Source organism: Diaphorina citri, unplaced genomic scaffold (genome assembly GCF_000475195.1).
Source record: "Diaphorina citri unplaced genomic scaffold, Diaci psyllid genome assembly version 1.1 scaffold874, whole genome shotgun sequence".
NCBI classification, from domain to species: domain Eukaryota; kingdom Metazoa; phylum Arthropoda; class Insecta; order Hemiptera; family Psyllidae; genus Diaphorina; species Diaphorina citri.
Genome location: NW_007378306.1, coordinates 1 through 112,497, shown reverse-complemented (window position 1 = coordinate 112,497; position 112,497 = coordinate 1). Strand labels below are relative to the sequence as shown.

At 39.0% G+C, this 112,497-nt stretch overlaps 14 protein-coding genes across 16 annotated transcripts; 13 read left to right on the top strand and 1 right to left on the bottom strand.

Annotated features, from left to right (window-relative positions):
• Positions 1-6,885: 6,885 nt before the first annotated feature.
• On the top strand, positions 6,886-15,559 carry LOC103512702 (nesprin-1-like). The gene is made up of 13 exons (XM_026826096.1): positions 6,886-7,181; positions 8,418-8,505; positions 10,517-10,585; positions 11,288-11,555; positions 11,996-12,292; positions 12,460-12,598; positions 12,796-12,902; positions 12,947-13,169; positions 13,232-13,684; positions 13,888-14,072; positions 14,551-14,820; positions 15,143-15,518; positions 15,553-15,559. Exons 1-13 carry the CDS (start codon positions 6,886-6,888, stop codon positions 15,557-15,559), a joined length of 2,778 nt encoding a protein of 925 aa, XP_026681897.1.
• Positions 15,560-15,590: 31 nt separating this feature from the next.
• Positions 15,591-22,247, top strand: LOC108252804 (girdin homolog). The gene is made up of 11 exons (XM_026826095.1): positions 15,591-15,698; positions 16,117-16,437; positions 17,053-17,373; positions 18,303-18,572; positions 19,022-19,225; positions 19,384-19,554; positions 19,706-19,903; positions 19,953-20,474; positions 21,023-21,176; positions 21,580-21,602; positions 21,982-22,247. Exons 1-11 carry the CDS (start codon positions 15,591-15,593, stop codon positions 22,144-22,146), a joined length of 2,457 nt encoding a protein of 818 aa, XP_026681896.1. The 3' UTR covers positions 22,147-22,247.
• A 198-nt stretch (positions 22,248-22,445) lies between these two features.
• On the top strand, positions 22,446-36,383 carry LOC103512701 (nesprin-1-like). The gene is made up of 23 exons (XM_026826094.1): positions 22,446-22,476; positions 22,673-22,850; positions 23,239-23,417; positions 23,530-23,834; positions 23,998-24,218; positions 24,422-24,556; positions 24,904-25,077; positions 25,180-25,279; positions 25,979-26,076; positions 26,426-26,481; positions 26,547-26,726; positions 27,039-27,343; positions 27,517-28,701; positions 28,845-29,246; positions 29,660-29,833; positions 30,214-30,465; positions 30,914-31,063; positions 31,553-31,834; positions 32,352-32,611; positions 33,745-33,862; positions 34,409-34,714; positions 34,983-35,122; positions 36,371-36,383. The coding sequence occupies exons 1-23, from the start codon at positions 22,446-22,448 to the stop codon at positions 36,381-36,383; spliced, it is 5,244 nt and encodes a 1,747-aa protein (XP_026681895.1).
• On the top strand, positions 36,353-39,422 carry LOC103512700. The gene is made up of 4 exons (XM_026826093.1): positions 36,353-36,565; positions 36,911-37,090; positions 38,956-39,102; positions 39,381-39,422. The coding sequence occupies exons 1-4, from the start codon at positions 36,452-36,454 to the stop codon at positions 39,420-39,422; spliced, it is 483 nt and encodes a 160-aa protein (XP_026681894.1). The 5' UTR covers positions 36,353-36,451.
• A 533-nt stretch (positions 39,423-39,955) lies between these two features.
• LOC113468856 lies at positions 39,956-43,399 on the top strand. Its single transcript, XM_026826092.1, has 7 exons — positions 39,956-40,018; positions 40,510-40,620; positions 41,000-41,106; positions 41,577-41,919; positions 42,419-42,649; positions 42,911-43,018; positions 43,325-43,399. Exons 1-7 carry the CDS (start codon positions 39,956-39,958, stop codon positions 43,397-43,399), a joined length of 1,038 nt encoding a protein of 345 aa, XP_026681893.1.
• Positions 43,400-43,718: 319 nt separating this feature from the next.
• LOC113468855 lies at positions 43,719-44,931 on the top strand. The gene is made up of 3 exons (XM_026826091.1): positions 43,719-43,775; positions 44,297-44,561; positions 44,693-44,931. Exons 1-3 carry the CDS (start codon positions 43,719-43,721, stop codon positions 44,929-44,931), a joined length of 561 nt encoding a protein of 186 aa, XP_026681892.1.
• LOC103512695 lies at positions 44,919-57,381 on the top strand. Its single transcript, XM_026826090.1, has 13 exons — positions 44,919-45,597; positions 45,919-46,214; positions 47,331-49,542; positions 49,690-50,218; positions 50,305-50,392; positions 50,783-51,653; positions 51,784-52,850; positions 53,255-53,672; positions 53,714-55,506; positions 55,665-55,971; positions 56,040-56,355; positions 56,461-56,711; positions 56,921-57,381. Exons 1-13 carry the CDS (start codon positions 45,333-45,335, stop codon positions 57,379-57,381), a joined length of 8,874 nt encoding a protein of 2,957 aa, XP_026681891.1. The 5' UTR covers positions 44,919-45,332.
• A 5,673-nt stretch (positions 57,382-63,054) lies between these two features.
• Positions 63,055-64,647, top strand: LOC108252803. The gene is made up of 3 exons (XM_017445503.1): positions 63,055-63,527; positions 64,270-64,350; positions 64,516-64,647. Exons 1-3 carry the CDS (start codon positions 63,063-63,065, stop codon positions 64,645-64,647), a joined length of 678 nt encoding a protein of 225 aa, XP_017300992.1. The 5' UTR covers positions 63,055-63,062.
• On the top strand, positions 64,646-66,883 carry LOC108252802 (RNA polymerase II degradation factor 1-like). 2 transcript variants are annotated; one of them, XM_026826100.1, is made up of 2 exons: positions 64,646-65,861; positions 66,482-66,883. In XM_026826100.1, exons 1-2 carry the CDS (start codon positions 64,700-64,702, stop codon positions 66,676-66,678), a joined length of 1,359 nt encoding a protein of 452 aa, XP_026681901.1. In that variant the 5' UTR covers positions 64,646-64,699; the 3' UTR covers positions 66,679-66,883. The 2 variants fall into 2 exon arrangements, with proteins under 2 accessions (XP_026681901.1, XP_017300988.1); XM_017445499.2 differs by having other exon boundaries at positions 64,646-65,897; positions 66,518-66,883.
• A 3,617-nt stretch (positions 66,884-70,500) lies between these two features.
• LOC103512693 lies at positions 70,501-85,974 on the top strand. 2 transcript variants are annotated; one of them, XM_026826098.1, is made up of 4 exons: positions 70,501-71,624; positions 71,870-71,994; positions 72,183-72,522; positions 85,646-85,974. In XM_026826098.1, the coding sequence occupies exons 1-4, from the start codon at positions 70,560-70,562 to the stop codon at positions 85,949-85,951; spliced, it is 1,836 nt and encodes a 611-aa protein (XP_026681899.1). In that variant the 5' UTR covers positions 70,501-70,559; the 3' UTR covers positions 85,952-85,974. The 2 variants fall into 2 exon arrangements, with proteins under 2 accessions (XP_026681899.1, XP_026681900.1); XM_026826099.1 differs by lacking the exon at positions 71,870-71,994 and having other exon boundaries at positions 70,501-71,749.
• Positions 81,293-84,041, top strand: LOC113468858. The gene is made up of 5 exons (XM_026826101.1): positions 81,293-81,556; positions 81,872-82,090; positions 82,552-82,749; positions 83,116-83,290; positions 83,719-84,041. Exons 1-5 carry the CDS (start codon positions 81,395-81,397, stop codon positions 84,024-84,026), a joined length of 1,062 nt encoding a protein of 353 aa, XP_026681902.1. The 5' UTR covers positions 81,293-81,394; the 3' UTR covers positions 84,027-84,041.
• Positions 85,975-89,463: 3,489 nt separating the features above from the next.
• On the top strand, positions 89,464-91,209 carry LOC103512692. Its single transcript, XM_008477470.1, has 4 exons — positions 89,464-89,541; positions 89,954-90,123; positions 90,627-90,930; positions 91,165-91,209. The coding sequence occupies exons 1-4, from the start codon at positions 89,464-89,466 to the stop codon at positions 91,207-91,209; spliced, it is 597 nt and encodes a 198-aa protein (XP_008475692.1).
• Positions 91,210-91,907: 698 nt separating this feature from the next.
• Positions 91,908-96,004, top strand: LOC103512691 (dystonin-like). Its single transcript, XM_008477469.1, has 7 exons — positions 91,908-92,069; positions 92,470-92,618; positions 92,954-93,244; positions 94,072-94,394; positions 94,799-94,964; positions 95,328-95,510; positions 95,888-96,004. Exons 1-7 carry the CDS (start codon positions 91,976-91,978, stop codon positions 96,002-96,004), a joined length of 1,323 nt encoding a protein of 440 aa, XP_008475691.1. The 5' UTR covers positions 91,908-91,975.
• Positions 96,005-97,241: 1,237 nt separating this feature from the next.
• On the bottom strand, positions 97,242-106,552 carry LOC103512690 (aryl hydrocarbon receptor nuclear translocator homolog; the record flags this gene model as incomplete). The annotated part of the gene is made up of 7 exons (XM_026826097.1): positions 97,242-99,204; positions 99,589-99,797; positions 100,747-100,810; positions 100,915-101,270; positions 105,269-105,416; positions 105,682-105,936; positions 106,523-106,552. Coding segments are annotated over 7 exons (1,374 nt in total), but the record flags the coding sequence as incomplete, so codon positions are not given.
• Positions 106,553-112,497: the final 5,945 nt, after the last annotated feature.

Sequence of the window (112,497 nt, the reverse complement as noted above, 5' to 3'; positions counted from 1 at the left end):
CCCCCCCTCCATTAGTGTTTAGACCCCCCCCCTCTCGGCAAAATCCTGGATACGGCCCTGTACCTACCCCCTAAGCCCTAAGGAAGGCCCTGGTTGAGCATAAATTAAATTCCAAACCACCGCAAGATAGACAAGGCGCCCTTTAACTTACATGAAGTAGGTATTAACATTAACCTTCTGGCACAGGATTCAAACTCGAGTAAGTAAAGTTGTAAATGCAAATTAGATTAGCTTTAGTATTTAGATATAAAATGATACCGTTAGCTCCCCGTGTAATTCAATAAAATGCGGGCGAATTAGGTTAGAACCCCCACAATACCTAGGGCATTTCGGGGATAGAGTACCTATTGTAGGTATGTGTATTATAGGTGTCTCCGTCTTTTTCTTCGTCTTCTTCTTCTTCTTCTTCTCCGTCTTTTTCTTTTTCCTCTTCTTCTTCTTCTTCGTCTTCTTCTTCTTTGTCTCCGTCTTCTTCTTCTTCGTCTTCTTCTTCTTCTTCTTTGTCTCCGTCTTTTTCTTCTTCGTCTTCTTCTTCTTCTCCGTCTTTTTCTTTTTCCTCTTCTTCTTCTTTTTTTTTCCCCTCCTTTAGTTGAAGTGATCAGTCGATGAAAATTTGCTCCGTGTTTAAATATTTCTAACTAAGTAAATAGTGAATAAAACGTAAACAAGTTGTGTTTTTCTTGAAGAAAATTGTATGAACTTTTTTAGTAAAGAACTGTCCTGAATGTACAGCAGTAAGTAAAGAAAATATAGACATTTATAAAAAACCAATTTGGAACTTTTCATTTTTTATTAAAATTTCATTGTTTTTATTTTAACATTAACAGCTGATTATCGTCATAAATCCCATTGTCTTTTTTTCAAATTTGGCCTTGAAATTGAGGGGAAATCCGAGATCAACGAACCTTGTTATCAGCTCTCTGATTAAGGTGGCAATCACAACAATCTACCAAGGTTAACACCAGATAGTAGTACAGGTCAAGGTCTACCCAAATTTCAAGATTACTCAAGTGAGTGGGAGGAGCCGTGGGATTAGTACTAATTACTCGCATCATATTATTGATTGATTTACTGTGTGGTCGCCATGTCTGTATGTAATAGCTGTGGTGGAGACCTCCCTCTCGATGGCGGACATGTAGTATGCGGTGTCTGTGGAGGCGGGCTGCATTACGGTTGCAGTACGGTGTCCGAGGCTTCGTGGCGCTCGATGTCCAATCCGAGTAAGGCAAAATGGAAGTGCGGAGAGTGCAGAGGTAGGAGTAACTACCTACTTCAGCGGACTGGATCGTTTAATTCTTTGAGTGGAAATTTGACAGATGGCGGAGGTACCCAGGAAAGCAGAAAAAAGGATGACACCATTACCTTATCCAAGATGGATGCTCTGCTGGATCGGAAATTTAAAGCTTTCAAGGAAGATGTGGAGAAATCTCTCAACTTTATGTCGGGTACTGTGGACGATTTATCGAAATCGTTCAAGAATTTAGAGCAGAAAATTATTACCATGGAAAAGAAGCAGGAGAAATTGGAAACCCAGAATCAGGAACTTAGAAAACGAGTAAAAACATTGGAAGTAATGGTACAAGATATGGCGCAAGCGGGGAACCAATGTAAGGTAGAAATTTCAAGCGTACCGACCAACGTTGAGGACTCCGATTTTACGGACAAACTCTTTGAAAAAACAAGTGTACATAATATCGCTAAGAAAGGAGACTACCAAATTGAAAAAGTGCAGAAGTACAAACCTGACAGAACTCCAATGGAAACGAAAAACTTGGTTGTTACGTTCAAAAACAAGGAAATTCGAAATGCAGTCATGGAAACATTAAAAAAGGAAAGACAAAAATTGAACACCACCGGAATCTTGAACCGAAACCCGCCACAACCAATCTTTGTCAATGAATATTTGACGCCCTATCTGAAAAAGGTGTTCTTTGAGGCAAAAAAGATAAAACAGGATAAAAATTATGAGTTCCTCTGGGTAAAGCACGGTCAGATTTTACTGAAAAAACAACAAGGTGCGAAAATTATCCGCTTATCATGTCTGGAGGACTTGTCAAAAATCTAAACTGAAGTTCTAGTTATACATATAATGAGTAGAACCAAATTTTTATCTATTTAATTATGAATTCTAATCAATATCTGATAGCAAAAGTGAAGAACACAAAGTTTGAGACAAAAGATTATGATTGTTTTAAAGATTGGAACGAAAATCTGAGAAATAAGAATATGTTAACATGTATACATGTGAACATGAGAAGCCTAAGGAAACATTGGGACAGTTTACTATTGGAACTCAGAGATGTAATCCACAAGATTGACCTAATCGTTTTAACTGAAGTTGATGTTAGTGAAGAAGAGGCATCAGTTTATAAAATTAAGAACTATAAACAACTGATTGAGAGTAGAAAGAATAAAAAAGGAGGTGGTATTATCGTATACTATAAAGATGATTATGTAGTACAACCTATTTTGTACAGATTTGATGCGACAGAGAGTCTAAACTTTAAATTGATCAATGTCAAGAAAAAAACCGAGTTTACAATTTTGACAATCTATCGTCCTCCTGATAACAATATCAACTTATTTCTTGAAGATATACAATGGTGGCTGAACAATGCTACAAAAAGATCAGACAATATAGTTATACTGGGTGATGTTAATATTTGTACCCTGAAGAAGAATGCTACCAGCACGAGTTATTTAAACACCTTGTATAGTAATGAGTTCTTAAACACAATAAGAAGCGTCACAAGGGAAGAAGTATTGGCAGGCAAAACCACTACAACCTGTATCGATCATATCAATCTAAAACTCAAGTACAAATACCAGATCTCCTCTTCAGTTATCAAAACAAAACTCTCGGACCATTATTTTGTTGCCCTTCAAATCTTTCATCCAGAACTTATTGCCCAAAGGAACGTTCCTAAAGTTCGTTATGTGGAAACACTAAACACAAATAAAATCAACAAAGAACTTGCAGAGTGTAAATGGGACGAACTTTTAGAAATGGAAGACCCAGATCCAGAAGAACTGTATAAAGCCATTGTCCAGAAATTTCAAGATATTTACCAAAAATGTAGCTCTGTAAAACGTCAAACTGAAAAAGATGATGTGACACCTTGGGTGAATTCTGAAACTCTCTCTCTCTCTCTCTCTCTCTCTCTCTCTCTCTCTCTCTCTCTCTCTCTCTCTCTCTCTCTCTCTCCTTCTCTTTCCTTTTTCTTTTGGATAAAAAGAGATGGGGACCCCCCATTGATGATGTTATTATCAATATACCTATAAAGGTACATATTTACCAATTACAAATATACATAGGTACCTACATAGGTATACTATGTTAATAGGACCTACCTAGCTATGGTTTACGAATACCTAACTACAATGCCAGTTCTCAATTTATCAAACACTTACCTAGGTACGTACTTTACCTAAAGTTAGGTAGGTACTTAATTAAAATAAAATAAGATTGACATAAAACGTATCTGCTTTACTTTAGTCGTACTTTCAGAAATTTTCAGGCGATAATGGGAAATAGGGAAATGGTACAATGCCATCAGGCAATAATGTTCCATTTTCCTATTCCGCACCATTATGCCCACGAAAATAGCGAAAGGAAGATTCCTTTGTTTGTAAAAATAATTGAGGTAAAACTCCTCAAACAAAGGCCTCTGTTTTGAGATATGTGAGTACCTATATTTTCCCTATTTTGAGATATGTGAGTATATTTTCCCTATTCTGAGATATGTGAGTACAGGGCTTTCTCTGATCACCCCAACCTTTATCTTCTTCCTAATAGGGCGAAGAAAATTCCTAGACTGGACACTCTGGACAGCGGACAAAAAACCGGTTTTCCTATAAATAATGGTGAGAGTCAAAACTATCAGGTTCATGTCCCCATGAATAGATAAGAAAAATCGGTTAAGACAGCGGAACCCTGGAAAACATTCTTATAATTGGGGATTTTATGCTTACAGGGTGTTCATACGAAAATAGGTAGGTATTACTGGTGATTCAGTAAACTACATTTTAGAGCTCACCAAAGCATCCCATGGGGTCCCAAATTGGTCCGGTCAAGCTAAAAGAGGCACCTTCAGGCTACAGGGTTCTCCAACTGGCCCAGAAAAATCTAATAAGCAAAAGATCCTTTAGGTAGTAAAACATATTCATAACCTTATTAATAAAGAAACAGACAGACAAATCAAATCCAACCAAGGACATATCTTCGAGTTAAAACTAGGAACTCACTTCGTCCGTTCGCTTGTTTGTTTGTTCATTCTTTTGTTTGTACCTATGTTTGCTCGTTCGTCCGTTGTTCTTTCATGTGTTCAAACGAGAACCAACAACACCCTGTATGTATACTGTGTTGCACAGTTTATTTTTCCAACAAGTGCATCATGTCCAAATAAATGACCTCTCCAATAAATGTAAAAGTAGACAAAAAAGACAGGGGGCCCTTTTGATTTTGTTTAGCCAGCCGGACAAGAGCCTTTTATTATTCTAATTTTTCATCAAGAGAAGAAGTTGATAAAGAAAGAGAGAAGGAGAGGAAGAAATAAGAGAAGGGGTGAAGTAGAAGTAAGGGAGAAGGAGAAAAATAAGGAGGCTGACAAAGGAGAGGAAGCAAAAAGGATAGGTTTTAGGACTTTTAGGGCAGGGGTTCTCGAACTTTTTGGACCGCGGTACCCTAAATGACCGTTCAAAGTTGTGCGGTGCGCCTACAATGCCTAACCCATATGTCAGCTGGGGTGGGGCGGAGGGACGTTACTAATTCACCCCCCTCCCCCCTATTATCTCAAATTAAGAATAAATCCTCATTTATATGTTGACAAAGGGCACCGCGGTGCACACTTTGAGAAACCCTGGAAAATATAGGATTTTTTTTTTTACAGTAGAGTGTAGGATAAACAGTAATAAATATCAGGGCTCAGTTTTCTTGACATAAATGAGAATCACTTAGAGCCCCTCATATTCTTTACTCTACTCAGAAGTAAAGTTCGAGTTAATAAAAAACAAAACAAAAAAAAAAAATGATATCAATATTTTTTAAGGGATCAGAGAATTTTTAAGACATTGAAGGAACGTCAAAAAATTTCAAGATTAAAGCCCAAACTTGTGGACAGACTGAGAAAAGCCGCATCTAGGCGATCGCCCAGGTGGTCACCGGTCCGGATACCATAAGAAACCACGTTGCTTAACTTCAGTGATCCATCTTGAACTGGTGCATTATCAATTTTATTCAGAATAAAATCAGCCCCGGACGGGAATCGAACCCGCGGCCTGAACAAGGAGGATGCGCTACCAACCAAGCTAACATGTCAACGTTAATGTCACAAAAGATCTAACCAGGTCGCAGTGACCAAGGGCGTTTATTAAAGCCGATGGTCCTACCTTTACCAATACCGAAAACCAAGCTAACAACACTGGCAACTGATGCATTGACATGCTGTCTTTGCAGCTGACTTTGGACAAGTGTTCCGATTGTCTCCATCTAATCAATATTTAATATTTATTTAATAAATAAAAATAATAATAAAGCACCAGACGAGTTTTTTTTTTTTTTTAATTAAGTGTTTTGTGTTCTCATTAATATTAAATACTTAAGTAAACATAGCTAATACCTAACTAACTATTCATACTTAACATTTTTTTACCTGTTATAAGAACATAGTAGACATAGGTAGGTTGCACTGATGTCTACAGGCGATAAAGTCAAAGGACTGTTAGAACCCAGGTGATTCCAGTAGCGGTGCCAAAAATTTGGTGGCGGTATTTCGCTGTTCGTGCTACGGTTTACAAAATAGGTAAGTATAGAAAAGAAGGCACTTCTTTTTGGCAAAAGCTTCAATGATTATTGGAAAACTCGATATGGTTCAATAAGAGCTCAGCAGAAGGTTAGCGAAGAACAACAAACCAAGTCCACATTAGCCATGAATCTATGATGATCGCCAACCACGTCCAATAACAAGGCAAATGAAGTGAAGGTACTACAAGAGAAGTCACTCGGTACTAAACCTCACGTCTTGGACAAACTATCCCAGGCCGTATCTCGCTATCATAACCTCAAGACTAATGCCAAGGTAAGTTTTGTACGGAATATCATACCTAATATACATTCCTTCCTCTGATTGAATTTAAACCGAACGCACAACTGGAGAAGTTTACAGAGCAGAGAGCTCACATTGAAGCCAAGGAGAAAGATGTGGATGGGTTTATGGATAGGTCCCATTGTCTTCTCCATCAGAGCGGTGTTGATAGGATCAAGCCTCTGATTTCTCAGATTAGTAACAGGTAATGAGAATTTTAGTAATAACTAGTAGTAGACTCGTACTTTGTACGATGTACGGTATCAGCGCGGCGTAAGAGGCATGACTTTAAAGCGCCGCCATTTTGAATCGGGATCGACTATTTATTAATACAATAAGTAATTATAATAGACTCTTGAGTGAAGGGTAACCACTAGGCGAGGTAACGCCGGAGTCCTTCTCTACCACCTAACCCTTTGTGCTCCATTATCAAATTCTCAAATACATGAAATTAATATTCCATGCCTTGGCTGGGATCGAACCCGCGTCCTCCTGTTTATAAGGCGAGTGCCTTGACCACTATGCCATCAAGGCACGCACTATACAGGTAGGTACATAGTACACATTCCATCATAATCCAAAACCCATTCTTGATTCGTTGGTGAATAGTCATTATTTTTTTATTTTATTTCAATTCATATGGAACTTCACAAAGTTAACGAGTCCTCCATCAAAATGTTCCATTCTTGATTTCAGATATCAACTACTCCACGTGATGAGCAAAGAGGTCATCAACCGATGGCAAGGTCTGGTGTATGATCCAAAACCCATTGTTGATTTCAGATATCAACTACTCCACGTGATGAGCAAAGAGGTTATCAACCGATGGCAAGGTCTGGTGTATGACCACAAGCTGTACAACGACGTCTATGTCAAAACAGACGATTGGCTAACCGGCCTCGAGAAAGACCTGGATACTCTAAAGAACACCACGGATGTAGAAGCTAAGAACAGTCTTCTGCAGAAGTTGCTGACCGAGAAGGATCAAGCGGGACATAAGTTGACCTATTTGACCTCGTCGGGAGAGAAGTTGTATTTGGACACGGCAGCCAAAGGACGGGAAGTTGTGCGACAACAGCTGCGAGCGTTGAGAGATAGGTGAGATTTTTTAGTAACAGCTGACACTTTCGAAAATACATGGTCTAATGGATAATTTTAGTACTTGTTAGTTGAGAATCTTTGGCACTTATAGGCTGGAACTTTTAAATAATAACAATAATCCTTCTTTATACTGCTCAAAAAATCTGGTGTGAACATCACACGACTTTCCTTATCCTATTGAATGGTGCTTATTTGGGTGTTCTGTTGTAACATTTACAATATCTCTAACAGTTTAGTCAAAGTAGCTGAAAACCGCCAAAAAGCGGTCGAGACACGCCAAAAAGCAGTCAAAATACCGCCAACCGCAGCACCTATTGATTTCATCAAAAGAAAGGGCTTAAAGACTGCTATCGAACCAATGCTATTCAAAAATTGTAGTCATAAAAACAAAAATTAGAAAAATAAATGTGGACAGGTGGGCAAATAAATGGTACGTTTTTTAGGTGGGCGAATAAATGGTACACTTACCTTACTAAGGAATCTAAGGATAGGTACGCCACTGGTATGTGTTATGAATAAATTAGAGCTACAATAGAAACCGGAGGAAAAACTAGTAGGGGGGGATAAGAAGGCGAACAATCGCAACCGTTCAAACAATACAATGTGTCTAAGTTTGAACTACTCGCTGGCGGGGCGAAAGGACGTACTGCTAAATAATTTATACCTACTGCTCGAATAAATCCACCTCGGCTGGGATTGAACCCACGCCCTCCTAGGCATTGGTTCAAGTCCCTGGCTCAACAGCAAACAATCGAATTTAATGTTTTAGATCAACCATCACTCACCATATCAGGTAGACCTGGCAGGCTGACCTGATCAGGTCAACCTGATAGTGAGTGGCTGATCTCAGAGAGGCCTTTCTAGTTTTTAAGGTAAAATACCTACTTTTTTCTAATGCTCCAAAAGGTACATAATTTTATTATCAACTTATACTTCAGCGTTTAATCTCACCAAGGACTATTTTATTGTATCCGAAACATTCCTAAACCATTAGTAAGTGCTCGAAAGTGAGTAAATAGCGAAAGGAAGATTCCTTTGTTTGTAAAAATAATTGAGGTAAAACTCCTCAAACAAAGGCCTCTGTTTTGAGATATGTGAGTATATTTTCCCTATTTTGAGATATGTGAGTATATTTTCCCTATTTTGAGATATGTGAGTATATTTTCCCTATTTTGAGATATGTGAGTATAGGGCTTTCTCTGATCACCCCAACCTTTATCTTATTCCTAATAGGGCGAAGAAAATTCCTAGACTGGACACTCTGGACAGCGGACAGAAAACCGGTTTTCCTATAAATAATGGTGAGAGTCAAAACTATCGAGTTCATGTCCCCATGAATAGATAAGAAAAATCGGTTAGGACAGCGAAACCCTGGAAAACATTCTTATTATTAGGGATTTTATGCTTACAGGGTGTTCATACGAAAATAGGTATGACTGGTGATTCAGTAAACCTTATAACCTTATATAATAACATTAATAATTACTTCAGCGTTTAATCTCACCAAGGACTATTTTATTGTATCCGAAACATTCCTAAACCATTAGTAAGTGCTCGAAAGTGAGTGAGAGATTGAGCGAGCGAGAGATGGAGAGAGAGAGAGAGAGAGAGAGACGTGTCAAGACATCTCAGGTTAAAGTGTCTGGGGAGACAGAGAGGGAAAATGACAAATGATGTGCTGTGATTTATTGGGGGGAAAGAAATCAGATAGGATCGTTCATCCTGAAGGTATTTCATTTTTGAGCCCAATAGAAATAATATTGATACTATTATACAATGTCAATAAATGTATAAAATATGTAATACAACTATAGAGTCTATAGGTAGCTGATGGCCAAACTTGTAAAAAATAGTTATCAATCTCTACCTCCTTATCTTTCCCTTTATATCTCTTTTCCTACCTCCATCTTTCCCTTTTTCTCAATCTATTTCTCCCTCTTCTTCTCTCTCTCTCTCTTTCCTATCTATCCCTCCCTTTCCTCTCTCTCTATTTCGCCCTCCCAATCTCTCTTTTAGTCTCTCTATTTCTCTCTCTCTCCTTCTTATTTATTCCAGCACTCTGTCACACTTGTCTAACTTTTATTTCTTTCCTATCAAACGTGATTTCTAATGCAATTTCTGATTCCTCGTAGTGTATGGAGGTGAGAGGAGGACAGAAATAGATTGAGAGAGAGAGAGAGAGAGAGAGAGAGAGAGAGAGAGAGAGAAAGAGAGAGAGGTTTAATGCATTTCATTTTGAATTGATATTACACACCTACACATAACATGGTTCCATAGCATTTTACCTATTTCCCACATAGGTATGTAGGGGAGGGAGAAAATATGCTGTCAATTCCTATTTTTCACCTTCCGAAGCAATATGTGGTAGAATTTGTAATGAGCTCTTGGAAATGCTTCTACAAGTTGTCGATCGACTCTTAAAAAATAAAATAATAATAATGAAAAAATTGCATCTCGGAACCGCTTTTGCACTACTTCAAGGAACATTCTTTTACATGCATGCCTATCTATCCACAAGAACGGATAAAGTGTATTTAGAAAATTTCCTCACTGGCCGGGATGCGAACCCACCACCTCCGGGTCGAGAGTCAGTGTTCTTGACCACTCGGCCATATAGGTGGGCTTGTCGATCGACTCTGGATCCCATCTCAAGTTGTAATACTTACAGGTATTTATAATATTAAGTATAATATTTTAATTTCAAGTCATGGGTATCACTGATGTTCGTTTCCCCAGTATTAACGGAAGGTAAAGTCTGCACCCCGTAGGTACAATACCCCCATCTTCTACGACTTCTAGATACCGAGATAAATCGATTTAAATAATACCGGTAAATCGTGAAGTTTGACGTCACGGCATACGCTCCCGTACACGATGACGTCACATCGAATGTACCGAGCAAAGCTCCCTCGCAGGTAACACAGTAATCTGTCTGTGCGCATGCATTTCTGCGCAATTCATGTTTGTGTGCATACGTTTCTGCGCATTTCCTGAAGTCTGACGTCAGAGTTCAGGACTCTGACAGAAAATAAAATTTGAATTTTTGACCTTTTACAGTTATTCTTTCGGAGTTTTGACCTCAGATTTTGATTTTTCACAACATTTTTCATAGAAATCGACCTTTTAATCATAAATTTTACCCAAATGCAACTGCTCCATTGGGCGCTTTGTTTTTAATATATAAAATACTGATAGGATGATATGGAAGGGTAGGCTAAAGGAGGGCAACACCGACCCAAAATAACATTAGGAAAATGTGTAGTAAAAGAAGAAGAACATTCTTGTAAACAAGACTTGTCAAACTCATAATACAAAATTCCCTATTCTTTCAGACAACTCTACAAGAAGTTCTCTCTCACAAGCGCATCATTGAGTCACTACTGGACAAAGACTTCTTTAGGGCATTAATTTCTTGATAGAGATTTATCGATCAACACAAAATATTGAACGAGAGCTGTACTTACTGAAGATATACTTAATAGACCAGTTGCGCTTACTTGGATTTCAAAGTCATAGAGCAGGAAAAATGAGGACCAACGGAATTTTTCTTTTTCTTCTACGACTTCTAGTCCCGAGATAAATCGATTTAAAAAATACTGATAAATCTTGAACTCTGACGTCACGGCATACGCTCCCGTACACGATGACGTCACATCGAATGTACCGAGCAAAGCTCCCTTGCAGGTAACACAGTAATCTGTCTGTGCGCATGCATTTCTGCGCAATTCATGTTTGTGCGCATACGTTTCTGCGCATTTCCTGAAGTCTGACGTCAGAGTTCAGGACTCTGACAGAAAATATAATTTGAATTTTTGAACTTTTACAGTTATTTTTTCGGAGTTTTGACCTCAGATTTGGATTTTTCACAACTTTTTTCATAGAAATCGACCTTTTAATCATAAATTTTACCCAAATGCAACTGCTCCATTGGGCGCTTTCTTTGTCTTTAATATATACTAATGGGATGATATGGAAGGGTAGGCTAAAGGAGGGCAACACCGACCCCAAATAACATCAGGAAAATGTGTAGTAAAAGAAGAAGAACATTCTTGTAAACAAGACTACTTGTCAAACTCATAATAAAAAATTCCCTATTCTTCCAGACAACTCTACAAGAAGTTCTCTCTCACAAGCGCATCATTGAGTCACTACTGGACAAGTCCAAATCGTTACCCCAAATCAACAAAGACCAAGCCCTGGAGAAAGCCATCGTCAGTGTCAACAAGAGATATGAAGATCTCGTCGATGGCATTCTGAAGACCATCTCTCAGCTTGAGGAATCTCTCGATATCTTCCAGCAATTCCAGCAGTTGCAGAAAGCGTATCAAGAAGATCAGAAGCAGTTGTGGGACAAATTGTCCAGCCTCACTGGTAAGGGTATACTTAGTTTATATTGTCGATATCGGCTAATACTAAAAAAGTAAAATGTCCTATTCTTTCAACAGTTTGAAGAATTTCTATATATCTTCTTGTTGATTTTGATCCAACAAGAGTGTTGTTCATTAGTAGAACATGGTTTAGGCATTGTACTTGCAACCGGGGGACTGCACTTCAAATCCCAGTAGCGACACAAACTATGTACTCATTCTGTCAATCAGCCATCGCATCGGGTAGTAGGGTTATTGTTTTGGGCTCACATTTGGTTTTGGCTACGATTTTTTTTTTTTTTTTGAGTGGATACCCTTCGCAGTCAACCTTTGTTGCTATTTCTTGATCAAGGAAAATTTCAGGCTGATATCCTCTCAGTTTAGAGTCCTCTAGCCAGACTGTTGAGAAGCACACTAACAGTTTTTATTTCCATCGTTTCACAGAACGCGAACTCAAAGGTAAACTCTCCTCCTGGTGCGGCTATGAAGAATCCGTAGCCACTCTCCTAGACTGGCTCAAAGTCACCGAGAAGAAACTAGGCGATGAAATGGAACTCAAAACCACTCTGGACGAGAAGAAAGCTCAGCTCCAAGTATACAGGACAATCTATCAGGATGCCACCTCCCATCAGCAGGATCTACTCCAGCTGAAGGACAAGATAGAGTCCTTGCATCAACCCTCGGAGCAGTCCAAACAGCAACTTGCTACTATTACTACTCGCCATGGAAACGTTCTGAAGCGTGCTCAGGTAAGGTTTTATTTTATCCGTGTAGGTAGTCTAAAACACCCCCAGTTTACAGGATCATGATAATGTCATATCTGTTAACATTTATCACACTTAGGGAGAAAATCTCTTATTAAAATCGTGACGACCTTTTAAATTATAACGTTTTGAATAACTTTAAAGTGATCAGCCATAACTCTGACATGGAAACACTGAATGACAAGTGTGAAGCTTTGATGGAATTGGCAGCTCATAGTCCCATCAGAGAAGAAACTTTGAGACTTCAGGCATTATATGCAGCTCTAGTGACATCTGTGCAAGGGTAAGTTCCTAACTATCTGTCTAATGTCCTTTTTTGAAATATCATCTGTGGTGAATAAATCAAATGAAATGGGAACTTTCAGAAGAGTGTATAGTTCACACTTTTCAAAATTGAAAATGGAAAAGGAAGTCTTGTAAAAAATTATATACTTTTCAAATCACCAACAACTATAAATCGCTCTTTCGCTTTCTTTTCAGACTTGTCAGCCAGGTCGAGAAAAACCTGTCCGATCAGACGGAATTCCTCGCCAAAAAAGAAGAAGTGGAAGCTTGGTTACACAAAGCTCATGCTACTGTACAAGAGTGTGCTGTAACTTTATCTGTTACATTTTTCAGAAATTCACGGAAGCTTATGAAGGCATTGTCAGCATTCATCAAGCTTACACCAAGGCAGTATTGGACACACAGGAATGGATCGATGCTACATACAACGCTGTGAATATGTGGGGAGATCTAACATTGGAACGAGTTTCCCTGCATAGCAATCTAGAGAGACTAAAGAATCTGGAGAAAGAGTTGTCCAATGAGGAACCGAGAATCAAATCTGTCCGTGATATGGGGGAAAAAGTTCTGCCTGGAACTATTGAGAGTGGTCGTGCTAATATTCATGCACAGATTGATTCCTCTCAACAAGATTGGGAAGGATTGGTCACAAAACTGTTGCTTTGAAGAACAACGTACTGGAATCAACTGGGCCAATAGGAAAGGAGAACATCAACCAAGAAATCAATCAGATTACTTTGGATTGGACCAATCTTCAGAACACTTTACAAGTTATTGACAAACATCATGCCAAGTGTCTGTCAATCTGGAATGATTTCCTCTCCTCTAAGAACACTCTGGAGAAATGGATTGAAGGATTCCAGAAGAAGATTGAAGCTGAGAAAGATATCGGTGATTGTACTAACCTAGATGATCTAGAGAAGTACAAGGCTTTACTACAGGAAGTAATCAGCCATAACTCTGACATGGAAACACTGAATGACAAGTGTGAAGCTCTGATGGAATTGGCAGCTCATAGTCCCATCAGAGAGGAAACTTTGAGACTTCAGGCATTATATGCAGCTCTAGTGACATCTGTGCAAGGGTAAGTTCCTAACTATCTGTCTAATGTCCTTTTTTGAAATACCATCTGCGGTGAATAAATCAAATTAAATGGGAAGTTTCAGAAGAGTGTATAGTTCACACTTTTCAAAATTGAAAATGGAAAAGGAAGTCTTGTAAAAAATTATAAACTATATAGGCTCAAATCACCAACAACTATAAATCGCTCTTTCGCTTTCTTTTCAGACTTGTCAGCCAGGTTGAGAAAAACCTGTCCGATCAGACGGAATTCCTCGCAAAGAAAGAAGAAGTGGAAGCTTGGTTACACAAAGCTCATGCTACTGTACAAGAGTGTGCTGGTAATGGTAGCAAGAATGTACTGAAGGAGAGACTGGACACTGTCAATATGGTGGCAGAGAGAATACCTGAAGGTGAGTTTGTAGAGATAATAGCTGGGGTAAAAGTGAACAATGTAACTTACAAGTACCTACTTCTGTATACAGTCATATCAAAAAAGACTATCTCATCTCTTTATGTAGATAGTCATCCCCCTAAAGCTCTACTTGCTAAAACCCTCTCTGTGAGCTAGCCTAGCTAGCTTGGAAAGTAGCACGCCTAGGCATAAGATCCAAGTAGCTGGTTTGGCAAAGTTTGTTCTAGACAGATAAGGTTTGTTCTTGGAGCAGAGAGAATACCTGAAGGTGAGTTTGTAGAGATAATAGCTGGGGTAAAAGTGAACAATGTAACTTACAAGTACCTACTTCTGTATACCTAGGCATAAGATCCAAGTCGCTGGTTTGGCAAAGTTTGTTCTAGAAGATAAGGTTTGTTCTTGGAACGGATGGCTTTCTCCTACCCTGTCCTCTCTTTGATTCCGCAACGATAAAATCTACACTCCGATTGTTTCAGGCCAACACCTCATGTCCGTTTTACAAGACACGTTCACCAAAGCTCTCGACACAACTCCATCCGACCAACAAGATAGTCTGCGTGAAGCCATGACTGTTCTGAGAGATAGCTGGGATCGTCTCAATAGAGATCTCAAATCTACTAGCACTCAGCTTAAATCATACATAGCGCGCTGGAATGAACTGGATGATTTGTATAATAGATTCAATATGTGGCTCAGCGGTGTTGAGAATAAGCTTAATGAACCCAGCCCTGTGTTTACTGAAATAGGTAAGAACTGAAGAGACTACAAATCGGAGCTTCAGATATACATTAATGACTCGAATGTTTAGCAAGAACTTCCTAGTCATATTATTCACAAATGCAAACCGGAGATACTGATGAAAATACATCAAGTCCATATTTTATTTTATTAATTAATATTTATTTCCATTACCAAGATTTGAATACCAAGTGGCAGCAATACGTAAATGATGAACTGGAATGGGAGAATCACTCACAGAATACTTTGCAATGGTTAGATAACATTAGAAGTAAACTGGATTACTGTTGTGATCTGAGTGCCTCTTCCTTCCATTACTTTTCATTTCAGGTGATATGAAGACATTGCTCGAGCGTTCCAAACACATTGTCGACGACATTGAAAAGAAGAAAGATGACCTGAAGCCAATTCAGAAAGAAGCTCAGCAACTTTCCGAATGGGACTCCTCTATCGTACCCAAAGTATCTGATCTGGAGACTCGCTGGGCCGCTGTCAAGTCTGCATGGGACGCTAAACATAGCGACCTCTCCTCGGAGATCGCTCAGTACAGTAGCTACCAGAACGCTGTGCAAGACGCTGAGAAGTGGCTGCTGCAGATCTCATTCCAACTGATGGCACACAACTCCCTCTACATCAACAATAGACAGCAGACACTCGAACAAATTCAACATCATGAGAAACTTCTCCAGGATGTGATTCGGAGATCGCTCAGTACAGTAGCTACCAGAACGCTGTGCAAGACGCTGAGAAGTGGCTGCTGCAGATCTCATTCCAACTGATGGCACATAACTCCCTCTACATCAACAATAGACAGCAGACACTCGAACAAATCCAACATCATGAGAAACTTCTCCAGGATGTGATCTTGTCCCCAGACAATAAGCTCGCCCCTTGTTTGTAATTTCTTGTATTTGTGTACATTGAATTTCAATAAATAAAGGAGTTAAATAAATAAAATATGCTGAGGACGAGAACAGTTTAGTACTGTAGTAAGTAAATAAAAAATATTTTGGTCATACATCTTGAGTTCTCTTGAATAACCAGTACATAGGTACTTCGTTCATTTATCCATGTACCTATTTCTCTCTCTCCCTCTCTCTCTCCCTCTCTCCCTCTCTCTCTCTCTCTCTTCTCTCTCTTCTCTCTCTTCTTTCTTTCTCTCTCCTTTACTCACTCTCTCTCTCTCTCTCTCTCTCTCTCTCTCTCTCTCTCTCTCTCTCTCTCTCTCTCTCTCTCTCTCTCTCTCTCTCTTCAATGTATGTTGTACCTACCACCCTCTTCATCTTCCTCTCTTCTCATTTCAGGAGTGGCAATCCAAGCTGAAAGATTTCAAAGAGAAAGACCTAAAAGAGGCCATCAAACAGTCGAAAGCTCTCCTAACGCCTAGCAGTGCCGAAGAAGGGTCGCCTATCAAAGACAAAATCGACCGACTGGAGAAAGAAACCAAGGCGCAATCCGACCGCATACAAGATGCCCTGAAAACGTTGAATCAACTGATCGGACACAGGAAGGAGTTTGAGGTGGATGTGGAGAATGTGGAGGCCAAGTTGAAAGAACTGGAGGTGGCTGTGGAAGGAGATGTCAAGACCAACAATGTGCTCATGCTACAGGAGTTGTTGAACAAGGTAATAGAATCATAATCCATTTGATCTCAGGTTATTCTCAGGTACCTTAAGCCCTGTACATAGCAATACAAAGATAATAGCAGTTGTGCGGGGTTTTAGAAATGAATCTTGGTTTCAAAGGGTTTATATAACCATTAGTACATACATACAAATTATGCAGGACCCTTTTCAAAGTGGATAAGAAACTTATTCAAAAGTTTGTGACAGTAAAAAAAAAAAAACTGTGGCATTGTTTGTATCTAAGGGACCTATTAGTTACTCTCTCATGAATCTGCCCCAATTTTCCGTTCAATAATCTTTTACTCTAGATAAATTTCTACTTTCTCCTATTTGTCAGTTTACTACCAACCATTCCCAGCAGAATCACTCATCGTAACATACCTGCTGTTTACGTAGCGTTTCAAGAACTCTTGAAAACTCTGGACTTTTTTTCATGAATCTAATGACCGAATTCAAAAGAGAGAGAGACCTGCAAAAAGTGCCGTCTGCACGGGTCTCCTGTGTGACCTCTGGGGTCCTGCTTTCCAATCAATACTGGAGTGCAATAATTACTACATTACTAATCGCAAATAACACTCATTCTTCATCCATATTATGAACCCTTTGGTATTCCAGTACGCTCAACTAAACGAAGAGGCCGGAGAACTCAACATGATGATCAGCAACGTCAGCATTGCCACGGAACATATGAACCTGAACGATGCTGATCGACTCACTGTGAACGACTCAGTCAGCTCCATGCAGAAGCGATACGCTCAGCTGAGTCGTACCATTGAGGATAGAATCAGCACGGTGAACAACAAGCTGCAGAGTGTGAAGCGTCTGCAGCACAAGGTAGAGGAGGCGAAGGCACTGCTGCAGAAGGCGGAGAGTCAGCTAGCCAGACCAGTCAGCACGCAAGCTGAAGATATTAGTGAGGCGTTGACCGTTTATCAGGTGAGATGAGTTTGAGACTAGAAGATCAGATTGAACAGGTGAGACTAGCAGATTAGAATCCAAACAGTGTCATTTTAGGGGTTGGATGAAATACATTGGAGGTGCTAGCTAAACTTAAAGGAACTAAGATTTGATGTAAAATCAGAAACAAGGGAACTTTTTTTATTTACAGCAACAAAATTTACAAACGTACAGCTTTTGCAGCAGATCGATATATTTTCCCAAATGCGAGAATGCGAAAAAAATCTAAACACCTCTCAACTTTTTCGCTGCCATGGCAGTTTCTAGAGGTATCTATGGAAACAAAACTCGCGTTCGCGACAGGGTAGGTCCTTGTCATACTCTGGTTTTCAATATCTAAAATTCGATTTTGCTAAAAATGGCGAACATGTCTGTTATTTCCTCCACAGGTGGAGTCGAAGTTATCTCAACTGAACGAAGCTGAGGCAAGTCTAGAAGGCGAGGAGAAGCTCAAGGCAGAAGTTCTCGCCTGGATCGACGACCAGAAATCTATGAGATTGATATTTCCAGCACATAACTTAGACCTATTCCACTTTCCAGAAATAATTTTATAGTCCTTATCCTTAGTGAGTAGATGGTTTAGTAGTTAACGCGGTGTCGTAGTATATCTCAAATTTTGTGTCAAAACAGTGCTTTTTCACAACTTTTGTGGATATCACAGCATTGCTAAGCGCCTCCTCTGCAACCAGTTTTCCTATTTCCATAATCTTTCTTTTTACACTGGTAATGCCGCCACTGGTCGCTACTCCATTCTCCTTACGAGGCTGAGTATACCTCAAACTCCAAGCACAGAGCCGAAAAAAGCCGGGCCTCCGGCGTGCAAGCCTAGTACCCACTCGACCACGGAGGTTGTTATGCTAGACACAATTCAAATTCCCTAATTTCTTCATTGCAATTTTTCATTTCAGAAACTGTTGGATGAAATCAACTCGTGGAAAAACAGCCAGTCAGATGAGGACCTTGTCCATTTGGCCGATTCCATCAAACCTCTCGATGAAGTCGTGGAGAGAATAGAAAACCATGCCGTACCCAAACTGAAGTCACTGCTTCTACTGCGAGAACAATTTACCACACTGATCATGCAGATTGTAGGCTTTATAACGGAGACTACGGCCAGAGTTGGGGAGGTGGATGGGAACAGTGCTACGGTGCAGGAGAAGATTGATAAGTATGATAAGGTAAGGAAAACCAGTCGAATAGGTGTATGATACGTGTATAAGGAAAGGGGAACGGAAGTTAAATGTACGATACGTCCACAGATAATTAGGGAACAAACTGAAATCCGAAAATGTACCAAGCTTTCAAAAGTATAAAAATAAATCAAATCTTATATCAAATTTTTTGTGGTAAAGTGGTAAATTTTCACAACTTTTGTGGATATCACTGCATTATCCTGCTACTGATCGCACTCGATTAAATAAGTACTCTGTCCTGTCCTGTCGAGGCTACTCAATTGTCCTGTCGAGGCTGAAAGCACTCTGAACTCTTAAGCTCAGAGCCGGAAAAGCCCCCGCCGGCAATCAAACCCGGAACCTCCAGAGTGTAAGCCTAGTGTGACCCACTCGGCCAAGGAGGTTTAAATAATTTAAAAACTTTTTTAACCATGAATTCCGTGCTGACTTTCCAGATCATTGCGGACATTCAAGAGTACGAGGCCATCCTAGCCACGGCTTCGGACAAGGGAGACCAACTCTCCTCCGACGGCACCATCTCCGATAGAAACGAAATCACCGAGCAGCTCCAGAGTCGAAAGCAACAGCTGCACAACCTGCGGAAAACCGTGGAGAAACTACGCCAGCAGAACGAGAAACGCGCCGCAGAATCGGAAAAACTTGGAGCTGAGCTGGAAGAGATCATTGAGGCTCTGCATGCTAGAGAGACAGCTGTACCGAGCAGCTCCAGAGTCGAAAGCAACAGCTGCACAACCTGCGAAAAACCGTGGAGAAACTACGCCAGCAGAACGAGAAACGCGCCGCTGAATCGGAGAAACTTGGAGCTGAGCTGGAAGAGATCATTGAGGCTCTGCATGCTAGAGAGACAGCTGTGAAGACACTACCTGTGCTACTACTGGAAGTGACGAGTGTAGATGTGGAACTAGACAAACAGAGGGTAAGATATATTGTAGAAGCATGGTTGTCCAGATATCCAAGTTCGATAACCGCTTGCAAAAAAAAAAGTGCAGAGTTTTTTACCCATTGGACATACATATTTCAAAGGTTTATTTCCTGGTGTTCTTGTGTTCATCAAGAACATAAATTGGGGAAATTGTGTATTTTCTCGCCCATCTGATGAAAGACATACAACGACACAGACCACGGGTCCTGTCAAGAAGTTAGAACTAGCTACCAAGGAAGTACAGCCATATGTACAACGATACGAGACTTTGAAGAAAAACATTGCTGAAGCTATTGATAAGTTTGAAACCCAAGCCAGTGAGCATGAGGCATATAAGCAAGCCTACAACGAAGCCTATGACTGGTTAAGGAAAGCCAAACTAGACTGTCAAGAAGTTAGAACTAGCTACCAAGGAAGTACAGCCATATGTACAACGATACGAGACTTTGAAGAAAAACATTGCTGAAGCTATCGATAAGTTTGAAACCCAAGCCAATGAGCATGAGGCATATAAGCAAGCCTACAACGAAGCCTATGACTGGTTAAGGAAAGCCAAACTAGGAGCACAAGCCAATGCAGACTGTCATGGTGAACAGCAAACCACCAAGGATAAAGCAGACAAAATCAAACAGATTACCAAGAGCCTACCAGAAGGTCAGAAACTGATAGACAAAACTGTTGCTTTGAAGAACAACGTACTGGAATCAACTGGGCCAATAGGAAAGGAGAACATCAACCAAGAAATCAATCAGATTACCTTGGATTGGACCAATCTTCAGAACACTTTACAAGATATTGACAAACATCATGCCAAGTGTCTGTCACTCTGGAATGATTTCCTCTCCTCTAAGAACACTCTGGAAAAATGGATTGAAGGATTCCAGAAGAAGATTGAATCTGAGAAAGATATCGGTGATTGTACTAACCTAGATGATCTAGAGAAGTACAAGGCTTTACTACAGGAAGTGATCAGTTTCTTAAAGAGGTTTGATAGGGGGAACTCTAACTACTAAGGTCTTATGGTCCCGAAATCGAAGAGAGAAGGAAGCGAAAAGAAACATTATCCGTTCAGGATAAAATCCGCCACTGGCGGGAATCGAACCCGCGGCCTAGCGCTGACGAGGCAAACGCGCTAACTATGCTGGCGTGCAGGAGAGTGAAGTAACATTTGAGAAAATTGTCCCATTTAGTCTCCCAGTTAAATTAAATTTCTCTATCGTAGGACATATTTTTACAAACAATAAAAACAAACATGGTGTCAGCATAGGGATAGCAGTAACTATCCCTACTTTTTTAGGACTCTCTAATTTTGTTCCTCTAAGACAAAAACAGAGTGAAGCGGAGAGCAAAGATCATAAGAACTTTTTATTCTCAGTTCTATGTCACCGCTTTCACTCTAATTTTAGCCCAAGTTGGTTCCTCCCAGAAAGTTGTTCTATATTATTTTATCGTATACTTTGTGTTATTGTTTAATATAAATTAAACTATTTCCATTCAATTCTACTTTCCTCAGGGTCTTCATAAGGAGGCTGACAACAAGAAGGTTCTCATTGATAGTTTCAACAAGGGAATCATTGGTATGACTGAGCTGGAGTCTGAGGAAGTCAAAGACTTGATACAAGTTGGTGTGCATGGATTACAAGTGGAACTCAATGCTCTACTGCAGAGTAAGTATAATTAATGTTTGAAACAAGAAGGTTCTCATCGATAGTTTCTACAAGAGAATCATTGGTATGACTGAGCTGGAGTCAGAGGAAGTCAAAGACTTGATACAAGTTGGTGTGCATTGATTACAAGTTGAACTTAATGCTTTACTGCAGAGTAAGTATGGTGTACCTTTTACCAGCACTACCTCGCCTCCTACAAATCACAAATTAGTCTGTCTTTTCAAACTAAATTGATCCTAAGGGCAAGGTAAACCTACGCCACTTGACCCCTTGAACTTAAATCACTTACCAATCTGTTCTGTTCTACTAGACAATATCCTAAATTTGACTCTTTTCTTTGTTATTGAAATAGTAGACATTACTAGAGTTCACTACACATTACCTTATTTTCTCCCTTCGCTAGATATTGAAGCTGAGATCAACAAGGTGGCCAATGCAGCTCAAGAACGGAAAGCTATGCAAGACAAGATTAGCAAGCTACAAAGCTGGCTCAAACAAGTGACTGATTTACAACTTCTACCTACTCATGAACCATTGGCGTCCTGGCTTCAGGTCATCTTTCTTCTTTTCAATGTCGTCGACAATGTGTTTGGAACGCTCGAGCAATGTCTTCATATCACCTGAAATGAAAAGTAATGGAAATAAATATTAATTAATAAAATAAAATATGGACTTGATGTATTTTCATCAGTATCTCCGGATCGCATTTGTGAATAATATGACTAGGAAGTTCTTGCTAAACATTCGAGTCATTAATGTATATCTGAAGCTCCGATTTGTAGTCTCTTCAGTTCTTACCAACAAGGTGGCCAATGCAGCTCAAGAACGGAAAGCTATGCAAGACAAGATTAGCAAGCTACAAAGCTGGCTCAAACAAGTGACTGATCTACAACTTCTACCTACTCATGAACCATTGGCATCTATTCAATGTCAAGTCTTGTTCAACACTGCCAAGGTATGTCACGGTTGAATGGTAGAGATTGTCCCCAGACAATAAGCTCGCCCCTTGTTTGTAATTTCTTGTATTTGTGTACATTAAATTTCAATAAATAAAGGAGTTAAATAAATGAAATATGCTGAGGACGAGAATAGTTTAGTACTGCAGTAAGTAAATAAAAAATATTTTGGTCATATATTTTGAGTTCTCTTGAATAACCAGTACATAGGTACTTCGTTTTGTCCCCAGACAATAAGCTCGCCCCTTGTTTGTAATTTCTTGTATTTGTGTACATTGAATTTCAATAAATAAAGGAGTTAAATAAATGAAATATGCTGAGGACGAGAACAGTTGAGTACTGCAGTAAGTAAATAAAAAATATTTTGGTCATATATCTTGAGTTCTCTTGAATAACCAGTACATTAGTTAACTTAAAACCCACCGTGTATGGACAAATGAAACTGCCAGAAGAAACTATTGTGTTCGAAATCCGTTCGACCTCGACCACTAATAATAAGTTTACACTATTCTCACCTCAATATTGACTGACTGTTTTCAGACTACAGCGGTAACAAGCAAGCTCTACAGTCTCGTCTAGACAAGGTGAATGAAATTCAAGAGAGTTTCCCGGAGATCAGCACCAAACTTCAAACCCTGTCGGATCATATTGAGAACAGCAGTCGGAAATTACCATCCCGTACCAACGAAGCCATGTACAGAGATTTGGCCAATTTAAGGTAGGACCCCATTTGGCCCCAGCAGTCAAATTTTTGTCAAATATTGTATTTTAGGTTCTGTTTATGATAGAAAGTTAGCTGACATATCGGTTGAGAGCTAAAAAAAAAAATTAAGCAATTCTCCGGTGCTCTGAACTACAGATGTTACCGTCATGACAGAAGAGGTTAGACTGGGGGGTAAAGAGACTATTCAGTCTCATTCTGGCAGTGTAAGCAAGGTATCAAGCGTGTCGGGAGGTGGGCGAACGTCAAGAGTTCGAAGCGCCGCGCCACCCGACCTATATTAACAAGAAATAGACCCGGCCTATATTCATGTTTTCAACTTTGAGCAAATTTTATTTCATATTCTTGGTCGGATATTCTATTCTATAACTGTTTCCCATTCCAGATATGACTTCGAGAAGTGCGTCTCCTCATTGAGTGATGTGAAGCAAGGTCTAGAGTCCCGCCTGGTTCAGTGGAACGAGTACGAGACATCTCTAGGCAAACTCATCACCTGGCTAAACGATACGGAGAATGTGCTGAAGAATTTCACGCTGCAACCTACGCTGAACGAGAAGAAACAGCGTTGCTATTTCTTGATCAAGGAAAATTTCAGGCTGATATCCTCTCAGTTTAGAGTCCTCTAGCCAGACTGTTGAGAAGCACACTAACAGTTTTTATTTCCATCGTTTCACAGAACGCGAACTCAAAGGTAAACTCTCCTCCTGGTGCGGCTATGAAGAATCCGTAGCCACTCTCCTAGACTGGCTCAAAGTCACCGAGAAGAAACTAGGCGATGAAATGGAACTCAAAACCACTCTGGACGAGAAGAAAGCTCAGCTCCAAGTATACAGGACAATCTATCAGGATGCCACCTCCCATCAGCAGGATCTACTCCAGCTGAAGGACAAGATAGAGTCCTTGCATCAACCCTCGGAGCAGTCCAAACAGCAACTTGCTACTATTACTACTCGCCATGGAAACGTTCTGAAGCGTGCTCAGGTAAGGTTTTATTTTATCCGTGTAGGTAGTCTAAAACACCCCCAGTTTACAGGATCATGATAATGTCATATTTGTTAACATTTATCACACTTAGAGAGAAAATCTTTTATTAAAATCGTGACGACCTTTTAAATTATAACGTTTTGAATAACTTTATCTCCAGAAGAAGATTGAAGCTGAGAAAGATATCGGTGATTGTACTAACCTAGATGATCTAGAGAAGTACAAGGCTTTACTACAGGAAGTAATCAGCCATAACTCTGACATGGAAACACTGAATGACAAGTGTGAAGCTCTGATGGAATTGGCAGCTCATAGTCCCATCAGAGAGGAAACTTTGAGACTTCAGGCATTATATGCAGCTCTAGTGACATCTGTGCAAGGGTAAGTTCCTAACTATCTGTCTAATGTCCTTTTTTGAAATACCATCTGTGGTGAATAAATCAAATTAAATGGGAAGTTTCAGAAGAGTGTATAGTTCACACTTTTCAAAATTGAAAATGGAAAAGGAAGTCTTGTAAAAAATTATAAACTATATAGGCTCAAATCACCAACAACTATAAATCGCTCTTTCGCTTTCTTTTCAGACTTGTCAGCCAGGTTGAGAAAAACCTGTCCGATCAGACGGAATTCCTCGCAAAGAAAGAAGAAGTGGAAGCTTGGTTACACAAAGCTCATGCTACTGTACAAGAGTGTGCTGGTAATGGTAGCAAGAATGTACTGCCCTGCATAGCAATCTAGAGAGACTAAAGAATCTGGAGAAAGAGTTGTCCAATGAGGAACCGAGAATCAAATCTGTCCGTGATATGGGAGAGAAAGTTCTGCCGGGGACTATTGAGAGTGGTCGTGCTAATATTCATGCACAGATTGATTCCTCCCAACAAGATTGGGAAGGATTGGTTGCAGTACTAATTTGTTCGCGGTATCCGCGGTTTGTTCGCGGTATCCGTGGTGTGTTCTCGATATCCGCGGTTTTCGTGGTTTGTTCACGATATTCGCAGTTTTTTCCGGGTATCTGTGGTTTGTTTGCGATAGTGTGACTTCACATTTACCTTTATATTGTCTTCAGATGCGATGAATTAGAAGCAGGCATCAAAGAAGAACAAAAGAATATCGAGACCCAGTATCTACAATGGAACTCATTCCGAGAGACTTTGGCTCAGATGACAGCTTGGCTGGACAGTGTGGAGAAGAATATCAAGCAAGAAATAGCCACCCCTTGGACTACCACGCAGGAATTGAGGTCCAAACTACTGAAGTTGAAGGTAATGTGAATTTCTGTGACTTCTTTAGGGCATTAATTTCTTGATAGAGATTTATCGATCAACACAAAATATTGAACGAGAGCTGTACTTACTGAAGATATACTTCATAGACCAGTTGCGCTTACTTGCAATGTACAACAGTTCCTATCTCGATTCCTGGCCATTCAAAACGCTACCAAGGTAACTATTATTGTCTGAAGACTCAGGAACACTTTTTCCTTGACGATTCAATACCAATTTTGTTTGAATTGTATAGGTATACTTACTTTACTTTGCGCGTCTGGAAGAACAATATCAAAGGTTGTACCAATTTCAATTTTTCTGCAGGCTTGATAGCCGTGTCATTTGCTACAATGAGTACCTCATTGTGTACATGGTTATCCTATAACAATGAAGTCTTGTTGTGTTGGGATATCTATAACAGCATGACTAAAGCTCCCAGCCTGGCGTCGGTTCAATTCCAGCCTTAACGTGGCTTTCAATCCTAACCTGTTAACAAACTTTACCAAAAAAGTATATGTACCTGAAATATGGATCTGAGGAAACTTATACGTGAGACATTCATCCTTCCTTTCAAAAACCCATTCTTCCTATTCTTCTTCGCTTTTTCCCGTGTACAGACGGGGTTGGCTTTTTTTTCAGCCTCTCGATCAGCCCTAACTAGGGTGATTGCTTTGGGCTGACGTTTGGTTTTGTCTACAAATTTTACGAGTGGATGCCTTTCGCACTCAACGTTTGCTATTTCTTTAGAAAGGGAAATTAAGGCTGGTATACTACAGTTTAAAGTTCCCCAGCCAGACTAAGCTGGTCTACTCCCTGTTTAACGTCCCCCAGCCAGATTACCACCTTTCGCAAAACCATCACCAATTTTATTTTCAGGAAATTCTCAAGAAATGCGAGAAAGGGGTCGGTGATCACGAGGCTTTCGTAGACAAATACGAAGAGTGCTCGCAGAAGCTGGCCCAAGTCGAAGCCAAATACGCCAAACTCATCGAACCCGAGACCTCCTACGAGGAACTCCAGAAGCGTCAAGGTCAACTGACCGCTCTGCTGACGGAGAAGGTGGATATGGATGTGCTATTGAATGCGTGTGTGGATTTGTGTGACAAAGTGTACGAATCTACGTCAGAGCCGGGACACGAACCCTTGAGAGTTCAGATGGAGAAACTGCAGCAGGCTGTGGAGGCGCTGTATGACAAGATTACTGTCACTGGTGAGTAAGATTCCAGACACCTTGATAGAAATGTGGTTAAATCTGGTAGGTAACTATAACAGCATGGCTAAATCCTCTTTAGAATCCCTCATTCTGTCCCAAGTCGAAGCCAAATACGCCAAACTCATCGAACCCGAGACCTCCTACGAGGAACTCCAGAAGCGTCAAGGTCAACTGACCGCTCTACTGGCGGAAAAGGTGGATATGGATGTCTTATTGAATGCCAGCGTCAAGGTCAACTGACCGCTCTACTGGCGGAAAAGGTGGATATGGATGTCTTATTGAATGCCTGTGTGGATTTGTGTGACAAAGGGTACGAATCTACGTCAGAGCCGGGACACGAACCCTTGAGAGTTCAGATGGAGAAACTGCAGCAGGCTGTGGAGGCGCTGTATGACAAGATTACTGTCACTGGTGAGTAAGATTCTAGACACCTTGATAGAAATGTGGTTAAATCTGGTAACTATAACAACATGACTAAATCCTCTTTAGAATCCCTCTTTCTGCCAATCAGCCATCGCATCGGGTAGTAGGGTTATTGTTTTGGGCTCACATTTGGTTTTGGCTACGATTTTTTTTTTTTTTTGAGTGGATACCCTTCGCAGTCAACCTTTGTTGCTATTTCTTGATCAAGGAAAATTTCAGGCTGATATCCTTCCAGTTTAGAGTCCTCTAGCCAGACTGTTGAGAAGCACACTAACAGTTTTTATTTCCATCGTTTCACAGAACGCGAACTCAAAGGTAAACTCTCCTCCTGGTGCGGCTATGAAGAATCCGTAGCCACTCTCCTAGACTGGCTCAAAGTCACCGAGAAGAAACTAGGCGATGAAATGGAACTCAAAACCACTCTGGACGAGAAGAAAGCTCAGCTCCAAGTATACAGGACAATCTATCAGGATGCCACCTCCCATCAGCAGGATCTACTCCAGCTGAAGGACAAGATAGAGTCCTTGCATCAACCCTCGGAGCAGTCCAAACAGCAACTTGCTACTATTACTACTCGCCATGGAAACGTTCTGAAGCGTGCTCAGGTAAGGTTTTATTTTATCCGTGTAGGTAGTCTAAAACACCCCCAGTTTACAGGATCATGATAATGTCATATTTGTTAACATTTATCACACTTAGAGAGAAAATCTTTTATTAAAATCGTGACGACCTTTTAAATTATAACGTTTTGAATAACTTTATCTGTTACATTTTTCAGAAATTCACGGAAGCTTATGAAGGCATTGTCAGCATTCATCAAGCTTACACCAAGGCAGTATTGGACACACAGGAATGGATCGATGCTACATACAACGCTGTGAATATGTGGGGAGATCTAACATTGGAACGAGTTTCCCTGCATAGCAATCTAGAGAGACTAAAGAATCTGGAGAAAGAGTTGTCCAATGAGGAACCGAGAATCAAATCTGTCCGTGATATGGGAGAGAAAGTTCTGCCGGGGACTATTGAGAGTGGTCGTGCTAATATTCATGCACAGATTGATTCCTCTCAACAAGATTGGGAAGGATTGGTCGCAGTACTAAAGTCAACCATAGAGAGTGTTGAGAAGAAGCTGGAGCAATGGACAGACTATGAGAGAATGAAGGACGACTGTGCTGCTTGGCTTAGAGACACGGATTCCAAACTCCATGCTATTGATCTGAAGAGTACTGGAGATGAGAAGCGACAACAGCTAGAGGAGCTAGTCGCTCTACAAGGAGAAGTCAGAGCTAAGGAATTGGAAATCGATTGTGTCACTGAGAAAGCACAACAATTACAATGCCGATCCTCACCCATGACAGAAATAGCTCAGAAATATCACAAGCTTTGTGTCAAAGTCAAAGATTTGAATACCAAGTGGCAGCAATACGTAAATGATGAACTGGAATGGGAGAATCACTCACAGAATACTTTGCAATGGTTAGATAATATTAGAAGTAAACTGGATTACTGTTGTGATCTGAGTGCCTCTTCTCAGAAAGATCTTGAAAGTAAATTGGAAACTATCCAAGCGCTCATCATGTACAAAGAGGAAGGCTTTAACAAAGTACAGAAGAGTGTAGCATTAGCTCAAGTTGTTCTAACAAATACTAAACCTGAGGGTCATGGCGCTATTAACAATACTCTCACTCGTATTCAAGAAGATTGGAGCAACTTAGCATCTAAGATGGTGGAAACTAAAGTTGCTTTGGATGAATCCATTCATAAATGGGCAGGATTCCTTGAACAAATTCAAGAACTTAATCAATTAGTGGATTACATTCAAGTGTCTTATAATGAGCTTAGTCCGTTCCAAGCCACTATGGCTGACAAGCGAGCACAGTTAGAAAAGATTAAGCTATTGGAAGATAAAGTCCGTTGTGAAACTGTTGAAGTGGATAGTTTGAAAGTGAAAGCTGGAGAGATGTTAGCGAGTGGACAACAGAGTCAAGCAGCTACTCAAGCTAAACAAATATTAGATCAGTTTGATACATTGCTTGGCAAAGTTAAATCTCTCCTAGCGGACAGGGAAGATCAATACAAAGATTGAAAGTGAAAGCTGGAGAGATGTTAGCGAGTGGACAACAGAGTCAAGCAGCTACTCAAGCTAAACAAATATTAGATCAGTTTGATACGTTGCTTGGTAAAGTTAAATCTCTCCTAGCGGACAGGGAAGATCAATACAAAGACCACAGAGTTTACAAGGAAGCCTGTGATGAATTACTAACATGGTTAACAAGAGCTCGGGATAAAATACCCAGCATGAAACAAAAATCTTTGAGCGATAAATTAGCCATCGAGAATATAGTGGCTCCCCTGGAATCCTTGCTGAATAAGAAAGCTCAAGGAGAACTACTTGTAGAACATATGCAGACCACAGGGGAAGTTGTGTTAGCATCGACCTCACCCGACGGACAAACCGCAGTTAAGAATGAAATGAAAGCACTTAATATGAAGATGCATTGGATAGTATCTGGAAAGTACTGGAGGAACTCGAGCCACAAGTTATGGAACCTTATGTTGAGCCCAGCACTCTAGATGAGGCCAAACAGTCTATCCAGACTAACAAGGTACGTGCACAATACTTTGAATACAGTGATGATTGATATCTTGTACCAACGGAAACTCTGAATGGGGAAACAAATATCACAAACAATGGCTATGTAGAGCTTCGTTACTAAGGCCTGCCACTCACTATCAGGTACACCTGTTCAAGTCCGCCTGTCAGGTCAACTTGATACTTGATGAGCACACACATCAGGTAGACCTGACAGGCGGACCTGATCAGGTGTACCTGTCAGGTCTACCTTATAGTAAGTGGCTGGCCTAACATACAGCTATGTAGGATAATTAACCACTAAAATATTTCCTTCCTTTTTCAGGATCTTCTGAACAAGCTAGAGCATGAGAAGAATCGCCTAGGAGCTGCTATTCAAGCAGGTGAAGCTGCCACGGCATGTATTTCCCGGCCTAGTAGTCCATTGGAGTCAGCACACCCCCCTGTACCCGATCGAGAGATAGCTATCCGACTCAGACTAGAAGATCAGATTGAACAGGTGAGACTAGCAGATTAGAATCCAAACAGTGTCATTTTAGGGGTTGGATGAAATACATTGGAGGTTCCTGCTAAACTTAAAGGAACGAAGATTTGATGTAAAATCAGAAACACGGGAACTTTTTTATTTACAGCAAAAAAATTTACAAAGGTACAACTTTTGCAGCAGATCAATATATTTTCCCAAATGCGAAAATGCGAAAAAATCTAAACACGTCTCAACTTTTTCGCTGCCATGGCAGTTTCTAGAGGTATCTATGGAAACAAAACTCGCGTTCGCGACAGGGTAGGCTCTGATACGTCCTTGTCATACTCTGGTTTTCAATATCTACAGTTCGATTTTGCTAAAAATGGCGAATATGTCTGTTATTTCCTCCACAGGTGGAGTCGAAGTTATCTCAACTGAACGAAGCTGAGGCAGGTCTAGAAGGCGAGGAGAAGCTCAAGGCAGAAGTTCTCGCCTGGATCGACGACCAGAAATCCCTCATCACGGATTGGGAGAAGAAGCCATGCAAAATCAAAGCGGAGAGTGCTCAGGCAGAAATAGCCAAGATGCAAGATCTGAAGGGAGTGGTACTCCAGAAACAAACAGAAGGACTTCTCGAGGATCAGCTTGCAGAACTTATCACTTTGGTAAGTTGATGGGTTGGTTGTGCAAGTACGTGTATTGTTGAGTTTTTTTTTTAGGTTTGATAGAGGGAACTGTAACTGCTAAAGTTTTATCGTTCCGAAATCGAAGGGAGAAGAAAGACAGAACAGGAGAAAGCCACCCGTTCCGAGAACAAACCTTACCGGTTTAGAATAAAATCCGCCCCGGGCGGGAATCGAATCCGCGACCTAGTGTTTACAAAGTAGACGCGCTACCCTCCAAGCTTAACTAGGCTGGCTACTTTGACAGTTTGGATCTCTTCAATATTTTCAAACTTTTTGCGGAGTCCAGTATGTATGTAGGACTATTGCACCCCTCTCTCTCTCCCTTATCCCTTACTCTCTCACCCTCCCTCTGCCTCTCTCTTCCGCTCTCTCCTTTTCTTTCTCAATGCTCAATCACTCATATTGAGTACTTCACACTGTCTTCCAGATAAACCAAGCTATTGGCAAGAAAGACTCGCAACAGAAGGTCATCGAATCCTACAAAGCCGACGTGAACGAATTGGACAAACAACTAGACGCTATCAGTAAGAAGTTAGACTCCGTAGAGCATGGCCAAGGTGTTCTATGTCCTGTGAAAGCTAACACGTTGAAAGACATCAGCAATACGTTGGAGAATAGCATGCAGACACCGTTTTTGTGGATTTTTTTTTTTTTTTTTTTTTTTTTTTTTAGGTTTGATAGAGGGAACTGTAACTGCTAAGGTTTTTTCGTTCCGAAATCGAAGGGAGAAGAAAGACAGGATAGGAGAAAGCCACCCGTTCCGAGAACAAACCTTACCGGTTTAGAATAAAATCCTCCCCGGGCGGGAATCGAATCCGCGACCTAGTTTTTACAAGGTAGACGCGCTACCCTCCAAGCTTAACTAGGCTGGCTACTTTGACAGTTTGGATCTCTTCAATATTTTCAAACTTTTTGCGGAGTCCAGTATGTATGTAGGACTATTGCACCCCTCTCTCTCTCCCTTATCCCTTACTCTCTCACCCTCCCTCTGCCTCTCTCTTCCGCTCTCTCCTTTTCTTTCTCAATGCTCAATCACTCATATTGAGTACTTCACACTGTCTTCCAGATAAACCAAGCTATTGGCAAGAAAGACTCGCAACAGAAGGTCATCGAATCCTACAAAGCCGACGTGAACGATTTGGACAAACAACTAGACGCTATCAGCAAGAAGTTAGACTCTGTAGAGCATGGCCAAGGTGTTCTATGTCCTGTGAAAGCTAACACGCTGAAAGACATCAGCAATACGTTGGAGAATAGCTTGCAGACACCGCTGGAACAACTGCAGGACAAGGCGGGACAGGTGAAGGCACTGTTGAGTAACTTGGACGCTCAGTTTGTTGATGAACAGGTGAGTGAAAGAATTTTGTTACATCCTGTATTGTTTGTAACTTGTGTTCCCGGGAGATTTACAATCCACTACACTTCTAGTTACATTAACTAGTTTGACTAGTTTCCTCACTCCGCGATTATATTCTGCCATAAGAATGGAATTCTCAAAACTGGGATTACATCTACTGTCAATTTGTCACGTTGGTTAATGTTAATAATTATTATCTTAAAGGTTCACAGTGAAAGAAAAAAATAGTGGTTGGGTGGAAGAGCTCCTCCAGGAAAACCCTGCCACTTGAAAGAAAGACGTAAAAAAAAAGTAATCTTTCCTCCATTTTTCTTTTTACACTGGTAATGCCGCCACTGGTCGCTACTCCATTGTCCTTACGAGGCTGAGTATACCTCAAACTCCAAGCACAGAGCCAAAAAAAGCCGGGCCTCCGGCGTGCAAGCCTAGTACCCACTCGACCACGGAGGTTACTATGCTAGACACAATTAAAATTCCCTAATTTCTTCATTGCAATTTTTCATTTCAGAAACTGTTGGATGAAATCAACTTGTGGAAAAACAGTCAGTCAGACGAAGACCTGGCTCATTTGGCCGATTCGATCAAACCTCTCGATGAAGTCGTGGAGAGAATAGAAAACAATGCCGTACCCAAACTGAAGTCACTGCTTCTACTGCGAGAACAATTTACCACACTGATCATGCAAATTGTAGGCTTTATAACGGAGACTACGGCCAGAGTAGGAGAAGTGGATGGGAACAGTGCTACGGTGCAGGAGAAGATTGATAAGTATGATAAGGTAAGGAAAACCAGTCGGATAGCTCTATGATTAGATAAGGGGAATGAAGTTAAATGTACGATATGTCCAAAGATCATTGGGGAGGAAATTGAAATCTATACATGTGCCAAGCTTTCAAAGGTATTGATTAGGGAAATATTACACTTAAGCCCATTTTACACGAAGCAGAATTGTGATTGTCGCCAAAGCTTGACAGAAGAAGTAACAGCTTCGTGTGTATTAAACGCCATTTGGTTGAAATATTCCACAATGGTGTGTAAATAATTTAACTTTTTTTAAGAGGTTGGACAGAGGGAACTGTCATTGCTAAGGTCTTATCGTCCTGAAATCGAAGACAGGATAGGAGATGTAGGAGAAAGCCAGCCGTTCCGAGAACAAACCTTATCCCTTCATTATAAAACTCGCCCCGTGTGGGAATCGAACCCACGACCTAGCACTTACAAGGCAGACGCTCTACCTACCCTCCAAGCTAACTAGGCTGGTTAACAATTTTTTAACCATGAATTCCGTGCTGACTTTCCAGATCATTTTCATTACATGAAAGTAAAATCAAAAAATCAAATCAAGAATGATAATAAACTGAATATTAAACAAATTAGGTAGGTATATACATAGGTATTCTTTAACCACGATCGAATAAACTACGGGCTAAAAATTCCCGGAGGGACGGACACAGCTTGTTCTTCTTTTTTTAGGCGAGGCACTCACTATCAGGTAGACCTGACAGGTATACATGATCAGGTCTGCTTCTCAGGTCTACATGATAGTGTGTGTGCTCATCAGGTATCAGGTAGACCTGATTAGGTGTATCTGTCAAGTCTACCTGATAGTGAGTGGCTGGCCTAAGATAATTCGTATAAGCTTAACCCAATCTTGAGGTCTGTTTGCCCCTCTATCTAAGCCTCAGAATGGGCTTTTTGTGTGCGGAAGATTTTCAGAGGAGGGATATCGCCTTATCGTCCTGAAATCGAAGAGAGAAGGAGTTATTGCGTCCACGTCGAAATTTGGGGGACACTTTTCGTGTGTTTTCCTTCACATCTGTCTCATTTAATTCGAGGAAGCAGATCATTTTGTATTTTCTCCTATGATGTCACAGTTTGCGTTGTGTTTCTCTGTTTCGCAGACTCCAAGAGCAGATTTCGGGCCTCCTCAGCAAAGTGACGCAAGATTGGAGCAATCTGCAAGAGATTCTGCGTAATATCAAGCAGTTGATCGAGCAGTTGACCGATTTGAAGACCAAAGTTGATTCGCTTTACGCGTGGGGTGGACATTAACAGTTACCTATATGTACACTAATATACATTGACTTTTAAGCTGGCCTGCTGGCCTCACACTGCACGCGTAGACGCACGACTTTGAGTAGCGCAAGTCGCGCGTGGTCGGCTGCAAAACCAAACCTATGAATCATTTATCATTTTCATAGAGACCTTATCATTTTCCACAAGCCAACTAGGCTGGTTAGTAGTTATACTTTGTCCTTAGATCTATGAAACAAACTTTATTTTTTGGTGAAAATCCAATAACCAGTGAAAATTTTCTTCATTTTCACGTCACTCAATTAGAGTGGCAGCTGGCAGCATATAAATTTTTTCCTCATACGCCGTGGTACCTATTTTGCGTGACAATACAACTGTCACTCTCTCATGAAGTGACATTCCATGTATTTTACCTTCTGTTCTGATAGAAACGACTCCTATTTTCGGCTCGTTTTTTTTTTTTTTTTTTTTTTTTTTTTTTTTTGCACTTTTCTTTCAATACAAGTTACATCCGTTCCAATTTTATTTCAGGAAAATCAATCTGAAATCGACATGCTCAACGATGTATGGAAAGAGATCAAACCCAAGGCAGATCAGGAGAGTGATCAACTCATAGAAGATCAAATCGAGAGAATCAACGATCAGTGGAACACTCTGGTGGGAGATTTGGACACTAGGCGAGAAAAGTTAACCGAGCTGGCAGAGCAATGGGAACAGCTGGAAAAACTGATGAGCTCTAGCGAGAGAACGCTGAAGGGAGTGGAAACCAGCGTGGAGCAATGTGATGGTGTTGTGCACTCACTCGCGGTGCTCACCCAGAATAAAAGTGAACTTGAGGTAAGGAGCTTTGTGGATTTGCGGAGAAATAGAATTGACCCAAATATCTACCTATTAATTTATCTATTGACGTTTTCTGTTATCCCAGCATATATTTGCATTTTGTGATGATGAGCGTAACATGCAAATATTGACACTAAAGTTGACTCTTTAAAGCTCATACTACAGGAGAAATAATTTAGCACGTTTGTCTTGAAGGATACTGTCGAGGGATTTACTATTTCTCTCCGATTTTGAACTAAAGTATCTTATTTTATCCTGATTCTAGTCACTCCTCGGTACGGTTGAGTCTGAGAAGCCCAAAGTGTCCCAAATCTCTACCCTGGCTGCCCCTATTGTCAAGTTCTTGAAGAAGGATGGCTTGGATCTGCAGAAGAGAGTCGACTCCTTAGTGTCAACTCAGAGCGGGTAAGAGATATTTTATTATTAGAAGGGATTTTTTAATCCTACTCGAGCAGGATAAATTAGAAAGTATAGATACATTAGATACCAAAAGTATAGATTCTTCTATGCTTTATATTTTGCCATTTGCCCTCAGGCAGGGTTAAAGTTGCATGTCAGTCTTTTCACATTTGTTGTGTTCCTCATTTTCTGACTATTCCTGTCGAACACTACTTCTCTTTCGTCTACGTATAATTTATTTATTTTTTGTGACTTATATTTTTTTTTACCATTTCTAATGATGATCTAATGAGAGATACACAATGATGTCATAGGTCATAGACGAAAATTGTTTAACGGTCGGACAATTGGAGACGCGCTGCCAAAAATTTGTTACAAAATTTTGCCAATTACAATAAAAAGAAGATAAAAAACAGTTTCTCATTTTAAACGAATGCATTCGGGGGGTATGTGTTTGGAATAAACACCATATACAAGGTGTTTTCATGATTTAAAAATACTAATAAAAATCTAAATTTGTTTTATCGCTTTGCTTTCCTTTCCTTCTTTCGCTTTCTCAATTTTATGCTCACCCTAATATGATGTCTATCATATTAGCATAAAATAAATAATTGGTATCGTGTGAGACACTCCTGTAGAATGTATATTCCTTTGAGGTAAAAATAACAATAAATTATTTAAAACAATTTATTATAAAAATATGCACCACTTGGCCCATTGTCTTGAAAAACAAATGATTTTTTCGCCTCTAACGAGTACTTATTTTATGGATAGCTTACTTTAAATAATGAGGAAAATGAGTTGTTTTAGCCTAAAAATATTTGAACTGGCACTAGCTGGCAAAAACAATCAGTCTTTCAACACCCAATTATTTTCTGGTGTCTACCCACAACTGGGCTACCACGCCAGCTAGTGGTTGAACTAATGCCCGTATTTTCCTTTAAAAGAGAGGAAATGAACCTCAGAAGAGGGGAGACCGTCTCAGTTTTTGAAAGGAAAATACGCCTCTAGTAATCCCCAATGTTGTAGTAGCCAAATTTCCATCAGGCACTTCCATCTCTACCTGTTACTGGTAGGCTCAGGTGTTCAGCCACTTCAGTTGGTTCGAGCCAAATACATATATACTGTTGTCATTTGTGTTAGCTTAGAGGGGCAATTGAAGAGATGTAAGGTGCCGACTGGTTCCCCAAAGGGGGGAACCAGTGAACCATCCTGATTTAAGTTGGACAATGTATCTTCTGCTTCTGGTTTTAGATCACCGCACTAGAGCTGCTATCGGAAGAGTTGAACTCGAAGCTAGAAGAGAAAGGCAAGGAGGTCCAGAAAGCCAAAGCCATGCGGGCTGCCTATCTGACGGATGTGGAGAAGATTGGCACTTGGCTACAGGATGCCGAGGCCAAGATTCAAGATCGGACCTTGCCCCCACAAACCCTGATACAATTCATACAGGTATTGTAAAAACTTCGGCAGGTTACCTGAAAAATACTATTTTACTTAGTCAAGTGTGGCCGGGCCGAGTTGAGAGCGGGAATTAACCCCGCGATCTAGCGTTTACAAGGCACAACGCCGTACCTTCCAAGCTAAATAGGCTGGGCCCCTTTTATCTTCAATGTCAGCATTTCTAATCTATTAATAACGAATTTATTTAATTTACACATCCTTGGTAAATACTATTTTACATAGTCAAGTGTGGCCGGGCCGAGTTGGGAGAGTAAGACTTTTAAGTATCCATTGTCAAACATAACTTAAGTAATATACTATTTCTAATCTAATCACTTTCTAATTTTGCTTCAGCAACTGGAGGGCGAGCTGATCGACATGAAGGACAAGCTCGCTCAGATGACAAGGACAGGGAATGAGATCAGTCAGCACACGGAATCTAATGAGGAGCGCGCGCTGATCCAGTCCACCATCCTGTCTTTCACCGAGCAGATGCAGCAGATTGAGATGAAACTCAACGAGAGAAAGAAAGAGGTAAATATTGTTCTATTATTAGATTGTTATACCCAATCAGCACACGGAATCTAATGAGTTCGTGCTGATCCAGTCCACTATCTTGTCTTTCACCGAGCAGATGCAGCAGATTGAGATGAAACTCAACGAGAGAAAGAAAGAGAAAGAAAAATCGCCCCAATTTTCCGTTCAATAATCTTTTACTCTAGATAAATTTCTACTTTCTCCTATTTGTCAGTTTACTACCAACCATTCCCAGCAGTCACTCATCGTAACATACCTGCTGTTTACGTTGCGATTCAAGAACTCTTGAAAACTCTGGATTTTTGTCCAAGAAATTTATTGGCAACAATTTTGTCGCCACATCTGAACGGCAAATATGTGACACACATTCGTTGACAGGGGACCGCATTATAAATGATATGTCAGAAGAAAAAACTCGGTAATCAAAAAGCAAAATTTGAAGCACGAGTCAAAATATGACGGAGGGATCTGTCAAAATGTGGGGGAAAAAATACATAAATTGAAATGACCGATTGGAATACGCATTATGCACCTACATCTTTGTTCCATTTGAATTCCATTTTAATTTTACGAGGATTTTATTTACTTTTCCCATGTGGGTTCCAATTCCAATCTATGTCAAACGACTACGCTAGACCATAATGTATTTGTAGGCGCAGACGCACCTTTACATTGAGGTTGGTTGTAGACATTTACATAGATGTGTAGATAAATACAAGAGGATATCTTTCAAAGTCGAAGATCAAAACATCTATGCCAGCCTAGTTAGCTCGGAAGGTAAGGGCTAGGTCGCGGGTTGGATTCCCGCCCGGGGTGGATTTTAGGAAACAGATAAGGTAACCTTAGCAGTTAGTTACAGCTTCCTCTATCAAATAATTCTCTAAAAAAAAAAAATCAATTTTCCCTTTCGGCAGCGCCCAAAATTAATGCTGAATTTTTTCCCCAAAGAAAATTTTTAACGAACGTAATTGAACACATTTGTTGTTTATATTTTTCTAAACCCGGGCGGCAGCAGTGTTGATTATTTTGGAATGAATGAGAGCATGAAGATTGAAGATGAAGCACCTCTGTCCCCAGTACCAGGCGATATTTTTAGAAACATCTCCGCCAAGCGAGTGGCGTGTGCACTTTGCTTTCTCCCTTTTTTTCTTCTTTTTTTAGGCGAGGCACTCACTATCAGGTAGACCTGATAGGTATACATGATCAGGTCTGCTTCTCAGGTCTACTTGATAGTGTGTGTGCTCATCAGGTATCAGGTAGACCTGATCAGGTGTATCTGTCAAGTCTACCTGATAGTGAGGGGCTGGCCTAAGATAATTCGTATAAGCTAAACCCGATCTTGAGGTCTGTTTACCCCTCTACCTAAGCCTCAGAATGGGCTTTTTGTGTGCGGAAGATTTCTAGAGGAGGGATATCGCCTTATCGTCCTGAAATCGAAGAGAGAAGGAGTTATTGCGTCCACGTCGATTTTTCAAGAAAAATCAAAATCTGATTTCTTGTGGAATAAATGCTAATAAATGAAAACCAGCCCCTCCATGAGTCAGCACTTGGAGAAAAAAAAAATCTAGGTTCCTCTCACAGTTTTGTGTAAATAGAACAAACCGGCATGTTTGTGCAAATGGCTTGAGCGTATAAGTGTAAACCCACCTTAAGAGAAGAGGAAGGAATGGGGAAAAAATCTAGCCGTTCGCCCAGGTGGGAAGGGAACCCGTGTTCTAGCTCTTACAAAGCAGGCGCGCTGTCTTCTGAGCTAACCAGGCTGGCTGGTAACTTGAACTTTTTCCATCGAACTTTTTCCATTTCATTTTTCCATTCCAAAATACAGCTAATAATATAAGTTCGAATTCATTTTCTTGTTCTAGGTTACGGGATGTGATGACGCGTGGAAACATTTCCTCAGTCTTCACGCCGAAGTCATGAAGTGGGTCTCTGAGAAACGAACCTTCCTATCCGAACCTTATGATTCCAACAATCTGAGCGACCTCAGAGTCAAACTGAACTCTTATACGGTAAGAACCAAACTTCGTTCAACCAATAATGTTTGTATTTAACGCTGAAAGGCCGGTTCTCGTAAGTTTCATTCGATTTTTTTTTTTCCGAATGTCCTTTGTAGGCAATGTAATTTAAATGAAGGTGTTCCCACTACACACGACACGATTTTTTTTTTTTTCGAACGACACAAAATCTCCTTGTAGGCAATGTACGCACGTCACGATTTTTTCCGAACGACAAGTGAGAACTTGCCCCTTAGAATGGCATTTCAACTCGCTTTCTTTTTGCTTTCCAGAACGCCGTCAAAACCTGCACGCATTCTAGACCAGCTGTTTGATTCCGTGAGAAAACAAATCACCGACCTAGAACAAACCATCTTCCAAGTAGAACATTACCAACAGGTAAGGAATGCTTAACTACGTACAAAAAGCCCACTCTAAGGTTTAGGTGCAGAAGAAAAACCGCCCTAAAAGTTGGGTTAAGCTCAGTCGCAGTTGAGCATATCGTAGTATTTCTCTCATCAGATGTGCGAGAATAATCACAATACTTCTGATTTAGGTACTGGGTCAACACGAGAACTCCAGAGTTAACGAGTAACCCTATTACTCAAATGGAAACTCATGGGAACAACCAACCCAGTCAGACTGGTCAAATAATAAACCAACCTTCTGTCATTGAAACGAGTGTGACCAATGAACCTGATCTGTTGAATAACCCTACGACAAGTGCACAAAAATATTTTACCGTGACTGTTGTTGTTTGTTTGTCGTTGTTGTTTTTCGTCGTCTGTTAGAGAATTGGGGAGAGGGAAGTTGAAAGCATGGCAGCGTCTGAAAAAGATTGTTGTTGTCTTGGTCAGTGTCACTCAATATGCGTGACTCAAGTGATTTGGTCCCGGCCGATAATCATGAGAAATCAGGCTTGATAGTCAGAGTATATTTTAATTAGGATTTGAGGGAAAAGTGCTAGAACATTACCAACAGGTAAGGGATGCTTAACTACGTACAAAAAGCCCACTCTAAGGTTTAGGTGTAGAAGAAAAACCGCCCTAAAAATTGGGTTAAGCTCAGTCGCAGTTGAGCATATCGTAGTATTTCTCTCATCAGATGTGTGAGAATAATCACAATACTTCTGATTTAGGTACTGGGTCACATTTGTAATATTCAAACGAAATAGAACATTACCAACAGGTAAGGGATGCTTAACTACGTACAAAAAGCCCACTCTAAGGTTTAGGTGTAGAAGAAAAACCGCCCTAAAAGTTGGGTTAAGCTCAGTCGCAGTTAAGCATATCGTAGTATTTCTCTCATCAGATGTGCGAGAATAATCACAATACTTCCGATTTAGGTACTGGGTCAACACGGGAACTCCAGAAAATGACATTTGTAATATTCAAACGAATCCATTGTTTTTCCCCCGTGTAGGAAATCCAACAACTTCACCAGCAAGTCTCAGAAACGGAAAGTCAAATGCGAACCATGTCATCACCTTTAATGAGTAATCTGTTGAAACCCGAAACCTCCCACCAGCTTAACGTAAGTCCATACATTGCTATATCTTCTTTCTTTCATATAGACTTGACTGTTTATTTCAGACTCTGTTTCTTGAATAGGTTGTAAAATGACTTTTGTTGAGGAATCATATCCTAGGTAGGAAGTTTTATTTATTTTTTTGTTTTTGTAATTGATTTTTTTATTTAAATTTTTACATAGGTAATGTAATAAATTATACAAGGAAATAAAAATAAATTTACATAATGTGCCTAATGTCGACTGTATTCTAACTTGATTTACTAGGGATCAAAAATTACCCTTCAGAAATCAGATAGATAATTCAAAAGCTGTGAAATCTCATCAGGTAAAAAAATAGGTAATTCTCGGTTTTAAACAAAGCTTATCTTCGTCGCTGTTTCAGGAATTGACATCTTTCGTGAACAAGCATACACGTAAAGTCAAGGATTTGAGCAAGAATACCCAGGAAGCTTACGTTAGCTCCCAGGGAGTAGTCCCTGCAGATCTAGTGCAAGAGGTAAGTGAAAATTATCCGTTTTAACTATTGTCTTTGATAGGCTAACTTTTCTGGCGAACATCGGTCAACAACTACGGCACCTTTGGTGGCGAACTAGTTCGGGAGAGTTATCGAGGGACGAACAAACTCAAGTACCCAAAAGGAAATAAGGAAAGTAAAAAGCTGTTCCGAGAACGAACCTTATCGGTTTAAGGTTAACATTTGTATAAGCTTAACACATCTTTTAGGGCTGTCCATACATTGCTATATCTTCTTTCTTTCATATAGACTTGACTGTTTATTTCAGACTCTGTTTCTTGAATAGGTTGTAAAATGACTTCTTGTTGAGGAGAGTCATATCCTAGGTAGGAAAAATATCTCGAGAAGGGCAAGAAAATCCAGGACAAATGCAAGAACATGTCCATTCCCGATCGCCTCAAGGAATCTCTAAGTGAACTGAACTCTCTCCGTGGTACTCTGCCAGGAGAGCTGAAGAACAGGGAAACCTATTTGACCAATCAGAAGACAGCACGGAAAGAGTACGAGAATATCTCGAGAAGGGCAAGAAAATCCAGGACAAATGCAAGAACATGTCCATTCCCGATCGCCTCAAGGAATCTCTAAGTGAACTGAATTCTCTCCGTGGTACTCTGCCAGGAGAGCTGAAGAACAGGGAAACCTATTTGACCAATCAGAAGACAGCACGCAAGGAGTACGAAGGCATAGTGAACCAGTTCAACGCGTGGCTACAGGATGCGGACAAGTTCCTGGCGGATAATAGTGCGGTTAATATTATCAACATAGCGGCCGCCTTGGACAAACACAAAGTAAGTTTCTTCATCCTGACTTTCTTTGTGATAAAGCAGAGCCTTTTCACAACTTTTTGTGGATATCACAGCATTACAAGTGCTTCCTCTGAAACCAATTTCCATCTATCAATAATCTTTTTACACTGGTAATGCCGCCACTGGTCGCTACTCAATTAAAGTAGCCACTCAATTGTCCTCACAAGGCTTAGTGCATTCCGGAACTCCAAGCACAGAGCCGAAAAAACTTCGATCCCGCCGGGAATCGAACCCGGGACCTCCGTGGCCTAGTGTGATACCATTCCGGAACTCCAAGCACAGAGCCGAAAAAACTTCGATCCCGCCGGGAATCGAACCCGGGACCTCCGTGGCCTAGTGTGATACCCAGTCGGCCACGGAGGCGGATGTTGCTTGATACCCACTTGCCCACAGAGGTTGCCGCAAAGGACTTTTGGTGAAAAGCATTTGTTCGTCACATTTCCAGCATGCTTCATTCTAAAACCATAAATTTGTGTTTCAGAAATTCTTCGAGTGTGAGCCAGCCATTCACGACCTGGTCGGTATCAAGCTGAAGGACAAGACAGACCTCATGTCCACCTCCCTCTCCCCTCCACATCGCGATGAACTGAACAGCTCCGTGCAAGAACTCAAACAGAAGCTACGTAACCTTCTCAACAATGCCAGGTCCCGCCAAGCATCCTTGGAACAGACAGCCGAAGTCTATCAAACCCTGCAAGCATCCCTGGACAAGGCGAGGAGTCTACATAAATTTGTGTTTCAGAAATTCTTCGAGTGTGAGCCAGCCATTCACGACCTGGTCGGTATCAAGCTGAAGGACAAGACAGACCTCATCTCCACCTCCCTCTCCCCTCCACATCGCGATGAACTGAACAGCTCCGTCCAAGAACTCAAACAGAAGCTACGTAACCTCCTCAACAACGCCAGGTCCCGCCAAGCATCCTTGGAGCAGACAGCCGAAGTCTATCAAACCCTGCAAGCATCCCTGGACAAGGCGAGGAGTCTACTGACCACATGTCAAGTGGAAGAGGAACCGGCTGCCACGCTGGCAACGCTGCATAACAACATACAGAAGTTGACCCGTGCATGCAACACTGTACAGGTGAGAGAGAATGTTTGACAATGCTTTGAGAGAAGTGAAAATTCAGGGGGCTTAAAAAAGGTCTTAAGGTGTGTCCAAACAAAGTCGATCGCTAAGGTGAATCCATGTTGTCGAGGCAGTGTGGACGGTTCAATCGACATCGATTGATAGCCGGTCGACTATGTGTGGACACAACTTTACAGTCGAAGAAGAAGAAAAAATTGTCACCTGGAAAAAAAAGTTGGATCTTAAACGTGATGACATTAATGCGTTATGGGCTTCCTAAGAGGCCTATTCTATTAACCCCTTTACCACTCGAAAACGCAGGTCGACTTTGACACTCAAAAAATCTTTCAAGCTCTCTTTAAAGAGCGTGGGGTGATGAGTCTCCTAAACAGTTGAAGGTAAGTGTGTGCGAATTGTGTTTTAAATTTTAATTGAAAGGTAAGTTGGTGCAATGTATTTTTATTATTTTACGTTATGCACATTATTATGTTTGTTTTTATTTATGTTTTTTGTTTTTGTAATTGATTTTTTTATTTAAATTTTTACATAGGTAATGTAATAAATTATACAAGGAAATAAAAATAAATTTACATAATGTGCCTAATGTCGACTGTATTCTAACTTGATTTACTAGGGATCAAAAATCAGATAGATAATTCAAAAGCTGTGAAATCTCATCAGGTAAAAAAATAGGTAATTCTCGGTTTTTCGAACCATGTCATCACCTTTAATGAGTAATCTGTTGAAACCCGAAACCTCCCACCAGCTTAACGTAAGTCCATACATTGCTATATCTTATTTTCTTTCATATAGACTTGACTGTTTGTTTCAGACTCTGTTTCTTGAATAGGTTGTAAAATGACTTCTTGTCGAGGAGTCATATCCTAGGTAGGAAGATAGGTAAGGTTGTTGAAGTGAACATATAATATGTGATTCGTTAGTTTTCGGAAAACTACATCTCTCAGTTATGAAAATTTCTCTTAAAATCGGTGTGAAAATGTTTAGGTACTTTGGTATTCGTAGAGAAAAACGCATACACATTTTCTACCACACACTTCCTTCCCTTGTCTTTCATTTCTTTTTCACTTGACACAAGAGAAATCAAGTACGCTGTCTCGTACTTATCTCTTCCCCTGACTCTAACACTGTGCTGCTATGTATGGGACTCTTACAGGCGTGTTCCGAAAATTTAAGAGTTCTCCAAAGCAAGATAGCAGCCCGCATGGAAAGAATCAAGCTTCTGTTACAAAGAGGAACTCCTGACGCAGTGCCTCTCGTCTAATATTGTTCTAGGAACGGGAGGTGCGAGGTGGTTCTGACAACCCTAATACTACCGCCACTTCAAGCCATATTGTTGAAGATGATCCCAATACTGAGCCTAGCAGTAGCATAGTCATAGCTCAACAAACCCCTGAACACGATAAAAACAATGTACAATCTACAAAACGTTCTGAGAACAAAGGAGACAAAGCGACATTAAGTATCGGCATATCACGCAGAGATAGAAGTAAGAGCAGAGATCGTTCTGTATCAAGAGAGTTCAATGACACTTTGAAACATGAACTCAAAAAGCGAGGAAAGAAAAACGAGAAAGACCAACAAGACACTGATAAAAGAGAAAATAGTGCGTCGACTAAGAATGGCAAACGCAAACAAAATGATGAACAAGACTCAATGACACTTTGAAACATGAACTCAAAAAGCGAGGAAAGAAAAACGAGAAAGACCAACAAGACACTGATAAAAGAGAAAATAGTGCATCGACTAAGAATGGTAAACGTAAAAATGATGAACAGAACAGTAAAAAGTTGAACCAATTTCAGTCTGGCGTTGAAATAAACATACAAACTACTGGAAATAACAGTACAACTCAACAAGTGACTAAAAATGACTCTGTAGACAAACTGAACAAGACAGTAAAAATTTGAACCAATTTCAGTCTGGCGTTGAAATAAACATACAAACTACTGGAAATAACAGTACAACTCAACAATTGACTAAAAATGACTCTGTAGACAAACAAGAAATAAATCTGCGTGATTTAGCTGAAACAACTGTTGTCAAAAAAGCTAAAGAAACAATACTCAATGAAAATCTTGACGCTGCAACCTGTTCAGCAGATGTTAATTTTGATACTAACCCATCGGCACCCAAGGAAACTATCCGCAACATTACTGAACCCGTGCTTACCACTGCCACCGTTGAAACGGTTGTAACAACAGTTTTAACAAATCAGTCTAATCTAAAACATGAGGAGCAAAATAAACCAGACTTGTTGAGAGTCGAAGGAGGAAAACGAGTTAGAAGTAGAAGTAGAAATAAGAATAAAATGACACAAGGTGACCTGATGAAAGATAAAAAAGAAACAGGAGGAATGGAAATGGAACCAGATCGTGAACATAACAAAATGGAGACTCTCCAAGTTGGTTTAAGAAGAAGCAGAAGTAACACCAAACGGTCCAAATCACCAGCCGTTGACTCTTTGGAAACTGAATTTAACTTCCGAGAACGAAGTAGAAGTCGGAGTAACCTAACCGATAAGTCTGTCACTAAAGAATATCGTGATCTTATGAAAAGTGAAAGTAAAAGGAAAGATACAAAGCACGAAGAAATTCGTGCAAAACCAACCGATCAGGAGCATAATGAAAAGATGAGTAATGAAACACGGATTGATGAATATAAAGCTTCTACGTTGTATTGTTTTGTACAAAGCTTATGGTACCTGAGATCAGTCAATGTGATTTCTCAATATTTAGCCTTAAGATACCATGTGATGCCAATACTTTCTTTATTTTATTTTGAACATTTTAAATTACAATTAGGTAAATACAATAAATGGAAAAATAGAGACAAAAAAGGGGGCTATTGATGTAAAGAATATCGTGATCTTATGAAAAGTGAAAGTAAAAGGAAAGATACAAAGCACGAAGAAATTCGTGCAAAACCAACCGATCAGGAGTCTCATAATGAAAAGACGAGTAATGAAACACAGATTGACGAATATAAAACTTCTACGTTGAAAGCACAACAGCCTAGAAGAGGTAGAAGTGGAACAAGGAAATCTAACTCTGATAGAAGTGATGATTCAAAAGACATTGCTATAGATAAAAGGGATAGTCAAAATACTCAACCGCCCCTTGCTGAAGTCTCAAAATTTGATACACCAACTATTGTTGTAAGTGGACAAGAAAATAGTCAATCACGGATGATGGTAGACACTGCAGTTGATAAAATCTCGGACTTTGTAGAAGTCTCTCAAGCTTCTCAGTCTGAATCACAAAATCTACTTCCCCCAAGTGAATACAAAACTGAACCCGATCATGATCTTCGAGAGCTTTTAAGTCCAGCTATAGTCAGACAAGCTCTTCAAAAAATCTCGGACTTTGTAGAAGTCTCTCAAGCTTCTCAGTCTGAATCACAAAATCTACTTCCCCCAAGTGAATACAAAACTGAACCCGATGATGATCTTCGAGAGCTTATAAGTCCAGCTATAGTGAGACAAGCTCTTCAAAGCATTTCATCTCAAGTGAATACAAAACTGAACCCGATGATGATCTTCGAGAGCTTATAAGTCCAGCTATAGTGAGACAAGCTCTTCAAAGTCCGCAACATTACTGAACCCGTGCTTACCACTGCCACCGTTGAAACGGTTGTAACAACAGTTTTAACAAATCAGTCTAATCTAAAACACGAGGAGCAAAATAAACCAGACTTGTTGAGAGTCGAAGGAGGAAAACGAGTTAGAAGTAGAAGTAGAAATAAGAATAAAATGACACAAGGTGACCTGATGAAAGATAAAAAAGAAACAGGAGGAATGGAAATGGAACCAGATCGTGAACATAACAAAATGGAGACTCTCCAAGTTGGTTTAAGAAGAAGCAGAAGTAACACCAAACGGTCCAAATCACCAGCCGTTGACTCTTTGGAAACTGAATTTAACTTCCGAGAACGAAGTAGAAGTCGGAGTAACCTAACCGATAAGTCTGTCACTAAAGAATATCGTGATCTTATGAAAAGTGAAAGTAAAAGGAAAGATACAAAGCACGAAGAAATTCGTGCAAAACCAACCGATCAGGAGCATAATGAAAAGATGAGTAATGAAACACGGATTGATGAATATAAAGCTTCTACGTTGAAAGCACAACAGCCTAGAAGAGGTAGAAGTGGAACAAGGAAATCTAACTCTGATAGAAGTGATGATTCAAAAGACATTGCTACAGATAAAAGGGATAGTCAAAATACTCAACCGCCCCTTGCTGAAGTCTCAAAATTTGATACACCTACTATTGTTGTAAGTGGACAAGAAAATAGTCAATCACGGATGATGGTAGACACTGCAGTTGATAGACCGATCATAATCGTCAGTGGCGATGAACCATGTCATGAAGAAGAAAAGGTCAACATTATTATTCACGAACAATCAAATGAAAACAAAGTAAATGTCAGTGACAAAAATGAGGCTCACAAGGGAGTGGGATTTGTACAGGACACATTTACAGTACAAGGTTCCACACTAAGTGATGTAAAAATAAATCCAATTGTTACTGATGAAGATCTTGCTTCGTCAAAGGCTGAAAAGGAAATTGTTAAAGTTGAAGACAATGGATCTAATGAATCCTGTGAAGAATTGGTAAGTGACACTAAAAATAGTACGGGTGACATGGAACTATCTTTTGAAGCTATCTCATCTGATAAAAACCCAATCAAGATGAATGCAAACATGAAAGGAACAAAGAATATGACTCAACACATCCCAATACAAATAACCACACCCAATGAAAATGGAAAGTCAAGCACTTTGTTGAAAGTTACCGGAGTGAAAAGAGAAAGAAGTAAAAGTCGCAACAGAGAACAAAACCCCTCGGCAAGTACAGATACTTTGAAAATCGACATCCCTGCACGTAGTCGAAGTAGGAGTAGAGAAAAGTTTGTCGATAAAAATGTAACCAAAGAATACAGGGACATGATGAAAAGTGAGTTAAAGAAAAGAGAATTTGGTAATGAGGCGAATTCATCTGTCCCCCAAGATTCTCTGTATCCTATACAGAACAATCGAAAAAGTAGACGATCCCGCAGTAAAAATAGAACAGAGCAAGCCACTGACAATGACAAAGGGGCCGGTAGATCTAGTCCTCTGAGCAACCCAACTGTGAATATTAATCAAAGAGAGGGAAAATCGCAAAAGATAGTGACAAAAATAATGGCAAGTCCTATTTTATTTACCGATCCGGATCTTAATGTATCATTCACAATTTCTTCTGAGGCATCTGATCCCGATCCTAATATTGATTTAGCTAAAACTGCTGAAAGCTCTGGGGCTTCTGGTCCAGAAAATTCTGTTCAAAGTCCCTCTACTGAAAACACTTTTCCTCTAGAAACTAAACCAGAAAAGAAGGGAAAGTCTAGAACTAAACGACATATTAGTGTTGACAGTAGTTCATCAGAACAACAGAGTTCAAGTTTAGATACAACGAACCCAACTGAAGTTACCGGAAGTATTTGTATTTCACCAAACGATCAATATCATGTCGCAGGAGAATCGAGTAGTATGGGCATAGAATTGCTTTCGGAAAATCCAAGCGAGATAACCAAAGACAATAATAACAACATAGCGACATTAAGTATCGGCATATCACGCAGAGATAGAAGTAAGAGCAGAGATCGTTCTGTATCAAGAGAGTTCAATGACACTTTGAAACTTGAACTCAAAAAGCGAGGAAAGAAAAACGAGAAAGACCAACAAGACACTCTATCGAAACAAATAGAGATGAAACAAACTCAAACCTCGTTTTCATCTCAAGAAAAAGATGAACCCACTTCATCCACTATTGAAAAGTTAATCAAAAAAGTCACTATACAGCCTGGCAAATCTTTGATATCGAAACAAATAGAGATGAAACAAACTCAAACCTCGTTTTCATCTCAAGAAAAAGATGAACCCACTTCATCCACTATTGAAAAGTTGATCAAAAAAGTCACTATACAGCCTGGCAAATCTTTGGCGAAACAACCTCAAACTTCTGAACCTAGCACTACCTCTAGTGACGATAATATCAGAGATAAGATCAAAGATAGTGTGAAAGCTGACGAACTAATTGATAGAAGCTCACAAGAAAAAATGCCTTCTCATAAAAAAGCAAAGAAGCCAATCAAGACAGTAGGCGCTTCTTCTACTACTATCTCAGAGAGGCAATCAGATAGTTCAGAAGTGTCTATTGTACAAGAACCTTTAGACACAAATGTTGATCATTTGAAAATTACCATCGAGAGCACAATTGATGCAAACGTAGAACCACATGATCAAGAAAGTGAACCAAGTACCGAAAATGAAGTACAATATTCTGAATCTGGAACCACCATTGTACATAGTGGCCCGACTAAAATAACCAAGAAAATATTTTCTGTGTTTAAAAAGGAAAAAGATTTACCTTCGGATAAAACATCTAAAGAAGGAAAAACGTCAAAGGACAAACACACTGAGCCTTCACCTCCTAAAAAAACCGAAAATAAAACAGAGCTTCATGATGGACTTCAAAAGGGTAAGAAAATAACAAAACCTAAGTCTGGAAAGGCTGTTGATTCTATATTACAGGATTCGCCTGAAAAGGCTTCAGTAAGTGTAAATGATAAACAGGAAATTAAAAAAACCGAAAATAAAACAGAGCTTCATGATGGACTTCAAAAGGGTAAGAAAATAACAAAACCTAAGTCTGGAAAGGCTGTTGATCCTATATTACAGGATTCGCCTGAAAAGGCTTCAGTAAGTGTAAATGATAAACAGGAAACATCAGTTGAAACTCCTATTGTGCCAATATCAGAAAAGACATCTGATCTCGACATATCTGTTCCATATATTGGTGGTTATCAACAAATCTCGACTCAAATTTATACAGATCCTGATCAAGTATTCAGAACAAGTGTTCATTCTACGAGTCAAACCTATCAAACGAGTGGTGGGTACATTCCAGATAATGAAACTGACTCGGGCACAACGCAGCAAGTCATAGTGACTACTTCAACAACAAGTTCTTCAGACCTCGATGAAAGATCTAAACCCATCATTGAAATGGTCCCAATTGATTTGAGTGACTCATCACTTTCTAGTGCACAATCTGTAATGTCAACTCAGACTGCTACTGCTCAAGACCCAGAATCTTCGTCCGTCAATTTGAAATCAACAGTCATAACAAAGTCTGGTGTGTGGGTTTCCCAAAGGTCTTCTACAGTTGTTACTAAAACTGTTATACGGAAGTCTGAAAATCAACAGTCATAACAAAGTCTGGTGTGTGGGTTTCCCAAAGGTCTTCTACAGTTGTTACTAAAACTGTTATACGGAAGTCTGAAACATCTGGTATCACCTTGGGCGATGTAAATAAAGCGTTTGAAGAAATGAATGTACGCACAACCAATGTTACTCGAGTGAGTGGGACTCGCACAGTACGTTTTGGTGAAAAAATTGTCACTGTAAAATCTTCTAAAGATTCCAATAATACTGACCCTGAGGGAGTAACTATAACTGAAATAACATCAGACGAAGAATCAGAACCAAAGTCTAGTATTGATTCCAAAGGGCTACTTTCTATTGAATCTCAGGCACCAGAAATAACAATAGTGAAACAGGATACAAATCAATTTTTCACCACATCTGTCCAGGGTAGTTCAATTAGTAGCGATCTTCCTACGAAATTTGAAGTAAAAACTCCTGCTAGCTCAAGTACACAAACGGATCATGAAATAAAACAAAAACCACAAAAGAAAGAAAATCAAGCGTTTGAAGAAATGAATGTACGCACAACCAATGTTACTCGAGTGAGTGGGACTCGCACAGTACGTTTTGGTGAAAAAATTGTCACCGTAAAATCTTCTAAAGATTCCAATGATACTGACCCTGAGGGAGTAACTATAACTGAAATAACATCAGACGAAGAATCAGAACCAAAGTCTAGTATTGATTCCAAAGGGCTACTTTCTATTGAATCTCAGGCACCAGAAATAACAATAGTGAAACAGGATACAAATCAATTTTTCACCACATCTGTCCAGGGTAGTTCAATTAGTAGCGATCTTCCTACGAAATTTGAAGTAAAAGCTCCTGCCAGCTCAAGTACACAAACGGATCATGAAATAAAACAAAAACCCCAAAAGAAAGAAAATAAAGTAACAAAATCCAAAACTTTTCCTTCTGAAGACATGAGAGATCCATCTCTGACTAAAGGAAAAATAGAGCCAGAGACTTCTCACACAGACAGGAAACCTGTTTTAGAAAAGGAACAAAATAATAAGGGATCTCATGACGAACAAAAAGAAATTACTACAGTTTTGGTTCAAACCACCTTCAAAGATGATAATGCCAACGCAGACGACTTGAAAAATGATGTTCATACACAAGTCGTCATAACTGAAACAGATGAAAACAAGACTCGGCCCGAAAGCAATGCAACAACAATTGTTGAAACACCACTTTCTAAAAAAGATAAGAAACATAAAAAAGTCAAAACTATTGCAGCATCAGACATCACTGAAAAAGTTATTGAAGATATATCTGATGATACGGATAAATACAAAGTGATGAAGGACTTTTTGAATTATGAAAAGTCAACTCCGGGTGAAAACGTAGAACCAAAATCTATTCAGACTTCATTAACAGAAGATTCTCCAGTTGATACCGTTATTAATGTTGACGCAATAATAACCTTGGATGAAGGACTTTTTGAATTATGAAAAGTCAACTCCGGGTGAAAACGTAGAACCAAAATCTATTCAGACTTCATTAACAGAAGATTCTCAAGTTGATACCGTTATTAATGTTGACGCAATAATAACCTTGCAAAAAACATCAAAAAGTAAACCTGACAGTAAAAAGCCTAAATTCACTGATCATAGCGAAAAAACCCAAGAAAGTCATGATTCTGAACCAAAGAAAGATAAGGGAAAGAAAACCAAGGAAGAAGAGCAAAAAGAATATTCTATTGAAAATACTCAACCAGAGTCAAGTGATGGCAATTTGAACGTTGATATTGCAATTGAAGCAAATATAGTCGGTCCAAATGTTCAAAAAACTCAGGCAAAATCTTCTGTTTCTGAAATAAGTAATATTGAGTCCTTCAAAACTAAAACAATCAAAACCAATATACCTGACAGTGATGTTGGTATTGAGGAAACCATTAGTAAAACTAAAGTACCAACCAAAGTATCATCCAAATCACAAGATGACAAAAGTAACCAAGAAAAATCAACAGTTGCTAAGGACAATAACGAGCCTGACTCAACAAAACCTAAAACCTCTGATATTACTCCAGAATCTGGTGATCCTAAAAAGAAAGAAAAACACAAGAAAACAGAAAAGAAGAAGTCTCCAGAAGAATATCATAAGGTCGTATTAAGTGAAGACCAAGTTTTATCGAAAGCGAATGACAAAACAACAGAGCCATCGACGGACAAAGTTACCCAAACAGGGAAACAAACTAATGACAAAGTCGATGAAAAAATTAAGGAAAAATTAGTTGAAAGTCCCAAGGTTAAATCTGTTATTAATACAAGAAAAGACAAAAGTCATAAAGTTGTATCGGAAGAAATCAAAACCAATATACCTGATACTGATAAGGACGCGGAATTTACAGTTGAAATCAGAACAAATATTCAAGAACCTGATGAAAGTTTCGTTGATGAGAAAACAACTACTATTAAAAGCAAAAAATCCAAAAAAGTTGTTTTTCAGGATAATATTCCAGTGTCTGTAGAAATTCAAAAACCTAATGATATAGTTGATATTGCCTTACCAACTACGAAAGATGAATTTTCCAGAGGATTATCACCAGTCGACATTCCAACCACTACAGTTGTAGAAGTGGATTTGAAATCAGAACAAATATTCAAGAACCTGATGAAAGTTTCGTTGATGAGAAAACAACTACTATTAAAAGCAAAAAATCCAAAAAAGTCGTTTTTCAGGATAATATTCCAGTGTCTGTAGAAGTTCAAAAGCCTAATGATCTAGTTGATATTGCCTTACCAACTGCGAAAGATGAATTTTCCAGAGGATTATCACCAGTCGACATTCCAACCACTACAGTTGTAGAAGTGGACTGTTTACAAACTAACAAATGTCTTTTTAAAGCACGAAATATTTCATCAAAGTCACCTGGATCAAAATACCGACGATACTAAAGAGACTTCCCTGAAGACTAATAAAAAAGAACCAAAGGCAGATGACTCCGAAGTATCCATGGAACCAGTAGAAAAACTCCAGAAGTGGATACAGACATTGTACTTTCAGACAAAATACCAAAAGAAATTCCATTAGTACGAGACACTTCTGAAAGTAAAAAATCTAAACCAAAATTAGAGGATGAAAAAACCAAGAAGAGTAAGAAATCTAAAAATAAAAATGTGGAGACAGCTGAGTTACCGAACAAATCAGTATCATTGAGCTCTGAACAACCTGATGGTAATGTAGAGGGCAATGACATTTATAAAATAGTAGACGACTTTTTACAATACGAAAAGAATAATTATGGTGAACCCTATAAATCTACAGTAACTGGCACGCCACTCCCGTGTATCTATGGTGTTCAAGACCCGACTGTTCAAACATCCGTGATTGTAGACCAGAAACCCAAAAGAAAACCCAAGAGTGAACTTTTGCCAACACTACCACAGCCTGTCATTAGTGAACTGGCACGCCACTCCCGTGTATCTATGGTGTTCAAGACCCGACTGTTCAAACATCCGTGATTGTAGACCAGAAACCCAAAAGAAAAACCAAGAGTGAACTTTTGCCAACATTACCACAGCCTGTCATTAGTGAAAAATCTCCTCAGTCGGAGACAGTAACTGTAGAAACTAATATCACGTTAAGTGATTCTAAGCCTAAAGATGAATTGGACGTTACATCAAGCAAAAATAAGAAAAGTAAAAGAAACGGAAAAGAAAAAGCTAGACCTGAAGAGATCATACAAAGCGTAATCACAACTGATGATCCGAAGATTGAAGAAAAACAATCTACTATAACTGAAGAAAACCGGGAACTCGTTAAGAATAGGGACAAACCTGATGAGAAAAAGAAGAAGAAATCTAATGAGGAAGTAACTACTTCACCTCCAGAAACTTCATTAACACACTTTACTAAAGACATTGAAGAGAGCAATAAACCCAAAACTACAGATGAATTCTTGAAAAATGAACAATTAAATATTCACAAAGAACCCAAAGAAGTTCAGACTTCATTTTCTGAAAGTATTGTGGATATTATTCCCACTAAAACGGTTGTAAATATTGATACAACTATAATAGTACCTCAGAGCAGTAGGAAATCTATTGAGAAGGAACCATGCACTGCAAAAGATACAATCATAATAACTGAAGAGAAATATGGCGGGAAAAAGTCCAAGCCTTCTACTAAACCTAAAGAACAGGCAGGTAAAGAATCCGCTCCGAAAGACACACATACTGGACAAAGAAAATCTAAGAAGTCAAAAGTGGGATCAATTGAAGATCAAGAGTCACAACCGGTTGAACATACACAAAAAGTTCCCGAAAAAAATCAACAAGTACAAACTAGCCTACCACCCGTTTCAGAAACCTCAAAAATTAACGTAGCAACAGAAATTACCATGACAGAATTAAGGGATGAAAAAGATACCGACTGTGAAGTCCCATCTACAGTAGATAAAGAAAAAGACACTAGTGAAACACTTGATAATATTAGCGATGAACGAAAAGATCACAATATTCCCAAATCTCTGATAGAAACCCTTGGGGATTCAGTTGCTATTTCTTCGTCAGATCCTGAATACATCAATAGAGTGATTCTTGACACTACAGTTAATGTAACTATTCCATCAGACGACTCATTCGAGTCCACTCCAAAGTCCCCTGTAAAACATGTTGAACCTTGGGATTCGGAAAAACTTCGCGAAGAAGAAAAGAACAAATTACTTACAGGAACTCAGGATCCTATTGCCAAGCAATTGCTTCATTCTGACAGCATTGTAATTCATGAAGAAATTGGCGATGGAAATGAGATTTCTGTACAATCATCAGCCCACACGTATTCAATCGAAGGATCCAGCGAAGAGCAACCTCATGAGCATTCCACTTTTGACTTGAATATATCTACCAGTAAAGATCTTGACCCTGACAAAAATAAAAAGAAGTACGATAAAAAACCGGAAAGTGAAGTCTCAAAACTCCCACCTGGTAAGAATGACCAACATAAGGACAAGTCTCCTAGTAAAGACATGTTTGAGACAGCACCTCAAGATTTTGACCTGAAACAACCAGTTGATAGAATTCCCAATGTCTTCTTACAACCACACCAATACGGAGATAATTCACTGAGTACTTCCGAAATATTTTCGTTAACTGAAGATTCAATGAGTGATGCCGTGGATCAAGTATTGGGCAATGTGACACAACCACATGGTGAAACCATCACTTCGTTCCAAGAAATTCATCTAGAGTCTACATCTGCTATCGATACTCCAAAAATAGGCGTTATTGATCTGACAAAAGTCCAATTCAATATCCCAACTGATGTCACTTTTACCGAAGAAAGTTTGTCTTCAAACACCGAAGAATTATCACCGAATCAATATGTACATGACTCAAGCTATCCAGAACTAAAAACCAGTAGTAAAGTAGAGGTATCTACAATCAAGATCTGACAAAAGTCCAATTCAATATCCCAACTGATGTCACTTTTACCGAAGAAAGTTTGTCTTCAAACACCGAAGAATTATCACCGATTCAATATGTACATGACTCAAGCTATCCAGAACTAAAAACCAGTAGTAAAGTAGAGGTATCTACAATCAGAGGTACTTCTGAAATATCATACAATGAAGGAGAAATATCTCAAAAACACAGTCCTGAAGAAGTCGAGGTAGCTGTGACTTCTACCATCAATATTCAAGACTTGGAAAGTACTGAAAGCTCTGGTGATCATGACAAAACTAAGAGAAGGAAACATGTGAAATTCCAAAAGTACAGTCCAGAAAAAGACATCCAACTTATGACAAAACTAAGAGAAGGAAACATGTGAAATTCCAAAAGTACAGTCCAGAAAAAGACATCCAACCTACTACCAGAATCCCCGAGGAAGAAATCGAGTGCACCCGAAGACTAGAGAACGAGCGTAAATTTACGAAGAGTCCTGAAAAGGAACATAAACCTACAAAGAGTCCTGAAAAGGAACATAAACCTACAAAGAGTCCTGAGGAGGAACATAAACCTACAAAGAGTCCGGAGAAGGAACATAAACCTACAAAGAGTTCTGAGAAGGAACATAAACCTACAAAGAGTCCTGAGAAGGAACATAAACCTACAAAGAGTCCCGAGAAAGAAGTTGTACCTACAAAGAGCCCTGAGAAGGAACATAAACCTACAAAGAGTCCTGAGAAGGAACATAAACCTACAAAGAGTCCTGAGAAGGAACATAAACCTACAAAGAGTCCGGAGAAAGGAGTTACCAAGAGCAAAACAAAAGATTTAGCTGATACAAGTGAAGCAACTGATGTAGAATCTACTTCTTCGTCTATAACTCCTTCATCACCAGAGGAAGGAATATCATCAGCTGAAGAAATCGTTGTTGATGTTAGCACAACTGTAAATATTCCATCATTTGAAACTGATTCCGATGTCATCTCGGGAGATAGCCAAACACCTACTACTACTGATCGTGATACAACTCAAAAGAAAAGAAAACATATGAAATTCCATAAGTATAGTCCAGAAAAAGATCTTGAACCTACAGATGTTACAGAGAAAGAACATGCACCTGCAAAGAGTCCGGAAAAAGAGATTCAAACGAAAACATATCATCAGCTGAAGAAATCGTTGTTGATGTTAGCACAACTGTAAATATTCCATCATTTGAAACTGATTCCGATGTCATCTCGGGAGGTAGCCAAACACCTACTACTGATCGTGATACAACTCAAAAGAAAAGAAAACATATGAAATTCCACAAGTATAGTCCAGAAAAAGATCTTGAACCGACAGATGTTGCAGAGAAAGAACATGCACCTGCAAAGAGTCCGGAAAAAGAGATTCAAACGAAAACAAAAAACCAGGTCAAAACTGAATCGGTATCTTTGAAATCACCTTCATATGAAATTGAAGATTCGAATAAAGAAGTACAATACAAATCCCGGCCTGATGATTCAAGTGAAACATCCTTCAGTGTTCAAGATGTAGACTCCACAACTAGCATTCCTGTATCGATAGAAGATGTAACTTCAGCCGGTATTGTTGAAGTAGATGTAACTGCGACCATCAATATTCCAGACGTTGAAACAGATTCTGATGTTATTACAGGAGATCATGATAAAACTAAGAAGAAAAGGAAACACGTGAAATTCCAAAATTTAAGTCCATGACTGTTACTACTGTGGCGAATACCACTGAGTCATACATTTCTGAAACTCTGGTTGCAGATCACGATGTCAATATTACAACAGAAATCACGATCAAAGAAATTGTAGAAGAAAAGGAAAATGAAAATCAAGAGGTTGTTATAAAATCTGAAGGACCAAAAGACATAACAAAAAGCTCTGAAATCACTGACCCCAAAGTTATCAAAAGAACAGATCCTTTTGAAGGAAAAACTCCTGAACCAGTCGAAAAATTGATGTTCAAAGTGAAAAGCATACAACTGGCAAACAACCAGGAACAAGTATAGAGAAAACGCACAAATTTACAAAGATTTCTGAGGAAAGATCCGGGCCATCAGAAAGTCCAAAGAGAGAGGTGAAACCAACGGAAAGCGTAACCTTTAAAACTGAATCTGTACCTCTCAAATCTGTATCTGATAATTTAACTGACGTCTCTTCCAGTGTAGACACCACAACTACTTCCTCATCAGACTTAGAAGATGTAAGAGCACCATCTGATGAGTTTGAAGTAGATGTCACCACAACTATCACTACTCAACATTCTGATACTGAGCCTGACAAAGCTAAAAAGAAGAAAAAACACGTGAAATTTGAACAACAAGGCCGTGAATTTGAAGAACATGAATATACAAAGATTCCGGAGACAAATCTTAAGGGTAGAGAATCATCAAAAATTGAATCTTTACCCATACAATCGGATAAAGGAGCACCATCTAAATCAATACCTCTTCCTGAGTCTTCTAGTGCTCTTGATGTAGAATCCACAACTACTTCCTTGGAAGATGTAAAGGTATACCCCAGCATTGTAAAGGCTGAACACAAATCAATTACTTTGTCTACTCAAACCTCTCCACGTATACATGACGTACCAACTGTATCCGAGATAAATGTGAAAACCTCACTCATCGAGTCACCTAAAGGCGATGGTAAACTAATATTTACATCTACAGAGCCTATTAACATTTCTGACTGAGCCTGACAAAGCTAAAAAGAAGAAAAAACACGTGAAATTTGAACAACATGAATATACAAAGATTCCGGAGACAAATCTTAAGGGCAGGGAATCATCAAAAACTGAATCTTTACCCCTACAATCGGATGGAGTACCATCTAAATCAATACCTCATCCCAAATCTTCTAGTGTTCTTGATGCAGAATCCATAACTACTTCCTTGGAAGATGTAAAGGTACACCCTAGCACTGTAGAGGCTGAACATAAATCAATCACGTTGTCTACTCAAACTTCTCCACGTATACATGACGTACCAACTGTATCCGAGATAAATGTGAAAACCTCACTCATCGAGTCACCTGAAGGCGATGGTAAACTAATATTCACATCTACAGAACCTATTAACATTTCTGACCGAGATCAAATAGAAATTACCGTTGAAACCGCTGTGGAAGTTCCTGAAACATCTAAGAAATCGAAGAAACCTGGAAAGAAAGAGAAGGCAAAATCAGTTGAGACCAAGAAAGATAAAGAACTTGTTGAGAGATTCCTTGAAAAGGAGAAGGCTGCTCCATCAACTTTGCCAGCGTCAAACGTTCCTCTACCTAAAGACAAATCTTTACGACCGCAGGATAAAGATCAAAGTCTTGAGCGTGAAGAATCTCAATCACGAAACTATGTTTAATGTTTCTTTTGTAATTTGTTCCTAGTCGCGAATACTTGCACACTTTTCCCTTCCCTTGATCCTTGGTATTCCCCCGAACCCCTTACCACCTTTCTCTCCACTGTGGAAACTTACCAATCTCTTCCTAGAACCTTTCCCCAGCCAGGCCCGTATCCAGGATTTTATCGAGGGGGTGGGGGGTAATGATCCAAACAGGGACTTTAGGGGAGGAGGCAGATGCTCCAAATTTTTAGAATCCAGCCCTCAGTAAAGGAACAAAATAAGACCCTGAGGGGGGGGGGCGAGTCCCCTTAGCCCCTCTATTTAGACCCTCCCTAAATAAGGCCCTGTTCTCTACCACTTTCTCTAGCTGTAGAGACTTACCACTCTCTTCCTCTCCTTAGAACCCTCTACCACTTTCCCTGTGGAAACTCAACTTTCTTCCGAGGAAAATTTGGTGAACAATCGCACACAGCGAAGCTTGAGAATTTATGGAAATTATTTCAAACTTGGAACAACTTTTCCTCCGCCTTCTAATGACTTCTTTGTAGGGAAATGCTTCGTGGCATAGTTTTCACTCCTGTTGGGTATTGAAAAGTTTTCCAGTAGTTCCTAGGTGCTTACTTATAGTACGTACATACCTACCTACCTACCTATTGAGGAGCAAATTACAAACTTCAACTAGGCTCTTGAAAGTTCAATTTTTTTTAATCTTTTGAGTCACTTTCAAGTTGTGTGTTTTAAAATTTCATTTCCTCTTGGTCCTCGACCTTCAAGTTGACACTTAAATGGAGCTAGGTATATAGCTCTACAGTAAAATTCTCCCATGAATCATCATTTCAAAGTGAAATTATTGAATAGTAAACGATGATTATATCAAACATTGAGAGGAGACAGATCCCAATTACGACTGTCTACTGGTATTTTCCTATTTAAAAAATATATCAAATGACCTTTGATCCCATAACTCGGTTCTTCAGATGTCAAAGAGAATCAGATAAACCGATTTTCTAGTTAAAATCTAATGAAGCCGAAATGATGAGTCCAATAAGTCAATCGAACATACCCATTGAAGTAAACAATAACAACACTTTTGCACATCAATGAACATACCTGACAGATATTTCTCAGAACTCTCTATGAGCAATAGGGTGATTAGGGCAAGAAAAATGTTTTCCAATATTATTTTCTATTGTCATCACTACTCGAGTAGGTAGGTAAGTGCCCAAGTACTTGACTGTTACAGTACGACCTGTTTCATTCATTACAGTGATAACGTTGCTGTTGTTATCAGTAATCAGTCGATGTTTGGATCTGTAACTGACATCATCTTTCCCGTGTTTTAATTATAGCTTGGGTATTTTTATACGAGTTCAGTGTGTACCTACTGTCGTAATCTTTTTTTAAGTACACGAACAATTTTTATGAATTTTTTCTTTCTTTTTTGAATTTTAAATTATTTTGAAATTACTCCGAAGACTTTCCGTGTTAGGTTTAGTTTTTCACCGGTTTTTTTTTTTTTTTTTTTTTTTACTACAGTACCTAATTTCTTTTGTATTTTTTGATGGGTTAACGATAGGTAGTCGTCATAAAATTGTTGTGTTCACTTAAAATGACCGATATATTTATTGTATCAAGTACCTATCCTTAAAGTGGTTTGTTTTGTGAATGCTGTCGATAAACACTTGTTTTGTGAAAGTGTTCAAAAGTTCATTTGTTGTATAACAACATAAAAGAACAAGAATTGGATTCAAAATGGAATGCCAAGCCGTTTGAAGAAAATTTATTAAAACAAAATGACCCTAAAGAAGTCATAGATAATTTGGAACCATCTACTTCACAGATAAAGTACGACCGCTCTGAGGTTTTATTCGTAGGAATAATGGGGAACGAACCCATAGTATCCTATCCGGTCGATTCGTCTGACACAAGTAACGATCAGAAAAACAATGGGATAGAAATCTCGGACTTTGTAGAAGTCTCTCAAGCTTCTCAGTCTGAATCACAAAATCTACTTCCCCCAAGTGAATACAAAACTGAACCCGATCATGATCTTCGAGAGCTTTTAAGTCCAGCTATAGTCAGACAAGCTCTTCAAAACATTTCATCTTCTAGTAAAGTAACTGAACCTACTGTAAGTGAAGAAAATGTCAAGGAAAATAAAGGTAGCAACCCAATGAACGACCTACAAAATGAAACATTGGTTAACAAACAATTGGAAACTGATATATGTGCCGAGTCCGTTTCACCCGATGTTAATGTAATGAGTAAAGACGCAACTGCAATTGAAAGCAGTACCGAACCCATTGATCTTGGTGAAATGACTGCTGAAATCACTTCCATCGATTGTGATGTAATAAATAACCTTCCAACTTCCAAGGAAATTGAAACAAAAAATTCTTATCCTACTTCAATTGAAATGAGTGTCGAATCCACTTCAATTGATACTCCTAGAGTTGCGGGTGATCCTACGACAGTGGAATCTGCTCCAAGAGGCGAACCTGAGTTAACGAGTAACCCTATTACTCAAATGGAAACTCATGGGAACAACCAACCCAGTCAGACTGGTCAAATAATAAACCAACCTTCTGTCTTTTTTTTATTTTTTTATCGCGAATAAAATATCGCGATAAAAAAATATTCGGCGGTCCCAAAGTACTGTAAAACGTTCTGTGTAAATATTTACGCTTACGTAAGTTCATTAGAAATTAATTATATGAGCAGTAAACACTTTCTAACTAAAGTATACACCTTGAAACAGGCGGAAATTTACGAAGACAATTTACGCCTGTAGGTATGCAACTCGTTCTCTAAGTATCTCTTCAGAAACATGGGATAAGTAGAAAAAATACTTCACTGCTAGAATGACCAATGAAAAGCCTACATACTCGACCATAATTAAATTATTTAAACATTTTCCTTATTGTTTTAAACCAGAACCAATTTTGGGAACTTTCTAAACCCCACCTCAGCCTCGAATTTTTGATGACAAGTACTTAAGGGAAGTTTTTTTCAAGGTTTAAAGCATTTTCGCATCCCCGTGTGTAAAAAAAAAATAAGAGATCAAGGTGAAAAGTTAACACAACAAGAAGACACGCAAAATTTTGTCCAAACAAAATAATAAGATATCACAGGTTTTTATTTCTTACAATAAATGATTACTGTATGACACATGTTGTTTTCATAGGAACTTGTGATGGGCGACACACAGTAAAACAAGTAAGAGAGGTAAAATCACAGCCTAACATAACTCAAATGCAAATGTTGTACATAGGAACCAATTGGAGGACTGTAGGAATGCGATCAACGGAAAGGAACAAAGAAAGAAAAAAAAATATACAAGATGGAAGTGGAAGAAGGGAGAGAAGGTGAAGTAAAAGCTGAAGAGGTAGAAAAGAAGAGCCAGAGTAGGTATTGAGGGTTACTAAAACTAGGAAAGAAACAAGATGCTTGAAAGTACAACAAAAAATCCCCCAAAAAACAGTTTTTTTTTTTTTGTTTTTTGGCTTTATGGTTTTCTGGACAAAATTTGCACCACCATTTTCGTGTTCCTGGTAAAAAGACCTTTAATTTGATATATAGGTCGACCAGGTTTGGATAAGTCCTTCTATGGGCACAGACCGACAGACTGACAGACCGACAGACAGACAGACGACACCGAGGCGAATACAATAGTCCGTCCCTTATACCTTTTTATTACTATTGTAATAATAAAGGAAGGACGGAGAAAAATAGAGACAAAAAAGGGGGCTATTGATAATACCTAAATATAAGTTTGGTACTTTAAAGAGTTCTTAATAGGATATTTTAATTGGAATTAAAGTGCTCTACAGCCCATTCAACTAAAGTTGGTGTCGGGCTGTAGTTATTTTCTTTTTAGGTTAGATGTAAATATTTAATTTGTGCCAATTAAAGCCTCTGTTTAGGATATAATCTGCCCCGGGCGGCAATCGAACCCGCGACAAGGCTCACCAAGCTAACTAGACTGGAGTGAAAAGTTTTCACGGAAAACTAGCAACTCACTTCGTTCAGTAGTAGACCACGATAATAATGGAAGGAATAGATTTGTCTCAGCCGTCGACATCATCAAAGGTCACAGAAAATGAGACTTTATCAACAAAGCACAATGACGATCCTACAACATTTCAAAAGAGCTTCACTCAAGACGAACCGGAATCTGAATGTCCAATGGAGAAAAACAAAGGTCCTTTGAATATAAAAGTTAGGAAGATAACGTTCCGGTCGTCTGCAAGTCCGGAATTAGCGAGAAAAGTTGAACCACCTCTCTCGGAAGATGAAGTCATGAGCAAAGAGCAGTTTGACATCGAGCAAAGTATTCAAACAGGCAATGATGAACGTGCACAGGCAACCTTCAAGACTGATGAAGGTTCACAGGTGACCTTCAAGACAAATGAAGCTGCTCAGGCGACCTTCATGACTGATGAAGGTTCACAGGCGACTTTCATGACTGATAAAGGTGCACAGGCAACATTCAAGACTGATGAAGTAAACAAGGTACACGTGTAAATATGAAATGCTTTCTCAAATTAGTTGTTGCCAATGATATAAACTCTATGTTACACTAAACCATCTTGGGCCTTTCTCAAATTAGTTGTTGCCAATGATATAAACTCTATGTTAGACTAAACCATCTTGGGCCATACGACCGTTTTGAAAACATTGTTTGCTAAAAATGTGGCACAGTGTGCAGATTTAACCCGAGTGTTTTGCGTACTAATAACTTAATGGATACTAATGAAACGTTTTGTTTTTATTGATTGTTTGAATTTTCAGTATTTGATCTTCGTATTACCTACGTGTTTTGTCTTTTCTTGTCCTTAACTAGAAATTCTCCTATTCATCATCGTGTATTAAAAAATTTCATGTGTGCTAATTCTAATCAAAAATCCATTTATTTTTTTTTTTTAGGTAACGATTGACTCTAAATATTTGTGTATTTTATATTTTTATGTATTCTTAACCTCGTCTCTGGCAGATTTTTCATGTTTTATAGAATCCTACTTATTTTTAACCATTGTGATTTTTCCAGGATTTTCAATAACACGATCATAGCTACTTATGTATCTCTTCTTCGAAAAGACATATTTATGTTACTGTGATTATGAGAACTATTCGAAAAGGCTAGTAGCAACCTATCTTAGCAGTTGTATGAAATAGCAATATCTAACAAAAGAATTGAATTCCTTAAGGATCAATCTTGAACTCGGTAAAATTAACACTCTTATTATTTTTTCAGGAAATTGACGCTTTTATACAAAAACAGGAACCTGGAACCACAGAAATCACTGAACTCGCTGAAAATCTGAAAAACCTAAAGGTAAGGAAACATCCAATAAGTTTATTTACACAGTTTTCAATACATAAGGGAATTTTGCAGCCCGAACGACATGCGTATGGTGAACTGAAAGGGAACAAATAGTCAATTCTATTTTTTATTACGTATTACTATCTTCATTTACACTAAATATTATTTTGTTTTCAGGAGAAGATTAAAGGACTCGAAAGAGAGAATGAACTCAAAGCAAAGGCTGATGCACAGGTTACACAGAAGAAACAAGCTGAAGTCTTTGCATTACAAGAAAAGGAGAGAAGAGAGGCAGAGTTACCAAACTAGCCTACCACCCGTTTCAGAAACCTCAAAAATTAACGTAGCAACAGAAATTACCATGACAGAATTAAGGGATGAAAAAGATATCGACCGTAAAGTCCCATCTACAGTAGATAAAGAAAAAGACGAAAAGGTGATTTCTCTTGAATTCAAAAAGGAAATTACTGACCGTACAAAGTCAAAATCGGGTTCCAGTAAAGATAAAACGCCTGAACCAATCGAAAATTTGGAAAAATCTGATACCCTTACATCAAAGAAGAAGAATGAAGAAAAACAACCTCTTGGGACTGAAGAAACCCAAGTTCTTCAAGAACTCACTACAGATAAAAACGAAGGTGATAAGAAAAAGAAGAAAAGTTCCAAAACTAAGAAGATTGCCACTTCCGTTTCAGAGACTACGGTAAAACAACTTTCTGAAGAAACGGAAGAAATTGACAAATACAAAATGACTGACGACTTTTTGAAGAATGAGCAATTGAATATTCACAAGGAACCCAAAACAGTTCAGACTTCTTTTGCTGATGGTCTGACTGATTCCGCGTTAGAAACTGATGAAAAGAAGGAACCATACACCGACAAAGCGAAAAACGTGGAAAAGAAAAAATCAAAACCAGACAAAGTTAAACTCAAAGAACAAACAAGCAAAGAATCTATTGAGAAAGAACAACACACAGAACAAACGAAACCCAAACAAACGAGCAGAGAATCTATTGAGAAGGAACAACACACAGAAAAAACGAAACCCAAACAAACAAGCAGAGAATCTATTGAGAAAGAACAACACACAGAAAAAACAAAACCCAAACAAACAAGCAGAGAATCTATCGAGAAGGAACAACAAACAGAAAAAATGAAACCCAAACAAACAAGCAGAGAATCTATCGAGAAGGAACAACAAACAGAAAAAACGAAACCCAAACAAACAAGCAGAGAATCTATCGAGAAGGAACAACAAACAGAAAAAACGAAACCCAAACAAACAAGCAGAGAATCTGTCGAGAAGGAACAACAAACAGAAAAAACGAAACCCAAACAAACGAGCAGAGAATCTATCGAGAAGGAACAACACACAGAAAAAACGAAACCCAAACAAACAAGCAGAGAATCTATCGAGAAGGAACAACAAACAGAAAAAACGAAACCCAAACAAACAAGCAGAGAATCTATTGAGAAAGAACAACACACAGAAAAAACGAAACCCAAACAAACGAGCAGAGAATCTATCGAGAAGGAACAACACACAGAAAAAACGAAACCCAAACAAACAAGCAGAGAATGCGTTGTTGATGTTAGCACAACTGTAAATATTCCATCATTTGAAACTGATTCCGATGTCATCTCGGGAGATAGCCAAACACCTACTACTGATCGTGATACAACTAAAAAGAAAAGAAAAGATATGAAATTCCATAAGTATAGTCCAGAAAAAGATCTTGAACCTACAGATGTTGCAGAGAAAGAACATGCACCTGCAAAGAGTCCGGAAAAAGAGATTCAAACGAAAACAAAAAACCAGATCAAAACTGAATCGGTATCTCTGAAATCACCTTCATATGATATTGAAGATTCGAATAAAGAAGTACAATACAAATCCCGACCTGATGATTCAAGTGAAACATCCTTCAGTGTTCTTGATGTAGACTCCACAACTAGCATTCCTGTATCGATGGAAGATGTAACTTCAGCCGGTAATGTTGAAGTAGATGTAACTGCGACCATCAATATTCCAGACGTTGAAACAGATTCTGATGTTATTACAGGAGATCTTGATAAAACTAAGAAGAAAAGGAAACACGTGAAATTCCAAAATTTAAGTCCTCCAAACAAACAAGCAGAGAATCTATCGAGAAGGAACAACAAACAGAAAAAACGAAACCCAAACAAACAAGCAGAGAATCTATTGAGAAGGAAGAACACACAGACAAAACGAAACCCAAACGTATTGTTAAAGAACGAAAATTGACTAAAGAATTGCAAAAAGTTCCAATGTTCAAAGTGAAAAGCATACAACTGGCAAACAACCAGGAACAAGTATAGAGAAAACGCACAAATTTACAAAGATTTCTGAGGAAAGACCCGGGCCATCAGAAAGTCCAAAGAGAGAGGTGAAACCAACGGAAAGCGTAACCTTTAAAACTGAATATGTACCTCTTAAATCTGTATCTGATAATTTAACTGACGTCTCTTCCAGTGTAGACACCACAACTGCGTCCTCATCAGACTTAGAAGATGTAAGAGCACCATCTGATGAGTTTGAAGTAGATGTCACCACAACTGTGACTGTTACTACTGTGGCGAATACCACTGAGTCATACATTTCTGAAACTCTGGTTGCAGATCACGATGTCAATATTACAACAGAAATTGTAGAAGAAAAGGAAAATGAAAATCAAGAGGTTGTTATAAAATCTGAAGGACCAAAAGACATAACAAAAAGCTCTAAAATCACTGACCCCAAAGTTATCAAAAGAACAGATCCTTTTGAAGGAAAAACTCCTGAACCAGTCGAAAAATTGGAGGAATCTGTCATCAAATCAACAGTAGTTACCGAAGAACGAGATCTTCCTAAAGAGGAAGTATTTAATGTCGGTCATGAACTCACTGCAGACGTTAAAGACAAAGCAGATGCAAATATTAAGAAGAAAACTAAGAAGGTGACTACTTCCGCTCCAGCAACTACAACAAAACCTCTTGATAATGAAACCGTGGAAAGTGGCAAGTATGATCTCACTGCTGAGTTTTTGAAGAGTGAACAAAATAATGTAGACAAGGAACCAAAAACAGTCTAAGAAGAAAACTAAGAAGGTGACTACTTCCGCTCCAGCAACTACAACAAAACCTCTTGATAATGAAACCGTGGAAAGTGGCAAGTATCATCTCACTGCTGAGTTTTTGAAGAGTGAACAAAATAATGTAGACAAGGAACCAAAAACAGTTGAGACTTCATTTTCTGAAAGTTCTGTAAATACTGCTACTCCTTCTGAAATGGTTGTAAATGTTGATGCTACTGTAATTTTAGAGGAAAAATCTAGTAATAAAAATAAAAAACGAAAAGATATTGAAGATAAAACGCCAAAGTCGGCTCCGAAATCTAAAGCTCACACAGATAAAGCTAAACACGTTGAAGAGAAAGAGCCACTTGTGAAATCGAAAGACGAGATAAATCAAGATGTATTTAGTGAGGGAACATATCCTGAAGAAGAAAAATCAAAAACGTATTTCAGAGAACAAAAAGCACAATCATCGGAAGATTCCCCAGGAGATAACAATAAAGGTACAAAGGATAACACCACTGTATCGTCAAAAATCACCTCAAAAGAAACTGTAATATTAAAAGTTAATACTGATAAAACCCCATCTAGCGTAAAACAAGGCAAAGAAGACCAAGAACATGTTTTCAAACAACAAAAAATAGATAAAACGCCCAAGACAAATACTCAAACTGAAATAGCTGATCGTAAAGAGGCCAAACAAACTGGTACAACTAAAGAAAAATCTCCAGAGCCACTGGGGGCATTGGGAGGAGTTAATACTGATCAATCTCTCGGCAAAAAGAGTAAAAAAGCGTATAAAAATACCATTACTTCAGCTCCAGAAACTACACTGGAAACTCTTACTGACGAGATTGACAGATACAAAATTACTGATGAATTCATAATTAATGAACAATTAAATCCAGCTAATGCACCTCATATCGTTGAGAGTTGGGTAGATATGACTATTCCTTCTGAAACAGTGCTACACATTGAAGCAAATATTCTGGTACCACAAAAATCCATTGAAAAACCTAAAAAAGGCAAAGAAAATATTGACAGTCATGCAAAGTCTAAGCCTAAAGAATCTGCTGAGAAGCAACCATCTCCTGAGATAGACTGAAACAGTGCTACACATTGAAGCAAATATTCTGGTACCACAAAAATCCATTGAAAAACCTAAAAAAGGCAAAGAAAATATTGACAGCCATGCAAAGTCTAAGCCTAAAGAATCTGCTGAGAAGCAACCATCTCCTGAGATAGTGAAATCGAAAACTACAAAAGACGCAGCTGAATATACACAAAAGAAAGCTGTCGGTGCTGAAAAGGCAATTAAGAAAGATAAGGCTAAACCTGAAGTAGTAATCGTTGAGAAGTCTAAATCGAAAACAAAACCCGAATCATCACATGAAGAAAAGCCTGTCAAAAAGGACTCCAAATTCCCTGAACAAGATCAAGAATTGAGAGAACCCAAGGACATTGAAAAGCATTTGAGTTCTCAGGATAAAATGGACACCCAGGATCATGGAGCAGAAAAAAGTCATTATGCCACTTCGATTCAAACATCATATACTCATGAATCTGATCTCACGTTACCTGATACTGATGTAAACGTCAACACCGAAGTCATTATTGGGGAGACCAAGGAACAACCCAAATATGAAGACAAAACTCATCAAGATCAATACCCATCAAATACAGATGTTGATCTATCAGAAGGAAAGAGTAAGAAGAACAAAAAGGAGAAAAAAATTGCATTACCTGCAGAGGAAGGCCCCAAAGGACCCTCTGTAGATTTACCTCAACCCTTAGAGAGAGGTGATAATGTTGAATCACAATTGGTATCTCAAGCACATTCCACTCAGACATCATTTACCGACAATACCACGAGTGATGACGTAATCGATGTCCTGGTTGAAGTCACCATTGATGACCAAAGAACTAAAAAATCCAATGACAGTCTTGAAACTGTTTCACCTAAGACCCCATCATTAACTTCCACTCAAAGTTTAGAGGGTGTAGGTCTTGAAACTGTTTCACCTAAGACCCCATCATTAACTTCCACTCAAAGTTTAGAGGGTGTAGATCCTTCTCGTGGCGAAAAGGAAAATGTTGGACAAGATGGATTCGAGGGTCCTAAAGAAGATATTGTTACGGATAAATCAGAAGACAATCATTCTCATTCTGAAAGCAATACAATATCTGGACAACCAATGGATGCAGCTGATGTTTACAAACTAACAAATGTCTTTTTAAAGCACGAAATATTTCATCAAAGTCACCTGGATCAAAATACCGACGATACTAAAGAGACTAATAAAAAAGAACCAAAGGCAGATGACTCCGAAGTATCCATGGAACCAGTAGAAAAACTCTCCGAAAGTTCAAGTGAAAAGCCATCAGCTGTACTAGTAAGAGAAAAATCTGAAGATCTTAGTTATACCCCAGAAGACAAAAACATTCCTAAATCAAGAGTTTTAGAACATACTGACTCAGTAGATACTTCTACTCCTGAAAGCTGTACTAGTAAGAGAAAAATCTGAAGATCTTAGTTATACCCCAGAAGACAAAAACATTCCTAAATCAAGAGTTTTAGAACATACTAACTCAGTAGATACTTCTACTCCTGATCTTAAAGAAGTGCAAGCGGGTGAACAAAAGTCCAAAAAGACTAAGAAACACCCCAAGTTCAAGAAGATGGATGTATCCGAAATCTCAGTTGAAGAGAGTATTCCCCAAATTCCTGAAGTGGAAACTATTCCTAAAAGTTCAACTGGAAGTCAGTCTTTAATACTTTCTAGTGAAACACTTGATAATATTAGCGATGAACGAAAAGATCACAATATTCCCAAATCTCTGATAGAAACCCTTGGGGATTCAGTTGCAATTTCTTCGTCAGATCCTGAATACATCAATAGAGTGATTCTTGACACTTTGAATATATCTACCAGTAAAGATCTTGACTCTGACAAAAATCGAAACCCTAGTAAACAAACCAACCACAGTGCTCGACTTAAAACAATTGAGAGAAGAAATGCAAAAGTACCGCACGTTCTTTATGAACCTGAGTCATTGCAGATCTCTCCTGGAATCCCTAGAGTCCCATCCGAAACCCTAGTAAACAAACCAACCACAGTGCTCGACTTAAAACAATTGAGAGAAGAAATGCAAAAGTACCGCACGTTCTTTATGAACTTGAGTCATTGCAGATCTCTCCTGGAATCCCTAGAGTCCCATTTAGATCCTGCCACTCGTAACAAGTTCAGTGAACTTCATAAGCAACTCCATCAGCAAGCCTGTGATATCCTGGACAAAGCTGCTATTCGATCTCAACAGATGGCGCTAGCAGCATCCAAGTGGATTTCACTGGATCAGAACTTACATGAGGAGGCTGCGTGGTTGAACATCGTACAGCAGAGAGTACCTAACCTGAGTGCCATGACATGTTCAGACTATAAACAGTACGAATCATTATTCAAAGCATTAGATGAAGATATGAAGGTACATCTAGTACGTACCACACAACTCGTGTCCGTGTGTCGTAGCATCACCAATCTCATAGATTGTCCGCATCTAGAACCCGCCACTGAAAGTCACAGGTTTGAGATCCTCAACCTCGAACGTTCCATATCTTCTGGTCTTATCAAATTGTCAACATTCACTGAATATTGGTTAGAGTACCAAACACTAGCAGACCGGCTAGAGTCCTGGATGGATGCCCATCAGAACCAGATCGAAAGCCTGAACAAATCCAACAACATGAAATCCTATTGGGAACTGAAAGCTCAGATTGAGTTCTACAATACGTTACTCGATAGATCACGAGATAACTTTGAGAATGCTATGCGTGTGTTCCCTGTGTCGGATGAAGTGTTACAAAGACAACTCTATGGGCAACTAGAAGACAGATGGAATAAACTGGTGAGCTGTGTAACAGAACAGAACCCAAGCTTTGATGGTAATGTGGACTTTACTCAGTTTGAGTATGAGCTTGATCAACTCCAGACCATGTTTGCTAACCCTCGTGCTATTATTAGAACAGAGGAGGATTTGTGTATCTTCATTCAAACGCTACGTGTTATCAGTGAGGGGGTTGCTATGCTGGAGAGAAAGGTGGAGAGGTCATCCTGCTCCTCTGCTAGTGTGGTGTGTGACTTCCTACATCGTCTGAAAGGTCTCAAGTATCAAGTCCATGAGGAAACAGAGAATGCACTTGTATTGGAAGCTAAGATATTGGACTTGAAGAAGACATTTGATGACTTGAAGGCAGAACAGGCGAGGATTAACATGATCATAGAGGATTGTGAGGCAACTGTAGGCGCGGAGCGGTATGCAGTGGAGAGAAGTTTGGAAAGGTGAGTTAGAATAATACATACCATTATTAAGTACTAGAACTGGATACTAATATAGTTCCAGCTTACCACTTTTATCCAAGGACCAGAAATGCTTGGATTATACTTGTATTGGAAGCTAAGATATTGGACTTGAAGAAGACATTTGATGACTTGAAGGCAGAACAGGCGAGGATTAACATGATCATAGAGGAGTGTGAGGCAACTGTAGGCGCGGAGCGGTATGCAGTGGAGAGAAGTTTGGAAAGGTGAGTTGGGATTATTATTGTTATTATGCATACCATTATTCAGTACTAGATAATAACATAGCTCCAGATTTCCACTTTTATCCAAGAACGATTAGAAATACTAGGATTATAATATGGAATCTGTTTCGTTCCCCTGTCAATTCTCACATCATATTCAACCACTCCATCCATTTACATTTTATTTTCAGATGTGAGGCGCTCGCTCCCCAAGTCTCTCGTCACTGGTCGGAGCTGATAAGTGTTCGTTCCATCCTGAGCAATCTTCCTATGAAGTTACACGTATCTGTGTCTCTCATCGAAGCCGAACATACGCAGTCTTGCCTCCAGGACGACTATTACGTACTCGAGTCCAAGTTCTCCACCCTGCTATCGTCACTGCGGCAGCAAACCACACTATGGCAGAACTTCCAGAGTAATGTAGACGCTGTGCATAATACCATGGAGCAGACGGATTTCATGATGGATCTGTTGCAGGTGCATGGGGATGTGGATCAGAAACGACTTACCATGGCAACACAACGGCTTGAGGTAAGAATAATTACCTATTTTCTTCTTATTTCTGCTGCTTCCTAACCTGGTTCCTAAGGCCAGCCACTCACTATCAGGTACACCTGATCAGGTATACCTGACACCCGATGGGCGCGCACACACACACTATAAGGTAGACCTGATCAGATGTACCTGTCGTCAGTCTACCTGATAATGTGTGTGCTCATCAGGTCTACCTGATAGTGAGTGGCTGGCCTTACCTGGTTCCTAAAACTGAGACCTTGGTTAGACTGCGGGGGTAAAGGGACTTTTCAGTCCTATCCCAGCAGGATAAACAAGGTATATTTTATTCCACTTAGACTATTTTATTCTTTGTATTTTGTATAGTACAGGCACACTTTATGGCAAAGTGTCATACGCCATACCTTCATAATCTTCATATACAATAACAGATGAAAATCATATTTCTATCATTCCATCAAAATGATGTCAAAGTTCTATGGCGTGTATCATAGGGTAATCACATACTCGTATACTGAGTACTATGACTATGACCCTAGAAAATTGCTATATGTGGCACTTTGTCATAGCGTGTCATTAGCTGAATACACTAAGTTACAGTTCTTCGGCATTTGGCAAGTTAGTATAGGTATCATTTTACTGAAATTTTGTCATTAAGGAAATAGTGAACACATTGACTAGAAAAAGGATATGTGGTATCTGGTTAAAAATAAATTAATTAAACTACTCGTATAAAAGGTAAAAACCTTTGTTTTCAAATTCCGAAGTATGTGCGACAGATGGAATTTTTACAAATGACCTTAATGCTTAGCGTGCAATACATGGAATTTTTCAGTCACCCTGTGAAGGCCTTTTCCTTGACTAAGAAAAAAAAACTAGGTGAAATATCTTTTGTGGTGGTACCCCCTTTACTTATTAGGAACTTTTTCTCCACCTTAACTTTCAAAGTCATTTCGGCCTTGAATGATTACTTTAATGAGGTTAAAACTTATTTTTTTCCGGCCTCTTGGGTTTTCGTTTTTTACTTTGCCTGTTTGTCTAATCAAGTCTAATAAGACTGCAGTATGCTTTCTATTCGTTTGGACAAATAGTAATTAGTAGCACGACTAAAAGCGCGATTTTAAGTAGCGCGGAGTCGTGCCATGCCATCTGAAAATACAAACCTATGAAAATGATAAAAACCTCTCACATTCTAGGAGACCTAAGTCGCGCGACTCCCGTGTGTGAGATCTGTATTATTTTCAAAGATTTTAGATTATCATGGGAGTATGGGAGGTATCGCGCGACTCTGCACTACTAAAAGTCTACGCTTCCAATAGGCGACGGGCCTTTTTTGAGGTACTTGTTACTATATTATTAGACTATTACCCAAATAGGCTCAGGCTGAGATAGCACTTCGAGCGTGTCATTCAGTACAAGGCCCGTTCTCACGGGGAAAGCACGCAATCAATACATCTCAATCATAGAAGAAAGTAAACATGTCTTTCAGCAGGTCCTTACAATGCCTCTCCAGAAATAACATGGAAATAAATGTTGTACAATACAAGAATCTGATGTATGTTCAATGCAACATAATGCTCAGGAAGTCAGGGACGTTTTCAGATATACTCTGGTTTACCCAGTGTCATCTTATTGACGATATTTTCAAATGGGGAAGTGATCCTGAAATCTTCATATCAGAATAAACAACTTGATAATCCACACTTCTAGAACTGTAATACGAGTACTTAATAACGGAGGTCTTATCGTCCCGAAATCGAAGAGAGATAGGAGGACATGATAGGAGAAATCCAGCCGTTTCGATAATGAAATTTATCTGTTTAAAGTTCTCCTCGGGCGGGAATCAAACCCGCTACCTGTCGCTTACAAGGCAGAGGCGCTACCTTTCAAGCTTACTGGGCTAGAACCCTTCAAATATCAGTTCCTTGTGCCCACGTTCTGCCTAGATATTCTTTAACTGATGCCGTCTTGTCTGGTCCTCTCATAACACTAATAAAAGATTTATTACCTTCTATATAAGATCATCATTCAGCCATACACACCTTCCGAAATAAACCCATCTACATACCTAGCCTAAGAGAACAATGTAAATATTATCTTAATAACAAAAACGTTATGTATGATGGATGGTTCACAGCATGTAAACATCTACTTGCATACATTAACCCTAATACATAACCTTACTTGTACGAAGTTTCTACCTTGAGTAGTAGGACATTTTTATAAATGACCAACATTTGTTGTATTTTCTACTTTCTACTATACAAGCTTGTAACAAGTGTCATCGATAAATATTTATTTGACCAAGATGTACCTAGTCATACTCATAGAGTCTATTCATATGACAGTCGCAGTGGAGTAAAATCTTCTAGTGAATTTAGTGAAATGTGTGACAGTACCCAAGTTTTCGTCTGATGTTTTGTCTCATTCACTATGTTGGTAATGGACTTTTTATCAATCGCGTTGCACAACATTTTGCTCTTCAAAAAATGATCAATTGATCGTCTGTTTCCGTTTAAACAAATGCCGAGTGAGTGGAAACGCACCATCATGAGTAATTAGTAGTCAGGTAGTCACATTGTTAATATCTATTATCAATAAATAAAGTAGTATTACAAATGAAAAATAGTAAGCTAAGATTCAAACAATAGGCAGTGCTTATGCTGAGTAGTACTAAATAAAAACAATAGTCCGTCCCTTATACCTTTTTATTACTATTGTAATAATAAAGGAAGGACGGACTAATGAAAGCAGCACACAAGGGATCTAATAAAAAGATGATCTTTTAAGATAGGCCTAACAATGTCTCACTTTCTCATAGAGTCTATTCATATGACAGTCGCAGTGGAGTAAAATCTTCTAGTGAATTTAGTGAAATGTGTGACAGTACCCAAGTTTTCGTGTCATGTTTTGTCTCATTCACTATGTTGGTAATGGGTTTTTTATCAATCGCGGTCCACAACATTTTGTTCTTCAAAAAATGATCAATTGATCCGAGTAAAAAAAATAATAATGGGTTATAGGTGAGGAAGGAAGCTCATAATGCTCCTACTTTCATCTTACATCATCTTGGCACAAGGCCAACTATGCCTCTCATTCATAAAAAAATATGAGAAATCACCCATTTCAAATTGAAGCATTGATGTAAAAGCCTTCGTATGTGAAATTAAATGGTCCATTAACTGAAATATTGATAAGTCATAACAAATCTATAATGCCTTATAATATCCGGGCCTTGGGCGCATCATTGCATTCAATAGTGCACACATAACAAGATAATAGACTTGTAGGTGAAATGGCGCCTTATTAGGAAAGCTATTAACACTAAAGTTCTTTCGAGAGTAATCTGTTTAGCATACAATTGATTAAAATGGGCAGAATAGCGGAAGCATTTTGAATGTCATTCTTGATCTCTTTAGGCCCGAGCACAAAAAGCAAACTATCCGCAGTGGACTGTTCGTGGCGAAATAAGCTTTGTTCGCCGCTTAAAAACGATGACGGATTTTAATCTTGTAGCCGAAGTTCTGTCTGTTGGTTTTTTAGGGAGTTTTTGGGATAGGTCACAGGTATCACAGGTACTCTTTTCCCTGAAGTAAATTTACTCCCATGTGATCTCGTAATATTAATACTGATGGTAGAGTGCACCAACATCAAACCACGATACACGGGTACAATGGTACATGTCCATAAATCTTTCAAAATGCAACTTTGCGCTGCGCTGGCGTGTATTTCTACATTTTAAATTTCACCAGATTCAATACTATTTCATCACCCAGCTTCTCATTCTAACTCATTCCATTCACATACGCAACAGATTACTTCATTCCAAGCTATTTGTTTCTTTTGTTTTCGTAATAATTAAAACTTACCTACATCAGAGCGTAGATGTTTCAATTTCATTATGTCTTGGGCATCCAACTTCTGCTGTCATTTGTGATACGTGCCTACGTATACATAGGTTTGTGCGGGCGCTCTTCAAAACAATAATGAAAAGACTAAAGAAGTATGAAAAGAATAAAGAAACATGAATTTAAATACATACGCATGAACTTAATGAAGAACTTATGTATGATTCTCTTCATTATTCTTACATTATCCTGGTTTGTACATACTGAACATGCCTATTGCCTAGTGAATCTCTGTGTTTGTTGTCTCTTCTTATTCCTTTTCATCATGTTCAATTCTTCATTAGAGTTTAAAGTTCATTTAAACCTGGGATTCTCTAACCGTAAGGCTTTTAGCAACTGTATTTAATCCAATTCGATCTGTGCATCATGAACGTATTTGAATAGCAAGTTCACAAGCAACTGAAAGAATGATACCTATATCTCTCGTCACATTTTCTCACAAACCCCGGGAGATTGAAGTTGAATGGAAATAGAAAGATAGAAACAATAATAGTCTGGAATTATTCCACTTGTAGACGATTAAATTTTATCTATTCTGACTGAATTATGTGCTCCATCAGAAAAGAATGTCTGTTCACATGTGAGAAAGTAAATAAAAATGTTAATGTACATCGTGAGTGGTTGAGTACCTATGTGGTATGTGCTGAATGACATAGTACCTGTGATTTGGCCGATGCAGTTCCTACTATTGCTGCATGTAAGACACAAGAAAAAGGTGACAATGTTGATGTAATGTCACTGTATGTTCTTTGAAACTAAAGAGAAATGCCCAGGATAAAGGTTTCCACTCTAATTTTGTCTGGTGAGAAAATGCCTTCCTAAAATTGTATTTCAAGAGGTTACTTTTTAGTCCATCCTTCGTTTTTAGTTTCTGGTCCTCTTGTGTTGATGTGTCTAATGTCCTGTCCATGAGTACGGTGTCCCTAACAAATATCACTCACTGGTTGTGTGGAGTTTTCTATTTTCTATGTTTTCACTGACATTGAGGTTCAAGAATTCTCCTCTTCTTTTTCCTCTCTAAACTGTCGGAAAACTTGTTCTACTTGTGTTGTGGTGAGTTCCCATCCAGTAAGTTGTATTGAATGTCAGGGAAATGGAAACTTGATAGTGGAATACTGATAGCAATTCTATTTACAATAACATGAGGGGTTCCGAGTATCACTGATGATTCCATGCAAAAGCATTCAAATAGATGATTAGCTTGTAGAATTTAATTTCCTAGTTTTTTACAACTCGCATCTCTGATAAGGTTTCTCTAAAAACCTTCAAACCGTACCTCTAGGAGTCTGAGTATGACCTCATTTATAAGACTTGATCTAAAATTCTAAAACTATTGTGGTTTTGCTTCTAGTTTGTATTTTTCCACTTAATGGGCAAAGTATAAGGTGCCTGTCCATCAACCTTTACAACTCCTAGATATCTCTATTATTCCGACTCTACTGGCCTACTTGTAGTTTCACATGCCATTAGAAACAAGTACCTACCGGATTACAATTGAGACCAAGTCTTTCTCGATCTCAATTGTACGGATCTCCTTTACAACTCCTAGATATCTCTATTATTCCGACTCTACTGGCCTACTTGTAGTTTCACATGCCATTAGAAACAAGTACCTATACCTACCGGATTACAATTGAGACCCAGTCTTTCTCGATCTCAATTGTACTAGTGACTTCAGTTTCCCCCCCCCCCCCCCCCGGAGCTCATTTTTTCTCATTAAAAAAAATGGAGCCTGGCTCCTACAGTACCCTTTGGCTTCGCACCTGACTAATGCTAATATTATGCTCTGACAACTGTTATAGTAGAATGTAAGCGTGCTCTAATGTAGACGTATAACTCATAAGTTCCATGACATAATAATTGCCTTAGCACTATCATAGATCCGTGTAGGCATCCCATAGGAGCCCATATAGCACCTAATAACTCCCTAGCCTAGGACAGTTCAAACTTCCCATTATAATCCTGGTCCATATTTCATCAATGTGAGGGCCTTCGGGGGTTCAATTAATATTTCAAATCCTTCCGGCTACCTTCTGTCATATTCCATATTTTCTCTTTCAAATGATATTTCTGAAGAGAGGATGTAGATAATAATAACTCCCTAGCCTAGGACAGTTCAAACTTCCCATTATAATCCTGGTCCATATTTCATCAATGTGAGGGCCTTCGGGGGTTCAATGAATATTTTAAATCCTTCCGGCTACCTTCTGTCATATTCCATATTTTCTCTTTCAAATGATATTTATGAAGAGAGGATGTAGATAAATTATCCTTCCGGCTACCTTCTGTCATATTCCATATTTTCTCTTTCAAATGATATTTATGAAGAGAGGATGTAGATAAATTACCTAATGATAACCTTTAGATTACCTAATGATAACAAACATGAATTTTGTAAAGGCAATATTTGTAAAGTTTTGTCAAAGAAGGGAGACACCATTGGTTATAGACGCCATAGTTGTGAATATGTATTTAGAATTTGTAAAAGAAAATCATACGAACATTACAAACCCAAATAACGTTCAGACTTCAGATGCTTAGAAGCAGACAGGGGCCTTAGGTATGTTGCACAGCCCTGAACCATCAGACATTCACAGTGACTAATATTAGAACTCCTACAAAATGATAATAGTCACTTAAAGTGACTAACGTGTATGATTATAGTCACTTGTGAGGTACGAGTATGTAATAATTACGCTCAGTATTTAGTATGCTTGCTTAGACGTCAAGAATTTGAAGAATCATCGATTAGCTATAAAAATGTGCCCCTTTTCCTCATTTCTTAGATATAAATCACTTAGATTACTTGAAATGATGATGGTATCTGAAGGTTAGAGAATACAAGAGTCGTGCTAAAGTTCAAATGCGAAACCATTTTTGTCACTTGCAATTTCGTAAAAGATATTGTTTCTTCAAGGCAGTAAGTCATCTGAAGCTCGGAGTGCCCCTTGCAATTGGAAAGTAATTTTTCAAACCTTCTACTTGGAAAGTTGGTACCTAACCATCTTTAATGCCATTAACAAACTGTGCCTGTATCATACACGTTATGCCTGTACTATAAATCGTACAGCCCATACAGGAACTAAAAGGTTTATGAACCTAACTGTATTGTTGTCGATTTTGTCGAATAATTATTATAACTACGAGTCACCTTCACCTCACTTGATGAACCGTTTTAAAAACCGTGATGTCCTAAGCTTTGTGTCTCCAGTCCAAACCGCTCGGACAAAAAGGAAAAGTCTTCGTCTTTGAAATAAAGATGAGGGAAAAATAATGACAAGACATAATTTTCTTATCTTAATACGAAATTACGAGCTATATTTTATTAATTATTATGCTTTTTATTTTGCGCTGGTAATATTCCGTATGACTCACGCGTCATATTTTGCGTTCAGCGTATACCTCCTTAGTATTTGCCAGTCATAAAACAATCACAAAGGTACTTGCTCAAGCATGACGTCAGAATACGTGCAGTCATGTCCGCGGAATTACCTTAATTCTATGCTAATACCTCTTAGAACCTCTCTCTAGGTACTTGTCCGACGTTAAGTCTATATTAGGGCACTTGATGACAAGTAATGTCTCCTTTGTCTTTATCTTATACTGTTTATATTTCGGGCACAAGTAGGTTTACTATTCCGGTACGAACTTAAAATTCAATTCGCGTTTCACTATTTATGCCTATTTGGGAATTCAGATGCATTAGAGTCTCCTAGAATTGAATATTCTCAATCCCGCATTTCTCTAGAAGAAAGTAAACATGTCTTTCAGCAGGTCCTTACAATGCCTCTCCAGAAATAACATGGAAATAAATGTTGTACAATACAAGAATCCGATGTATGTTCAATGCAACATAATGTTCAGGAAGTCAGGGACGTTTTCAGATACTCTGGTTTACCCAGTGTCATCTTATTGACGATATTTTCAAATGGGGAAGTGATCCTGAAATCTTCATATCAGAATAAACAACTTGATAATCCACACTTCTAGAACTGTAATACGAGTACTTAATAACGGAGGTCTTATCGTCCCGAAATCGAAGAGAGATAGGAGGACATGATAGGAGAAATCCAGCCGTTTCGATAATGAAATTTATCTGTTTAAAGTTCTCCTCGGGCGGGAATCAAACCCGCTACCTGTCGCTTACAAGGCAGAGGCGCTACCTTTCAAGCTTACTGGGCTAGAACCCTTCAAATATCAGTTCCTTGTGCCCAAGTTCTGCCTAGATATTCTTTAACTGATGCCGTCTTGTCTGGTCCTCTCATAACACCAATAAAAGATTTATTATCTTCTATTTAAGATCATCATTCAGCCATACACACCTTCCGAAATAAACCCATCTAGGTACATATCCTAAGAGAACAATGTAAATATTATCTTAATAACAAAAACGTTATGATGGATGGTTCACAGCATGTAAACATCTACTTGCATACATTAACCCTAATACATAACCTTACTTGTACAAAGTTTCTACCTTGAGTAGTAGGACATTTTTATAAATGACCAACATTTGTTGTATTTTCTACTTTCTACTATACAAGCTTGTAACAAGTGTCATCGATAAATATTTATTTGACCAAGATGTACCTAGTCATACTCATAGAGTGTAATTTAGGATACAATTTCCCATCTTAATCGCTCTCTGTTAGTATCTACTTACTATTTCTAAATGATTCGGGTTTGCCTATATCTACGTGAAGTTTCTTGAAATATTCAGTCTAAACTTGGTTCGAAACCTGACGAATGATATTCTCTAAGAAAGGAATTCATTTTCTCCAATAATATTGGGAGAGGAAAATATTCTGGAGATTTGAAGACGGATCATTTGATATTAATTAACCTTTTGTGTGAAGAAAAATCTCATCATGTTAACCCTCGTGTGTCCCTAATTCCAGCAATGTAACGCCCGCATAGCGAACCAGAAGGACGAGCTAGAAGCCATCCGAAATCTCGTGGCAGACATTTCCAAAAACCTCGGCATGGAAAATTCAGGCCTTCTCAAGAAAGACGTGGACGTTTTGGGTCAAAAGTTGGACAACGTTAAGAACACTCTGACTCAACTCACGGACCTGGCAGAGAATGTGGGAGTGAAGAAATTGCCCAAACAGGAACAAGAAGATGTCCTGCGGGGCATCAAAGAGGTAAGGAAAACTCCATATGGTGCGTTTCCACTCACAAGGTATTTGCCGATCGGCATGATCTGTTTCCGTTTAAACAAATGCCGAGTGAGTGGAAATGCACCATTATGAGTAATTAGTAGGCAGGTAGTCACATTGTTAATATCTATTATCAATAAATAAAGTAGTATTACAAATGAAAAATAGTAAGCTAAGATTCAGACAATAGGCAGTGCTTATACTGAGTAGTACTAAATAAAAATGAAAGCAGCACACAAGGGATCTAATAAAAAGATGATCTTTTAAGATAGGCCTAACAATGTCTCACTTCGTTTCCAGGAAATGTTCAAGATCGAAGCTCTTCCCAGTCAATCCGAGCGTCTGTCTCACCTCCGTCAGCAACTAGTAGAGGCAGGAGGACAGGAAAGCCATTACATTATCGGCTGGGAGAAACTATTCTGTGATATCAGCGCTCGGTACCGGGACATTTCCCGGTCCTTGATAGAAGAACAAGACAAAGCCGTAGTGGAAGCCCTATGGAACGAGTATATTGCACAGGTACGTAGAAAACAGAACTTTTTTTTTTACTTTTTTATCATTAGCAAAAGGTGCTCTCATTTATTTATTTTCTAAATAAGTACAATAAACAAGAATACAACACATTAGGTACAAACAAACAAAGGAACATTTATAAAAAAAAAAAAAACGAAAGAAATAACACTTCTATCTACTGATAGAGGTATATAAGAATATAGATAAAGAGGTATGTAGATACTTATACTTTGTAGTCAGGCAACAGCTTCTGGACTAATAATTTTGATATCCTTTGAAAAACCTTATATCCTTGTATGTAAATCCTTTGAAAAATAAAACCCCCATATGATAAATAATATAATCTCTTGGAGGGTTTCAGCACTCATTGTAAATAAGTTCTGTGGATCAACTTGAAGAGGAGAACCAAATCGTATACATATTTGGTTCTCTTTTTCGAGATAAATAATGTTCATAATATCACACAGGTGAAAGATTTCCTGGGCCAGGAGCTGCCAGAACACTACGAGGATGCTGTGCAGAACAACAACATGTGCCAAGTACACGAGACGTTACTGAGAACACACAAGGCAGAGTTGGAACAGGCTGGGGTCTACAGGAATGTGTACAACTTGAGTGATACCTTCCTGGAAACACTCAACCTTCTGGTCAACAGACATGTCGAGGTAAGTGCTAATATGTTAGTTCTAGGTGGAAAATGACCCAATAGTCAATTCCCAGCATTTGATACCATGTTAGTTCTAGGGTTAAGGGCAGGGGTGCAAATACTCAAATCTTCTAGTTCTAGTCAATAGGCTAATGATATGCTGGAATGCTAGATATAGCAATTGGACGTCAAACCGTTTCGTGGATTCGTAGTAGCTTAACCCATCCTTTAGGGCTGTTTGCCCCTACACCAAGCCTCAGGGTGGGCTTTTTGAGTATGGAGTTAAGCGTTTCGTGGATTGTTATACTTATTTGTCCACCTGTTTCATGATATTCACATGTTTCATTAGCTATTCTAACTCCTCTCTTACACCCTTTTCCGTCAGGTAAAGAACCGAATCAAGCAATGGGATAGTTACAAGCAATACCGCCTCGACTTCCTCAAGTTCCTCAGAGATGTCGACCTAGAACTCAACAAGCTGACCACGCAACAAGTGCACATTACCACCCTACCCGGCAATATCATAGCACTACAGGACCTCTCACACAAGCTCACCACAGGTAGGCTTACCAGACGTCCGCTTTTCGGCGTCCTCCTTTTTATACGTTTATCCTCCGTCCACCCGCCTTTTTAAAATATAGCAAAATGTCCGCCTTTTTGAAGTTTCGGCCTCAAAAACCTAAATTACGTAATGTATCGTTCTCCGTTGAGAAGAGGACGTCAGGTCTCGAATTTCAATAAGCATAAATGCAATTTTTGTAAAATTCAGTCGATGTACACTGTACGTACTTACATTCATTGGTATATAAATAGGTGGTAGGTATGTAGGTACACTGTACAGTGTACATATGTAGAAAAAATGTTATTTATTATACTGGCGGTTTTTGTGTTGATTATTTTCTGCGTCCTCCTTTTGGTTGAAATCTCCGCCTTTTTTAGCCAAAATTTCCTCCTTTTGAAATTTCTTGTCTGGTAATCCTAACCACAGGACAACAAACCCTGGACACGCTGAACAACTTCAAGTCAACCCTCCCAGTCAGCGCGGAGTGTGCTGTGCTGACGCAACGACTGGAGAATGTCTCAGCCAGCATGCAGACGTGGCTAACACTGCTGATCAGGCTGTCGAAACAGATCAAGTTGTATCAGGAGAAATGCACACTGCTGCAGCACAAGTATGATCAACTAGATAAGAAAGTGCACGCGATGAAGGATGGCAAGAAACCGCATGCGAGGACCATGAAGGATATTCAGGAGTTAGAGGTAAGACAACTTTCCCTTACGCCACTCACGCTCTGACCTTCTGTCAGATGGTGTGAAAGTGTGTGGCGGAAAAAGTTCGAGACCTATAGTAGGTCTGTCAGACCGTATGAGAGATCCGAGTCTGAAGCTTTCTATGTCGTTCCGACGGTCTGAATGTCGGCCTGAGTGACCGACATTACAATTGTACTAGTGACTTCACTTTTACTCGAGAGGTCAAAGTTTTATTTATGGGTAAACAAAACAAAGTAGGAAGACTGGGACTCCTAACATGGGTGGCATGTGGCTTGGATTACCATTGTGGCTACATTTGATCTCGGTGTGGCCATTCATGTGACAATCATCCAGTTTGAGATCCAACTCAGCACTTTGACTTTTTACTTTCAAATTATCACGTTTCAATTTCCTACTCGGACATGGAATTGGAAATTTGTTCAAATCGTGTTATAGTGTTCATAAATAGGCATATATTTGAATTTATTCTGCCGTTAACGAGCAAAATAAGGAATGTTTGTTTGATCTGCTACAAATGAGTTAGTTGTAGGCACCTTGTGTAAACCTATACCCACCATTGTTTACACAATACATTATAACTAGATAGGTTCACAAACTCATGCTAGGTAGTCTAGCCTAGCCTATAATACTATTAGGTATGAAATTACTGCATTTATGGCTGACGATCGTTGGGTTTGAAAGTTTGAATCCATCTGAAGAAAGGAAGAAACTACCCACCAAAAAGTTTTTCCTGCCTGCTTAAGGGACCAAAGGCAGCATTGAGTTGTAGATTCGGTTATTTCTCAATAGCCATCAAACGCTTACCTTGAGTCAACATACATTAGTCTGACTGTGACTTGGACACTTGGGAGGTTGTAAACACCTAATGTTTACTTTGTCCTAGAGAGTTTATCTCACATAAGAGAAAATACCTACTTGAAAAATATTTTCGATGTTTACCTATTGATTTAGCGACTCAGTAATGTCCTCAATGTTTTTGCTCATCGTATCGTCAATGCTTTTGTCAATGTCCTTATCGTTGAGATTAGTGATTACTGTTTCATATTGACGAATAACGATAATATCGGCGCCAAGATGTAGTGAGTGTGTACTTGAGTCTTTTTATCTATCATGAGAAGATAGTTGAATTACCCACTTCATGAGAAGATAGTTGAATTATCCACTTCGGTAAACGTAGGTACCTATGTAATACACTGAGATACATATGTAGTTGTAGGCACTAGGCACCTACATATGTAATGAAAATTTTGATAACCCTGCGTTACAATTTTTTTTGGTAACCATCCATACCTTATTAGTACTGCCAGCTAAGACCAAAAGGTCCCACTATGCCGACAGTTTAAAAAAGCCAACTATGCCAACAATAAATACCTAGAATGTGTCTTCACATGACTAAATTATTTAGTCAAGTGAAGACTTATTCTCTTCTTATTTTAGTATTAATTAGTACTTGACATGGTATCCAGTTTTCAAAGTTTACCTAGAATGTGGTTTCTCAATTTCTTCTCAGGCTTAAAGATCACATTGGTCTCAGGTACGGTACCATAAGCTTAATACAAATCAATGAAAATCAATACCAACCAATCAATGACAATTTAACATATGTACATCAAGTTCAACTCATTTTTCCTCCTTCATTTCAGAGTCTCGCCGAGTCTCTACATCAGCAGGAGGAAACATTGATGGAAGAGCTGCACTCATCTGCCGACAGTCTCATCAAGACATGCAAACCCGAAGTTTCTGCCGAGGTTGAGTCCAGCGTGAAGGAAACTGTGCAAGCCTGGGACGAGAAGACTGTGCAGTTGGAAGACCTGTGCAAGCGATACCAGCAGGCGGTGGAGCTATGGTCTCGCTATAAGCAAGCCAGTGATGCCATTGCCAACTGGAGTGACGAGCTGCTGCACTCTGTCAATGATTTACCTCCGGAGGAAGCACTGAAGGTAAATTGAGAATAGATTTTAATTTTTGTATAATATGTATTTAGAGATACTTTGGTAATTTGGGTTGAAGTCTCAAGCTCAGCCGATTATGGCAGCAATTTAGGATACAATGTCCCATCTTAATCGGTCTCTGTTAGTATCTACTTACTATTTCTAATTAATTCGGGTTTGTCTATATCTAGGTACGTGAAGTTTCTTGAAATATTCAGTCTAAACTTAGTTCGAAACCTGACGAATGATATTCTCTAAGAAAGGAATTCATTTTCTCCAGTAATATTGGGAGAGGAAAATATTCTGGAGATTTGAAGACGGATCATTTGATATTAATTAACCTTTTGTGTGAAGAAAAACCTGATCATGTTAACCCTCGTGTGTTCTTAATTTAATGGCGTTAGAGTAGAATGTTTTTCAAGAGAAATGGTTTGTTAGAGGTAACGGCGGTCACAACGGAGGTTTTATCGTCCTTAAATCCAAGAGAGATATAGGACAAAATAGGAGAAAGCCAGCTGTCCCGAGAACGAATGTTACCTGATTAGAATAAGTTCGCCCCGGGCGGGAATCGAACCCGCGACCTATGCTTACAAGTCAGACGCTTTCAGACAGTCGGAACGTTTGTGGCGAAAAAAGCTTGAGGCCTAGGTCTGTCAGACCGTCCTTCGTCTGAAGCTTTTTCGGACATTAGGTCTTCGTTAAAAATCATACTTACCCATGGTTAATTTACACAGCTTCCTCTTCTCTCTTCACAGTGAACACCCGAGCATGCTGCGTCGAGTGGTTCGCACATCACTCCCAATACAAGCTCTCATGTTGCTCGCCCTGGGTATTGCCTATCTATTACCCTACTCTGAGGAGGACTACTCGTGTACGTTTGCTAACAATCTGTACCGTACCTTGGAGCCCATGATTCGATACGATGACGGACCTCCACCCATATAAGTATGTCATCCAGCCCTTTTATAAATTTGTTTGTAGGGCACTTGTTTAATTAAGTATAAGTACTTTGTATAATGCCCGCCAGTCACTATCAGGTAGACCTGACGAGAGGTACACCTGATCAGGTCTACCTGATGGTGAATGGCTGGCCTAACTAATTGCACTAGAAAAGTCCTCTGTATTTAATCGAGAGACTTTGAACATCCCGATAAATCAAATACCGCTGGATAATATTATATATAACCCATAATATCTAGTTTTTGTGCTCATGCACAGAAGCTTAAAATTAAAATATTATATCTATCTGTGTCTCTATGGTTAATTTCATCAGGGAACTCCAAAGTCTCTAAACTGTGTTGTTCAGAAGGACCACGGTCTTACAACCGATATTTTAACCTCTCGAAAAATCTCAAGATGCACAGGATTTTTCCCTTGTATATTATAAGTACTACTAACATTGTTACGGTGGTATTTTATTTTTCATTTACTCGAAATACCTACATTACTTGAATGTAGCTGCTTCTCTAAAAAATGGTATTTTTGAAGAAGAAGAAAAACAAAAAACAAAAAAAAAATGCCCAAAAAATTTTTCATGTCAATTATTCACTAACTTTTAAAGTAGGTTGGTAAATTTGAAATTTTTACTTTTTGCTAATTTTTACTGTCGATGAAAACTAATTTTGAGAGAAGAAAAATTATAAGATTTATTAGTAGAAAAAAGAATGGCTGGATCATATAGAAGAGAGAATACAACATGAAGGCGATGTAGATGTCACTCAAGAGGCTAGGTTACTTCGCAAGAAATATTACAGACTCAAGGTAAGATTTGGGCTTTAGCTATTCACCTCGTCGATCGATGGCCGGTCGATTGCTCTTATATCTATGTTTGGACACTTTATAGTTCCTTCCATAAAACCTCTTTTAAAAAAATTTACATTTCCACCCATTGCCCGATTTTGAAAATTTGGACCGATTGCAATACTTTCTCATTACTAGTATAACTTCGCTATACTTGTAATAGAAAGTAAAAAATCCCTATTTAAATTACCTAATGTTTTTTATTTTCTGGCCATTATTCAGGCTCTCAAAATGGAGCTCGAACAGTACGAACCCCGGATTGTGGCGCTAGAAGAGACCAGTGAGGAGTTACCTGATGAGAACACCACACTGAATGAGATGAGAACCCGACTAGTAATCTTATCCCGTCGCATGGATATGTACCTGACCAGAGTGGAAGCTGTGCTGGGAGAGAGTCTGTCTTCTCCTTGTACTTCATCTAGTGAGGTAAGAAGCTTCTTCTTTTACTGGTTTACTGCACCTTTTCCCCAATTTTGATTGGGGTCGGCGTTACTCTTTAGGCCAGCAACAGTGCATTTCTCTTTACTCCACGATTTACTTCACTCGCACTTAATTTGCAATTCATGAATAAATCAGATTAAAATAACTGAACTTCAACCATGATACTCAGACGCATTTACTAAATCTTTGTTTGAAAATTTCCGATATTCAACTTAATCCTCTAGATAAGATTCTACAGTAAAACCATTTCCCCTAATTTACAATTCTCCCACCTCATCAGCCTTCGGAGAACCTGAAAATCCTAGTAAAAGCGTCTGAGAATCATTCTAAAATATGATTCTAAATCGAAGCTCAACCTTGAAAACCTTTGTCGTACATTATCATCCGATATTTCCAACATAAGTGTGGACCTTAGTTGAGAGCTTTTGCAACCAAAATTAGCGTCCTGTTAAAGAGTTCAGTTAATGGCACACTGATAATTTTGGTTGCATAAACTCGCTTTCCTTACACCTTATAACATTAGCGAAATGCAAAATGTGTTCTTGGAACGCAGTCCAGATGAGGTTTCGTAGTTTGTAGTGTGTAGCTGAGTAGTTTGACCTAGAACGTTTTGTTTTGGTTTCTGTTTGTTATTTTAGCTGCTTGGTGAGGCTTCAGGCACCCTTGTCACCAGCTCAAGTAGTTCTTCATTAAATGCACTCGATACCACGTGAGTATTTTTCTTCTTTTTAGTTTCACTCAGGTTAAGGATTCTCCTCCGGCTTATTTGCTGATGATCGATTAGAGACGAATAGAATAATCTTGATAAATTTATTTATTTACACGCAAAGCAACAAGGCCATGTATAAATCTTAATAAATAAAGAAATAACTTGATAGATTTTGTAATTTTTTGCTGACAATAGAAAAAAATGGCGTTAGAGTAGAATGTTTTTCAAGTCCGGCTTATTTGCTGATGATCGATTAGAGACGAATAGAATAATCTTGATAAATTTATTTATTTACACGCAAAGCAACAAGGCCATGTGTAAATCTTAATAAATAAAGAAATAACTTGATAGATTTTGTAATTTTTTGCTGACAATAGAAAAAATGGCGTTAGAGTAGAATGTTTTTCAAGAGAAATGGTTTGTTAGAGGTAACAGTAACAACGGAGGTTTTATCGTCCATCGTCCTTAAATCCAAGAGAGAGAGAGATAGGACAGAATAGGAGAAAGCCAACTGTCCCGAGAACGAATGTTACCTGATCAGGATAAAGTTCGCCCCGGGCGGGAATCGAACCCGCGACCTATGCTTACAAGCCAGACGCTTCGCAGACAGAAACTGGACACCCTAGCAGCTCTGCCCAACAACAAGAAGAAACAAACAGTGAGTAATCTAACCTATTTGCCGATTCTGTTGATTTGGGGATTTTTCTTGGATATTTTTGGCTTTGAAAAATTGAAATTTGGATCAAACCAATCGAACCCAAAATTAGCAATCTTAAACCTCAAAAAAGGGGCTCTTACAATTTGTCAAGGTCCAAAGGAGCCCAAAATTTATTCATATTCCCTTCATGTGTTAACCCAGAAACGTCGGCAGCGTTCTCTACCACCTAAACCTGGTAGCTCCATTCATTTTGTTTCAGCTTGTCAAATGATAAAATTCCAAGCCTCGGCTGGGATTGAATCCGCGTACTCCTATTTATTTTACCAGACGAGTGCGTTGACCACTACAAACGCAATACTATTAGCTTTAATTCGATATAGACTAAATCAATTCTTCCATCTTCTCTGTTTAGCTCCAAACAATGGCAGCCTGTCAAGCCAGCATAGAAGAAATCAAACATCTGTACAGTTTACTCGTAGAACAATGTGGTCTAACACCAGATCAAGCGTATTTCAATGAGGTCCAAGCTATTCTCAGTGAATATGGCATCGTGAGAGCGAACCGCAAGAACTTTGAACCTAGGTAAGTCTTATTCAAATCTTGCACTTTCAGTAATTTGCAAGGACTTTTGAATGTCATTCGAGCAGGATAAACAAGGTATATTCTATTCTATTCTACCCTCCAAACCAACTAGAGCTTGGAGAGTAGCGCGCCTGCATTGTAAGCGCTAGGTCGCGAGTTCGATTCCTGCCCGGAATCGTCTTTATCCTAAACAGATAAGGTTGGCTTTCTCCTAACCTGTCCTCCTCTCTTCACTTTCGGGACGATAAGACGTTAGCAGTTACAAGTTCCCTCTATCATATCTTTTTTTTTTTTTTTTTTTTTAAAAAAAGGCGTTATTAAATCCCATTTCGCCAGCCTAGTTAGCTTGGTTGGTAGCGCGTCTGCCTTGTAATCGCTTGGCCGCGGCTTCGATTCTTGCCTGGAGCAAACTTTAACCCTTTTGAAAAAAAAAAAATTAATAATAATAATAAATAAAGCTTCAAAATACTATATAATCCCCTCTCTTTTCTCCCCACCCTCAGGTCTCAGCTGAAGAACGACCTGTGGCGCCTGGAACAATGGGTACAATATGCCGACAGTGTCCTAGCTTCCCTCCCCTCCTCTCCCCCTCACAAGATGGAGAACCTGGCCGACTGTATACAGGAACACCGGGATCTCCTGCTAGACTTGGACTGTCACAGGAACCTCCTGGTATCATTGAATGCCATGCAGGAACAGTTGGACGAGGAAAGTTGTGCTAGACTGGATGTTGTTAGTACGAGATGGCCTGACCTGGTGGAGAGAGCTGCTAACTGGCAACTGGCACTACAGACAGCCCTGTCACAAGTAAGTACCTTAGAGTAGCTCTAGTGTTGTCATAGGTATCTCCTGGTATCATTGAATGCCATGCAGTCGATCGACGTCGACTGAAAGCGTACACTGCCTCGACAACATAGATTCACCTCGTGGACACAGCTTTAGTTGTATCTACGTAATTTTCATTTGCCTTATTTGATTAAAAAAAAAAAATCTATTCTCTATGGATTTAAAAAATAATCTCTGAATATTTTCCTCTTACAGAACGATGATTTCCACAAAACCATCCTAGTACAAGTTCCTGTTTGAATCTGTGCGGGAGCGTTGTGAGAAGATCAAGAGTATTATGAAGGTAAGAGCATTGGGGAAGTAACTACCGCAGTTTAACTGCCCTAAAATTAAGGCATTCTGTGGAAAATAAAAATCAAGGCGTTTTCTGGAATAAAAATTTGTGAAAATATAGTTGTGTTGTTGCAAATATCGGGTTATTAGTTATTATTACTTTAGTATGTGAAGTCGACTGGGTTGGAACACATCACGTGCCTTCAGGCACACAGCACACTCCATATTTTGTCAAGGGCACAGGTTTATCTTGCCCTTGGAATCAATTTAAATTTAAAATCTTGGCCTTCTGATGAAAATGGAATTTCTTCCTAACAAACCCTTTTCCTCCTCTTCCGTGCACAGACCAAGAAAGAGTTATTCGAGAACATCGAAAGCTCTCGCAACATCCTGAACGAGTTAGAAACCAAGCTGAGTGCCCCCATTACACTCAAGGATGTGACTCAGTCTGCCCTGGACACTCTACTGGTAGACCATAGCGCCATCTCACGGCAGATAGATGAACAGAGCGGGGTGGTTTCACAGCTGCTAAATACGAGTGAACTATTCTTGACTGATTGTGAGGGGAATGGACTGAGAGAGTATGGAGAGAGGATCCTGGTGCGACTTAATATTCTGGACGCTAAGTGGAAACAGGTGAGTTTTGACAGAGGGTGAACTGGAACGGTATGAGAAGTTTATCCAATGGGAGACGTACCTGAGTGAGGTGTTTGAGCGACTGAGCAAGACCTATATGGAACCGAAGCAACTACTGTACAAGCTGGAGTTTGAGCTGCTCAATGAAACCAACCTGAAGAGGAGCGAATATGATTGGTTGCTCAAAACTGGTGAGTTTCTTTCCTTACAGCCAAGGGATAAGCTTAACCTATCTTTTGGGGCAGTTGCCCCTACTCCTAAGCCTCATTGTGGACTTTTTGTGTGTGTATAGAGCTCGCAGATAGGAGCGTAGTGTTAAAAGCAAAGGGGTTTTCCCTCAAGACATACCAGATCAAGATATTTCTCACTTGAATCTTGTTCTCAACACATACCTTGGCCAGTCTAGTTATCATAGAAGGTGGCACACCTGCCTTGTAAGCGCTAGGTCCCAGGATCGATCTTGGCCCGGGACGAACTTTATCAATCGTCAAGTTTCGTTCTCAGAACGGCTAGCTTTCTTCCATCCTGTCCTCCTTTTCCCTTTGTTTTCGAGACATGAAAACATTTTGAACCTATTTCTTTCTATTTCAGGCGAGGAGTTATTATCTGTAGAGGGGACAGATCCCAAATCCGGCAAATCGGAAGATCTGAAAGCCAAGCTCAATCATCTGAAATATCTGTACAAGTTCCTGTTTGAATCTGTGCGGGAGCGTTGTGAGAAGATCAAGAGTATTATGAAGGTAAGAGCATTGGGGAAGTAACTACCGCAGTTTAACTGCCCTAAAATTAAGGCATTCTGTGGAAAATAAAAATCAAGGCGTTTTCTGGAATAAAAATTTGTGAAAATATAGTTGTGTTGTTGCAAATATCGGGTTATTAGTTATTATTACTTTAGTATGTGAAGTCGACTGGGTTGGAACACATCACGTGCCTTCAGGCACACAGCACACTCCATATTTTGTCAAGGGCACAGGTTTATCTTGCCCTTGGAATCAATTTAAATTTAAAATCTTGGCCTTCTGATGAAAATGGAATTTCTTCCTAACAAACCCTTTTCCTCCTCTTCCGTGCACAGACCAAGAAAGAGTTATTCGAGAACATCGAAAGCTCTCGCAACATCCTGAACGAGTTAGAAACCAAGCTGAGTGCCCCCATTACACTCAAGGATGTGACTCAGTCTGCCCTGGACACTCTACTGGTAGACCATAGCGCCATCTCACGGCAGATAGATGAACAGAGCGGGGTGGTTTCACAGCTGCTAAATACGAGTGAACTATTCTTGACTGATTGTGAGGGGAATGGACTGAGAGAGTATGGAGAGAGGATCTTGGTGCGACTTAATATTCTGGACGCTAAGTGGAAACAGGTGAGTTTTGACAGAGGCTGAACTCGAAGAGAGAAGGAAGACAGGATAGGAGAAAGTCAGCCGTCCTGAAATCCGCGCCGGGCGGGAATCGAACCCGCAGCCTAGCGCTTGCAAGACAGACGCGCTACCAACCAAGCTAACTAAGCTTTGGGAGAGGTGAGTTTGGTAATGGTTAAATGTCCGTTTTTTCCTACTATTAGCATATAGTGGGACAACTTGTTCTATAGCATATAGTGGGACAACTTGCTCTGACAGTCTAAATAAAGCACTACTTGTACTTACCAAACAAGGGTAAAATTATGCTGCTGCTGCTTCTTCTTTCGTTTTTTCTTCCGTTCCAACGGGGTCGTCGGAGAAAGCCAGCCATTCCGAGAACGAACATTATCCCATCAGGATGAAATCCGCCCCGGGCGGGAATCGAACCCGCGGCCTAGCGCTTGCAAGGCAGACGCGCTACCAACCAAGCTAACTAAGCTTCGGGAGAGGTGAGTTTGGTAATGGTTAAACGTCCGTTTTTGCCTACTATTAGCATATAGTGGGACAACTTGTTCCATACTGACAGTCTAAATAAAGCACTACTTGTACTTACCAAACAAGGGTAAAATTATGCTGCTGCTGCTGCTGCTTCTTCTTTCGTTCCAACGGGGTCGTGATTTGTAGTAATCCTTATTATTAGAATAGCATCGATCTGATCTTTTCTGAGGCTGACGGTTATTTACGATTGGATGTCTTTCCTAATAAATCTAATAATAAATATTTGATTGAGTACACGAGACTGAGGGATTTTCTAACACCCGTTAACACCTTGGTTTTCTCTTTGGTTTCAGGTGATAGAAATGTGCGCTCTCAAGAAAACCAAAATCATCGCTACCTGGACACTACTAGGTCAAGTAGACAAACTAGTACATGATCAAGAACAATGGCTGTCAGCACAGGAGACCAAGCTGACTGATCTAGAAGCTCAAGCTACGAGTGCGCCTCTACATACATTGGAAGTTATACGGGGTGACGCTTTGGATGTACAGGAGGATATAGGAGCCAGAGACTTACTGCTGGAAACTCTCGAGTCCCTGTACACCGAACTGTCAGCCAACTATCTAACCCCGGACATGAGGGTGTTCCAGAATGCACACTCCTTGCTGACTGCCTGGTGAGTTTTTTCCCCTACCTCCCTTGTCCTAGGAGTTTAACGTCACTTTATAACAGGGAACTGTAACAACGGAGGTCCCGAAATCGAAGAGAGAAGAAGGACAGAATAGAAAACCAGCTGTTCCGAGAACGATGTTGAGTTTTTTCGTTATTTCGCAAGGGTTTTAACGTCACTTTATAACAGGGAACTGTAACAACGGAGGTCTAAACCTAAGAAGGACAGTATAGATAACTAGTCGTTCCGAGAACGAACCTCATCTAGCTAGATTGTTCGTCCCGAGCGGGAATCGAACTCGCGACCTAGCCTTTACAAGGCAGGTGAACTACCCTCAAACCTACCTTTTCTTGTTTTGTTTTTCGAGGTATGCTTACTGAGTATAATATCCTCATGTTTTGTATTTCCAGGTATGCTCTAAGGCCACGATGTTCTCAGCTCGTGTCTCTACTCAACACCCTGCTAAGTCCATGGCAAGAGTTCTCATCTCAGCACAGTCTCCTAATAATCTTACTCAGTCAAATAGATGCCCGCCTAACCTCGTGTGAACTTGAGCCAGATAATACTGAACTAGAGGTAAGATGCGACTCAATATTTATTTTTCGAAGCAATCTCCGGGGCCGAGTGGGTATCACACGAGGCTTGCACGCCGGAGGTCCTGGGTTCGATTCCCAGCGTGGTCGATTTTTTTTCCAACTCTGTGCTTGAAATCCAGGGTGCACTCAGCCTCTTGAAAACAATTGAGTAGCTACTTTAATAGAGGTTGATGATACGAGTAGGTAGATGACAATTAATACCTAGTAAAGAAGGCACTTAATAATGCTGTGATACCCACTAAAGTTGTGAAGAATTTCTCAGCTTTACTTCAAATAATTAATGATAATCCGAAATATTGGTAATTAACTTTACTCTTAAGCAATGACCATTGTCTGATTCTAGGAATTGAAAGATCTATTGAAAGTGGCTCAGGGTGACATCAAGAAAGCGAATGCCCAGGTGAAGAAAGTCTACAAGAGCTGTCAGAAAACTGACAAGGGCATGATCCAGAACCTGGTGAAGGAATATGAGAACCTTTACAAGGATTTGTATCAGAGAGTCAACTCAGTACCTACTGCTAAAGAGGTAAGGGAAAATCACCTTTGAAAAATCTTTTTTTTTTTTTTAATGGTTGATAGAGAGAACTGTAACTGCTGAGGTCTTATTGTCCCGAAAGCAAAGAGAGAAGGAAGACAGAATATTAGAAAGCCAGTCGATATGAAGACAAAGCGCATGTGTTTAGGATAAAGTTCGCCGGGAGGGAATCGAACCTGAAACCTAGGGGCTACAAGGCAGGCGAGCTACCTTCAAAACTAACTAGGCTGGCTTTTAGTAGTACTGTTTCTAAACGAATTAGAATAGAATACTGCCAGCATAGGACTGAAAAGTCCCTTTACACTCGCAGGGAAACAAAAACTATTTTATGTCCCTATATTAACCAATAATTTTTTCCCCTCACACAGAAACAAGTACAAGTGTCCACCCTAAGGTTTGAGCGTGATAGCTCAGTACAAGTAGACACACTGAAGCAACCTAATGAATATCTGCGGTGTTTAATTAAGTATAAGTACTTTGTATAATGCCCGCCAGTCACTATCAGGTAGACCTGACGAGAGGTACACCTGATCAGGTCTACCTTGATGGTGAATGGCTGGCCTAACTAATTGCACTAGAAAAGTCCTCTGTATTTAATCGAGAGACTTTGAACATAATGAACATCCCGATCTATCAAATACCGCTGGATAATATTATAAACCATAATATCGAGTTTTTGTGCTCATGCACAGAAGCTTAAAATTGAAATATTATATCTATCTGTGTCTATATGGTTAATTTCATCGGGGAAACTCAAAAGTCTCTAAACTGTGTTGTTCAGAAGGACCACGGTTTTACAACCGATATTTTAACCTCTCGAAAAATCTCAAGATGCACAGGATTTTTCCCTTGTATATTATAAGTACTACTAACATTGTTACGGTGGTATTTTATTTTTCATTTACTCGAAATACCTACATTACTTGAATGTAGCTGCTTCTCTAAAAAATGGTATTTTTGAAGAAGAAGAAAAACAAAAAACAAAAAAAAAATGCCCAAAAAATTTTTCATGTCAATTATTCACTAACTTTTAAAGTAGGTTGGTAAATTTGAAATTTTTACTTTTTGCTAATTTTTACTGTCGATGAAAACTAATTTTGAGAGAAGAAAAATTATAAGATTTATTAGTAGAAAAAAGTAATAGTAATAATGAAAAAAAAAAAAATAATAATAATAATAATAATAAAAAGAAGAAAAGAATTCGGAAATTATTGAAAATAAATTCAGAAATAAATCACGAGCGGTTTTTTAAGCTACCCGATCCGACTAGCAGCATGGTCCCCACCCAAATCCCACCCCAAGTACATAACTTTGCCAGCACAGCTTCGAACTTCAGAAAGAGGAGGAGCTTAAGTTCGAATGGTAGGGGAAAATTTCCCAATATTTGGGGGAAAAATTCCAACGTTGCCTTTAAGTAGCATCGTACGTAAAGGTCTTTGGTAGCATCGTATCCAAAGGTCCTTTGAGGCATCGTGTTAAAAGCTCAAAGTTCCAACACATGCGTAGGGAAAACTTTCCCCCACCTAGACCTAGGCTCCTCCTCTTTCTGAATTTTCTGTTGTGCTGACAAAGTTAGGTACTTTGGGTGGGCATTCGGGTGGGGACCATGCTGCTAGTCACTTCTTAGAAGCTTAAAAAAATTGCTTGCAATTTTCCCCCCATTTTCTTGAATTTTCTCTGTTCTTGCTATTTGTCTATTTTATTTTTAATGTCTTTTTTCCCCTAATCCAAAATGATTTTAATTATTGTTTCAATTTTGTCTAAGAAATTCTTTGTAATATTATCTACCTACTGATGTCGTTGTTTCCTATTTTAATAATTATTATGATCATTGAACACTTGAAAATTATTACTACTAATAAGACGGAATTTTTTTTTTTTTACGTTTAAGAAAAAAAAATATTATTTATTTTTATACTTTTACTTGTACCTATTTCAATGCTTTTTGGAAAATAGAAAAATACCAAATCAAAATATTTACTATCCGACTTGTGCAATCATTTTTTTTACATCCATGTCCATGTTATTTCTACTGGACACTCTCTTTTTGTTTAAATCACTTGTGTGACATAATAACCTTCAGTATTCTTTTTCTATTCAATTTGAAATATGTATACAAAATCTCTAAATTACAGTGTCGATTTACATTTTGTTCTGTCCAATTTTTTTCGTGTCTTTGTAGGATTCATTATTGATAATCATCAATATTGAAGCTGCACTTAGTGTTTGCTCAAGTTTGGTGACTTATCTTGAGCCTATGAACTTATTTTTTTACTGCTAGCCTTACTATAGGAATAAGAGTGAAATGCCAAGTGCCTATTATTATTATTATATCTACGTTTCTAAATTGTATATACTTAAAATTATACATATTTATATTTTCTAAAAATAGTTACACATAACTCGCCTCTTGTTTTTATTTTATTTTCAGGAACATTCTAGGAATTTTTCAGGAACTTCAAGAAAGGTTCCAGGCTACGCCTGAATCAAGTATGACACAATGTCTTATCGTTTAAAAGAAAGTAAAGAAACGATGGAATATATGAAAAAAAGTCAAACCACTGAGAATTTCTATATTTTCTTAAAATAAAATTACAAATAGTTTGTACAACCGAGTAGAATTTTTTTAGATTCTTATAATTATCTACCAAATTGGTTTTCACCAACAGTTTTCATTTCATCGACTTCTCTTTGAGTGATAAGATTCACACTGAGAGAACTCGACCTGATAATCTATGTGAAAAAATTACGTCAAAAATTCAAACTTTGAAAAATAATTTAACTATGTACAAATACAAACTAGACAGAGAGAGGAGGAGCGGACTTTGGGATATTCATACAAATACATGAAACTATGTACAGGAATGATATCGAGATTTTAATAGTGATATGTATTTATAATATGTACATGGTTTCGAGAAATATTTTGTAACTAATATTAGAGGAAGGGGGAATTGAATAAAAACACGAGAAAGAGAAGACTAAGAATAAAATGCGAAACCTTAAGGAGATAAGGAACTCCTTAGTACTCACGAGGATCGCAGAAAAATGTCCAAAAATTGTTACGAAGTGAAACATTGATTACCTTAAGTAAATAAAAATAAATCACAGAATTGTCCAAATAGAGGAAATTTGTGTTTAAAATGGCGTACCCCTGTGTGTTCTAGATCTATAATTTAGGGTACACTTAGCTTGGGAGCTTCCTACAATTTACATATGTAACATTATGTACCTTTGCCATGACAACCAATTTTTACTTATCCTGTAATAAGGAAAGCAATTTCAAACGGGGATATTGTGGTTTGAGATCTCATAATGAAAATGACATAGAATCGTATACAAGATGTAGGAGGTACTTACAGGCCTGGCGATACTATTCAAACGTCGTACTGAACATGTTGAGATCTTCAAACGACGTAACGCCACTCTGATCCAGCATTTGCATCATCATGTCTGACATCTCCTGTCCTCCAGGGTGATGGGGATGGCCCCCTACCACCCCCTGGGGGAGACAGCCAGGCTCTGGACCGCCCTGGTTTTGCTGCCACCCACCCCAGAGTCCTGGGTTCGATACCGGGTAGGCTTGGGCGCGAGCACCCCCACTCAGCTGAGTGTAGGTGGGGCCGTTGGGAGAGCGAGAGGGAGAGAGTTGACTGTATTGGTAACCTTCCGTGACTGGTTGTTGCTGAAATGATACGGAAAATGGGAGGTTAGATAATAGATAATAGTCAAAAAGAACAAGGGAATGGTATCCAAGAGAAAGAAAGAGAACAAGAAGAGGTCCACCAACCAGATGGGATGATTCAATCAGAAAAGTGGCAGGAATGAAAAGAGCTCGAGACAGAAGGAAATGGAGATTTTTCGGTCTGCAAAATTGGAGAAACCCCAATCTTGAACTCACAAACCCATCTCCTTCTTCTTCCTAGGCTTTTCCCCCTTAAATAGGGTCGGCGTATAAGCTCATCCAGGTATAAAAAAACACCATATAAAATAAAAATAATAAAAATAAAAAAAAAAGCTACGGGTTAAGTAAGGAATAAGTTTGAGTGTGCAAGGGAGAGTGACTAACTTGTCTTAGATTCCACTGAGGGTGGTGTGCATTGTGCGAGTGACTGGCGGAGTGCGTGGGAGACTTAACACTATGTCGGCTGGTCACCTGAGCTTGTTGTGACTGTTGGGGAGAGTTGTAGCTGATGGGGGACGCATTGGTGTCGTAGGATGAGTAGACACCGGCCGAATTACTGGTCTGAGCGCTGTCAGGCCGCTGGGGAATTGTCGCTGTGGGGGGGAAACGAAACAATACGGGTTAGAGAGAATTATCTACAATCTCTTGGAGGGTTTCAGCAGTCATCTTACATATATTATAAGAACAAGTTATATATAAGTTCTGTGGGTCAACTTGATAAGGAGAACCAAAAAGGCAGATATATTTTGCAGAACTTCAAAGAACTATTTTGCAGAATATATCTGCCTTTTTGGTTCTCCTTATCAAATTATCTACAATCCAGTGCAGTTGTTGGGGAATGAACGTTTCTGTAACTGCTAAGGTCTTTTTTTATAGTCCCAAAAGTGCAGAAGGAAGGAAGACAGAATAGGGGAAAACCAGCCGTTCCGAGAACGAACCTTTAGAATTAAGTCCGCTCCGGCCAAATAGCTCATGGAAGTAAACAAGGTTGCGCAAGGTTAGTATCTGGATGAGTGAAACTCGGGCAGGGTGAGGTTAATGTGAGTAGATCGGTAGCTTGTTGCCACCCGTGGCACAAGCTCTGCTTATACGGGTGGGTATACCCTTTATATGAAAAATGTATGTTCTGAGTTTTTTGTCGATGAAATATAAATGGAAACTTATTATAAAAAAAAAAGAATGGAGGGTTAAACCCCCGTCACGAAAGACCTTACTTAGAAGTTATACAGTTAGATATATTTCAAATCCATAAAAAAAAAAAATCCAACGCATAACCGTTAGGAGAGCTAAATATCCCTGTTGTGGTTGGGCATTTCGCATAAAAGTTGAAATTATGGGCAGAAAACAGTAGGTAGGTATGTAGGGTATTGGTACTTACAGTGCAGATGCTGAGGTGTAGGCTGGGCTAGCATATGATGTGAGGTAGGAGGTCGCATCACCGTTAGGAGAGCTAAATATCCCTGTTGTGGTTGGGCATTTCGCATAAAAGTTGAAATTATGGGCAGAAAACAGTAGGTAGATATGTAGGGTATTGGTACTTACAGTGCAGATGCTGAGGTGTAGGCTGGGCTAGCATATGATGTGAGGTAGGAGGGGCAGGGGGCGGCTTTTTTTTTTTTTTTTTTAGAAGGTTTGACAGAGGGAACTGTAACTGCTGAGGTCTTATCGTCCCTAAATCGAAGAGAGATGGAAGACAGGATAGGAGAAAGCCAGCCGTTCCGAGTGATTAGGTGGATTTGGATTAAAATTCAGCCAATTAGAAATCAGTTTAACCAAGTTTACATTCAGATTGTGGTCCTGGCCATAGATCTCAGAATCCAGCAGGAAGGACACATTACCAGTAGGCGCCGCTAAAGGATTGTCAAACTGACCGGTAGGTGGCCAGTTCTTGATGTAGCCCGTACAGTGGACCACGGCAAAGTTCTGCCCATCTCGCGACGGCCCCAGGGAGTTACGTTGCTTGAGCCGACTCAGATGACCGAGGGGGTTTTGTTCGGGGGGCTCCGGCCCTACCTTGATACGACAGATGAAGCCCCGTCGGGAACCCATACAGAGACGCATGGAGGCTGAAAAGGGAATGAAATCCAGTTAGAGTCATTAAGGAATTGAGAATACAAACCCTTTACTAGCAAAAATTGTCGTGCTTTGTGTCCGCCATATTTGAACTTTTTAAAATGTTCAATCTTTCTTAAAGTGAGATACCAACCTTAGTGGTGTAGTGGTTAGCACGGTGGACTTCGGATCTAGAGGTTGGTGGATCGAGTCCAAGTCAAGTCATAAAATTTAGCGTAATGTATTAGGTAGGAGGGGCAGGGGGCGGGGGATAGACATGGTCTCTCCTCTGCAGACTATAATCAATACCAGGGGCGGCCTGCTGCTGTTGTTGTTGCTGCTGCTGTTGATACACAGGCTCCGGTTCAGGCTGAGGGGCAGGCGTGGTCTCGTTACTATGCAGGGACTTGGCAGTGGTGTTGGTACACACGATGTATTCAACCTCGTCGTTGTACGGGTTGAGGAACGCGTAGGCTGAGGTACGGAGCCAGATCCATTCGCCGTTCTTGGCACGAAACCTGTGCATGGCGGACATGACTTGGCCCTTGAGCTTCAGAACTGAAATCACAAACGAGACACATGAAATAAATGAAATATTCAACATATTACCATTTTATCAACGCGACAAAAAAGCCTTGAAAAAAGATATCAACCCTACTAAAAAGTAGTCTACCTCACTATCTTTTTGAACGAACTTGTGGGGTTCAAATTTTAACTCCAGGATTTTGGACTTGGTTTTGTCCTTTGTCTGTTTAAACTGTGTGTTCATAATTATTCAATAATAAGCAGGTAAATTTCATTTTGATATCTAACACACAAAAGACTTCAAAGGAAAAGACTGTATCATGTTGTTAAACCCATAAAATACACGAGACCTCGTTTAGACTGCTGGGGTAAAGAACCTGTGCATGGCGGACATGACTTGGCCCTTGAGCTTCAGAACTGAAATCACAAACGAGACACATGAAATAAATGAAATATTCAACATAGTACCATTTTATCAACGCGACAAAAAAGCCTTGAAAAAAAGATACCAACCCTACTAAAAAGTAGTCTACCTCACTATCTTTTTGAACGAACTTGTGGGATTCAAATTTTAACTCCAGGATTTTAGACTTGGTTTTGTGGGGTTCAAATTTTAACTCCAGGATTTTGGACTTGGTTTTGTCCTTTGTCTGTTTAAACTGTAAGTTCATAATTATTCAATAATAAGCAGGTAATTTCATTTTGACATCTAACACACAAAAGACTTCAAGGGAAAAGACTGTATCATGTTGTTAAACCCATAAAATACACGAGACCTTGTTTAGACTGCTGGGGTAAAGGGTCGCGGGTTTGATTCCCACCCGGGACGTATTTTATCCTCAGATAAGATTCGTTCTCAGAACAGCTGGCTTTCTCCTTTCTCAGATTTTGCTAATCCAGTGAGCTTAAACTAATTTTAAACTCTTTGACTGAAACTTAAATTCAGATTGTGGTCTTTGCCATTAGCCTTCTTTACCCTCCCATGAAATCATTACTAATTTCAAATATACCAATGCTATATGCTAAATAAGTAAATTACATTGTGTAATAAGGAAGGCGTGAGTGCAAACCCAGCCGAGGCATGGAATTATACCTTCAACATTGCTTAAGGATTTGACCATAGTAAAAGTTAAACTCTCGGTCTTATTCCAGCTATTTTATTTAGGGAACATCTGTCTTGATTGATTTCTAATTGATCTTGATTGATTTCTAATTGGTCTCCATTGATTTCTGATTGGAATTGGTTTGTCTGATTTCAGGAGTACAAATAGACACCCGGGTTGTGGATGAAGACGGCGCTCACTGCTGTCTGGTTGCCATTGGAAGACTTCAAGTCACGTCCACACCCAACACCAACGATCTTGCCGGCGGCATTAACAACGCAGGTACGTACTCTGGACGAAGCTTTTTTTTTAAATTTAAGGCGCTTTAACACTTGCGTGTCATTCGAGCCGTACCCTCTCGGGTTAGATTTTTGTGTAGAGGCTTTTCAAGTTAGAAGGTCCATTGGTTAGGATCGGGCGGAGGTTGTGATGATAGGGTAATGTATGGGGTAAGCTTTTGGATCACACGTTTCGAATCAATCGAGTGGTTTTTTCTAAGTTTGATGGGGGGAAAATTTAACTAAATTTAACTGGATAAAATCCGCCCCGTGCGGGAATCGAACCCGCGGCCCAGCGCTTACAAGGCAGACGCACTACCAACTAAGCTAACTAGGCTGGCTATTTATTCTTAAAATTAATAAATTTAATAGCACATTATTTATATTTTTATCACCACAGAGTTCATCTCACGTCACTCAATGGATGGAAAGTTCACTTTCGTGGATCAACGCGTTATGGGTCTGATTGGATATAACCCAGCAGAACTTCTGGGCAAATCCTGTTTCGACTTTTTCCACCCCGATGATCATACACATATGAAGGACAGCTTCGATTCAGGTAAGCCTAAAATGCACTTTAGTTGGTATCCTGTTTCGACTTTTTCCACCCCGATGATCATACACATATGAAGGACAGCTTCGATTCAGGTAAGCCTAAAATGCACTTTAGTTGGCTTTCGACTTTTTCCACCCCGATGATCATACACATATGAAGGACAGCTTCGATTCAGGTAAGCCTAAAATGCACTTTAGTTGGTTGGTCCTGTGAATTGCAGAATGCATAGTACTAGTTGGTTAAAATAGAAGAATATACCTTGTTTGTCCTGCTCGAATGAGATTAAAAAGTCCCTTTACCCCAGCAGTCTAAAAAAGGTCTCGTGTATTTTATGGGTTTAACAACCTGATACAATTTTGTTTAGATTGAGATAATGGTCAAGTACAATATCATACATATTTCTAGACATGGTCTTCACTTGATTGGAGTGGATTATGGACTGTCTCCTATCTGATAGACGTTAAAAAACAAGACTATAGATAAAAGGACAGACGAGTTGATATATTTCGACCGTCTATGGCCATCTTCAGAACAACTCTGAAGATGGCCATCTTCAGAACAACAGGATAAAATCCGCCCCGGGCGGGAATCGAACCCGCGGCCTAGCGCTTACAAGGCAGACGCACTACCAACTAAGCTAAGTAGGCTAGCTATTTGAACTTTTTAAAATGTTCAATCTTTCTTAAAGTGAGATACCAACCTTAGTGGTGTAGTGGTTAGCACGGTGGACTTCGGATCTGGAGGTTGGTGGATCGAGTCCAAGTCAAGTCATAAAATTTAGCGTAATGTATTAAGCAGGAAACGACATTTATGACAACCATTTATGCTTAACACCATTAAAATCCCTTCTTTGTTAAAGGAGATTTAAAATCAAATCAAATAAAATGATCTAGAATCAAATAAATAAGTTTTCTCCCCGGAGGGACGCGAAAGACCCACACCCCGGAGGGGCTTGAACACGAAAAGTTGAAGAACTTTTAGGAAGGTATCGAGGTCCGAACGGTAAGAGAGTTATGAATACACTGAAGCAAGAAAGGCCAGCTCGGGCCAGGGTTCGGCTACCTAGGACTACCTGAAACCTAAACCGAAAATATTTCCCGTGGGAAAGTTCGGAGTAAAGAAAATACACAAGGAAAATGGAACTAAAATGATGAATACACTGAAGCAAGAAAGGCCAGCTCGGGCCAGGGTTCGGCTACCTAGGACTACCTGAAACCTAAACCGAAAATATTTCCCGTGGGAAAGTTCGGAGTAAGGAAAATACACAAGGAAAATGGAACTAAAATGATGACGTAGAAGGAAGTAAGTGCTTCTCAAAGTGGGTCGAGCTTTGTTGACCCAAAAAAATTACTATGTATTTCCAATTTAATGTCATTCGGGTGCTTAAGTAAAACAAGTACCTTGCATAGAACACAAAACTGCTGTCGATATGAATCAACACATTGGTTAGTTTGGGTTACTTAATTAGTTTGGGATTTTGGTATTGCTCCCGATTGCCAAATCTATCGATTTAGAGTGGGTATGAAATAAATTGGTAACTTTTAACTTACATTGATGTCCTTCCTTCTTGACCGTGCCGGTTTTCAAGTCCAATATCCGACCAGCATTCTGAGGTTCCTGAGTAGACAGCTGCTCCCTGACTTTCTCAATATCTTCGGGATGAAGATATTTAAACAGGGAAGACCCAAACCAGTCACTCTGAAACGAAATAGATATTGAGATTATAGGTACTGTTTATTTTTATTTTATTTTTAGGCGCTTTGACAGTAGGTCGTTCGCCCCGGATTATACTGTTTGCGAGTTGGATGGAAAAGGTTTTAATTAAATCTCTTTGTCATGGTTTGATTATAACTCTACTAGCTGAATTCCGTCGCTTCGCTCCGGAATCCCGCTAGTTCATCCCGAGGCTGATTATAACTCTATTTGCATCAAGTAAAAGTTGCATGGACTGAGTGAGTTTTACCTGTGAATGGTTGAGCACTTGGGTGACAGAGTCGGACACATACACCACGCGTCCTGTATCACAAGCCACCACGAATAGAAATCCATCAGCCGCCTCCAGAATCAGATGCTTAAGCTCCTGGTCCGTCAGAAATGACGGCTTATAGGTGCCGTCAGTACTTGTGTTACCGGTACCTGAAACAAGAGGTAAACATATGGCCGGGGTTAGAATCAAATGGAATTCCGTGACCAGAGGGTACGTGAAGTATTTGATAACCTGATGACGATGAACATAATTAATTACAGCAGAACCTCGATTATTTCAACTCTCTATTATTTTAACTCCAAAATCCATTGTTTTTTACTTTCTATTTCTATCTTTCAAAGGATATCTTATCTTTTCAGAAGAAAAGATCATAGAAAGTGACCATTTCAACTACCCCCCCCCCAATTGGTTGAAATAATCGAGGTTCTACTGTATTTCTAACTAAATATCTATTAACGTAAACTCTTTGCTTCTCCAATATCCGTAAGGGGTACGGGAAAAACACTAGACACAAGTACATAGTAGGTACACGGACAGATCAAAAAGGAATTCTAGGTAAAACTAAAATTTAAAATCCCAATTTGACTTGAGATTAGGTAATGTCAGGAATGGATCTTAGCACGTGGCAGATACGCAGATAGTCGTCATGTGTATTGAATTATTGATGGTTAAATATCATAGTCATAGTATTTTGAAGTCCTTACTTTACCACCAATTCTTGTTACTGTTTCATCGCATTCAAGTATAACTACTTTAGAAAATAAAGACATTTCTTTGAACAATTGCTGCACTTTTTATCAGCCTTGATAAAAATTACTGAATTGACAGCTATGTAGCTGTGTGCTGACTGGAAATAAATTGAAAGGATTACTGATAGCGAATTTCAGGAACTCGTTGTTACTCGTGTGTCCAAAGTTTATTTTTCAAATGTCCCCCACAGTATTTTACATAAGAAAAAAAGTACATACTTAGAATATGCAGATACTGGAAGATAAAGAACAAGTGAAAGAAGAAAAGACTTAGAAGAGAGATTCCTACTTTGCATACAGTAGTACTCTCTTAGATAATACATACATAGTGGTAGGTAAAACTAAAATTTAAAATCCCAATTTGACTTGAGATTAGGTAATGTCAGGAATGGATCTTAGCACGTGGCAGATACGCAGATAGTCATCATGTGTATTGAATTATTGATGGTTAAATATCTTAGTCATAGTATTTTGAAGTCCTTATTTTACCACCAATTCTTGTTACTGTTTCATCGCATTCAAGTATAACTACTAACATTTCCTAATCAACCTTATGATGTTATGAGTGTAGTGCTTTTATTTGGAAACGCAATTTTTTCTCCGAACTGATGTAGGTACCCGTCAGGAAAAATGTAGATGTAAAGAATGTCAGCGGTAAGGAGTAGGTACAGGGAGTTATGAGTAGGGAATATTCATAAGGTGTTCTCCAGAACAACATGTCAGATGATATGGTTTACAATAGAGCTGTCATCCAGAGAGAACATCAGAACACACATGTTGGAAATGTTCAACTCCAGGTAGATATAGATTTCTAGCACTAATTAATCTACTGAGAAATCCAGAATGTGGACTACATTTAGTCAGATAAAAAGTGACGTTAAAAAAAAAAAAAAAAATCTCGATTTTTAGAATATTTTCAAAGAAATGGAGACCCCCGATTCCTGCAACCGGCCGAAGTCTTGAAAAGTTCAATAGATGTAATGGTAGTGGCCGTATTATCAAGAAAATAACGCATCCTATAACTTTAGACTTTCTGGTGTCTGGGTTTAAAATTCGTATACAACTCGTCATGTAAAAAATACCCACGAGTGCTTTCAGCAGCAATCTCGTCACCAGAAGTTTTATCAAAACATTGTCGAGTTCAGATCTAACCTAACCTGACCTTAAGCTCCGCCATTCATAGTGTCATCGGTATCTTATCATAGCCACTGGAATTATTATGAATTCAAGGGACATCGCATCCTGTGAAGATCTAACCGTTCTGAGAACAGAGGCGGACGGAAAGGAGGGGGACTGGGGGGTGTGGGGCTTGAAAATTAGACAATTGTGTGAGGTAATTTGTAAAAGATCAAATTCGTTTTTGATTTTAAGAATCTGAAGAGGATGTGCGGCTTGATCATTGTGTGAGGTAATTTGTAAAAGTTGAGGTATAGGTAGGTTTTTTTATTTTGAGAATGTGAAGGAAGATACGAATACAGTTTTATGATTAGAAAATGAGCTTGAAAAGCTTTCACTAGTATTAAATGACCTTTCACTAGTTAATTAGCACTAATTGCTAACCGGCTATTAGGTAATACATATTGACATAACAGAGGCCCTTAATCGCATTGGAATTCTTTGAGAGTAGGATTTTTGTCATTTTTGGTTCTCAATAGAAATGAAAAACTTCCCGGTTTTCCCCAATGTTCTAGTTTCGACTGGACCACATTCAAAAAGATTTTCTTGGCCCCTAGGCCCTACTCTTGGCCCCTATGCCCTTCCCTACCCAGCCACCCTCCAGCACTGCTCTCTCCATCACCAGAACTGAATGGGTATGAAATGTTTCTAGTTTGGAGTTGTCGTCGGGCTTTGAATTTTCGGTGAACACCGGAAGTCACTGGAAATAAAAAGAGTAAAAAAAAAAATATCGTCATATTTTATTTTTATGACAATGCGTCATCGCTCATCTAATCGTGATCTGCATTTATAATAATTTTTAATTTTAAATTTCAATTTGATTTAATTTTCATAAACAATAAATAAAATTTTCCCTTCTTTACGGTACGTATGGTCACCATTGTTTTTTTTTTTTTTTTTTTTTTTTTTTTTTTTTTTTGGTGTTTTTTTTTTTTTTTTTTTTTTTATACTCTTATAGATGTTTATTTGAAGTTAATTTTCAAGTATGTGCCTCTGGAATGTCTATTGGCATTAGCATTATTTATAGATGCTATTATCCCAAATCAAATGTTACATTTTACTGCTACTATGCTTGTTTGTTCACTGTTCTATTTTTATTAAACATTTAGTTATTTATTTCACTTATTCTATTATTCGCAAAAACTGCTTGCTACTTTTGATATCAATTGGGTTTTCAGATATTTTGATAAGAATAACCGGTAGCTTATTTCATTAGAAATTTAGAACATATATCACAGCACTAGTAAACCATGGAGGAGACCGACGCACAAGACCCAGGAATCAAGGGCGTCAACAAAAAATCGTTGATTCTTAAAAAATATCTTGAGTAAAGCAAAAAAAAAAAAAAAAAAGTAGCAGTACTACACAGTACAAGAGTGTGTTGAGTCAGTAGCCACATATAGAACTACATACCAGTAGCTGGAGGTATATGCTACTTGGTAACATACTGAAATATAAGAGTACACCGAAGTACCAGAACTATAGCAAACCAGATCCTTCACAGATAACACCCAATAGAATCCTCAATATAATGAGGAAATTCTCAGAGCTGATAAAATAAGTTAATGGATACCTTAACTTTAGATAGAACTTTCTCACTGTACATGGGACCTTTAAACAAAACATGGACTTAATGGTGGATATTGAATCTTTACAGTTTACTAGGTTTAGGATTAAGTTGGTTCAAATTTTAATTAAGACCAAACTTTCCAACCCAGTGTCAAAAGTCATAGGAGTCAGACCAACGGAAACTCTTTTGTGGGTTCAAAAAGGCCTCACAACTATGCGACAAATCTCGACACAGTTCAAGGAGTAAGTCATCTTGTAAATATACAGTAGGTACTAGAAATTTTATAATGTGTTGTTGCTTTCTATTTTCCCGTTGAAAATTCACCGCATATTGACTTGTCTTTCACACATCAAAATTGATTCTCAAACATGAAAACGAAAGCAAAATCCCAATGGACAACAAGTGCCTTCACATTTTTTGTTTCAAGAAATCTCTGGGAGAATTGCGAAAGATACACAGGAAGTGAGAAGATACATCCAATATATCAAAACACAAATAAAATAGGAAATTGATGCTTTTCCCCGAAAATTCGGAAAATTTTGAGAAAAGTGAAAAAAATATATCAACGGCGTGATGTATGGGTGTATATGTATGTATTTATTTCCAACAGTGTCGAAATGTCGAAAACAGAAGGGGATGATGGCCCACTTGATACTACTTGCGGTGAATTTTATATCTTGCCATCTTCAAGCCCCACAACCCGTGCTAGGCCAATGGATTTATGAGCTGAATGCACGATTTGAAAAAAACGGTCACTTTAAAGGAGAATTGTGAGGAAACAAGACTGCAAGTTCCTGTACTGCAGGCTTTGTGTAAAAGAGTTCTACTATTACAACCAAATTCCAAAATTAATGAGGATAAAATTCCATTGCTCAATAGGGATTCGAACACACGCCCTTTCTCTTACCAGGCAAGTGCTCTAACGTTAGCGAGGTCAAAGGTTCTCCCATTTGAAGCATTAATTCTCCAAAGTTTCTTATCTGGGATCAGAACGGTCTCGCCAAAGTCTCCTACAATCTACAATGCACAATATCATGCAAATGAGAGAATAGTTTCTCAGATACAACAAAACCTCCAAGCTCTGGATAGAGGGAAGGACACCCCACGGAGTCGCGGGTTCCAAAGGTCACTGGATCAGAACATAAATCACACGGCGATAGAATAGAACTTCGCTTTGGAGAACCCATCACAATATTTATGTCTCCATGTTCTATGAGCTTTTTTTAAAAGAGAAGACCAATCACTCGTCACGGGCTGTCAGTCACCTGTGATGGAAAGCTCACACACATTGAAAACATACATCAGACATACACACAGAAGATATGTGATCTGATTCTACTGATGGCAGTCATAAATATAAGAGCCCAACATGTAGGTAGATTGTAAAGCTGACACACATAAATCTTGGAGTGGAATATAATCACCAGGACAAAAACAGAAGTTCTAAGGACAGGCACTGTCAAAGTACATGGACTAACAATAGGCAATGGTAATGCAAAGGAACCTAAGCAACTAGCAACTACATGGACGACACAGGCAATCAATTTGCCTAGACCAATCGACACTAAACCAATCAGAGGCTCGAGAGAAACTGCAGAGCAACTAAATAGAAAATAAAGGCAGTAGATATGGTACCATGAATTAGAGCAAATGACAAAATTCGCAGCAGTAAAGATGCCTATAAAAGAAGATGAACTATCTGCTGAAGAATAAAGACATAAATAATCAAATTGAAAAGAAGAAGAAGAATATGAGAGAGTTGAAAGAAATAGAATAAACTGGAACCAAAACAAGTGATGAGAGAGATAGAGAGAGACCAGAAGATGTTTCATGTTGAAAAGCCACAATCATTAATCACACCGAGACATAGAGAGAGAAGAAGCTTATTCAAATTGAAAAGAAGAAGAATATGAGAGAGTTGAAAGAAATAGAATAAACTGGAACCAAAACAAGTGATGAGAGAGATAGAGAGAGAGAGACCAGAAGATGTTTCATGTTGAAAAGCCACAATCATTAATCACACCGAGACAAGGGAGCGTAAACTTGGAATCGGAGTGAAAATAATTTGGAAGGCATTCTCCATCACTCAAACCCCGTATGCAAGGGATAAAAAAAAAAAAAAAGAAGGAAGTTGTAAGGAGAGCCCAAACGGAAACAATTTTATTTCCCACTTATCTCAACACATACATGGGAAAGGAAAGAAGTAGTAACGGGATGGATGGGAATAAGGCGAGAAATACATAGAGAAAATATTGTCTTCAAAATATGACAAATTTCAACGACGAAAAGCTTGCGATTAAAAGAACAAGGTCAATAAACTTCCGAATAGATCGAAAAGGGAATTTTAGAAGAAGTATGTACAAGACACGAGAAGAATGAAAAATTCAGTGATAGTAAAAATGATAAACCTAAAAATGAGGAAAAGAGATAACACTAACATAAACATGATGTGCATTAAAACCGGTAACAAGTCCTTACTGGGATAAAAGTTTCGACAAATATGAACTTATTAAGAATAATGTCATCAACTGGTGTGTATCTTAATTGAATAGAGAATTAGAAAATAAATAACACTAACATAAACATGATGTGCATTAAAACCGGTAACAAGTCCTTACTGGGATAAAAGTTTCGACAAATATGAACTTATTAAGATTAATGTCATCAACTGGTGTGTATCTTAATTGAATAGAATAGAGAATTAGAAAATATTTTCTTTGAACAATTGCTGCACTTTTTATCAGCCTTGATAAAAATTACTGAATTGACAGCTATGTAGCTGTGTGCTGACTGGAAATAAATTGAAAGGATTACTGATAGCGAATTTCAGGAACTCGTTGTTACTCGTGTGTCCAAAGTTTATTTTTCAAATGTCCCCCACAGTATTTTACATAAGAAAAAAAGTACATACTTAGAATATGCAGATACTGGAAGATAAAGAACAAGTGAAAGAAGAAAAGACTAAGAAGAGAGATTCCTACTTTGCATACAGTAGTACTCTCTTAGATAATGCATACATAGTGGTAGTTAAAAAAATCTCCAAGGAAAACTAATACTCACTACAGTCAAACCATCAAGGCATGGCATTCTTCTATTCCACGGGTGGTAATCGTGGTAGAAATGGGACATAGGACAGGGGTAACAACTTGGGAGTGTCGGACAAAACGACAGAGGTTGCGAAATATAAAATGTTAGATACCATGTATAATTGTACATGCGTTAACCAGTTGACCACAGCGCCATTAGAATCATCAAACTAGGATTTATAAGCTTTTCCCGGAATGAAAATTCCATGAT

What these genes read in the sequence shown, in the direction of transcription:
- LOC103512691 (XM_008477469.1), top strand. Translation starts at nt 91,976, where the DNA reads ATGGAACCGAAGCAACTACTGTACAAGCTGGAGTTTGAGCTGCTCAAT. An exon ending in AGATCAAGAGTATTATGAAG is followed by an intron (nt 92,619 to 92,953) that starts GTAAGAGCATTG and finishes TTCCGTGCACAG; the next exon opens with ACCAAGAAAGAGTTATTCGA. An exon ending in TGGACGCTAAGTGGAAACAG is followed by an intron (nt 93,245 to 94,071) that starts GTGAGTTTTGAC and finishes CTTTGGTTTCAG; the next exon opens with GTGATAGAAATGTGCGCTCT.
- LOC103512693 (XM_026826098.1), top strand. Translation starts at nt 70,560, where the DNA reads ATGCAAAAGTACCGCACGTTCTTTATGAACTTGAGTCATTGCAGATCT. An exon ending in CACTTGTATTGGAAGCTAAG is followed by an intron (nt 71,625 to 71,869) that starts ATATTGGACTTG and finishes TTGGAAGCTAAG; the next exon opens with ATATTGGACTTGAAGAAGAC. An exon ending in TGGCAACACAACGGCTTGAG is followed by an intron (nt 72,523 to 85,645) that starts GTAAGAATAATT and finishes CCTTCATTTCAG; the next exon opens with AGTCTCGCCGAGTCTCTACA.
- LOC113468858 (XM_026826101.1), top strand. Translation starts at nt 81,395, where the DNA reads ATGGAAAATTCAGGCCTTCTCAAGAAAGACGTGGACGTTTTGGGTCAA. An exon ending in GGAACGAGTATATTGCACAG is followed by an intron (nt 82,091 to 82,551) that starts GTACGTAGAAAA and finishes AATATCACACAG; the next exon opens with GTGAAAGATTTCCTGGGCCA. An exon ending in TGGTCAACAGACATGTCGAG is followed by an intron (nt 82,750 to 83,115) that starts GTAAGTGCTAAT and finishes CTTTTCCGTCAG; the next exon opens with GTAAAGAACCGAATCAAGCA.
- LOC113468856 (XM_026826092.1), top strand. Translation starts at nt 39,956, where the DNA reads ATGCGTGACTCAAGTGATTTGGTCCCGGCCGATAATCATGAGAAATCA. An exon ending in AATCAGGCTTGATAGTCAGA is followed by an intron (nt 40,019 to 40,509) that starts GTATATTTTAAT and finishes TCCCCCGTGTAG; the next exon opens with GAAATCCAACAACTTCACCA. An exon ending in GTAGTCCCTGCAGATCTAGT is followed by an intron (nt 41,107 to 41,576) that starts GCAAGAGGTAAG and finishes GTACTCTGCCAG; the next exon opens with GAGAGCTGAAGAACAGGGAA.
- LOC108252804 (XM_026826095.1), top strand. Translation starts at nt 15,591, where the DNA reads ATGGCACATAACTCCCTCTACATCAACAATAGACAGCAGACACTCGAA. An exon ending in GCGCCGCAGAATCGGAAAAA is followed by an intron (nt 19,226 to 19,383) that starts CTTGGAGCTGAG and finishes GAATCGGAGAAA; the next exon opens with CTTGGAGCTGAGCTGGAAGA. An exon ending in ACTCAATGCTCTACTGCAGA is followed by an intron (nt 21,177 to 21,579) that starts GTAAGTATAATT and finishes TCCCTTCGCTAG; the next exon opens with ATATTGAAGCTGAGATCAAC.
- LOC103512692 (XM_008477470.1), top strand. Translation starts at nt 89,464, where the DNA reads ATGCTTACAAGCCAGACGCTTCGCAGACAGAAACTGGACACCCTAGCA. An exon ending in CGCAAGAACTTTGAACCTAG is followed by an intron (nt 90,124 to 90,626) that starts GTAAGTCTTATT and finishes CCCCACCCTCAG; the next exon opens with GTCTCAGCTGAAGAACGACC. An exon ending in TACAGACAGCCCTGTCACAA is followed by an intron (nt 90,931 to 91,164) that starts GTAAGTACCTTA and finishes TTCCTCTTACAG; the next exon opens with AACGATGATTTCCACAAAAC.
- LOC108252802 (XM_026826100.1), top strand. Translation starts at nt 64,700, where the DNA reads ATGACAGAATTAAGGGATGAAAAAGATATCGACCGTAAAGTCCCATCT. An exon ending in CAAACAAACGAGCAGAGAAT is followed by an intron (nt 65,862 to 66,481) that starts CTATCGAGAAGG and finishes CAAGCAGAGAAT; the next exon opens with CTATCGAGAAGGAACAACAA.
- LOC103512702 (XM_026826096.1), top strand. Translation starts at nt 6,886, where the DNA reads ATGAGCAAAGAGGTTATCAACCGATGGCAAGGTCTGGTGTATGACCAC. An exon ending in GTGAGAGTCAAAACTATCGA is followed by an intron (nt 8,506 to 10,516) that starts GTTCATGTCCCC and finishes CTATTCTTTCAG; the next exon opens with ACAACTCTACAAGAAGTTCT. An exon ending in CTAGTGACATCTGTGCAAGG is followed by an intron (nt 13,685 to 13,887) that starts GTAAGTTCCTAA and finishes CTTTCTTTTCAG; the next exon opens with ACTTGTCAGCCAGGTTGAGA.
- LOC113468855 (XM_026826091.1), top strand. Translation starts at nt 43,719, where the DNA reads ATGTCATCACCTTTAATGAGTAATCTGTTGAAACCCGAAACCTCCCAC. An exon ending in AAACCTCCCACCAGCTTAAC is followed by an intron (nt 43,776 to 44,296) that starts GTAAGTCCATAC and finishes ATATTGTTCTAG; the next exon opens with GAACGGGAGGTGCGAGGTGG. An exon ending in GTTCAATGACACTTTGAAAC is followed by an intron (nt 44,562 to 44,692) that starts ATGAACTCAAAA and finishes ACACTTTGAAAC; the next exon opens with ATGAACTCAAAAAGCGAGGA.
- LOC103512701 (XM_026826094.1), top strand. Translation starts at nt 22,446, where the DNA reads ATGCTGAGGACGAGAACAGTTGAGTACTGCA. An exon ending in ACGTTCTGAAGCGTGCTCAG is followed by an intron (nt 23,835 to 23,997) that starts GTAAGGTTTTAT and finishes CTTTATCTCCAG; the next exon opens with AAGAAGATTGAAGCTGAGAA. An exon ending in GTGCAGGAGAAGATTGATAA is followed by an intron (nt 32,612 to 33,744) that starts GTATGATAAGGT and finishes TCTGTTTCGCAG; the next exon opens with ACTCCAAGAGCAGATTTCGG.
- LOC103512695 (XM_026826090.1), top strand. Translation starts at nt 45,333, where the DNA reads ATGACACAAGGTGACCTGATGAAAGATAAAAAAGAAACAGGAGGAATG. An exon ending in TCAGACTTCATTAACAGAAG is followed by an intron (nt 51,654 to 51,783) that starts ATTCTCCAGTTG and finishes CATTAACAGAAG; the next exon opens with ATTCTCAAGTTGATACCGTT. An exon ending in CAAAAATAGGCGTTATTGAT is followed by an intron (nt 55,507 to 55,664) that starts CTGACAAAAGTC and finishes TACAATCAAGAT; the next exon opens with CTGACAAAAGTCCAATTCAA.
- LOC108252803 (XM_017445503.1), top strand. Translation starts at nt 63,063, where the DNA reads ATGGAAGGAATAGATTTGTCTCAGCCGTCGACATCATCAAAGGTCACA. An exon ending in AGACTGATGAAGTAAACAAG is followed by an intron (nt 63,528 to 64,269) that starts GTACACGTGTAA and finishes TTATTTTTTCAG; the next exon opens with GAAATTGACGCTTTTATACA. An exon ending in AAAATCTGAAAAACCTAAAG is followed by an intron (nt 64,351 to 64,515) that starts GTAAGGAAACAT and finishes TTTTGTTTTCAG; the next exon opens with GAGAAGATTAAAGGACTCGA.
- LOC103512700 (XM_026826093.1), top strand. Translation starts at nt 36,452, where the DNA reads ATGCGGGCTGCCTATCTGACGGATGTGGAGAAGATTGGCACTTGGCTA. An exon ending in TCAACGAGAGAAAGAAAGAG is followed by an intron (nt 37,091 to 38,955) that starts GTAAATATTGTT and finishes TTCTTGTTCTAG; the next exon opens with GTTACGGGATGTGATGACGC. An exon ending in TCAAACTGAACTCTTATACG is followed by an intron (nt 39,103 to 39,380) that starts GTAAGAACCAAA and finishes TTTGCTTTCCAG; the next exon opens with AACGCCGTCAAAACCTGCAC.